Source organism: Argopecten irradians, chromosome 4 (assembly GCF_041381155.1).
Source record: "Argopecten irradians isolate NY chromosome 4, Ai_NY, whole genome shotgun sequence".
Lineage (NCBI taxonomy): Eukaryota > Metazoa > Mollusca > Bivalvia > Pectinida > Pectinidae > Argopecten > Argopecten irradians.
In genome coordinates, this window is record NC_091137.1 from 14,511,002 (window position 1) to 14,632,769 (window position 121,768).

At 34.7% G+C, this 121,768-nt stretch overlaps 2 protein-coding genes and 1 long non-coding RNA gene across 3 annotated transcripts; 2 read left to right on the forward strand and 1 right to left on the reverse strand.

The window, feature by feature from the left end:
- The first annotated feature begins 4,451 nt into the window (after positions 1–4,451).
- LOC138320699 (uncharacterized) lies at positions 4,452–29,276 on the forward strand. The gene is made up of 13 exons (XM_069263867.1): positions 4,452–4,760; positions 4,953–5,080; positions 5,579–5,726; positions 5,923–6,015; positions 6,254–6,385; positions 6,654–6,826; positions 6,964–7,078; positions 24,399–24,499; positions 24,938–25,047; positions 25,897–26,044; positions 26,930–27,075; positions 27,501–27,591; positions 28,476–29,276. The coding sequence occupies exons 1-13, from the start codon at positions 4,556–4,558 to the stop codon at positions 28,698–28,700; spliced, it is 1,815 nt and encodes a 604-aa protein (XP_069119968.1). The 5' UTR covers positions 4,452–4,555; the 3' UTR covers positions 28,701–29,276.
- An 11,278-nt stretch (positions 29,277–40,554) lies between these two features.
- On the forward strand, positions 40,555–48,146 carry LOC138320700 (uncharacterized). The gene is made up of 3 exons (XR_011208233.1): positions 40,555–41,002; positions 43,174–43,416; positions 44,341–48,146. It is a non-coding gene; the product is annotated as an uncharacterized lncRNA (long non-coding RNA).
- Positions 48,147–49,401: 1,255 nt separating this feature from the next.
- On the reverse strand, positions 49,402–106,886 carry LOC138320701 (ETS translocation variant 1-like). Its single transcript, XM_069263868.1, has 10 exons — positions 106,810–106,886; positions 88,882–88,989; positions 82,798–82,888; positions 80,719–80,766; positions 77,828–77,902; positions 65,464–65,758; positions 64,773–65,002; positions 61,909–62,013; positions 53,700–53,899; positions 49,402–53,310 (listed from the first exon to the last, which is right to left on the reverse strand). Exons 2-10 carry the CDS (start codon positions 88,942–88,944, stop codon positions 52,822–52,824), a joined length of 1,596 nt encoding a protein of 531 aa, XP_069119969.1. The 5' UTR covers positions 88,945–88,989; positions 106,810–106,886; the 3' UTR covers positions 49,402–52,821.
- Positions 106,887–121,768: the final 14,882 nt, after the last annotated feature.

A 121,768-nucleotide genomic window follows, 5' to 3' on the forward strand; every position in this document is an offset into this window, starting at 1 on the left:
ATGTAGGTAAAGCCAATTTATTAAATGATTACTTTGTTTCCATATCAACTATTGACGATTCACAAATTGACGTTCCAGAGGTAGAGATTAGGACTGACGCTAATATAACTGACATACAATTTCAACCCACCGACGTTATAGACATTCTTAAATCCTTACCTATCAATAAAGTAGTAGGACACGACGGAATCAGCCATAATATGCTAAAACACACAGCATCTTCTATTGCATTACCCTTATTTCTAATATTCAGACCTTCCTTGGATATTAGTATCTTCCCAAAACAGTGGAAATCAGCTTTAGTCATGCCATCCTTTAAAAAAGGAGATAAGCATAATTCTACTAACTATAGACCTACATCTCTCTGAAGTACAATAGGAAAAGTTTTTGAAAGATTGGTAGTCAAATATCTAAACAACTACTTACTTGATAATTCGCTCATATATAAATGATAGTCAGGTTTTCAACTAGGACATTCTTCATCTCACCAATTTATTGAAATCTACCATTCCTTATGTGAAAATATTGAAAAAAAATGCACTCAACATGCTTAGTTTTCTGTGATATTTCGAAAGCATTCGATCGTGTGTGGCACAAGGGACTGAATGCTAAACTAGCAAATTATGGTATAGGCGGAAAATTGCTAAATTGTTTAAAAATTACATCAGTAATCGGAAACAGCAAGTTTTTGTAGGAAATACTAAATCTCCCGTCAAATCTACAAATTCTGGAGTCCTCCAAGGCTCAGTATTAGGTCCGTTCCTTTTTATATTGTATATTAACGATATTTCTGACAACCTCGAAAGTCTGTCTAAATTATTTGCTGATGATACTTCTTTGCTATGCTCTGAGCCATCAATTTTAGAAATAGAAACTAACATTAGCGAAGACCTTATGAAAATTCAAAATTGGGCAAATAAATAGTTAGTAACTTTTAACCCCCAAAAGACGAAGCTTTACTTATTTCTAATACGGAACATGATCACCTAATCGATATCAAATTCAATAATGTAAGTGTAGATTTTGTAGATAACCATAAGCACTTAGGAGTAACTTTGGAAGCTAATTGTAAATGGAATATCCACATTGATAATATATGTAAACAGGTATCAAAACAGGTAAGTGTTCTTCGAAAACTTAAATAACCTCTTAATAAACAGACTTTAATAAAAAAAAATAATATAAAAAGTCACATATTCGCCACTGTTTGAATACTGTTGTGAGGTTTGGGTGGCGAGTGCTCTATAGTGAACGCAAAAAATTAGAAAAAAAGTCACTTTATAAAAAATAATATAGTCACATATTCGGCCACTGTTTGAATACTGTTGTGAGGTTTGGGATGGGACAGGTGTTCTCTTAGTGACGCAGAAAAATTAGAAAAACTTCAGCTTGAATCTTCTAGAATAATTACTGGTCTACCGTCTTATGCTAGCACAAATTCACTGTATTTGGAAAGCGGTCTAGAACCACTTACTTCCCGTCGTTCCCGTAGAAAACTACAACTATTTCACAAAATAAATAACAAAATTACACCCAACTACCTCTATACATTATTACCCCCATTAGTCTAAGAAAATTCTTCCTATAATCTTCGAAATGCTAACAACTTTAATTTACCTTATTTCCGTCTCCGGCTTTCAAACGTATCGTATTTTCCATCCACTATCCGACTTTGGAACCAGCTAGATATAAATATTAGAAATAGTGTTTCATATAGCATTTTAAAAAAGTCTCCAAATAATCTTACGAAAGTACCTATTTATTATTCTATTGGAAATAGAACCGCAAATATATTGCATGCCAGATTAAGAAATAGATGCAGTACCCTAAAAATGATTTATTCCGCTCTAATTTAATAGATTACCAGCAATGCCAATGTGGGCTTCCCATTGAAGATGCCCATCACTTCTTCTGTAATAATTACGCTGACCAGAGAATTCAATTATTGCGAACATTAAACAACTTCATTCCTTGCGAGACCAACTGTGGTGTATTATCAGTACTGTGAAAGATATAGATTTTGTTTTTTATCTCAATTCAATGTCAAAATATCATCTACTGCATGTTCTTCTTGGTGGACTATTTAACTACCATTTATCTCAAAATGAACTGGAAGACTTTAGACTAAATTCAATTATTATTGTTAACAAAATGTTCGTACAAAGTGGTATTCATAACTGACCTTTTTTCTTTTCTTTTTTTAGGCAAATATTTGATTGTATTAACTTCAACTGAAGTTATATGTATGCTAAATCTTGTGAACTCCAGAGTATTTGTATTATGTATGTTTTTGTGCTAGCCTTATATATAGACTCTTGATACGTATATATCTGTTATTACAAACAGTATGTATCATTTGTGATGTCTCGTCTACATATGTTTGTAGCTAATTATTATAAGCATTCTCCGCTATTAGATAATGGCAAATGTAGTCGAATATCTAATAGTATTTTCTTGTATTGATAGATATGTATATATGTGTGTAACGTGTGTATGTTAGAATGTTTCTTTCTTTATTTATGTATTGTTTTCTGTAAACTCTTCAATATTGGAGGAAATAAAGGAAATAATAATAACTGACTGTAATAGGTTTTAACCCCCTCCCTCCTCCTCTTACGTTTCCTATTTATAATATGAACTACATGTAATAAAATATGTTTCTTAATATCCTTCCGATGCTGGCTAACGAAGAGAAACGTAATTAAGAAAGCAACAGATTGACAGGAGAAAGATACCAAGGCACGGGATGTGATGAACTCTAAGTAAAGCAGCGAGACAAGAACAGCGATCAGTACAACTTCAGTCGTCAGCATCGGGAGTGATTACAAATACATACACTTCAATAAATTAAGTAATTATTTACATTTATTAAAATAAACTCTCTCTCTCTCTCTCTTTCTCTCTCTCTCTCTCTCTCTCTCTCTCTCTCTCTCTCTCTAAAATCTTGTAAATCTGTATATTTTTGCCATTTTTGTATTCTCAGTTATATAATTCTGTAGGGAGAGGGCTTCATATAAGTTGGAAAACTTATGTCCAATCCCATTGTATATAAAATTACACAATGAAATATGTTTAAATCAAAAATAAAGAATTTATAAGTGAGAAGGATTCGTGACTGTCCCTTTACATTACTATGCACCATGCGAGACGCCTATGAACCGGGAATAAAAACCATTTTTCTTAACAAATATTTGTCTTATCGAGTCAAACGAAACACCAATGTAAAGTTTATTAAATTTCACAACTTTCATTACTGCTTTAAGTACGGAATATTTAGCGGATATGTCTTAAATTTGCGTTAAAAAATACGACAGCTCATGAAATGACGGCCCGCTTCAGAAAGTAAGACGGTAACCCTCGCACCCGCAAGCTACATCAAAGGCTGCGCCGGCGGATATCAAAGAAAATCAGTCGTCGCACAAACAAAAGCCCCTGCCTTGTACTTCCCCAAAACCCAGTATTACTTATCCTTCTCGTATACGTCCTTGATATAATGTATCATTTCCAGTTACCGTATGTTGTGAAACAACTGAGCTATTACCTATTTGCCCACATAGAAAATAGTCGCATGAAAAGAAGAATCGTTATTCATACCAAGCTTGATCAGAGTAAACAACGGGTCATTATCCACGTGGATTATTATCGTTACTATAACTAAGAAAATAAATCCGAGAATACTTAATGAAAACATATGAAAATGCATGCATATGACAGTAACGAATTCTAATATGTCCCTTTACATCCCTTCTCTCCACTCACTTGTCAATCTGGATCACATCAGTTTAATTCTCTATCAATCCAACAAAGAGACTCACAGTTGTAGATTAATTTCAATAATATCCACTATTAATTAAATGCCTGACCGGGTGGGGTGTGTTGCTTGGTGTCTGCGGCGGCATGCTTCAGTGATATAGCACTATAAAAAGGGCAACAGTTTCACTATACAAGACTAGACACAACATGAATATACACGCATTTTACTGCATACATGGGAGGCCGTCCTTACATGACCATAGCTGTTAATAGGACGTTGATTAATCAAACAAACAAACAATGCACCAGAAAAATGATAAAAACCAAGAGATTGGACTTCATGTTGGAGAAAAATCAAAATTAATTGATCGATACGTAAATAAATAAATTTATCAAAACAAATTGAAGAGAGAGAAAAAGAAATCCAAAGTCACAAGACAAAGTAATTGGCAGGTTGGTGGAATCACACATATTTCACAGCACAACAAAAATTAACAAATTAATGTTTGTTTTTTTCTTTTATTTATGTGCACTTGTAATTTATATTTTCATTATAAATAGAGCAGAAAAAATAGACTTCATTTGAAATACCTGGCCAGGATTTATCACGACTATGTAAACACCAAAGTCACAACATCAGTCACGTGATCTGGGTATATCTACTTATCTTAATAACGCATCGATAAAATTTGCGGCTATTTTTATATGATATCAACTCCTGTACCTACATGTATACGTATATCTCTATTGTGTCAGATAAAATACAATGGCGACAACGTCACGACAACCATAACATTTAACAATGACAATTGTAAAATGTCTTGCTCGTTTTGTGTTTCTCCTCCTTCTTCATCCGTATGTCTGTTCGTCCGTGGTGTTAACATCAGAGAATGGACTCATATCGATTACGTCAGCTGATGTTTTGGCGGCGGCAGACGAGTCCACAGTGTTGACGTCGCCGGGCGACTCTACATCATTAACGTCGGAGGAACATACCTTATTAGACGGTAAGACTCAGTTGAGAATTAGTTGTCTATAGCAATTCTGTTAAATACGTATTAGCATTTATTCAATTTTCAATAAGAGTGTGTAAAACATGTCCTTCATTATTTAATTAGTCAATAAGAGAGGTCTAAAATTTATCTACATTTTTAATATTTTATTTTATAATTTATGTACCGAATCAGTGTCTGTTCCAGATACCTTTCCTCGCAAATCAAATGAGATGGGCAGGACGTTTCAAAAGCCTTCTTACTCTGAAGACGAGGACAGAAAGAGAAACAACATTGACGACATCGTCGCTGGAGTCATTAAAGAAGCAGAACTGGTGAGACTTCAATACACAATTATACAGTTTTTACTATGTGATGGCAGTGTGAAAGCTTTGGTAAGGCCTAGTGGTGGGGGTTATATTTTAAACATCTTGAAATATTTTTTTTATGATTTGTATGTAAAGCAGAAAAAACAACAGGTTAGACTAGTTTTGATGACAGGCGATAGTAATTCCCAATTCTTTTTCGACGAAAACCCTTAGAGATTTTTCAAATTAAGATACCGTACTAAAGCAAGACTCGGATATCAGGTAATGCTACTTATGTATCTAGACGGTTCAGCATTGTCCCTTACCACCAAGTACTACCATTACATTGTCTAATAGCCACTTTCACTTGTTCTAATGATATTGACGATTTTTCTCTTTTCACCAAGTACTTCAAGAGTGTTCATTGTCCCTTTTCACTTTCACATGTAAAAAATATACAAACGAATTTTCACTTCAGTTTACTTTTTTATTGGTTGACATTTCCATTCTTTCTATCCCACACAGAACAACCCAGTGGTATTAAGGTCATGGCGAGTCAATCCTCCACCGACTGACCGACGGACAGTGTCCGTGGACAGCACAGTGGTCACTTTGTTGGTGGAGGTTCACAGTAAAGGGGTCAGCCCTCGATTCCAGGTTCACGACCCTACAGGTAGGTAAGAGGTCACATAAAAACAGCCCTTCAGAAGTTAGACCTCCATTCAAGGTTTGGCAGTTTACGCTTCCTTGAATTATTGACCTTTTAAGTTTAGAGTGAAGTTCGTTCCAGAATCATAGTGTTATCATACTGAATCAGAGATCCCCCCAGTAAAACTTAGATGTTTGGACTGTATTTATGTTGGTTGCAGGTGCTGTTGTAAACCCTACGGACGATAGAAACGTGACGATGGAAGTGGACAGTAACCGTCTGAAGATAATGAAGATTAAACACCCAATGCAAGGTATTACAACACTTACCTGTATATACTACCGATCAGAAACACTATGAAATGTGGTCTCTACTAACAACTAGTAAACAGACATCAATCTTCATTTCATTATCTGAAATATATTTTTACAAGGTTCGCCATTATTTCCATGAAATATTCCCACAGTTTCGAGAACCATTACAACATAACTCAATTTAAAGCGTCATCATAAACACATATCCTAAGTTTCGATGTTATGGTTCTATTGAAGGAGAATGGGTGATACTGTTTCTATCGAAACAACACGAATACAACGTCACCATCAGAGGTAGTTCAATGATCCAGTTTAAATATAGGTTTATGGATGGATGGGGGATTCCTCTGTCCGGCCGACCAGTTGTCGGTAAGTTTTCTTACTTATGTTCATACTTAACAATTTTCTTCTCAAAAATATGCCGAATTACTCTACGGAGTGCTGCAACTAAGACGATAGCGCCCCTGTTTCAACAAATATAGATGTCCTCAATCGAGCTTTGGAATCTGGCGATGGCCCATTAGTATTTGCTTTTGCTTTTGGTTCAAAAACATTTTGTCTGCAATTCCGACAGTCATCTAACAAAGAAAGTGATGTTGAACCATGACTTATCTACCTTTATACGGCTTACGTCTAGGTTCTAACGTCACTCTCCGGATACAACTACTAGGAGAAAAGGATGTACAGACCTTAACGGAAGTGTCGTTGATGACGGTGGCGGGAACGACCATTTTGTCGAGACAACTTGGGGAGGCCAAGGGTCGTCGTCACATGACATACATTGCCCATAATATAAGGATTCCAGGGGAGGTAATATGGAAAAAATATGTATTCAATAACATTTTGAAACAATGCCAGATTTTCGTCGTGAACACTTACCTAATACAAAATTATATTTTATTCCATTGCTTACAGGTCTAATATGTATCCTCTTTTACTTTTCATAGGACTTTCGAGTCGGTATCCGTGGAGTTGATATGCGGTCCAACGTCATCGAACGGACACTAATTAACCCTATTTTGCCAGACGGCATCAAGTTATCACTGAAGTCTCTAACGCCAGGTAGGGTTTGTTTTACTAAACACCATATTACTGAAGGCTCTAGCGCCAGGTAGGGTTTGTTTTACTACTCACCATATCACTGAAGGCTCTAACGCCAGGTAGGGTTTGTTTTACTACACACCATATCACTGAAGTCTCTAACGCCAGGTAGGGTTTGTTTTACTACACACCATATCACTGAAGTCTCTAACGCCAGGTAGGGTTTGTTTTACTACACACCATATCACTGAAGTCTCTAACGCCAGGTAGGGTTTGTTTTACTACACACCATATCACTGAAGGCTCTAACGCCAGGTAGGGTTTGTTTTACTACTCACCATATTACTGAAGGCTCTAACGCCAGGTAGGGTTTGTTTTACTAAACACCATATCACTGAAGACTCTAACGCCAGGTAGGGTTTGTTTAACTACACACCATATCACTGAAGGCTCTAACGCCAGGTAGGGTTTGTTTTACAACACACCATATCACTGAAGGCTCTAACGCCAGGTAGGGTTTGTTTTACTACACACCATATCACTGAAGTCTCTAACGCCAGGTAGGGTTTGTTTTACTAAACACCATATCACTGAAGACTCTAACGCCAGGTAGGGTTTGTTTTTACTAACACACCATATCACTGAAGGCTCTAACGCCAGGTAGGGTTTGTTTTACTACACACCATATCACTGAAGGCTCTAACGCCAGGTAGGGTTTGTTTTACTACACACCATATCACTGAAGGCTCTAACGCCAGGTAGGGTTTGTTTTACTAAACACCATATCACTGAAGTCTCTAACGCCAGGTAGGGTTTGTTTTTACTACACACCATATCACTGAAGTCTCTAACGCCAGGTAGGGTTTGTTTTACTACACACCATATCACTGAAGGCTCTAACGCCAGGTAGGGTTTGTTTTACTAAACACCATATCACTGAAGTCTCTAACGCCAGGTAGGGTTTGTTTTACTACACACCATATCACTGAAAGCTCTAACGCCAGGTAGGGTTTGTTTTACTACACACCATATCACTGAAGGCTCTAACGCCAGGTAGGGTTTGTTTTACAACACACCATATCACTGAAGTCTCTAACGCCAGGTAGGGGTTGTTTTACTACACACCATATCACTGAAGTCTCTAACGCCAGGTAGGGTTTGTTTTACTACACACCATATCACTGAAGTCTCTAACGCCAGGTAGGGTTTGTTTTACTAAACACCATATCACTGAAGGCTCTAACGCCAGGTAGGGTTTGTTTTACAACACACCATATCACTGAAGGCTCTAACGCCAAGTAGGGTTTGTTTTACTACACACCATATCACTGAAGGCTCTAACGCCAAGTAGGGTTTGGTTTACTACACACCATATCACTGAAGGCTCTAACGCCAGGTAGGGTTTATTTTACTACACACCATATCACTGAAGGCTCTAACGCCAGGTAGGGTTTGTTTTACTACACACCATATCACTGAAGGCTCTAACGCCAGGTAGGGTTTGTTTTACTACACACCATATCACTGAAGGCTCTAACGCCAGGTAGGGTTTGTTTTACTAAACACCATATCACTGAAGTCTCTAACGCCAGGTAGGGTTTGTTTTACTACTCACCATATCACTGAAGGCTCTAACGCCAGGTAGGGTTTGTTTTACTACACACCATATCACTGAAGTCTCTAACACCAGGTAGGTTTTTTTTTTTACTACACACCATATCACTGAAGGCTCTAACGCCAAGTAAGGTTTGTTTTACTACTCACCATATCACTGAAGGCTCTAACACCAGGTAGGGTTTGTTTTACTACACACCATATCACTGAAGGCTCTAACGCCAGGTAGGGTTTGTTTTACTACTCACCATATCACTGAAGTCTCTAACACCAGGTAGGGTTTGTTTTACTACACACCATATTACTGAAGTCTCTAACGCCAGGTAGGGTTTGTTTTACTACACACCATATCACTGAAGGCTCTAACACCAGGTAGGGTTTGTTTTACTACACACCATATCACTGAAGGCTCTAACGCCAGGTAGGATTTGTTTTACTACACACCATATCACTGAAGTCTCTAACACCAGGTAGGGTTTGTTTTACTACACACCATATCACTGAAGGCTCTAACGCCAGGTAGGGTTTCTTTTACTACACACCATATCACTGAAGGCTCTAACGCCAGGTAGGGGTTTGTTTTACTACACACCATATCACTGAAGGCTCTAACGCCAGGTAGGGTTTGTTTTACTACTCCCCATATCACTGAAGTCTCTAACACCAGGTAGGGTTTATTTTACTACACACCATATCACTGAAGTCTCTAACACCAGGTAGGGTTTGTTTTACTACACACCATATCACTGAAGGCTCTAACGCCAGGTAGTGTTTGTTTTACTTAACACCATATCACTGAAGGCTCTAACGCCAGGTAGGGTTTGTTTTACTTAACACCATATCACTGAAGTCTCTAACGCCAGGTAGGGTTTGTTTTACTACTCACCATATCACTGAAGGCTCTAACGCCAGGTAGGGTTTGTTTTACTACTCACCATATCACTGAAGTCTCTAACACCAGGTAGGGTTTATTTTACTACACACCATATCACTGAAGTCTCTAACGCCAGGTAGGGTTTGTTTTACTACACACCATATCACTGAAGGCTCTAACGCCAGGTAGGGTTTGTTTTACTACACACCATATCACTGAAGGCTCTAACGCCAGGTAGGGTTTGTTTTACTACTCACCATATCACTGAAGTCTCTAACACCAGGTAGGGTTTATTTTACTACACACCATATCACTGAAGTCTCTAACACCAGGTAGGGTTTGTTTTACTACACACCATATCACTGAAGGCTCTAACGCCAGGTAGGGTTTGTTTTACTACACACCATATCACTGAAGGCTCTAACGCCAGGTAGGGTTTGTTTTACTTAACACCATATCACTGAAGTCTCTAACGCCAGGTAGGGTTTGTTTTACTACTCACCATATCACTGAAGGCTCTAACGCCAGGTAGGGTTTGTTTTACTACTCACCATATCACTGAAGTCTCTAACACCAGGTAGGGTTTATCTTACTACACACCATATCACTGAAGACTCTAACGCCAGGTAGGGTTTGTTTTACTACTCACCATATTACTGAAGGCTCTAACGCCAGGTAGGGTTTGTTTTACTAAACACCATATCACTGAAGACTCTAACGCCAGGTAGGGTTTGTTTAACTACACACCATATCACTGAAAGCTCTAACGCCAGGTAGGGTTTGTTTTACTACACACCATATCACTGAAGGCTCTAACGCCAGGTAGGGTTTGTTTTACAACACACCATATCACTGAAGGCTCTAACGCCAGGTAGGGGTTGTTTTACTACACACCATATCACTGAAGTCTCTAACGCCAGGTAGGGTTTGTTTTACTAAACACCATATCACTGAAGACTCTAACGCCAGGTAGGGGTTGTTTTACTACACACCATATCACTGAAGGCTCTAACGCCAGGTAGGGTTTGTTTTACTTAACACCATATCACTGAAGTCTCTAACGCCAAGTAGGGTTTGTTTTACTACACACCATATCACTGAAGGCTCTAACGCCAAGTAGGGTTTGTTTTACTACACACCATATCACTGAAGTCTCTAACGCCAGGTAGGGTTTGTTTTACTACACACCATATCACTGAAGTCTCTAACGCCAGGTAGGGTTTGTTTTACTACTCACCATATCACTGAAGGCTCTAACGCCAGGTAGGGTTTGTTTTACTACTCACCATATCACTGAAGTCTCTAACACCAGGTAGGGTTTATTTTACTACACACCATATCACTGAAGGCTCTAACGCCAGGTAGGGTTTGTTTTACTACACACCATATCACTGAAGGCTCTAACGCCAGGTAGGGTTTGTTTTACTACACACCATATCACTGAAGGCTCTAACGCCAGGTAGGGTTTGTTTTACTACTCACCATATCACTGAAGTCTCTAACACCAGGTAGGGTTTATTTTACTACACACCATATCACTGAAGTCTCTAACACCAGGTAGGGTTTGTTTTACTACACACCATATCACTGAAGGCTCTAACGCCAGGTAGGGTTTGTTTTACTACACACCATATCACTGAAGGCTCTAACGCCAGGTAGGGTTTGTTTTACTTAACACCATATCACTAAAGTCTCTAACGCCAGGTAGGGTTTGTTTTACTACTCACCATATCACTGAAGGCTCTAACGCCAGGTAGGGTTTGTTTTACTACTCACCATATCACTGAAGTCTCTAACACCAGGTAGGGTTTGTTTTACTAAACACCATATCACTGAAGACTCTAACGCCAGGTAGGGTTTGTTTTACTAAACACCATATCACTGAAGGCTCTAACGCCAGGTAGGGTTTGTTTTACAACACACCATATCACTGAAGGCTCTAACGCCAAGTAGGGTTTGTTTTACTACACACCATATCACTGAAGGCTCTAACGCCAGGTAGGGTTTGTTTTACTTAACACCATATCACTAAAGTCTCTAACGCCAGGTAGGGTTTGTTTTAATACTCACCATATCACTGAAGGCTCTAACGCCAGGTAGGGTTTGTTTTACTACTCACCATATCACTGAAGTCTCTAACACCAGGTAGGGTTTATCTTACTACACACCATATCACTGAAGGCTCTAACGCCAGGTAGGGTTTGTTTTACTACTCACCATATTACTGAAGGCTCTAACGCCAGGTAGGGTTTGTTTTACTAAACACCATATCACTGAAGACTCTAACGCCAGGTAGGGTTTGTTTAACTACACACCATATCACTGAAAGCTCTAACGCCAGGTAGGGTTTGTTTTACTACACACCATATCACTGAAGGCTCTAACGCCAGGTAGGGTTTGTTTTACAACACACCATATCACTGAAGGCTCTAACGCCAGGTAGGGGTTGTTTTACTACACACCATATCACTGAAGTCTCTAACGCCAGGTAGGGTTTGTTTTACTAAACACCATATCACTGAAGACTCTAACGCCAGGTAGGGTTTGTTTTACTAAACACCATATCACTGAAGGCTCTAACGCCAGGTAGGGTTTGTTTTACAACACACCATATCACTGAAGGCTCTAACGCCAAGTAGGGTTTGTTTTACTACACACCATATCACTGAAGGCTCTAACGCCAAGTAGGGTTTGGTTTACTACACACCATATCACTGAAGTCTCTAACGCCAGGTAGGGTTTGTTTTACTACACACCATATCACTGAAGGCTCTAACGCCAGGTAGGGTTTGTTTTACTACACACCATATCACTGAAGGCTCTAACGCCAGGTAGTGTTTGTTTTACTTAACACCATATCACTGAAGTCTCTAACGCCAGGTAGGGTTTGTTTTACTACACACCATATCACTGAAGGCTCTAACGCCAGGTAGGGTTTGTTTTACTACTCACCATATCACTGAAGTCTCTAACACCAGGTAGGGTTTATTTTACTACTCACCATATTACTGAAGGCTCTAACGCCAGGTAGGGTTTGTTTTACTAAACACCATATCACTGAAGACTCTAACGCCAGGTAGGGTTTGTTTAACTACACACCATATCACTGAAAGCTCTAACGCCAGGTAGGGTTTGTTTTACTACACACCATATCACTGAAGGCTCTAACGCCAGGTAGGGTTTGTTTTACAACACACCATATCACTGAAGTCTCTAACGCCAGGTAGGGGTTGTTTTACTACACACCATATCACTGAAGTCTCTAACGCCAGGTAGGGTTTGTTTTACTACTCACCATATCACTGAAGGCTCTAACGCCAGGTAGGGTTTGTTTTACTACTCACCATATCACTGAAGTCTCTAACACCAGGTAGGGTTTATCTTACTACACACCATATCACTGAAGGCTCTAACGCCAGGTAGGGTTTGTTTTACTACTCACCATATTACTGAAGGCTCTAACGCCAGGTAGGGTTTGTTTTACTAAACACCATATCACTGAAGACTCTAACGCCAGGTAGGGTTTGTTTAACTACACACCATATCACTGAAAGCTCTAACGCCAGGTAGGGTTTGTTTTACTACACACCATATCACTGAAGGCTCTAACGCCAGGTAGGGTTTGTTTTACAACACACCATATCACTGAAGGCTCTAACGCCAGGTAGGGGTTGTTTTACTACACACCATATCACTGAAGTCTCTAACGCCAGGTAGGGTTTGTTTTACTAAACACCATATCACTGAAGACTCTAACGCCAGGTAGGGTTTGTTTTACTAAACACCATATCACTGAAGGCTCTAACGCCAGGTAGGGTTTGTTTTACAACACACCATATCACTGAAGGCTCTAACGCCAAGTAGGGTTTGTTTTACTACACACCATATCACCGAAGGCTCTAACGCCAAGTAGGGTTTGGTTTACTACACACCATATCACTGAAGTCTCTAACGCCAGGTAGGGTTTGTTTTACTACACACCATATCACTGAAGGCTCTAACGCCAGGTAGGGTTTGTTTTACTACACACCATATCACTGAAGGCTCTAACGCCAGGTAGTGTTTGTTTTACTTAACACCATATCACTGAAGTCTCTAACGCCAGGTAGGGTTTGTTTTACTACTCACCATATCACTGAAGGCTCTAACGCCAGGTAGGGTTTGTTTTACTACTCACCATATCACTGAAGTCTCTAACACCAGGTAGGGTTTATTTTACTACTCACCATATTACTGAAGGCTCTAACGCCAGGTAGGGTTTGTTTTACTAAAACACCATATCACTGAAGACTCTAACGCCAGGTAGGGTTTGTTTAACTACACACCATATCACTGAAAGCTCTAACGCCAGGTAGGGTTTGTTTTACTACACACCATATCACTGAAGGCTCTAACGCCAGGTAGGGTTTGTTTTACAACACACCATATCACTGAAGTCTCTAACGCCAGGTAGGGGTTGTTTTACTACACACCATATCACTGAAGTCTCTAACGCCAGGTAGGGTTTGTTTTACTAAACACCATATCACTGAAGGCTCTAACGCCAGGTAGGGTTTGTTTTACAACACACCATATCACTGAAGGCTCTAACGCCAAGTAGGGTTTGTTTTACTACACACCATATCACTGAAGGCTCTAACGCCAAGTAGGGTTTGGTTTACTACACACCATATCACTGAAGGCTCTAACGCCAGGTAGGGTTTATTTTACTAAACACCATATCACTGAAGTCTCTAACGCCAGGTAGGGTTTGTTTTACTACACACCATATCACTGAAGGCTCTAACGCCAGGTAGGGTTTGTTTTACTAAACACCATATCACTGAAGTCTCTAACGCCAGGTAGGGTTTGTTTTACTACTCACCATATCACTGAAGGCTCTAACGCCAGGTAGGGTTTGTTTTACTACACACCATATCACTGAAGGCTCTAACGCCAGGTAGGGTTTGTTTTACTATACACCATATCACTGAAAGCTCTAAAGCCAGGTAGGTTTTTTTTTACTACACACCATATCACTGAAGGCTCTAACGCCAAGTAAGGTTTGTTTTACTACTCACCATATCACTGAAGTCTCTAACGCCAGGTAGGGTTTATTTTACTAAACACCATATCACTGAAGTCTCTAACGCCAGGTAGGGTTTGTTTTACTACACACCATATCACTGAAGGCTCTAACGCCAGGTAGGGGTTGTTTTACTACACACCATATCACTGAAGTCTCTAACACCAGGTAGGGTTTGTTTTACTACACACCATATCACTGAAGTCTCTAACGCCAGGTAGGGTTTGTTTTACTACACACCATATCACTGAAAGCTCTAATGCCAGGTAGGGTTTGTTTTACTACACACCATATCACTGAAGGCTCTAACGCCAGGTAGGGTTTGTTTTACAACACACCATATCACTGAAGTCTCTAACGCCAGGTAGGGGTTGTTTTACTACACACCATATCACTGAAGTCTCTAACGCCAGGTAGGGTTTGTTTTACTAAACACCATATCACTGAAGGCTCTAACGCCAGGTAGGGTTTGTTTTACAACACACCATATCACTGAAGGCTCTAACGCCAGTAGGGTTTGTTTTACTACACACCATATCACTGAAGGCTCTAACGCCAAGTAGGGTTTGGTTTACTACACACCATATCACTGAAGGCTCTAACGCCAGGTAGGGTTTTTTTACTAAACACCATATCACTGAAGTCTCTAACGCCAGGTAGGGTTTGTTTTACTACACACCATATCACTGAAGGCTCTAACGCCAGGTAGGGTTTGTTTTACTAAACACCATATCACTGAAGTCTCTAACGCCAGGTAGGGTTTGTTTTACTACTCACCATATCACTGAAGGCTCTAACGCCAGGTAGGGTTTGTTTTACTACACACCATATCACTGAAGGCTCTAACGCCAGGTAGGGTTTGTTTTACTATACACCATATCACTGAAAGCTCTAAAGCCAGGTAGGTTTTTTTTTACTACACACCATATCACTGAAGGCTCTAACGCCAAGTAAGGTTTGTTTTACTACTCACCATATCACTGAAGTCTCTAACGCCAGGTAGGGTTTATTTTACTAAACACCATATCACTGAAGTCTCTAACGCCAGGTAGGGTTTGTTTTACTACACACCATATCACTGAAGGCTCTAACGCCAGGTAGGGGTTGTTTTACTACACACCATATCACTGAAGTCTCTAACACCAGGTAGGGTTTGTTTTACTACACACCATATCACTGAAGTCTCTAACGCCAGGTAGGGTTTGTTTTACTACACACCATATCACTGAAGGCTCTAATGCCAGGTAGGGTTTGTTTTACTACACACCATATCACGGTTTTACTACACACCATATCACTGTTTTACTACACACCATATCACTGTTTTACTACACACCATATCACTGTTTTACTACACACCATATCACTGTTTTACTACACACCATATCAACCTCTGCTGTCATTATAGGATGGGCTAGATATGGGAGATGAACCTGTTATTTTGTTGTATGTATTTCAAGTGAAGCTACATTATTACATTTGTATTTTTGTTATTCCCATTGCAACAACATGTCACCATTAGAAACCTTATAATGCAATCTCACTGAAACATCTCGCTCCACCAAAGGTAAAGCACGCGTTATGCTCTACAAAAGATAATCATGGTATGACTTTTTGATATTTCTGTATTCCTATGACTAACATCATTCGTTTCAAATGAATTTGGTGCGAAGCAGATTAGATCATACAACATCCGTCTTCTATAGATGATCCAGGTTGTTGAAGTCGATAAAATAATATTCACTCTTTCTCATTACTATTTTATTTTCTTTGTCGATAATGAATTAAGTCCACTTTTTATTACTGTAAATATCACCATACGCCAAATGAAGCCACTGGACTCATAAGAAACTGATGGGAAACTGTGTTGCAGTTCGAGTCCTTGACATTCGTGTATAAATATGCTAGTTTGGTCTTTTGACGTACATCACCTGAACGACATGGCAGCCATTGGTGTAATTCGCTTGTGTCCATTGTTTACATTTGTTGTCTCCAAACCAAACACCAATATTAACTAGATTTGATCGCGATCAAAACACGGGATTTCCACCTATGTAATGATATAAGTAATGTTAGCGAACAGACGATTGCTTGAACGAACGAACGATCTCACTCAATATTAATCAGAAAGCGTTTCTTACGAAAGTAGTCTGGTCCAACCGAAAAACAGATTTAGGGGAATCCCCTTTTGGACACTAGAGTCATAGAGAGGTGAATATATCGGAACCTGCTGATTGGATATATTCAGGGTACATCATTGTAAAGAATTTTGATGTGAATTTGTTTGGTTCTGTGGTTTCAAAACTCCCGGGTATTTTCCCCAACATAGCACCGGTTTTGCTTAAACATTCGGTGTCACAGGTGACAGCTCTGCCACAAACATAAAAGGTTTTGAACCTGTCAGTTATTGGGTTTGTGCATTACCTTTCTTTGATTAAATGTACGTCCTATCAATAGCTAGGTTCACGTAAGGACGGTTTCCCATACATGAGGTGTAGCTACGCATGTAATTTTACGTGTATTAACGCAAACATGGCGATTGTGTACATTGTTCATGTAGAACTTAAAACATCTCGAAATTAAAGTATTCAAGTTGGGTATAGGTAACAACCAGCCAAATGAAAAACAAAAGACCTTCGAAACGGCCCGTGTGTAACGAAGGTTGAGCCCAGGACAGAATTTTAACCCGGCCGCTGATTGGCTGGCTAATCTTGAATTTCAAAAGTAAAAATGTTTTCTGACAGGTAATTATTCCTTGATAACCATATGAATTTGGAAATTCAGATTGAGATTTAGGTTCAAAATATCAATTTTGTTAATGAATAGGTGAAAACATTAGAATTTCAGGTTTTTTAAAAGTGCAAAAATTCTCCTTTTCTTATGAAGATCTTGGACCAATGCGGAATAACACGTACGATTAGAGTTTTAGTATTAGATATGGATTATCTCCCTTTGGCCACATGCCACATCATGTAATCACAACTCAAAATCGCTGAAAGTTCTATACCTCCGCCATTTTGAATCATATGACATTGAAATTGGTCATTTTATGTGTCTGAAAGCATGATCTTTCACATCCAATTCAAAACATTTCACCTTTGAATTTTCATGAATTACGCTAAAATTTACGTTAAAAAATGAACGAAACGCCATATTCGGAGGGGTGTATTTCCACCATTTTCAAATTCCTGATTTTGAAATTATAACTCTGTACAGACAATATATCAATGTCTACATTTACATAAAATCAACACCCTAAATTAAATCATAAAGGCCCTACGAGCTCACAAATTACGGAAAAAAAAAGAAAACATACAGGTTTAGAGGCGCTGAAACGCGCAAGGACAAATATAAACTAAAATTTCGATTTTCGATGTCCTATATCTCCGCCATTTTGAATCTTATGACCTTGAAGCATGATCTTTCACATCCAATTCAAAACATTTCACCTTTGAATTTTCATGAATTACGCTAAAATTTACGTTAAAAAATGAACGAAACGCCATATTCGGAGGTCTATATTTCCGCCATTTTCAAATTCATGTCTTTGAAATTAAAAACCAGAACAGACAATAGGCTAAAGCTTACAATTACAAAAATTCAACACTCTACATGAGATGATAAAGGCCCTACGTAACGGAAAAAAAATAAGAAAATAAAACAAACAGCCATATTTGGAGAGCTATATTTCCGCCATTTTTCTATATAACCCCTTAAAAATAAATAAATTTTGAAGACAAAAGTTCATACAACACAGGTATGAAAAATCAACACTGTACATACAGGTTTAAAGGCGCTGAAACGTCTCGTGCAAGGACAAATATAAACTAAAATTTCGATTTTTGATGTCCTATATCTCCGCCATTTTGAATCTTATGACCTTGAACTTGGTCATTTTATGTGTCTGAAAGCATGATCTTTCACATCCAATTCAAAACATTTCACCTTTGAATTTTCATGAATTACGCTAAAATCTACGTTAAAAATGAACGAAACGCCATATTCGGAGGTCTATATTTCCGCCATTTTCAAATTCATGTCTTTGAAATTAAAAACCTGTACAGACAATAGGCTAAAGCTTACAATTACAAAAATTCAACACTCTACATGAGATGATAAAGGCCCTACGTAACGGAAAAAAATAAGAAAATAAAACAAACAGCCATATTTGGAGAGCTATATTTCCGCCATTTTTCTATATAACCCCTTAAAAATAAATAACTTTTGAAGACAAAAGTTCATACAACACAGGTATGAAAAATCAACACTGTACATACAGGTTTAAAGGCGCTGAAACGTCTCGTGCAAGGACAAATATAAACTAAAATTTCGATTTTTGATGTCCTATATCTCCGCCATTTTGAATCTTATGACCTTGAACTTGGTCATTTTATGTGTCTGAAAGCATGATCTTTCACATCCAATTCAAAACATTTCACCTTTGAATTTTCATGAATTACACTAAAATCTACGTTAAAAATGAACGAAACGCCATATTCAGAGGTCTATATTTCCGCCATTTTCAAATTCATGTCTTTGAAATTAAAAACCAGTACAGACAATAGGCTAAAGCTAACATTTACAAAAATTCAACACTCTACATGAGATGATAAAGGCCCTACGAGCTCACAAATAACGGAAAAAAAAAATAAGAAAATGAAACAAATTGCCATATTTGGAGAGCTATGTTTCCGCCATTTTTTCTATATAACCCCTTAAAAAATAAATAACTTTTGAAGACAAAAGTTCATACAACACAGGTATGAAAAATCAACACTGTACATACAGGTTTAAAGGCGCTGAAACGTCTCGTGCAAGGACAAATATAAACTAAAATTTCGATTTTTGATGTCCTATATCTCCGCCATTTTGAATCTTATGACCTTGAACTTGGTCATTTTATGTGTCTGAAAGCATGATCTTTCACATCCAATTCAAAACATTTCACCTTTGAATTTTCATGAATTACGCTAAAATCTACGTTAAAAATGAACGAAACGCCATATTCGGAGGTCTATATTTCCGCCATTTTCAAATTCATGTCTTTGAAATTAAAAACCAGTACAGACAATAGGCTAAAGCTAACATTTACAAAAATTCAACACTCTACATGAGATGATAAAGGCCCTACGAGCTCACAAATAACGGAAAAAAAATAAGAAAAATGAAACAAATTGCCATATTTGGAGAGCTATATTTCCGCCATTTTTCTATATAACCCCTTAAAAATAAATAACTTTTGAAGACAAAAGTTCATACAACATAGGTATGAAAAATCAACACTGTACAACAGGTTTAAAGGCGCTGAAACGTCTCGGGCAAGGACAAATATAAACTAAAAATTTGATTTTTGATGTCCTATATCTCCGCCATTTTTTGATCATATGACCTTGAAATTAGTCATTTTATGTACCTGAGAACATGCTCTTTCATATGCGCACTTCGAAACATTTCTATGGTAAAGTTCATTTTTGACCTTTGTTTGGACCTCATTTGACCCCCTAGTGAACTCGTGACCTTGACATAATTTCTGATAACAAGTAATGAGAAAAAAAACGTGAATTATCGTGATCTACATGGAGAATGAAACGCACATGTTGTGTAGCGTACGGTTATGAAATTATGAGCGTTTAAAGTTCGTTCGAAAAAAGCAGTTTTTTTACGTCTGTGACCTTGACCTTGAACGTTATCCTCCAAAGTCGAGCGCACATTTCAAGCACTCATGTACGTACATAACGTGTCCAAATTTCAGCGCTCTACACCTTTTATTTATAAAGAAGAAGTCGTTTAAAGATTTAAAGCTTTTTGAATCCTGTGACCTTGAATGAATGTCAAGGTCAATAAAAGGAATAAGTTCTGTAGACATTCGTCCATGCTATATCTATACAAAAATTCAAGCATGTATGTTAAGTATTAAAGGCGCTGAAACCTTTAAAATTTTTGGCGGGAAAACGCCAAAATAGCCGTTTTTTTCAAAGGCCTATATCTCCGCCATTTTGGATCTCATGACCTTAAAACTTGTCATTATATATAATCTGAGGGCATGACCTTTCATATTCAACTTTCAAAATTTTTCTGTGGTAAATTTCGTTTTTGACCTTTGTTTGACCCCGTAGCGAACTCTTGACCTTGACATAATCTCTGATAACATGCATGGGAAAAGCACGCGCAATGTCACGATCTGTCTGAATAACAAAACGTGAACGATGTACAGCGTACAGTAATGAAGTTATGAGCGTTTAAACTTCGTTCCAAAAAATTGTTTTTTACGTCTGTGACCTTGACCTTGAACATTTTTGTAAAAAAATCGAACGTACATTTCCAGATCTTATGTACATTCATAACATGTCCAAAGTTTGAGCGTCGTACCTTATTCCGTCCTGAGATATCCTGCTAACAAGATTTGTGGAAATAAGAAAAAAAAAGAAAAATAAGAATAAGAAGAAACTAGATTTGATCGCGATCAAAACACGGGATTTCCACCTATGTAATGATATAAGTAATGTTAGCGAACAGACGATTGCTTGAACGAACGGGCGATCTCACTCAATATTAATCAGAAAGCGTTTCTTACGAAAGTAGTCTGGTTCAACCGAAAAAAAACAGATTTAGGGGGAATCCCCCTTTGGGCACAAGATTTCATAGAGAGGTGAATATATAGGAGCCTGCTGATTGGATATATTCAGGGTACACCAGTTAATGGTTTATGTGTGGGTCGGACAAATACATGTAGATGTAAAATTTATAAAGAATTTTGATAACTTCATTTAACCTGAATAGTAGCAAACGTTAACACTGGTCCTCTATAGGTTCTGTGATCTCAAAACGGCCGGGTAGTTTCTCAAATTGAACCGGTTGTGTTATTTGAACATCCGGTGTCACAGGTGACAGCTCTGCCACACACATAAAAGGTTTTTTAAACCTGTCAGTTATTGGGTTTGTGCCATTACTTTTGTTGTTTGTTTGTTCAAATGTACGTCCTATTAACAGCTAGGGTCCACGTAAGGACGGCCTCCCATGGTATGCGGTGTAGCTACACATGTACGTGTTATTTTACGCAAACATGTGTACATTGTTCATATATACGTGTACAATGTAGAACTTAAAACATCTCGAAAAGTATTCAAAACTAAATGAAGAAAGACCTTCGAAACGGCCCGTGTGTATGAGCCCAGGACAGAATTTTAACCCGGCCGCTGATTGGCTGGCTTACTATGAATTTCAAAATTAAAAATGTTTTCTGACAGGTAATTATTCCTTGATAACCGTGATATAAATTTGGAAATTCAGATTGAGATTTAGGTTCAAAATATCAATTTTGATAATGAATAGGTAAACACATTAGAATTTGAGGTTTTTTAAAAGTGCAAAAATTCTCCTTTTCTGATGAAGATCTTGGACCAATGCGCAATAAACACGTACGATTAGAGTTTTAGTATTAGATACCGATTATCTCCCTTTGGCCACATCATCATGTAATCACAACTCAAAATCGCTGAAAGTTCTATACCTCCGCCATTTTGAATCATATGACATTGAAATTGGTCATTTTAAGTGTCTGAAAGCATGATCTTTCACATCCAATTCAAAACATTTCACCTTTGAATTTTCATGAATTACCCTAAAATTTACGTTAAAAAATGAACGAAACGCCATGATTCGGAGGTCTATATTTCCGCCATTTTCAAATTCATGTCTTTGAAATTAAAAACCTGTACAGACAATAGGCTAAAGCTTTACATTTACAAAAATTCAACACTCAACATGAGATGATAAAGGCCCTACGAGCTCACAAATAACGAAAAAATAAGAAAATTTGAAACAAATGTGCCATATTTGGAGAGCTATATTTCCGCCATTTTTTTCTATATAACCCCTTAAAAATAAATAACTTTTGAAGACAAAAGTTCATACAACACAGGTATGAAAAATCAACACTGTACATACAGGTTTAAAGGCGCTGAAACGTCTCGTGCAAGGACAAATAAAAACTAAAATTTCGATTTTCGATGTCCTATATCTCCGCCATTTTGAATCTTATGACCTTTGAACTTGGTCATTTTATGTGTCTGAAAGCATGATCTTTCACATCCAATTCAAAACATTTCACCTTTGAATTTTCATGAATTACCCTAAAATTTACGTTAAAAAATGAACGAAACGCCATATTCGGAGGTCTGTATTTTCCGCCATTTTCAAATTCATGTCTTTGAAATTAAAAACCTGTACAGACAATAGGCTAAAGCTAACATTTACAAAAAATCAACACCCTATATGAGACGATAAAGGCCCTACGAGCTCACAAATAACGGACAAAATAAGAAAATGAAACAAATTGCCATATTTGGAGAGCTATATATTCGCCATTTTTCTATATAACCCCTTAAAAATAAATAACTTTTGAAGACAAAAGTTCATACAACACAGGTATGAAAAATCAACACTGTACATACAGGTTTAAAGGCGCTGAAACGTCTCGTGCAAGGACAAATAAAAACTAAAAATTCGATTTTCGATGTCCTATATCTCCGCCAATTTGAATCTTATGACCTTGAACTTGGTCATTTTATGTGTCTGAAAGCATGATCTTTCACATCCGATTCAAAAACATTTCACCTTTGAATTTTCATGAATTACCCTAAAATTTACGTTAAAAAATGAACGAAACGCCATATTCGGAGGTCTATATTTTCCGCCATTTTCAAATTCACATGTCTTTGAAATTAAAAACCTGTACAGACAATAGGCTAAAGCTTACATTTACAAAAAATCAACACTCTAAATGAGATGATAAAGGGCCCTACGAGCTCACTTTATCTCCAAACCAAACACCAATATTAATAAAAAAAAAAAAAAAAAGGAAGGGAAAACCATAACAATAAAAGAAAAATCAATCGAATATATTTCCAAAGATGATTGATACTCTTAGTTATTGGCCTTTTGTATGCGTGTCTTTGATTCGCTCGGTGTCGGTGCGAAACACCTCAGCGCAGTAATAGTGTGGATTTTATATCCGTATCTGGATGCAGACAAATACCAATGCTAATGCTGCCCTCGAATGATAACATATATAGCTGTAATTGACTTATTCTAGAGGTACAGGTATAGAGAGCGACAGGGAACTTAACGAACAGGACTGGCCACCGGTCTATAGAATATTGAAAAGATAATTAATATTTGGTTTGATTATTTTTGTCTCTACTATTTGTCTAATTCTAGAAAGTTTCAAACTAGGGGGGGATCTAGTGAAGAACTGAGGATATCTGATCAACAACTTAGGATCTGTTGGTCAGTCTAGACAACGACGGATATCACCACAAACCTGTACAGATAAATTCCAACCCTCTGTGGGACAACACTCCGAAACAAATGAATGTAGTGCTTCTTCTTTCTGTTGCACAATACCCTCTCATGGTGTAGGCGATCACCTGGAGTTATTCAGCGAGTAGACAAAACGTTTCCCTTTTGCTTACTTTAGCAATTATATATAACGTTATAAATATTGTTTAATGCGACTTTGTTCCTGCTATAAGGTTCGGTTATCGCCTCCGAATATGCTAATTTGACATAGTTGTTTGACAGTACTTTACCTAAATTTGTGTGGCTGGTGTCGTCAACGAAGTAGATGATTACACTCCCGGAACATATGGTTCTTTCCTCATTATACACATGCAAGATATTCTATAAAAATCGACGCGTATGTCTGCCTGTTCGATCTACATTGTAGTTTATATATCAAAGTCGCGACTGTATCTTTGTTCGACCACTGTTTTCTATATATACCACAGGTACCGTGCAGACGGGCGGGTGGTATCTCCTCCAGTACAGAATTACTAACGATGGCACAGGAGGAGGTAACTTCACAGTAACAGCAGTCTCCGACACACCCGTAAGAACTTCAAACAATATTAATAATTTCAATTATTTACTAGTGTTGTTATTTTAGTGTGAAAGCATCTGCTGTTGTTCAGATGAAAAGTTTCGCCTCATAGTATTGTTAACCGCTGGGATATTTCTCCGCTAACTTATCTATTGTAGATGTTATAACGTATTTGCTCTGCGTCCTTCATCTTTATTCAGTTGGTCGTTTTATACATTGCAGAAATATATCCCGTGTTCATAATCGGTTCAATTAATGGCACAAGAATATAACTTACAACAAAATATTTGAACTTCAAATGATAAAGGTTAGAATCTATGAACTTTTCAAAGGCCAAGTTAGTAACTAGTAACTGGTTGAAGTTGAAATTTGTAATACAGAAATTCACTTTAAAATTATTTATATTTAAAACTGGACTTTTATTTGACGATGTTCAATTCCTTTCAGTACCTTACGTTTACCGTCATACCAGATTGTGTATACGTCAGAGCTGGACAACACACATATGGTAACGTCACTGTTGACGTCTCAGAATACGCTGTTCCTGGTACAAAAAGGTAAAACTATACTCAATGTATATGTATAATCAATGAACCTTAAACTAGATCTAAGATAACCGACTAAACAATAGCAGTAGATGAAATAGTCTTATCGATAAACCAGATATTCAAATACAAATAAAACACTTCAATCCATATCAAATATCTGAATAAAAATATATTTTCATATTGATCAATTTTAAAGATGCTCCACCGCTGACAAATGGTAATCTTTCACTATCAAAAACAGGAGCAGACGATTTAGTATTTTTCTACAGTTACAAAAGTTACTTACTTTACACAATTACCACCATTGAAAAGTTTGAGCTTCTAATTTTACTTCAAGTTAAAAATATGAAAAAGAATTAATTGCATCCCGAAAAAAATCAGTGGTACTATATCTTATATGGAATGAAGTGATTATTGCGCATGCACCAAAGGCTAAATAAATTATTTAATGTTATTTTTTGTGTTAATTAGGCATATATATACACGATTAAACACCAATTATTGTTCAAATGATGAATATCATATATGCTCTGTCGGCGGTGGAGCATCTTTAGGAATATTTTAACTTTTTTTTGCAATGAATTCTAACACTCACTTAAACCTAGTGTTTTCATGACCTCTTGAACTCTGATTATGGTATTATTACGCCAGAGCCTAACTGAAAATGTTTATATTGGAAAATAACACACATTGGGCCTAGTAGCAACATATGGATACTGTGCAGTGGCAATGTAAATATTCATAAATAGCATTTGCATTTTACTGTTGTCCTCACTATATATAAAACGGATGCACTGTGTCGACATGATGACTATGATGCTATTCAAAATGTTCATTATACATATTATTTGTTAACAGTGATGTCATCGTTCGAGCAACAAATACATCCGGGGACTTCCAGTTCTCCAGCCGAGAACTCTCTATTGTTGAACCTCCTACTGGTGCCGATACGCATGCGCCTGATTTTTCCACTACAAATATTATTGATAACTGCGACTCCGCTCAGGTATTTAGAAATATTGGAGTACACTATGAAATACGAAAATTCCCCTTTCAAAATAAAAATAATTTATTTTGGAATTTATTTTAAATTCGTTTCATTTCCATATACATAAGGATGGATATTCTTATTTCTACCCTACCGCACAGAGATACCTGCACTTCCGGATAAGATTTCTGTGTCTTAATTAACCAAGGCTAGACAGCCTGCACACGTAGAACATATTCGCGTGATAAACAGGAAGTTGTAAAACGTCATATGCAAATAAACATTAATTTGTGCAGTCCAATTGGACAATTCATATCACCTTTGACCCCAAGCTCGTGCTTTGCGCACCGTGCTGAACTTTGATCTAATGATCATCACAATCGGAAGTCCGTTTGCCTTCACATATTTCGTTGATGTTTACGCGGTGATATAAAATAAATATATATGTTTATAATTCTTTGACTTTGAATAATTCAACGTGGTATATATTCTTGTATGTTACAATGCAACGAGTTTGACAAAGTTTGTGCCAAAGTAAAATAATAGAATTAGTAAATAAATACTGTGTTCGCTTTTTGAAATTAAGTAGACTATTACTAGTTTTAAACATTTTCCCTTTGGAAATTATAAGGGCAGAATAAGGCTCATTCCCTACCTAGAGAGAAAGACAGGGAAACCATTGGATGAGATTCACGACAGTTTAACCCTAGGCAAACCTCGAGTTGGACAGTCATGGATCTCCTACTCGGGTTGAAATTTATCTGTCCTACCCTCAAGGTAGGGAACGATCATATTAACCTTGACAATTCAAATGAAATGAAAATGATGCCAAGGGACATGTTTAAGTTGATCGTAATAACAGGTGATCTGGTGCATGTGTTTTCTTACACTGAACTTTTACAGTCCAGTACTTGGGAGGTGATATTTCAAGTCCAGGATGACGAATCCGGTATCCGCAAGGTTGATGTTGATGACCACACAGTTTCCACCATCACCATGGAAACGTTTGATGATGGCCAAGCCAACAAGCCAGTCAACGGACACTTAAGGTATAGATTTTAAGAAATTTCCTAACAAATAGATTAACATCATATCATTTTAAAAATAGAAATAGCCTGATGTTCTGCTTTGAACATTGATGACATCCACAAAACAACGCTAGGTCACCATACGAGGATTGGATAGTTACAACAGAATCTCTTAACAACAAGAATAGCTTTAAATATCAGAACAGATCAACTTCCATCTTTTATATGTCAAAAGTGGTCCAAATATTATAGGAAATAAAAAATGATATCTGTGTACTTTACCCAATCACGCGGATTTCTTGCTTTCACTTTAAGATTCGTCATTTAAACAAGAGTAATTTTGATTAATAAATTATTAGTTGGTGTATAACTTGTTCTCCAAAAGCATTTATTTAATGAAACTTTTCTATATAATAAAGTGTAAATACCCTGTTTCTGTGTCTCAGTATACAGTGCTCCAGACAGCAGGTGACGGTGATTGTGGATGACGTGGAGGGCAATGAGGGACGCTATCTAGTCACACACGTCCGTCATCAGGTGATATTTCTACCTTACCTGGTCATTCTTTTATCATATCTTTTTAGAATTTTATTCGGGTAAAGTAATAACAAAACTTTGGTAAGGATCAATTAAAAATGTTTGCATCGTCACAAGGATATCACCTCTGATGGATTATTAGCCTATCTATCCTTGGTGTTTATGTCTGTGTTATTTCCATATCTAATATCACTATATTATAACTTGCATATGTACTTAGAGCTACATTAGAAATGTTAATTTAAATAGATACGAATCTTACGAACCACGTTCCACCTCATCACAATAACAATGGTTACATAATCACATGATCATATAACTAATCAAAGTACATATACTTGCACAATACCTTTCTCCAAACATTCACTGATTTGTCACCGGTTTTAGCCGTGGGAGATTTCTCTGTCAACCCCAGGGTATCACAGATTGCGCGCGCTAACCTTTTGAACCTGAAGACAATTATGTGAAGTCATGGCTTCATGCGATGTGACCGTGGTGTGCATTGTCGATGACGTCATCAATATTGACTTGCTGACAATGGAACCATGTTCATGTCGCGATGAAAATGCTTCTTTTTAGTCTATTTTCTATTCTTTTTCTTTTGTAAATGGGAGAAAAAGAATCATTCCCTACCTATGAGAGTGTGACAACAAAATCACAACCCTCTGAGGAATTCCTGAATGTCCAATCCTCGGCAAGCATCGGGTTGGACGTTCGTGAATTACCCCTCGGGTTGTGATTTTGTTGTCACACCCTCTAGGTAGGGAAAGATTCTATTAGTCTTTCCACCAACCTGCCAAAAATACAACTCGCAATAGTGGCCCCGTCCAAGTATATATTTTCTATTAGTCGTATATTGACGTTATTTACTTGTATTGTTGTAGATGACTCCGTCGTCGAGCGCCACTGGGATAGGGGCATCACATGGGGCACACATTACGGCCATCTTTACAGGAATTTTAGCGGCTTTTCTGTTGGTGGTGATTTTTGTGACTGTTACCATACAGTGTAAAATGAGATTCTCGCAAAAACGGATTGCTGTGTCTCGTGACACTAGTAACAAAGACAACAAAACGACGTCACGGAGAATGGTCATGGAAACGTTTTGATGTAATACAGGCCTATTATAGACAAATGTAAAACTCTTCTCAAATATATTAAATATGTAAAGCAAGATGATACTTCTAAGCGAACACTAAAATTCAATGAATTATTTATATGGAAACTTTCTGGCATGTTTATTAAGTCATGCATCTACCATTAATCGCAGATTATTTCCGGCACAGGTAGTTACATATATGTATTAATGGGAAATGTTTATTCTACATATTCTATACTATTAGCTGTATGAGTTGTTAAGCACGACCATTCTACAGTTTCTGGTTAAGACGTATTAAGATTGTTTCGACTGATTGGCGAGAACGTTCATAAAATGTACCTGGGCCAAGTGTCTATTACCTTAACTTTAAGGAATCCCTTAGCTTAAAATACTCCATAGGTAAGCACTACACAGGTTAAGGGAAAATCTTACGATAAGGAGCTTTTCTTAACATTTGTTGTGCATTCCTATGGAGAACTTTAAGTCAGAGAATTCCAAAAAGTTACGGAATATTGATGCAACTGTGCTTTGACATATGAATATATTAAATGGAGTATGGAATGATGTTTCACGCCTTGTCCAGAGACATCGCTAAAATATCCATTTCTTTACATTAGCAACATAGTTTTGTAAGTTTCGTTCTACAAGCTTTGGTCAGGACCAATTTTTAAAACATAAGTTGAAGTATTCAACGACACGGAAATGGTATATTATTCATAACAGGCAGATAAAGGGTATCAAATGGTTGAAATGTAGGTTAGAGAAGCAATTTGTGGCGACTTACGTAGTCTAATACTAATACTCTGTACCTATATATAGAAGTATAATTATAAAGATATACATAGACAGGGATCATACAACCTTATTGTAATGGCTACACTAGCCAATTGACTGAGAGGCAGTATGAATGAAGATAACGTGCCATCAGCACATATATGTGGACGACTGGCAAGGCACTCTCTAACATATAATTTAAACACAATTTTATATACAACAAAGAATGTATTGATTTAAGAACATTTTACATATGCATAATAACATTAAGTGGAATTTTCAATCAAATCGATTATCTATTCTTCATACAGTTCGGCCATCAACTACCGAATAACAAGTGTAAACGTAACGATAACATCACGGAAGCCTTCCGAAGTCCAATATCGTCTACAGATGTATGTCCAGGAAAGTCAAATATAATAATTCAACTTCGCCTGTGAATCAAAGTCAATGGTAGTCGATGGGTGTCCAATGTGGTCAATGAGAATCGAATATAGTTCAAGAAACCAATGACTGTATTACATATTTTGCTACCATGCATCCCATATCATATGATAATAAATTTAATTAATTGCTGCTTAAAAGTGTTTGCATACACAATAATCCCGTTGAATGAATGTTCGAATTCGTATTTCCATTTCCGTTCGTCCCATGGGAATGTTACTAATGTTACTATGTAATATCTGCCCTCCGTTCTTCTGTCACCATCAGACTATTGCCTACACCTCCGACGACGGAGTTAGATACGTTAACAGTAACAGGACAGCACACGCAGTAAATTTCAAAGCAAACATTGCATCTTTTTCGTGACTGAAGTAACGAAAAGCACTTCATAAACCACTCGTATAACAGAGACATTTGGTGAGCATTCTGTAAACGTTTGACTGTGTCTATGAAGGACCTGTAATTCCTCCTGTAAGCGCTAAAGCACAACGACAACACGGGGCTTAGAAACAGTGTCCTGTATAATCCTAACGCAATCAAAAGTCGGATAAACAAAAACACCAGGACAGCAACAAACAAGAAACGTGCACGTCTGCTACAAGGCAGGCATATCGAGCATATTTTTGTGGCTTTAAACGCCACCCGGTTATTTTCGGACAGTTCCATAAACAAAGTACTGATCCGTGATGAAGAGGAAATTTCACTGCCCAAATCTATCACATTTTCAAAGCGCTGTAGTTTTCTCTTCACCTTCTTAAAAATAAGGAACATCAGGCATGGATCGAACAGAAGTATCATCAGAAGTGATATAGAATTGGCCATTATGATGATACTGTAGACGAAAGTGCCCAACGACGCCCAAACAACATTCAACGTTACCTCTAAAACGAAACAAGTCGCCATCATTTTAGTATTAACCAAAAAACGGAACTTCCTACTTTGCTTTATTTAGATATATGAACATTTGAATCAATGCCAAGAATGGTCTAAAGTTCTACTGTAATTATGATAGTTTTTAACGTGTGTACATGTGTACTCAAAGGTATGCAAATGGTATCTTTCGGTCTATAAATTAACAATATATCGTGCAAAAAAGTTACTATTATTCTGCACACAAATACAGTTGAAATATATAAAAGAATGAATAAATAAAGTCAACCTCGAAGAGTATGAAAATGTTTATTCATTAAGCTTCAATAATTTTAATGATTTACTTTAAGGATGCCTTCAGGTAAAGACACATCAGTGTCGAGCAATTTTATACTTTAATGTGTAGTATTTAGCCATTGACAACATGATTTAAGCTTTTTATGTTGGGCTTATTTTTAAATCCTAATATATAAAATTTCAAATAAATGAAAATAACTACATTCTAGATTTAACTACACAAAACTATAAAAGTTTGAACTGCGAACAACACTTGAATATGTTACGGCCACTTTGACTACGTGTACTTTGAAGGGAGTTAATATCATTCTGCACACAAATACAGTTGAAATATATAAACGAATAACTAAATAATGTCAACCTCGAAGAGTATGAAAATATTTATTCATTAAGCTTCAATAGCATTTTAAATACTACTTTTAGATGAATTTTTAGAATTGATGTTAAAGTCGTACTTTTTCTAAATTTGATTTTATTGTAAGCTGATCAAGTTCTTGCTATCGTATTTATCAACCATTACGTATATTGGACCAATTTTTAGATATTTGTCATCTTTGTCACCTGTCAAATGGTTTTAAAAGCAAGACAGACGATACAAAAAATCTGAAATAAAAACAAAATTCTGAAGTCTTTGATCTTCTACCCCGAAGTTAAAGTTACCAAAACATAGATCAAATATAACAAAGACTTTTAATCAATGCATCATTGTTAATCGCCAATCAATAAAAGCCATTGTCTATTATTGGTTGTGAAATACAAAAGGTTGGTATACATAATTCTAGTGACGTAATCATGTATAAATAAAACACCTGAAATATAACAGCTGATGACCTACATATGTATCTATATCACTACGTAACTAATGTCCTTGTATTGGTCATCGCGGCACTATAATCTAGTTATATTTTACAGTCAATGATGTCATATATAGATATGTTTATATCTTAAACGAATGTTCATTTCGTGTGAGATTTGTTTTGCAAAGCTTCCATAAAATCTCACATGAAATTATCACAAATTTAAGATACATTTCATCACATATCCATAACAACATGATTTTTAAAAAATACCAACGCCAAAATGTGCAGCAAAAATCCAGCAGTGGCAGCCATTTTGTTCCGACGTCCTCGAAATCCTCATGCCACGTCACAGTATTGTTTCTGTCGTGACATCACAGTGGATTTCCTGCACGGTACAGGCAAAATAATTCAATCCAGGTTATGTTATACAAGTCATAATTATGCAAAGATATTACACGTGAGAAATTTCTGGATACCAGGCAGATATCATGAGATAGGCTGATATCGCAGAAAATTTTAAAAGAGTTCCTTTCATCCAGTTTGCTATTGAGTAGTTGTGGGGGCCAGTAGCTGTTTCTTTTCAACACATTTTCCTATGCGTTTTATAGTACACAACCTTCAATAATCTGAAGTTTTAATGTGATCGCGGTAAACATCTGTCAAAGTCAGTTCCTATCGTTCTTTGGACTGTCTTTGGAGTGCATTGACGTTACAATACTAGTTTTCCCTCCTTTTTGGAGTTTGGACATGAAATATGTCAACTGTTTACTGGGTTAAATGTACAGCATTCGATGATAACGTTTCCTGTCCAACAATCACATTATCACGGCCTATAGCGGCGTTACATACTGTGACGATGGGTGAACAACAGATACAGGAACAATTAACACATATATTGCATTGTTCTTCAGTCTGAATCTCCACGCACACCAGCCACGTCTCATCTGAGGTTGACTTCCTGAATATTTCTGCGGAGGAATACTTCCTTCTGAACAAGCTCAAACACAATGACACCAAACTCCAAAATAATGTTCTGTAAAGTCCCAGCATTATTAGAAACGTGGTGCATATGCACGCTAGTCAGCTCACAACGAAGAGTTTTAAATTAATTGTGACAAGGTAGACGGATCATATATGTTGTCATGGCTTCGAAGGCATTTCGAAAAATTTCAGAAAGCTCCATAAACAGAAGTCCGACCCTGGTCCTCGACGAAATTTCATGGCCAAAATAGATAACTGTTTCACAACCTTGGGGTTTTCTTTTCACTTTCTTCAGAAGAAGAAATAACAAGGATAGATCGAACAACAGTATGATAAAAAGTGAAACTGAGGTTCCTATGACGACTAAATCGTAACCAGAAATAACAAAGGACGCCAACAACATATTAAGTGTGAACTTAATATTATAGCTCGCCATTATTGATTTCCATTACAAACCGAACCTTGGACTTACAGACTAGGTATTGAAGAAATGCCAGCCTGTTATTATTAAGGACGTATGCCCTACATATAACAACCAGGTCATTATGTCAAATGTTTATAAATCTTAAAACAATGACATTGTTTGAAACGGTGCCAAGTTGGCCTAATTGTACTTAGTTCTTAAAAGGAACATAAACTGTTCGGACTGTAGCCTTTATGTTATACCAAAGCATATCTTGATAATCGGAGGCTACTGAAGCATCGAGATGTTATTATTTATCTACAATGAAAGTACATTTTGATATTAGAAACAAATATGAATGTATAACCAATTGTTTCATGTCTCGTTTTACTTATTTTTACCAATACTACATTCCAATATACGAGTAGATTTTAAAATTGATTATTAGTTTTAATGATTTACTTTAAGGATGTCTTCAGGTAAAGACACATCAGTGTCGAGCAATTTTATACTTTAATTTAATGCTATTGACAACATGATTTAAGTTTTATTTTATTTTTTAATTTTTGGTTTATTTTTAAATCCTAATAAATAAAATTTCAAATAAATGAAAATAACTACATTCTAGATTGAACTACACAAAACTATAAAAGTTTGAACTGCGAACAACACTTGAATATGTTACGGCCACTTTGACTACGTGTACTTTGAAGGGAGTTATTGATGGAAGTAGATTTAATAAAATTTTATTTACGATGAGATCTGTGGAAAAGTCAAAACGGTTCATTATATACCTCGCTAGTAAATTATAAAACTTTGTTATTTTTCCTTATCGTTGTCTGGTATCATAGACGTAATGATTGTAACTACTATATATAATATTTAGTAGGGTAGGGTTGTCTAAATAACAGTTTTACGGTACGATTTATTTCCCTTGAGCTATTCAAATCTTTATTCAATTTTTATTACATTTGAAATCAAAATCTGTCAATTTGTGGAAGTACTACTTCAACACTTAAATACAACAGTAAACAACAAACAAACAGAAACTAAAGACACATTGTAATATCATTGGCACATTGTTTTGCTGTTGTACATTTCAGAACCATATTTTTGCTGAGAAAATGTCTCCAGTTAGTTAACTGTGATCCAATTTTTCTTTCGCGCCTGCTAAAGCTGTTTTCAATTTCCATTTTGAAACAAGTTCGCGAAAGTTACAACTTGCGGATTTAAAATTAAAATGGTTTAGATATCAATTTAAGCTTCCGAAATGCTTAGATATGAAATTCCGGAGATAAGCTTTCACGAATATGCTTGGATTGTGAAATTCGCAAAATTAAATTGAACGCTATAAAAGTTGGATTTACAGTAGATCTTCCAATCTTAATCCTGAATTCATGGTTGTTAAGGTCTATTAGTTATGCAATTGAATAATAGGATAGGTCTGTTTTCTCTCAGCAAGACATGAAGAAATTGTTTCTATATGGTTTTCCAAAATATCCATAACGTAAGTTTTTCAGCCAACGTAATCATTCCGTGGTCATTTCAAGATTCTTATAATATAATCTTTATTCATTTTACATCTATTGTGAAACAAGTTATATAAATTTATATCAATTTCTTGCGATGATCCGGATGTAAGAGCTCGAGAGGTCTCTAGTGGCAGAAAACCGGTTTGCCATTAAGTTTACCTACGTGTGTTACAAGAGGTCATACGTTTAGAGTACAATGTATTTCCTTCTTTACTTTCTTGTCAATTTAAGAGGATACACAATCAAGAGGTTTTTCAACAAATGAAAAATGAAACCTAACTAGTCAAATATTTCAGCTAATCACCTTTTGAACAACCAAGTCTTCTGATCTTTACCAAGTAGTTCCTTGGGATAATGCCAGTATTTGCTGGACTAGCGTTTGATTACGTACTACTTCGAAATATCTAGATCATCCTGACTTTCATAATTAGATAGCATCATCCATTTCAGAGTTGAACAGTATGGAATAGAAATTTAAAAAATGACATAACAGCTTTCTAGCATTGTTTTGTACTGAAATGAAGACAGGTTCGACAAGTAAGGCTTCTTTTGTACCGACTGATTATCAAACCTATGGTGGCCTTTAACATAATTCGCTGTCACTTCTTTTAAATGATGACCGAAATCACATGACACTTTTGAAAATAGTTTAAAAAAATTATTTACCTAAACACTAAAGAAAATGCGTTGTCACTTTCATGCACATGAAATCTATATCCTAACAGGAACAAGTAAAACATTTAAAATGCGCACGATACGACGCAGAACCAGACACTTACATTAAAATGCGCACGATACGACGCAGAACCAAACACTTACATTAAAATGCGCACGATCAAGCAGTATGTAAACATATGCCACAACAATATATGTTCCACATATCTTCAGTCTACTATTTTTATCCTCACAAAACTGGTATGGTAAGTCTATGGTATTTTAATGTCACCATCCAATGAAAAACCAACCATGCGTCACTTTAATTCCTTTATTTTTAAATAGCTATATGCATATCAAAACATATAACATCATTGTTGAAATGATTGTGCCGTCGCTTTAGCGATCCTCCACTGATATAGATACCGTACACTAGTTAGACCTACACGAATGAAATGAAAGGTAAGATACATTGTAATATGACACTTTTGTATTGAATAAGACCAGGTTTGAACTTGCAGAACATGTTGCATTGAAGGCATGGTGTTATATTTTACCACACGTGTTGTTTACATAGAGAAACCATAACAGGAGTAAAACGTAAAGTGTTCGTGTTACGTGGTGACAGTCTTTACCAACGCCTGCACAGACGATCACCCATTGACACAACTGTAGTCTATTTACTTTGATAAGTATTTCTAATAACTACATATCACCTTACTGTTGGGAATTTGTGACACAAAAAGAGATCTAATTTAAATGTCCAAAGTTTGAATTTTTTTCTCTCGATTATTTACCATGGTCGAAGTATTCCATTACATTTAAAGGTTGAATTGAAACAGATTTTATGTTATGGAGATGTAACACAAAACATCAACGTAAAATTTACATGTCACTGTTGTTTAACATATTTATCAAGTTCAAGTTAGTTAATTTTCAAATTTTGAAAAGACACGAGCTTTAGCGATTGTCTTTTAAATATTTGAAAATTAACTAACGAGGGTTTAGATAAACATGATAAACAACAGTCACGCGTTGGGGAACTTATTTATCCCATAACTTTAGCCCTATAGTAATACCGTGGTGACCATTTTCTCGCCTTCACTCAGGGAAACTTACCACCATACAATGTGTAGTGATATCTTTCCGCCAAAAATATAGTTCATAAATAGAGAGTCATTATTCTTTTGTTTGATACTTTAAATAAGCAACTACCTGTTGAACAGTAAATACAATGCTATTTAAAAGAAAAAGCGCTATGAAAAGTAGCCTGAAGTTAAGAGCCAATCGTCATCAAGAAATCTTGGAATTGACCAATCAGAGGCACCAATTTACACACTGGAGTGTGTAAACATAAACAATAACCAACTAAAAATGGAAATTATCACATTTTCCCCCATAGTTATGGGATAAATAAACTTCCAAGTAGTTTATGATCAACGCGTATCATGATAACATAAAAATACATACCATGACATGCTTATAATTCAAAAGGAGTCCTTTCTTGATCTACTAGAAATTTTCCTTTTTATTAGGCTCTCTCCATGCAGTTCTGGTGTAGGTAGGACGAGAGAGGGAATGAGTTAAGAGGGGTGGATTGAGGTCTCCGAAAAGTTTAGACAGCTTAAACAGACATTGGAATCATGAAAAATGTTTTTTTTTTGTCATTGACGGAACATTTCAGAAAACGCCAGAAATTTTTAAATACTTTTGTTCTCTTTTCTACGTTTCTTTTGGCTACAATAGGTTGTTTTATGTACACGTATTTTTAATCGCTATCCGTTCTCTGGCATTGGGTTTGAAAAGCAAACCACAAATTAACAAATATAGTTCGAAAGAATTAGGATCTTCGAGCTACATGATTCAGTGTTAACGAAGAGCAATTGTATAAAATGGCACACGTGTTCGTTAGTGATATTCGCGGAATTGTAAATTTAAACATATCTTTGTACAAAGTTTTCTATTGTTAGCTTCCCATTTTAAAACACGGCTAGAGGTTGCATAGAATACAACCAAGAAAAAAAGGAAATCAAACGAGTTTTGTTATAATTATGATACAAAACAATCCATAAAAACAAACAAACAAAAAACTCGTGACAGAATTTTCGGTTTTTGACCCCATGGGCACTGAAAAACTAAATGTTACCCTCATCAATCCGAATTAAGTAGGACAAGATGTGTTGACACTTTGTGTTGAAGTGTAAGTAAAATATACTGGTATAATGGACTGTTTAATCAGTAGTTAGGACGTTATCTATATATAGATTTTTTATAAGTACAGTAAACAGTATATACCTTCTGACATACACCCGTTCTGAATAATTAAGTTTGGTTAGCTTTATGTTGTAAAATGATTTGAAAATAAACAGTGCTTACCCATAGTAAAGATACCTTGGCATGTGAAGCATAACTCAGTTAAGTCTGTAGTGGCAAGCAAACGTAATTAAAGGCCGAAAAACATTTAATAGTAGTCATACCATTATCTTTAATACGAATTAAAAACACCACATACGTACATGATATAAGAAACGTCATTGGATCATTCACCGATCATCTTACTCTCTCCTGTCCTCACAAGACCTTTGTTGTTATGGGGATGAAATAGTCAAACACTTCATTTCTAAATATGTTACCGATACGAGACCAGACATGGCAGTACAATAGCCGTGCATGACTCTCGTTATATGTCGGTATAATTAACAATTCTGTTGATATACCAGCTTGAACCCACCCGATGAACTCCAATTAATGCCCCACTTTATTGTCCATTTATATCGACAGAAGAGTTGTCTCAGTAAATGTTTTACTTGTAAACAAATTTTATACACTCTATAACCATATTAATCTCTTATACCAAGAAATTCAAGATGGACCTAGCTGATTTTTTTCTGTACATGAACTTATAATACTCGTAATTTTATTGCTTAATCATTCTCTCTAGACGAGTAATGTTCTGCAAGATACCCTGAGATAGTTCTCTTTCATGACCCCACATTTGATGAAATCCTTATAGTAGAAAGTGCGTCATATATGGTATGAATGTCAACCAAATATGGTAACAGGTCAATCATAGCAGGGATGTCCTTCCATTATGATATTTCAGTGGGCCAGCGCTGTAATGAATCTCTGTTGACGTCCATGTCTGGGCTTAACTGGTCATACTGTGCTAATATATATTGCGACACAGAGAATAATATCGAATGTTCATAAGAAAATACAAGGCCATTTCATAGTGTTGTTGAATAATGAAAATATTTGCAAAGTGATGAGCTTTGGTTAAGTCAGGACAAAATATATATTACCACGATTAGTTACAGACGACTGCCTAAAATATGCACCATGTAATTGATAATTTACAATTAAAAGGTATATCTTACATTTTGTGGCCATTTGTTATCTCAGCAGGTCCCCGACGTGTTCATTCCTAGTTCGATAATAGTGTATTACAGTGTATAACACAACGTCTCAAAGAGACATTTAAATATCATATAAAAAACCTGTAAAGCTCCACACTGAACACACCCCACTTACCCATTCAAATTGAATAAAGATGAATAAATCCCACTGCTATATGATAGACAACGCAAAAATATGTGGTGAAATATAGAGCCACATCGATATAAGATACCTCGATATTGTTATGAATAAATGGATAATAAAAAAACATTATTATAATTCAGGCAAGTCAAAATAGTGTGTAAAGATCTAGATGTGCTCGTAACTGTGTAAATGTTTGTTATGAAAATAAAACAAAAAAATGGTGAATAGACCATTACTCAAATATACACGTTTTATATATCAACTTTCATTTTCAAAAATATCACTGCATATATAAAATACGCGTTTTATATTTACACAAAGGTCACGTATCTCATTAAACGTAGGGCAATGTACGGCGACTTCCTTATAAACGCATATAAACTCAACAACACTTTAATATTGACTTTAGGGCAAAAAGCACTGAGTGTAACATGGACCACATGTCTGGGTTTTATAAGGTAGGTTAGAATACATACATATAATTTAAATCACAGTAGAAAATAAAATTATCATAGTAAAGTTGCATTGCGTAAACGAATAGCCTGATAGGTGGGTAAAAATCTTTTCTCAATGATGTGTGTTTTTACCATCCATGTCTAGGTTTGCTTTGCTCAATGTAACATGCTTTATAAATATTATCAATTAACTTTTTTGCTCAATGAAAATGCGATTCATTAATTGTCGTCCATAATATGTTGTTCACCTCTAAGATGTAATGCGGGTGGGTTTTTATTGTTACGTCATGTGTTTGCGAGCTTAACGTCCCGTACTCTGCATAGAAAACGATCATAGAATGATGACATCACAATGCAAGAGATGTAACTACTTAATATGCAAGGACGGAATAAACGAAAGTCAATGTAGAACAAAGCGTTCAGCTTTGATACGTGTTTTGGGCAGTGAAATAACAGTCATTATAATGTATCAGGTTTGACACGTGTTTTGGGCAGTGAAATAACAGTCATTATAATGTATCAGGTTTGACACGTGTTTTGGGCAGTGAAATAACAGTCATTATAATGTATCAGGTTTGACACGTGTTTTGGGCAGTGAAATAACAGTCATTATAATGTATCAGGTTTGACACGTGTTTTGGGCAGTGGAATAACAGTCATTTTATAATGTATCAGGTTTGACACGTGTTTTGGGCAGTGGAATAACAGTCATTATAATGTATCAGGTTTGACACGTGTTTTGGGCAGTGAAATAACAGTCATTATAATGTATCAGGTTTGACACGTGTTTTGGGCAGTGAAATAACAGTCATTATAATGTATCAGGTTTGACACGTGTTTTGGGCAGTGGAATAACAGTCATTATAATGTATCAGGTTTGACACGTGTTTTGGGCAGTGAAATAACAGTCATTATAATGTATCAGGTTTGACACGTGTTTTGGGCAGTGAAATAACAGTCATTATAATGTATCAGGTTTGACACGTGTTTAGGGCAGTGGAATAACAGTCATTATAATGTATCAGGTTTGATGGATAGAAGGTAAGGTATTGATGGTCAGTTGTGCTATGTTTATTAATACATGGGTTGCATTACAACAATCCTCTCCATCTGCTCGAATATCATTTTGTCAGTCTATCGAGATATGAAAATATATTAAGCAAGTTTTCGTTTCCTTTTTTCCCATTTAATTCATTCACTAAATAGTCTACGCGGATCTGGATAGCTTGAGAGGCTGGTAGGCAATATGCGGTATGCTAAATTCTTAACCTCCGTTATCAATTTTGTATGCAGTCATCGACAATGAACAGCATAAATATACACATACGATTGGCAGGCAAAACCGTCCGGTAGTCATGACGAATTGTTAAATTTCATACACAGACAGATTGATTTTGATCTAGGACGTTCTGTTTACTCGCGGTAGTCATATGATGATAACCCAACAGTGGTACCCTGAAGCAAGCTCTAACATGTGTATTGTGTTAATTTATAGACGCGCACTAAGGAATCGCGATTAAAGCCGACAAGACATGTCTTCAATCCACATCTACTATCAGCAGGTAAGGAACACTAGTATACATTATCACTGATTGATTGGTTATCAATTTTGATAATAGATCACCGCCATACAGATACTATTTACTCTCAGTTTGATTTCTTTAGAGATATAACTTAAAATTCAATATTTTAAGAAAATCAATATTCACTCAATGTACTTCTATTGTGGAGACTAAATGTCACGTGCGCAGTCAGGTATGAAGCCGATACCATAATATATTGTTCTGTTCTTATTATTAGCCGCAAGTTATATATTTCTGAATACCTTTGTTTGATAACTTTATTTATACTCTAAACCCTATTTTTGGTATATAAACTGATATGTACGTGTTAATATTAACAAACAGTGTTAGCCGGTAGACGGTATTGATCTATCCAGCTAAAGTGATATTCCGAGGATTTAGTATATTTGATTGTTCACTCGGATCATGTAGGAACAGTTCGGTTAGCTCGCGATTCTCTTGTCTATCTGTACTCTAGATTTATCGATCATAATGTCTTAATGATTTATCTATCATAATGTCTTAGTCTGGTATCCGGGTGAGAGTATCTCGGGCTACAGTTCGTTTTGTCGAATAAATATTTTTTGTCGAAAAGATTTGCGATGAAAATTGTAATCAATATAAATAATCGTCAATTTTTACTAAGTTTAATCTTATATTGTTTTATCGTCCTAACAACGTCTAATGTCATTTAAGTGTGTTTTGGGAGCCAGTGGCATGTTCGTGTTGTATCCGCTGAGGATTGAATGATCTCGGTTTATAGTGCTACCTCACTGAAGCATACAGCCAAACGTACCTAAACATTGTACACATTATACTGATATAGAACTATGGACACTCCTCACTGTGTTATACCACACGACTACTGTACTGCAGTATATCACTAATATATAAATACATGAATACCAGGTATATAATTCAACAAGGCGATTGATAGGTTAATGGCATGTGTAACATCTATACCATTGATATACAATGTAAATGTTCAGAACAAAAAATATATAATATCCGCTAGAAGATATTCTCAATAGTTAAATTAACATTCGAAGGCATAAAAAATCATTTGATCCTTTTAAAATCCCTATCCATTTACCAATAAGTAGATTGTGAGTGCGGGAGTACCGAAGTCAAGGCTGACACGTTACTAGGGAGTCCGTCTATGTTATATCAACAGTGGAATTCACAATCTAATATTTTCATAAGCCTCGCGTTTCTCGTCCGAAATCGATTTAACGTAACCCACTAAACGTATTGCGAAATGCGAATTGTACTTGGTAGTATCAAAAGGGTTGTACAATGTGTGCATGTAAGGTAATCCATCAATCCCTTTCTATGAATGCAAACAGTTTTCAAAATGCATTAATAGATTATAGATTGATTGAGACACGAGGTATATTTAAGGGGCCGCATTTACACTCACCTTATTGAGAAATAAAAACACTTGCTCACCTTTGGTTAGCGATTCAGAAACAGTAACTAAAGTTAACTCGTTGTTTAGACAATTGATAGTTTATTAAACTTATTGTACAACAATGGGCACAGGCAAAAAGATCCCTATACCCACTTTAGTCACGTATCCTTACCTTAAATATTGCAGTTGCTGATTTTCTAAAATTGTTTGATGAGATTTCGTGGCTGTAGTTTAATTCTGTGCATAAATGTTGGCATATATGTTTAAAATATGACAGATTATTTGATACTCTAGTAACTTTACTATACTATACTTTAATAAAACTTTATATGTAGATAGCACTTATGTTAACAAGTTATTACACTAACTATTTACTTAATTTACTTTATTTAAGTTATTAAATAATTACCGACATTTTTGGCATTTTAATTCATAGCCAGAATGGAAACACCTACCTAACCATATCTCCGGTATTATTGAAGTCAGTTGAAATTTCAATCTGCAAAGATTTAGTCATGACGTATGCATGTTTTCTTTTTTTAAATCTTGAACAGAAAAATGAAAAGACAAACATTTATATTTCGCAATGAATGATCAAATTTTTCTAGCGTTTAATGTCATTATCCATGTCCCTTTGGTTTTTATCACCTTTAAATGTTTGAATTGTGAATGCTCATTTCTATACTCTAGTAATGCATATAAATGCATATGTCTGAAAAGAAATTTCAGTTGGATTATTTTAATTTATTTATATTTTCAGGTATCAAGTGATACCGTGAGATCGTCACTTTCTCGTCGCTTGATGAAGTGCTGAAACTAGAAATGAATTGGTTACCATTTGAAATATATTGAAAGTATTCGAGACATCCACAAAATACTGATTGACGCTGAGTTACCTCCAAACATTTTGGAAAATGGTCTTCAGATAAGAGTTTGACAAACTGTGGCCCTTGAGACGCTGTCTGTCTACAGCAGACGTAGTCACCCAGTGGTCCCGAGATCGGTAAGGAATGATTTTTGAAGATCACGACGTGTCAATGTTGGTGCACGACTTACTTAAAATCGATGTCAATGTCACGTGCAATGGCTGCTTTGACTTTCTGGTTCTACATAGCGTCCCAGTGCTTGAAAGCTCACAAAACAGAGTCCATATTTAATCAAATGCTTGTGGTGACGAGATAGACAGGATAGCGTCCACGTTCCATATAACATCTTATCCCTCGAATCACAACAAACATATTGTGTTAACATTCTAAAAACAGAAACCAGGGGTTGGCTCACACGGTATTGATTGTAGATATGGATCTGTTCATGATAGCCATGTTAAAAGGCTGAATTTATGCTTTTTATCGTTTGTGGTGAAAGAAAAAATGAAAATAATAAACTATAAAATATTAACAATACTCTATTAAACAATTTTATCAACGAACCTTGTAAAACATAATTTCAAACTTCCTGCTCTCCTTTGTATTGTTTAATTGTGGTAATTACGGTAATTCATTTACTTTCATATTCAATGTTAGCTATGGATACAATTGATTATACAATAATAAACGTGACTTTATTGTTTTATATATCTGTAGGTGATTTTACATAAATTTCCTATTTTTGTGCGGAACCTAAAACGTTGGTCGAGGCATTGACTATAAACACATGATACACATATTGATCGTTAGAATTAAAGTTAATCAATAGAGCAATGTTGCAAAATTGGGTTTAGGATTTACAGTTTTACGTCACAAGGTATGACTAGACAATTCCAATCTTGTTTGTTTTAGAGTGTTCTAGTACGTTATTTGTGCGTCAATACTGTATTACAAACTAACTTTGGTTTCAAAAGCCGTGTTGGGCAAATACATGTTTTGTGACTAATTTTTATGATTTTTTCAGTGAATACCATAAAATTGATTTTATCCTTCTTTTTCAGCTGATTATGGCACCAGACACAAACATTCATCCGACGGAAACAAAGGAAAACGGCCACGTGAAACGAAAATGGAAAGGAATTATAGAAATCATTGTGATGTGGTCTTTAGCCAATGCTGCGTTTTACTCTGGAATTTACGACGACACTTTTATCTTGATGCACTATGTGTTTTTCTTGTTTATGTCGGTGTATTCACACAGGGAATCGTTCCCTGGGTCGTCGTTTGGGGTAGCTGCTTACTGCTGGATGTCCCTGAAGACAGTCTGTCTCAGGTTGGTGTTTACTAAGACCTGGTACAATTGGCACTACACACTGATGGCCTTGACCTTCATAGAACTACTCCAGCTCACCATATATGATGGAATTCGTACAAATAAGAATACACGTGAAATACATGTGGATTATCAGTTCGAAAAAGCTTCGCTACCTCGGACTCGAACAATACAAAATACCCATACAGCTACAGCAAGTTGTGGGATTATAGGAAATTTTCTTAAACGAGACGCAATACAGATCAAGTTTGTTTTTATTTTTCTAGTTTTATTGTATATATTTGCCCCATATAAATTGTATTTTTTACTTGCAAATATCCCATGCATCATATTTGTCACCATGATATTTTTTTCCAATTTTGTATTATTTATTGAAAAACCGTGTATTGATTTTATACTCTATTGTACTGTAATGTTAAAATTTGCATTTTATCTAAGATACATTCTCACCTTACAGTTAGAACTGTATTACGTTCTGGTTTTCATTTCCATAATCGAGTATTTTCAGATGCATGTAAGCCACAGGGTACAGGAATGGATGTGTGATAGGAAAATAGCAAAATGTCGGCAGTGTTCTGGGAAAAATGTTTGGGTTCATCTAAGTCCAAACAAAGGACGAATACAATCAGATTTATCATTTATTGAAGAAATATTTTTCTTTTGTTTAATCGTGGTTTTAACACTCTATTTCGAACTCTCGATTAGATTTGTTATCACGATACGAGATATCTTTATATGCTCCATACCTTTATTAGTCATTACATATTCTGTGCGTTTTATGGTGGCAAACAGAGGCTTGTTATCACTTAATAATACCCACGTGGTTTGTGTTAATTTGTTTAAATTTGTTCTATTTATATATTTATTGAACTGGCATTTACTGCATAAATCTTTGATATTACTTGCAGTTATTGAACTATGTCAGATAAGGGTTCTAGGTTACCATATAGCCGAGAGGAAGGTCGTGTCGGCTCCCAGTCTATGTGAATGTGGACGGTTAGATAAATGTATGATCTGTCTCGTTTGGTCTTTCATGCCTTATACTTTCTCTTTGGATGTCTGGCGAGTTATGTCATATGTTACGTCATGCATTACGTCATATATGACATTTGTAGATGTCTCGCGATTGAGGCCCTGTACATATATTTTCGATTTTCGATACAAACTTAAAGTGTATAGATATAGCCGATCCCAAGTTCAAAATGATCAAGAGATAGTTTAGACAATTTAAAACCTCATTTTGGTGTGATAATTTGATCCATTGGTACGAAAACTGGGACAGAGCGCAATGACCTTGGCCGGATATATTATGAAGGTCAGTGAAAATGGCGTTGATTTATTGTTATTGAATCAGCTTAAGAAAAACACATAACCATGATATTCCACCAGTATTCTTTGTATTTACATTGGTGTTAAATCTTGATGATATCTGACCTTGAACAACATGATACAGTTGACAGAAATCCCAGAATCGTGATAAATAGCCAAATGTGGGTGATATCTGTGAAACAAAAAGAGACTCCCTATAAATGATTAGATCTGGAGTTTTATTAAAGTGCCACTGTCTTGCCGACAAAACCTATGTAATGCAGTATCATTAAGAAATATACTATACACATGCATAACATTCTCATATGCATTGAAATCATACAGTTCTATTCCGCATACACACGTAAACTAGCTGGAAAATCATATATGTAATCAAAGAATATCCAAAGTGAAGAAACTTTGCAATTGAATTTCAAATATATCATTCAAATGACGTTTACATGCTCTACACTACACTATGGTTGTTTTTAAAAGATCATTACAATACGCCCTACAGTGACACACACTCGCTAACATAATGATCAGGTGCTGGAATGATATACCTCTATCTATCAAAGCAAGTTCATTGCAATGGTATGGTCAATGGGAAACAACTATACGAATGTAATGATTAATATACGTGAATGAAAAACTGAAATCGAAACGCCAAGGGAAATCGTTCCTTAATCCATATTTTTGCATTGGACTACTTATAAAAAGAAGACTAAATTAAGTACTCTGACATTCATGCTTTTGCAGGGACTCGCTTGGGTTTCGGGAGGATCAGAATGTTACAACACCTGGCTGATAAAATACCTTTTACCTGTATACATCCCAACTCAGCTTATATCATTTACCTGTATACATCCCAAGTCAGCATTATATCTCTTACCTGTATAATCCAAATTCAAAATGCTGGTTAAGTGAAATGACAAAAACGAGGATTATTTATGTTTTAGTGTAGATTTCGCTATGTTCAGTGAAAAGGGAAAGAAACTGATTAGAGATACGATTGTCAAACTGTTTAATATACATTCAATGTTGCTTGATCGGAGAACTACTGCGACCCAAGTGTGACTCGGGTAAGTGTACGTATGGAACAATATGTGATTAGATAATACAAAGCTCATTCTTGTGTCCCAGAAAATAAACCCATAGTTTATCCATATGTGTCATATATTTGTATGAGCTCTGATGTTTTTCTTTAATTTCCCTTTCTTTTTCCTTCCTTTTTTCCTGTTCTAAGTATCATAGATATATGTTCGATATATTCTGGGCTTCACCAATAACAGATTTCATGAATGTAATATTGATTTGTTCCATGCATGTTTCATTTTTTAATAATATGTTATCTATTTTTAAGTATGTTTAGTATGTACGTGACATGTATGTATTTGGGGCAAGGAATTGAATATAATGTAATTTTTTTTTATATATGCAATTATACAACATCTGGCAAGAGGATCACCTCACTTATGATATATTTTTTTTTACATTTTTCGCAGTGAAATATAAGGTTTTATAGTGAAAATATATGAGATAATTTCAATCCTTTTTGAAAAGTTTTGACCAATCATAATGCAGCCTTGACAGTGAACATATCATTTTGTTTGTAACGTCATTAGTTTGTGCACAAAAAATATCAAAGTTTCCACCTCACTCGATGAAATAATACTGGTATGCATCAAGAAACAAGGAATATCCTCAATGAATCTACCGTAGGAATGAATGATTCTTCACTGTATTGCGTTTATTTATCATAATGATACACGATTTTTTATTGAATATTTATCAACATATCAACCTATCAATATATTTATATTAGGACAGTTGTTCCATATATTCATTGCCACTGATATTAACTGATGACTTGGCAAGCCTCCAATTATGTACATTGCATACCGTTTCCAATGGCATGATAATCAATCTAAATGAATATGGTTGCACCACTTACACTTTTATCAAGACATAACTAGTATTCATTGTAATGCTTATTTATCTAAATAGGGCAAGCAATTATTATCTTAAAATACATGTACATGTAAATAACAGGTGTCTTAACAATTTCCACTGAAATATTAATTTCTTTAGTGGCATTATCAGTCAAACGCAAAAAATATTGAATATTGTAATTATCATATTCTGCCAGATTAAATGTCTTCGGGGAAGAAATTAAATAAGCTTCCAACAACGCCCTATTTAAGTCAATGACAATGGAATAAAGCGTTTAAAACTTGTAATGCTGTTTGTTCTTTATTTAGCTAGTGGATTCGTGTTTGCTACCAGTTTGACAAGCACGTTTATTCTGCAATAGTCCGCTGAATCTGCCTATAATATTGGTTTCAACCAGTAGACAACCATTTACGTCTAAAAATCTGTATTTAAATAATGATTTTAGTGATAAGTTTATTATCCTGATAACGAATCTAAGCTGTTCGGCACAGGAACGTAAACATTTATTATCTTTGATAAACGAATTATTGAACGTTGTAATATAATAATCGTGAATTCCGCATGACATATAGTAAAAATGTGTTTTGTTACCCCTGGTGATTAAAGGGGGGCAACTGTAAAGTTTTTTTGTAGGACCTGATAATTTCAATCAATTCAGCATGATATATTAATGTACTTTCAACATTGATTTTATGAGAATATTTCGCTCTTCAGAAAATAATGGCACATAAAAATAATGATTTAATCTGAATAGCGGGGTTGAAGACAAATCACGAATTCATATTTTTTATCTCCACTACCCCTCTAATTAAAAATACATGTCGTGCCTTTATTTGTCCAATGTCTTTAATTATAACTTTGAAAATAGACCTCCGAAATCCGAACCATATGCTCGAAGTCGTATAAAATTGAGCCACCAATTGGAAGTTAATGCCATTCAGAATAGTTCCATATGCATAACATGAATTGACATTTCTGTCTTGACATTGATGACCGACGCGTGAACAATTGTAAGACATCAGACGTGCTCATGTGATGATATTACAAAGCAATTCGTCGTTTAAACTGTTATCTGTTCGGAGTCTTCGACAAATCTTGCAAATCACACCTAATCCAGGCAAAAATTCCTACTGTTAATCTTTTTATTAGAAAGATGGAAGGTTATGGTCGTTGTGTTCAAGGGTCAATGTATATTTCTACTTCAACAAGCTGATTTAATGTGTGTTATATCTATACCGACTTTAAGTTTTCATCTTGACTATTGTTTTCAAGTGAAAAATAATTCAAAATTCAAATTCCAATATAGGACGCCAACATGCACACTATTTTTGGAGACTTTTGTTTATTTGGAGACAGAGATAAAAATAGTGTCCTATAAACTGATTACATGTTTTGGAAGGCTGATATGTAATTTGTTGGTATATTCGTATCTGTTTCTTTTATGTAATGTTATGAATTTGTTACATCTCTAATCGTATTACAGCCGTCCAGGTAAACTTTTGTATGAAAAAAATACAATGAGACATACTTTCTTATAAATAGTTTAATCTATAAATTAGTCTACATTTCTTGAAATGACAATAAATATGTATACATTATACAAGAAAAACAGTTTAAATATGTCTTTTTGTTGTATTATAGTAGTTTCCCAATTTCCACTACCACTTCAGTGGAGTAAATAACATTCTCACGAAATGGGAAAGATTGTACTTTCATTGTTTTGTAAACGACTTTGTGTCATATGTACAAGTTTTGGGTTTACGGGTTCTCTGAATATTTTCAATTAAATTAGCAAATTCAAAAGAAAAATAACAGTCTCTTTACAAAACATGATATATACCATAAAACAAATAAAAACTTTGAAATGAAAAAAAATGGATATAAAATAAAATTAAAATTTGAAAGAAAAATGATAGATTTCTTTTAAAAAGCCAAATTAAAATCTTAAGACAGTAATTTATTTAGATAATGTAAATAGGAATTTGATCAATATCTTTAACGAAATCATTTGACTTTATCAATACAAGTGTGTCAATAATATATTTCTCATCTTGTATTTATGTAATTGTTACACTATGCACATAATTCTTTCATACAAGTATTGCAATGTCTCAAACAAAATAATTTACTACCCAAGTTTATCTAAATACACCAGAATATTTCCTTTCATACGAATCATACATACATATGAAATCATAACAAACATATTATTTAAGTAAATAACAATTCATTCATATTAAATGCATTCGTGTTTGCGTATTTGTTTTATTTTTTCTTACAGAGAATATTAATCAAATAATTGAAACATAAATTGGGTAAAGTGAGATAAGTAAGATTAGGTAATTACGATGTTTAGACTTTTGATATATATTTCATGACATCTCAAATGAAATCACCAACGCTTTTAGATATCAATAGTGTCAAGCATAAAATAAAAATAATTTTATTAGTGTGAAAATATATTGTATTAGTTCTTAACATTTTCAGAAAAATAAATATATTTGTAAGATAAGCATACCTTAATCGTTTAAAAGTTACACAAAATATTTGACAGTTGCTATGCATGGTAATAAAATTATGAACAGCTATAATGCATTTTCATTAACATCATATATTATTCTTATAAAGGAACGCAATATAACGTATGTCACTTTAGATCGTGGAGGAGTTGCCTCGCTTTGGTCAAACGTTTAGAAGCCAACACGAGCGATATTAGTATCCAGTTTTGAAATGAAGTCAATGATACCATGAAATCATGATCACTCATTTTTCACTTTTGTTGATATTCCCATATATGTGAAATATTATTTGATTAAACATGATTCAAATAATAATTTTAAATTTGCCACGATGCTATAGTCTTTTCACAGATATGTATCAAGAAAAAAAAAGTTTGATTTTTATCATAAAAAATTCATGTGTGAAAACGGTCTGTTAACGGTACTGAATCTGAAACTAAATTTCTTAAAATCGATTACATTTTGGAGAATAAGAATATTTTTTTGCGAATACAACTTTCAGGAAAGCACTTCTTTTTTAATTTGACATATGTAAACAACATCATTTAATCTTAAAACAAAGAAAGAACAGGGTTCCTGAACAGGTGTGTAAAACGTACGTCACTCATTGAAAACATAATGCGTTGATAGGTTGTAATAACTTGTGCTTAATCTTTTGTTATTTGTTATTTCAACAATTTATATGGTTTAATCAGAAATCAAATCACCTAAGTGCCATCAACTGTAAAATGCAATCAACCGTGGAGGACAGTGTGAACTGTTACCTTGAGAGTCATATGACATAACAAGTTACGTAAGCAATGACTGGTTCTCAAACAACGGTACCCGAACAACATAAGCCAAATCTAAATTTGATATTTCAATTAAAACTTAAGCCTATTTGGAAATTTCGAAATTCAGAACATAATGGATATTTCCAAACTGGATTTGCAATGGGTTCACGAGACGCATGGATGGTTTTTAAAATAAGCTATATCAAGTAGTCTAATATATGGACCAATATTAAAGTATTACATTTCTATTTATCAATGCCAAGAACATTGTATTTTTTCTGACAGAAATGCCTCACTAGCGTTATAACCGAATGATAGCTTTCTCGTTGAATATTTTAAAAGCTGCATTTTAATAGTTCATGCGAAGTTTTTAATAATGAATACGAAGTAAAGTATGTGTGAGATTTTTTTTGCTTAGTCACAAGATGGACAAAGAAGTACACAACCTGTTCTAAAATAAATAAATATCTATATACAGTACAAATTAATATCAACAGAATAATTTATGATATATCCATTTATCGTCATCAATTCATCATTAAATATATGGCGTTGTAAATTTACAAAACAAAGATTTTTTCATTGACATATTTATATGTAACTTGTAAATGATGCCTTAGAATACTACAGATTTACTCATCACACACCTGTAGAAGTTACGTTAATGGATGGCATATTAATGGATTATACCCCGATACAATTTACACAATTATTACTTATAGTTCCCTGACATACACGGGCATTTTTTGGGTCAGTAATCCTTTGAATGAAATGAAATAATCAAAGCAGGACATAAAATGCAAAAGGGCCTCACATACAAAGACGACCTTCGAGCAAAGATTAAAATATAATATTCACACGATTTACGGTATTTTATAGTAAAATTTTGTATTAGTGATGCGGAATGATGAATTTGTGTTTTTTTTTTCTTCAGGTATTACTGTATTAAAGATATTAACAGAATGTTATGGTGAAATGATCTTTTACCGTAACCTATTTGGAATGAAAAGTTCTACAATAAGACTTGATTTAATTGTGTATGGTAACTGTATCACGGATCCGACCAAGACATATATATAAATCACGTGATCGTTACTATGGCAATCTTAATAACAAAGCAACATGCTATATTACAGTAATACCTATGGCAACACTCTTATGGATATAATTTCCTTGGCTATTTCAATTTTAAAAATCATACATATTCAATCAGGTTTTTTCATTAAGTGAAAACTTTGTCGTTTTAATTAATTAATGGAACTGTTTGCCCTCCATTTGCCGTAATGAATTAAAACAGTAATTAATTGAATAATGAATGAGAATTAAAATATACAATCAGAAAAAATTAAAACAAAACAATCAACGCTTTCTGAATACAGATTCCTAAGTAGAAAATAAATGCAATTAGTATATTAACTAAAAGCACTAAAATATACGTTATGGCACAAAACTTTTCATCACCATATGGCTGGCGTAACAAGTCGCTTGGTTTTATGAAAAAATATTTCTTGATTTTGGATATCATAATGACGATTGAGTCCCGCTCAAATTGCTTACAAATGAAATATTCAAGTTTACATCAGAATATACTATACACCTATATACAGATTTAATATACTTTATGATACAAAATTGTCGATAGTGACAAGAATGGGTTTAATAGACACAATTATCCATGTACGGCCCAGAACTGTACATGCGTTGCATTTCCTGTAGGAATCTGTGTTGCTCTGGCGATTGAACACTCGGAGAGTGTCCTGTAGGGGATACCATTGTCAAACTATGTGCCGGGGTCATGTGACCCGACGAAAAGTGTCCAGGGTTCATGTGACTAGGTGTCATATTGGTCATGTGACTTGTTGGTCCGTTTGAGGCAGCGATCGCCAAGGGCTGTCCATCTAGCGGCTGGTTTCCAGGGTCACGGAAAAACTCTTCTCGTGAGCAGTCTGTTTTAAGTATTGGGCGATGGTTGTCGGGAAACGCCATTGAAAACAGGGCTTCTGGGTCACACACAAACTTGTAGACGTACCTCTCCCCCGCTACTTTCTGCATGATGCCTTTCTCGTAGTAGTAACGCAGTGACCGACTCAGCTTGTCGTAGTTCATGGCAGGTCGATTCTTTTGCAATCCCCAACGCCTAGCAACCTGTCAAAATATTTAACAATAGAGTACGTCTGTTAATTCGTTTTAGGATTTATAAATGTCTTTTTGATTCTTATAAAACATTCTTATGTTAATTATGGAATTAGTGTGAAACATACAGTTGTCCTGTACTGGACACTCTTTTGTCGATATTTTAAGCCATGGATATATAGATGTGCTTTACTGTTGTTTTTTTCCATTATTGTTTTTTTTTATCAAAAAGAACATAGACGTCCAATGAACAGCAAGCTAACAAAATGACAAACTTACTTTGAATCTAACCGGGCATTAGTATACATTCAAACGATATAAAATTACGTATGAATATTATCTGATATCATTATAAATTTATTGAAAATGTTCATACATGTAAAAGATCAGACACAATTTACCTCTTCTGGGTCAATTAATTTGAATTCTAAGCCCCGCCCAGTCCAAGAGATGAAAGTGGAGTTAGACGGATCGTCCAATAGAACAACAAGAAACTGCCAGAGTTGGAGGGATCCTCTTCGTTGATAGGTCGGATGGGGACCGTCTCTATGGTAACGGTCAAGATAAAAATCTCGATAGAATTCTGCTTTCATTTCCATTCCTGAAATACATACATAAAATAGTCAAGCCAGGCTCATTCTGGAATATTTATCAGAACTAGTTCAAACTGTTTTCCCCTCTTAGACATCAAAATATCTCAATGTTTGATGAATGTGATGTCTCCGTGATGAGTAGATGTTACGAAGAAAATCAAATTATTTAGGTCATCAAAATAAGTTCAAATTCCTTTAATTTGAAATTTTAATACTTTTCATGTCATCCTTGATATTTTAATGGATATTTAACAGGTGTATTAAATAAGATGAAATACCAGTAGTTTTTACTACTGATGAGAGAACAAATACCGTCATACCAGCTTAAAAAAAAATCTTTATTGATTTTTCAAAAACACAACACAAAAAATGAGACATTTTTTTTCACTTGTTTTTTGGACAAAATTACAAAATTCTATACAATTTTTATAGTTTCTTATTAATTGTTAGCCACTGTTTTTTTCTGATGTGGATTTAATTTATGGTTTGGAGGAATTATTTTCTAACACAGAAAAATAAAAGTTGCCTTTATAGATACCAATACAAACGATAAACCAACAATAAGCATGCTTGATGATTAGTTCAGTTTAAAATAAATGTGTCATCGGGCAAAATGATGCCTGAACCTGTTTATCATTTTTCACATACAAAACAATGTTAAAAGTAGAAATCTATCTGCTATTCCTATCCTAAACAATAAGCTTAAGCAATGTATTTTTTTCTTTTTAGTTGAATCTGCGATAGTTGGTGCCAAATCATGATATTTAGTCGTTGTTATTCTAGATGATTATAAAATTCTGACATATTTCCCCTCTAACATTACCAATTCCAGCGATACAGGTAGGTACTCGGGATACAAACAAGGTATAATCATTACGGGCCATCACGATGATAGGCTCGATTTTTTATCACCGAACAAAGCCTACTAAAATGAGTGTAAGCGACACCGTCCTATTGCGGTGGTCCTTATAAAGCTGTGTTAATGTTAGGGGCTACAGTTACAAAGGTAAGTGGGCCTGTATTCGAATGTCGCCGATGATTAGCGGTAATGTTGACTGGCTACAAATTAACCTTGCCAATTAATAGCGTTATCTGCCGGCATCACCTGATACATTTAATCAATGACAGCACTTGATCTTTCGACACTGGCCTATAGTAAAGGCACCAGTACTTGGTTAATCTCCATCAATATTGATGTAACACTGATGTAAGGACAACGTGAAGGGTCCGCCTCAGAAAACAAACGATCGGGGCTATTAATATAGACTATATTGCTGTGATTCGAAATTAAATGATCAAATTAAGGTATTCTTTCACCTTATTCCTATTTGAGAGCATGATAAAAATCCAAACAAAATAAAATGGAAAAAAAAATGTTCAGAAAAAGGTATTGATTGTGTTTTGTGATATGAGAATATTAAGATTTAGATGTTTAGATATGTAGGGAGGTGTGGTTGAATGAGTAATGATTAATGAATAATGATATGCATTTTTGCCACATATAGACATATCAAGAGTTCACCTAGGTAAATGAAATATATGGAACATAAAAAACAAATAGGACACAAATGATGAACAGATTGTGCGCTTGTGAAGTCGAGTATCATCAATCGTGATGAACTGTCCAACATCGCTACTGATATCATATCAATTGATCACATGACATCAGAAGTGATAACTGGATCTCCAGTACGACCACCTAATTTGCAAGTTTCTAAGGCTTCATTTGATTGGCCCACTGGTCAACAACACAGGAGACGTACCAGCACTAGACAGCGCTATACTTAAGAAGCCAACATAATTCCTGCCGCGTGTTGACTATCCAGTCCTCTTCGTTTTTATTCTCTCGACATCGATGCCGATCATATGCAACAACAAAAGATGGCCATAAATAAACTTTCATTAATAGATGCCTTACGTTAATGTTGATGGGACAAAATTGAAACTGTCTCGGGAAAAAACTCCCACTGAAGACGAAGAGTGTGCTAATAAAATATTTCCTTGAGCTTCCACAGTGTGTTTTCTATTACAAAACAGGTATCATATTATTTTTACAATAGCGTGTTGTCTTTGACTCTTGAAGTTACAATAGCATAAATGGAATCATACTTTGCATTTTAAGATAAAATTAAACTTGTTGCAACGGCTGACCGAAAACCTTCAGTCAGACCGAAAAAATGGCAGACAAAATTCAATAAATCTTGAGTATAACAACAACGTTGCTCCTTTATGTGAATCCCTAGGCTCCCCTCAGCTGGTAAGATTGGACCTTAATTGGTGAAAAAGGGCCCAAACAGATGCTAGCCCCTGTATTAACAATGCGTGGCGAGGATTCCTCTCCATACTTTGATACATGGCCTCTAGGGTATTTCTACAATTTTTATGTCAATTCTTTTGCATTAGTTTCGCATTATTTACAGCCGAATTTTACGAAAACATCACTCCCTATAATATTTCATCCTTACGAATATTGATAAACAACATTAAATCAGAAAATAAAAACGACGTATATACAATTTTGATGCATGCTTGCTTCGCGCCGCTTCATAAACGTCTATATCTGCTGAGACAGTCAATGCTAAATAAAAGCAATAAAAAATAGAATACATTTGATCTTCTCTACATTATATAACCGTTTAAACCATAAATTACGGAGTGTACAAGCACAATCATTCAGATTTATATTCGAGATGATTGTTCCTTGCGTTATAGATATATTATATGATTATGAAATGTTCATGTAAAATTCATTTGAAATTTGATTTAAAAAGAAAATTATATTTAAAGGTACATTATGAAACATTCATCGCAGGGCAATCACACGAAACATCTATATTACACATGTACGAGGCCATTCTGATTGTTCCCTATTACCCCGCCGACAGTCCCTCCTTACACCGACAATCCTTTTTCTCCACACTTGACAGTATGCTACCTACCTGATTATGAATCTTCGCTGTGTTTAATTGTTTTTGGCGAAATAAAATAAAGTTTATGTATCAATGGTAATACTTTGTCGCAGTTAAATAGTGATATTTTTCTGACAAAATTTTTATGATTGTGTTTTTTGAAAAATAGTAAATAATTTGTTTATTTTTTTTATCTTGCTGCATACGAATTCTGGCGACAGTACACGTGGCACTCCTACAATGCTGTCAATGACCTTAAAATCTGGTAGTGTGTGGCGATAACGGAGTCAAGGTATTGATTGTGATCTCTACATTAATCTCAGACATGTTTTATGTTAGAATGTAATAATGGTAATTACATTTAATTAAGTAATGTGCCTAATTAGCTAGGAACATGGTCAATTTAAAGCATACTTAAGTTATCCGTGTTAAGGTTATGAATAGTTCTGATAGAGTTCATATCAATAATATAAAATGTCACCCTACCATTATAAAGAAAAAATGGCCAACTAAAAAGAAATGAATAAACAGACGTTAACGCAGTTGTTAACTGTAAAATTGGCGATTAAAGTACCTTAATATCACCACAATTTCAACACATCAACTGCAATGGTATTATTTTAGTTCTTTAACTATGATAAGGGTAAAGGCTATCAATCTAACGTTAAAGAACGTCATTATAGAAACAAAATATATTTATTTGCTTGATGTTAAAATTTCAAAAAAGTGTACAAATGCCGAATGAAAGTAAAACAGTTGTGCTATATCAGAAGCATTTTTAAGAGAGACTGGCAATTTATTTAGTTATTTTTATGACTGACAGAGGGCCCTGGCTTGTTTCTATACAATCTCCATGTTCTCCTCATAACACAAAGGAGGGAGAACTTAATATGTAATAAATTGTCAACAATTATGAGACAATGTGGGCACAATGTTAGGAAAACATAATAATGTTTGGTTGATATATTAACAAAAGAAAATGCAAATCCTGTTTCAAATTCATTAAAACTAGGTCAAAATTACTTATTTGCATGGTGGCAAAATCACATCAAAATATCTTAATGAGGAATACTGGTAATAGAAAACCATAATAAAATGTTTGAACTTAATATTTATGCAACAACAGTATGTTAAAACTACATGTAATATACTTCAAAGTAAGACAAAGTGGTTATAAACCGTCAACAAAGATAATGAAGTTTTCCAATGTCTTTAACACATGTTTCTTGCATATATACGTGTAAAGTTATTTGTAGAAAATAAGAAAATTCACTGACATAAGTATTAATTACATAACACTGACTGTATATCATTCACGATAAAATACTTGAATATATATCTCTGGACCATTGTTTTTATTATCATAAATTTTGACAATAAACAACCCGAATTAAAAGCAAAACATCTTCATCGTTAAAATACAACTTTGTGAGTATGCAGCATCACAAAGGGTGAATGTTGAAACGTTAATATCCATAATTTATGGAGAAATTTTCACCAACAAAAATATGAAATAAAATCATCTACAAAGCGAGTAGGGATACCATCTTTAAGGAGATCCTTGTTAACGATCTCCAACAATTTGCTATCATCATACCAGACTTTTAATGATGGTTGGTGACCACAGAGAAAAAAACCTGACTGTGCCGGCAACAATTAGAAGCTCTTCATAGATAACAATGGCGGAGAGATGTTCCTAAGTGCCTTGTCATCACGGCGAGGATGAAAGGCTTAAAATATCACATCGTCGGCAATATTTTACCACGCTGATCAGATTAATGATGGCGTCAGATATTATAGACTGGTCACACAGAATGGTAACTAGAGAGATCATAACGTGTACTTGTTACAAGTCTCTAGTATAATTACAATACACACATTATCTTTAGATCATGTCTCTATCTATTATATTGTTTTGCGTTATATTTATGCCATCTCATTTAAAAAAATATTAGATGATAACCAATAAGTAGCAAATGGCAATTTTATATTTAATGCATATAGTGTATTGGTTCTTTGGCCATTTAGGTTTTCTATTTACCTTTTAATGATTGATCAGGTCATTGTGGTACTTGAACCCTATGATGGTGAAGCTTTTGACCTATTTGCGATGCAGCATATGGAATATAGACCATATACTGCTTGTATTGAACCAATAGATATGCAATATCAAGGTCTACGTGTTTTTGGTACATGTAATTATTGTTTACGGTGTGAAGACTTTGGCGCAATAAGACCAATGTAAAACATGGTTTTTCAAGCCTATAAATTAAAAGTCATTTGGCGCCTGTGTAGTTTTTGGAGTCTATATCATTTGGCGCACATGTAATATTTGGGGTCTATTTCATTCGGCGCCTGTGTAGTATTTGGAGTCTATATCATTTGTTGACTGTGTAGTATTTGAAGTCTATATCATTTGGTGACTGTGTAGTATTTGAAGTCTATATCATTTAGCGCCTGTGTAGTATTTAGATTCTATATCATTTGGCGCTTGTGTAGTATTTGAAGTCTATATCATTTGGCGACTGTGTAGTATTTGGAGTCTATATCATTTGGCGCTTGTGTTGTATTTGGAGTCTATATCATTTGGCGACTGGTTAGTATTTGGAGTCTATATAATTTGGCGCCTGTGTAGTATTTTGAGTCTATATCATTTGGCGCTTGTGTAGTGCCTGAATCCTGTGAAGATGTGTTGTACTGACAGCTGATTCTGTCTGACTTGTCTCACCAGAGTGTCAGATCCCACCGGTTTGTCATCTGACAGTCATGAATTATGTATGAGTGCAAATAAACCAGGGTAAATAGCTGGTACTCCTCCGGTGTCTGCAACTTCTGACCTTCATTACAGAAGAGCTCCGCTTCATTGATCCCTCGTGACAATGTGTTCTTTTGATTTTTCGTCATTCGATACCGTCCACATAAAAAACCCACAAATCCAACGCCTTCATTTAGAAATCTCATGGCTGTGCAACTCGGCCTCAATTCCTTCATTTAGAGACAGGTTCAAATCGCTCTGCTTCATCATTCCTCACTCAATTCTCCGATCCAACTAGCATACGTGGCATTTTGTGCGACGTTTCATCTCGGGGTCTTATACAGCAGGATTAAGTGCTCAGCAGAACTGATAAACTGAATTCGACCACCTTCATAATAAATTGGATTTGGTCTTGGTATCCTCGAAGAGTTTCTGATCCCCCTAGATGGCAAAGATGATTGAAGTAATTGAATTTGATTAGCTTTTCGCAAACACAAGGGGCACCTTGATTAGCTTTGCAACTACACGAGGGACAACTCGATTTAAGAATACAATCACACAATAGCATCTTGAAACTATTTGTAAAACAACGTTGATTAGGGCTGATTCGAAGTTAATTCATGTTGACTTCACAACTCAAATCAACGCCGATAGTGATAATACTCAGAGCCAGGGAGCAAGTTTCAATTTTCAGCAATAGAAAGTCAAAGAGAAATTACGTTTTTTCCACTATTTTTTTCTCTGTTTCTTAATTTTGATTTGATTTTTTTTTCTAAATATCCTAATTTTTATTTTTCTGTTTCTTTATTTTGCTCTTTGATTTTAAAAGGCACTAGTTGATTTCACAATCTTTAACATTGGCACTAAAACATTATTTTTTTTATTTTAATCAAAGTTAAACTACATTTTAACAATAAAATAAGGCTACCGCAGTTCAACAGTTCATACAATAACTAATAAAAGTATTTAGAAAATATGTACATTGATGTAATCGATGTAACGTTGTCGTAATAATTTGATTTTTGTTGAAAATGTGTCGTTGTATTTCGCACACTGACATAACAGAAAATGCATGTTTTAAACAGTTCAATTTGATTTGGATACGGATTTTTATCTACTTTTTGAGTGACTTCACAAACATCCCGAGAATGTGTAAATTGTGAATTGGCTTACAGAGCCGCCGCTGTGAATGAAGTTCTCACTTTTCCTTTTGATTCTCTTGATGTTGCCAGCTCTAAACAGCAGACATATCCTCCATAGGTAACTCAGGAGTATACTTCACCTTCTTGTCAGATCTAGGCAGTGCTGGATTTCAGATTGTTTTTCCTTCAGTCTGTTCCAGGGGTATCTATTGACCTTTCTATTAAACATCGGTCCGAGCTTTTGTATAAATTCATCCAGCTCGTCTTGGTTTGAAAGCTTCTCCTCGACTTTCTCTGCTTTCTACAGTCGTTGTAGGTACCTCTTTCAAATGACCTTGCTAGCGTTGGTCAGTTTTCTTTGCCCTTACCAATATCTAGCTGTTCTTTTGGCATTTCAAACTTCTGACCTTTCCTGGGGGTCATCGTGAGCATTTAATCGCTAGCAGGCTCTCGAGGGTTTACTTAAATAGGATTTATTCTGCTATTAAGACGTTTGTTGTTAAAGCCAAAATATCATTAGTTTTAAATTCTATACGATTTTACAAATTATGTGACATAAGCTAGTATAAGAAAAATGTACCCATATGTAAGACATAAGTGATTAGCATATCAAAGCCAATTAGGAAACCGGTTTGTGAAACCGTTTTAGAAGCATGCAGAATCACAATTGTTTCCACTCCTTATAAAGCAATGGAACGTCCATGCATCCTATATTTTCTTATGAATTTGCACGTTTATATGCTCCATATAAAAGTATTAACATTATTTATCCTCCTTGTTCCACGTACACTTCACTCAACAAAAGAGGACCCTATTAACACATTATATAGCGAGTTCTACTAACCTTCAAAGGCAATCAAATATTTAACGATGCTTCTTTCGTATTGTTTTAAAATTGGTAGCATCATTATCACAAGTACATTCAATTTGAGTATGGTATTATTTTAAAGTTATTAATACATAAAAGGTATCCATCGACCTTAAAAATCTTTTCCCGATGTTTTTTAATATGCATTCTTTTACCATTTATTAATGCATGTACAATACGTTTACTGACCTTAAAACATTTTCCCGATGATTATCATGCATTCTTTTAACATTTATTAATGCATATACATATACAATACGTTTACTAGCCTTCAAATCTTTTCCCGATGTTTCTCATGCATTCTTTTAACATATATTAATGCATGTACAATTCGTTTACTGACCTTCAAATCTTTCCCGATGTTTCTCTCGTATTCTTTCAAAATAGGCAGAATCTGGGGCCTCATGACAGAAGAAACGCATACTGTTGTCGTAAGGACACGGGAACCCTAAAATATATACATCGTTAAATTATATTTAACATTATATCATTTTGTAAAAGGAGCGGGTCGTTTTGTCTGTACATTGTGTTAAATAGAACGAATAATCATACCCTGCCTCCACTCCGTTCCCGGTATTCCGTTGCCGGTAGTGTTGCAAGCCCCGATGTGATCCACATCGGACACTTTGAGGCTGGTAAAAAATCTTTTTCGGATAATTTCCATATGTAACTGTATTGTTCTAACAACGATGATCAATATTAAATCCGCAAGCCTCTCGATTATAATGTTTCATGAACTATTAGTGGTAATATCCAAGGCAAACATAACACATATAATTATGTTCAAATACGCTGCCATGTTTGATTTTCCGGCAACCGTGACGAAATGAAGCAATCAACAGGTAAAATGTTTAGAATTTAAAAAAAAACGAAGAATAAACCTTGTGAAAATGAACAAATGTAATTATTATTTGGAATTTAGCGACAAAGAATTTCTAAAATTCACGTTAAAAACTATGTGACATTATTTTTGTTTTGTAGTAAAATTTTGTAGGTCATTCCAAATATGGTACTAGTTGGCATATTCGGAGCAGGAGTGAGCCGTGTCGAAGATGTGAGCTATTCAAAAGTGCATAATTAAGACATGAAGGTGGTTTTATGAATAATTATTTTATGTTAAAAATATTTGATATTGTTGAAGTTAATTACAATTTTACATGACACACGTGAACTCTAACATTTTCACCACTGGATGTTTTGCAACACTACGGTCAATGGGACAGAATCATAGCTCTGACGACGACCATCTGTCTTAAACCCTCCGCCTGTCGTTCAGAGCTACGTCATCGGCAGAGGAACTGGAAAGGATGGTGTATATTTTTTCTGTTCTTCCAACATTTTGATAAATAATCACAAATTACAAAATGGTAAATTCATTATGTACATGTATTTCATCCTATCTTTCAACATTCGTTGATATGTATGGAGGCAGTGTGTTCTTTTTTATTTCGAAGGTTATACATGTTTTTGGTTTCGAAGGTTATCTTAAAGTGTGTTTTAGAGGCTATATATTAGAGTTTGCTTTGAAATGCTAGTTTGAGTATTAGAGGCTATGTTTTGTTATTGTGATATGTCATTTCAATACATATATTTCTCTGAAGCCTACGTCCAAAGACATACTGCCCATGTCATAGACAACCAGACGGTCAAAAAGTACACTTCCTGGTATTGGGAAGTCTGCAATCATCTACACAATTAGTAAGATATAGAATTAATACTCCCCGGTATTTTAGAATTCACTAGATTTAATTGGCTGTTATTCAATGAATCAACGACACTATATGTATTTATTTTCCTTTTTGATAAAAAAAATAGCCTGACATTTTTTGCAGATTGTAAATGTGACGAGAAGATGACAAAGAACCCAGGCATTAATGAGTATATAATCCTGTTGTTACTGTGTGATCAAGGCCTATTGTAATGATACAGTGGTATATGATACTTTAACGATAAGGCTGTAAAGATCAAATACCTATGTGCGCACACACAATGATTGACACACTGCCGTTTAACTAATGATAGTGGTTTGTCTCTGAGTTTCAGTGTTATATAACGGGTTATTATGTATATCACCTGAGAGGTAAGTTCAAATATAGCCGATTTAATGATGTCGTAACACATATAATGACCGGGTACAATAACCTCCTTTGTCTTACGGTTAAATCATACAATAGCGTATGTCCTAGCATCAAACAAAAACCGGAATACAAGTTAACGAGGCGGCTACTCGATTTACATGCATATTTGTAAAATCTAATATTTACAAAATGGTATGAGCTTAATGAATTATTTTTTTAAATGCACATGGACACAATGGAACTAATTAAGGCGGTTAAATTAAATAAATATCCAAAGTGCATAAGCACCTGAAGATGTCAAGGTGAAGACACTGCAAAGAATAGGGAGAGAACAAAAAGGCGTACTTCTAAAACAATAAATGTGGCATTATCATTTAAAAACAGATTGCCGACAGAAATAATATCAGATATAGCTACATACGTGAACATACTGAAACAAGTTACATTTATCATAACATTGAATATTACAATATGAATTCCTTTATTAGGAGATAATGTAGCGTAATCTCTAAAAATATAATAAAGTTTGTTTATTTTATTACTATAGAATCTGAATATCAAACTTGAATAGTGTATGCAATGGAGCTATTGCATAGAATGCACGCCAAATTGAAGTGGATTATGATAAGAGTACACTTTGTTTTTGTTTTAGCTCCATAACATACATGTAGAAATCTATTACCCTACATCAGCCAATCAGAGGCAACGTTACAAAAGACGACGTCGTTATTATGCTATGAGATGATCGCACAGTGTTGTAAATAAATGTAAATGTTACTGCAAACAAGAATAAAAATGAATCCCAAATTTACAAAAATCTTAAAATATTTTAAAACATCTGCTGCTGATCTGTACTTTAGACAACATTTTTCCATTGACTTCATTAAGAAAAAAAGCAACCATATCAATTTGACTAAAAAAAAAATAAAAAAATACAAAAAAAAAAAAAAAAAAATTTGACTAAAAACTTTTGAAGTCCATTATGCATTTTATTCATAAAAATATAACACCGTGACATATTCCAGACTGTCGTTCGATCTCGCTAGTCATTCAAATCCTAAATTGCTGTAACTTCCATTAAACAAATATTTGATTTGGAGTTGTGTATTGATAATCAAAAGACACTCACCATTGTCAAATGACAGTTCCCTTGGCTCTTGTTTTATATGCATGGGAGGTGGCGGCACACAGGGGGTTTGTGGGTACCCATGATTCCTTGTTATGGAGGCCATGTCATAGCTGCGATCATGATGTTCTTGTTTAAAAAAATGGTGGGCATAAGATGAAGACACGAGGTGTGAGTAACCAGATTGAGGCTCCGAAGAAATGTAGCCTCGTTCTGGATCTGATCGGTGTAACCTGAAACATTAATTTGATTCAGTCGTAAAACTTTGTCTGAATTTTGTTTTATGATGTTCATAAACTAATTGTAGGCAACAAATATAACAAAATACATTTTTGTGATACAGTTGGATAAAAAGACAGTGAGGAAAACAACACAATATTTATATGTTAATTATAGGTATGAATGTAACTGAAAATAAGGAGTGGAAGAATCAGTCTAATAGTAATAGCATGTGATACCTTTAATTAATTGAAACTCTACATCTATGATACAGATATCTCTCAAATTATCCACTTTGACGTTCAACTCTTCTCTAAATTATTACTGATAGAAGCAATGAGAATTTGAGAATTCATTGGAGTATGACACAGGATGTTTACTGTCGCATACATTTAATTTTTAGTTGAAACATGTCAAAATTTCATTAAGCAAATGGCTGTATTTAGGAGAACAATATAGTAGAACAATGTTTTACCTGGAGGAGTGACTAAAATAGGTACAACTTGTATCTGTGGGTGGTGAAAAACACAAGGATTCTTTACTACACGAGCCTGATGAGGACAAGGTCGAACCGGACTCTTTCCCTGAGGTGGAAGAACACACCGACTCGGTGGGTGATGGGGTCTGTTCGTATGATCCATTGACAAAACTGCGCTCCCCGAACTCGAACTTTGACAGGGAAGGTTTGTGACAACATTGTGTATTAGAGGACTTGCAACAGCTTGTGTTGCCCGACTTGCTCTCTGGTTTCACTTTAAGGCATCCACTCACTGAAACAACAAATATCACGCACTTATAATGGAGTGTAGATTTTAATCAATCTAGTCACAAAATAAACCAATTTGTCTGGCTCGGTCATATTTTGTATCATACACAAATGTTAATTGTATCATACACTAATGTTAACAAATTGTTTTGCAGTGATTGACCTACATTTTGAAATGGATTATGGCATCATATCAGATAGATACTTGTAGATACTAGATAAGTGCTAACGTAAAATAAAATGCATGGCGTAAAATTTGACAAAATCATAATTTATATAAGATGTTTGTGGAAATCCATGTATAGATATAAGGCTCTAACGTAGATATTTCTCCCGATGGAAATCTATATTTTTCCCGATGGAAATCTAGATATTTCTCCCGATGAAAATCTAGATATTTCTCCTGATGAAAATCCATGTATAGATATAAGGCTCTAACTTAAATATTTCTCCTGATGGAAATCTATGTATAGATATAAGGCTCTAACTTAGATATTTCTCCTGATGGAAATCTATGTATAGATATAAGTCTCTAACTTAGATATTTCTCCTGATGGAAACCAATATAATTCTCCTGATAAAAATCCTTGTATAGATATAAGGCTCTAACTTAGGTAGTTCGCCCCTCTGCATATAAGATCATAAATCACCGCAATTAGCGAGAACTTGGATCACTATAACAACCGTCCATCATACGCTCCAATATTTAAAATGTCAAATTTGTCAACATTCATGACGTATTGGAGCTGCATACGGCCGCAAATGGATATCATATTATCTCAGTTAATCCCGCTCGGAGTGTCCGCACTGACACAGATAATCACGACTGTGCTTTACATCTTCAGTATGCCATCCATAAATTATACAATCCCCGACATCAACAAATCATAGCGGGGTTAAAGATACAAAACCGCTGTAGATGTCTGTGACGAATCTATTATTTTTCCAATATTACAGGATTTTAATATGCAAATAAAACTAGGCTTATGCTCAGATAGATTTTCAAACATTGTTCCTATGTAATGTAACCAAGCTTTTCAATTAAGTTTTCAGCACTTTTTATCACCAGCGCTGTCATACTAAACTATAATACAAACCTCGTTAATAAGAAATATTAATTTAGAAATTAATGACGTTAACATTGCGTCTTTAATTCTGGTCACTGGATAATGGTATTAAAGAACCTTCATTGCATGATCAGGACAATTTCAGTTTTTACACCATGTCACCAAATACAGCAATTTCTTATAATGAGTTGTCACGTATGACTGATGGGGATTAAACAAAAGTCCTTAACCACAAAATCGGGCTCATCACAGGCAGACTGTGATGGAAGGATCAGAAAAATGACTATGATGAAGAACTAAATGGGCTTTGAGCTTCGTTATTTTTGCTAAAGATTTAAACCGTTAAAATCTATCTTTCAAAATAAGGTAAGTGCAGATTTAGAATAAAACAAGTTTAAAATCTAAGTCAGACACTTTTTCTTAGTTTGGTATTTTTTTTTAAATTTGTTAATTAACATCACATGTCATTATTATTGTTAAATGAATTCATACTAGTAGGACGATTGCAAAAATGAAGGGGATCGCTCAGGAGTAAAATAAGGAATTGTTAGATATAAGCTATATCATTTAAGATTATAAGCTGCCCAAAAACAACCAATCACAACCATACTTTCACATGACCGCACATGCGCATATGTTAGGTGCATTGCCATGGTCACTAAAAGATTTTATTATTCCTGCGCGTACACTAATATGTTTAAAAATAATGGTCACTGCAAAGTTTGTACTTCTGATAGCCCTGACACAGTATCATATTTACAAATCAGGACCAATACGAAGCTTGTAATTACTAGAGCAACCTGGCGCACTACTATGTTTACATGGTACAAATCTTGCTCTCTTTCTGCCAAAGTTTCATCTGAAATGTTAAGTCTTCTAAATCACTTAACAGGTGGCCATCTGTATGTAATATGTTTTTATTTCTGCGTATTGTTTAAGTGTCATTCTGTTCTGATATAACAACAGACTATTCTTTATTTTCTTTCCTTTAGGCTTCCTGATATAAAGCAGATGAGGTAAAACAAAACGTTTCTGATACATTTCGATTGCAAAATAAGAACGATTGACTGAGGTGCTTAACGTCTTTGTTCCAGCTATAACCGAGTCTGGGACATAAAATTAGAACGGTAATGAATGAAATAACTAACTTTTTGTTGTGACTTGTGTATCAAAACGTATGGTTTTACAAGAAACCAGTTGTTAATAATTGTAGGAAGGTTCATATCTAAGTCCCTATCATCTGAGCCATTCTAAAAGCCTTTAGGCAGGGATGACTTTATCATATACTCTATTACAAATCAGTATAGATCATTATCACTAGATCAAGATCCTTAATGGTTGTATGTTCAGAACATTACTTTTGCTTTATAAATGTAACCACGAAATAGTGACTATTTTGTCTTGAAAAGTATCGATGATTTGTAAAAGATAAAACGCTGCATACACAGCCGTTAATATTGAACAACCTTCAGATCATTACTTCGATTTACTAATCAATGACACATAACAACTCCAATTACCACCTGAAGATGGCCAATTTGTCCTCATTGTCAGTAATTAATTCAATTAAAATCCCTATCTCATGCATTTAATATGCGTGATTTTTTCCTCTTTATACCGATACTTGCTCTGGCTGGCTATTATTTACAATTACTAGCATTAGAGACACGCTAACGTGGATGTACAAACCGCTCCTGTCTATGTTTTCAGGGTATTTACTGAAGATGGCATCTCATGATTGTCATAAAATATCACTTGATGCGACCAGATATCGTAACCCCAAGGGATCACAGTCACAGCTCTAATTCTCACAGGATTTATAAAATTATGGTAAGGGAATGTTGGGTCTCAGAAGGGGTGAATCTCCTAATTTGCAAATCAAGGACGAGGCTTTTTTGGTCTCGGACAACTTATGTTCACAATAGACCGAAAGGTCTCGGAAAACTAATGTTCACAATAAACCCAAAGGTCTTGGAAAACTTATGCGCACAATAGATCGAAATGTCTTGGAAAAATGATGCGCACATTAGATCCAAAGGTCTCGGACAGCTCATTTCCACAATAGACCGAAGGTCTCAGACAACTTCTGTCCACAATGGATCGAAAGGTCTCGGAAAACTTATGCTCATAATAGACTGAAAGGCTTTGTACAATTTATGTGCACAATAGATCGAAATGCCTCAGACAAATCATGTCCAAAATAGACCGAAAGGTCTCAGATAACTTATATCTACAATAGACCGTAGGTCTCGGACAACTTCTTTCCACAATAGATCGAAAGGTTTCGGACAACTCATGTCCACAATAGACCGAAAGTCTCGGACAACTTCTGTCCACAATGGATCGAAAGGTCTCGGAAAACTTATGCTCATAATAGACTGAAAGGCTTTGTACAATTTATGTGCACAATAGATCGAAATGCCTCAGACAAATCATGTCCAAAATAGACCGAAAGGTCTCAGATAACTTATATCTACAATAGACCGTAGGTCTCGGACAACTTCTTTCCACAATAGATCGAAAGGTTTCGGACAACTCATGTCCACAATAGACCGAAAGTCTCGGACAACTTCTGCCCACAATAGATCGAAAGGTCTCCGAGAACTTCTGCCTAAAATAAATCGAAAGGTCTCGGACAACTTCTGCCCACAATAGACGGAAAGTTCTCGGACAACTCATGTCAACAACAGGTTGAAGGTCTTGGACAACTTATGCCAACAATAGACAGAAAGTTCTCGGACTACTTCTGCGATCCATAGATCGAAAGGTCTCGGACAACTTCTGCCCACAATAGACAGAAAGTTCTCGGACAACTTCTGCCATCCATAGATCGAAAGGTCTCGGCCAACTTCTGTCCACAATAGATCGAAAGGTCTCGGAAAACTCATAACCAAAATAAACGGGTAGCTCTCGAAAAATTCATTCCAATTCTAGTAACATAATCATAATAGTCAAAATCCCGACCATTTCAACAAGCTTACAGTAAGTGTTGCAAGCAACACACGTCCCCTGCCGTCAATAATATTTTTCTAATAAAATATAAGTTATTATTGCTTAGTTGTGCTATCGTTATATGCAGTTTGAACAAATTCTGTCTCCAATTATCGTCCGGAAACGAAACTTTACAAAACAAAATATTTTTAGTATCAGTGACCTTTTGACCCCAAATTCAATTTCAAGCTATGTTTCCTCCTTCTCTTCTTTACCATTGTTTGAAGTTTAAACAATTCTATTGATATTTTCTCAAGTTATCATTCGGAAACTAAAATTTGTGAAACAATCTATTTTTAGTAACAGTGACCTTTATAGTTGACCTTTTGACCTCAATTTAATCCCAAGCTGTATTTTCTCATATGCTACGATTGTGTGAAGTTTCATCAAAATCTGTTGATTTTTTTCTTAAGTTATCGTCTGGTAACGAAATCCGGACAATACAAATATCAATATCACTGTTTCCATAGTACAGCAATATTTTGTAAATACAGGCTAGGTGTCGTACCATAGTCATTTAAGAACAATTTGACGAATCATAAAAATTCAATAACGAATACAAGCTTTAAAATGTCAGTATTTTGGGTGACTGGTCACCAGTAAAATATTGCCTTGAGAATTCAGTTCTGATATTGAAGTTACAAAGGTGTGGAATGTAAATGCGAGGCTAATGACTGGTAGGCGACAATGATGCACAACAGTATAACATATTCAATTACAATATATAATTGGTCCACGCTTGCCTAGCAGACTCACGGAAACCAATATCACTTTTTCTCCAATCTTCTGTATTTAATGACACTATTGTCTTATGGCATAGCCGCATCATCCTCGATGATAGCGCTGAGAGAATATGAGAGGCGTTGTGTGTGGTGCCGTTTTTCGACTAAACCATGGTAGAAAGGCGCTGTCGTGAAATGCACAGATCTGACTTCGCTATAAATAATTCAGCGGCCGTGTTGATAACATGTAAATCAGTGGACAAATCAGAGAGAACGATGCCTAGCACTACATCTGATCCTACAGCCGATGGCGACCAAGACGAGTTTGCGAGTCTTATTGTTCAATTAGTATGGCACCCCCTGGGAGAGACAAGATGCTAGTTTCGTCCCAGTGATGATCACAGAGCTTGAGGCAGGTGGATTTATGTTAGCTAAGAATTGTCATGTTGATGATGCTGATTCCAACTATAATTGATGATAGAATAGTCTTGGGTTTAACACAAGTCAAACGTACGGCACACACCACGAGAGAATCATCGTGGCATTTCAATGCCGTGCCGCTTGTACCAAAGATCGTCATTGCATTGTTACTATAGGAACACTTATGCGTCAACGGCTAGAAGCTCTAGCTGACGTTCCAATCCGAATCTAGTCATTAGAGTAGTCGTCGACTCTAGATTTTTTATCCACAAAGTGGGTTGTCTTTGACAAGGACAAGAGCTTATTACACTGTTGGGTGGAAAAGAGAAGAATTATCAGTCTGTCAAGTGTTGGTGGATTCTCTTTGCCCTTCTGTAAAAGCTGCGACGATGCCCCGACAGGGTTATCTACATGGTAACAACGTCAGTAGTTGTATTGAGGTTCGTAATGTATAACAGATTCTGATTAGAAAATTTATTTACTAAACACAATGGGGTAATCATTGTTTAAACAAAAAAAAACTGAAGTAGCGGCCTATACTATCTATTCTAAGTAACAGTTAAATAATAAAGGTATAGATAGCAAAAATAAAACAAATGATTCTAAAAGATATTGAAGATGAAATCATATTAAACGATGGTATAATTCATCCAATAAAAATATAATATGATATCTAACGCTATAGATAATCTGTCCAAATCATAGAGCCACGATAATTCAAAGGCTAAATAGCTTTAAATATTTGATTCAATATTTGATATTTAGATAAACGATGTACAATTCCATTTAGAATCGTCGAATACTCAGCTACGCGTACAGTAGTAATTACACAGAATTATATATATGTTTACCGCTCAACAATGGCGTTGGTTGATAAATGGACGTAGTGGTATATTTTTATATTTAGTTACATGATTCATACAGATATCTCGACACAACCCAGAAATAGATCAAACACAAACATGATAAATGTACATTTTATTCAAACTTCTGTCTAATGCTAGTGTTAAGAAATATCAGTCATCTTTTCTCTGAACTTTTCCGGAAACTATAAAAATGCTGGGTCTTTGATTCTGATTTTATCGATGAATGCAAATCGAGACACCTTACACCCAGGTTTGGAAGGCCGATGGATCAAAGAACAGGTATACCTTATCTTTCTCCAATCACTAGCTGTCAATAGGTCGCTGGTCTTTTACATTCTAGGTTAGTCATAACATTTTGTCTCACCTGTTCACAAAGTCATTAAGTTAGATTTTACCTTCACATGTGTTAGTTCTATTATGTTTCCCATGTACAAGCTGGAGTGACGAAGTCATGCCAGTTGCATTCCCATTCGTCTTTACAGAAATAATTAATGGTGAATATTTATATCAATGGACGTGGCTTCACAGTTGAAGGGAGGACGCTTTCAGCCTTTACTGGAGGATGTCAAAAGCCTTCAATGTTGAAGGGGATGTCATAAGCCTTTACTTTTGAAGGGGGGTGTCATAAACCTTTACTGTTGAAGGGGTGGTGGCATAAGCCTTTGATTTTGAAAGAAAGGATGTATTCATCCTTTGCTGTTGAAGGGGTCCTATAAACCTTTAATGTTGAAGGATGGATGTAATAAAATTTAGCTCTTACTGTTGAAGGGAGTCCTATAAACCTTTAACGTTAAAGGATGGATGTGATAAGATAAGATTTAGTTCTTACTGTTGAAGGGGTCCTATAAACCTTTAATGTTGAAGGATGGATGTAATAAGATTTAGCTCTTACTGTTGAAGGGGGTCCTATAAACCTTTAACGTTGAAGGATGGATGTGATAAGATTTAGCTCTTACTGTTGAAGGGGTCCTATAAACCTTTAATGTTGAAGGATGGATGTAATAAGATTTAGCTCTTACTGTTGAAGGGGGTCCTATAAACCTTTAACGTTGAAGGATGGATGTGATAAGATTTAGCTCTTACTGTTGAAGGGGTCCTATAAACCTTTAATGTTGAAGGATGGATGTGATAAGATTTAGCTCTTACTGTTGAAGGGGGTCCTATAAACCTTTAATGTTGAAGGATGGATGTGATAAGATTTAGCTCTTACTGTTGAAGGGGGTCCTATAAACCTTTAATGTTGAAGGATGGATGTGATAAGATTTAGCTCTTACTGTTGAAGGGGGTCCTATAAACCTTTAATGTTGAAGGATGGATGTAATAAGATTTAGCTCTTACTGTTGAAGGGGGATGCCTTTAACAAATCCAGCTTAGTTCTAGTGTTTTTACAGATTGTCATGTAACATCGCCTTACAATAAAAACTCAATTTATCTACCTATCCAGTATCAGAGTGAAGAATTGTTAGGTTATTTAGGAATCGAAGATAAACATGTTATCAAATATCAACATCTTGGAAAATAAAAAAACTTAAAAATACCCTCTCACAAAAAAACCAGCATCCGTTTATCATTTTATATCATCATTTCATTTTAATTCATCAAGGTTTTTATTTTTGTATTATAAAAACCTGATGTTATTACATTGATAAAAGAGAAGTTCGATTAAGTAAATGTACAAAAAAAAAAGAAATAGATAAAATAAATAGAAAAATGAATAAGCAAAATTGTTTTTTTCTTGATGAAACGTTTCTTTTGTGTAAGTTAGATATAAAAGCAATGCATATCAAACAGAATGAAGAGATATTCCATTTGTGGTATGACCAGCAGAGTTGCACATTATTAGGTATACTTTACTACACTGGCACCACACCTATGATAGATATGTCACACAGGAATCTACAACCTATATATTGTGTATGTAAGGGCCCTACTGACAGGTGCCCTGCCCCCTCGTCCTACTCTCCTCCCGACCCCCAGTAAGTAATACAGGCCTTATGTTGTACCGTTCTAGTCCCAGACCGGGCTGGTGGTATTTCATTCACAACCCAGATGGCCTAATTAAGGGAACCTGTTAGGTTGGGGGGAGGTATATGATGTTATGGTACTTACAGAGGTTAAAGGTTACTGCTGTAGCAGGTGCTCGTCACAGGTATGTTCTATTACTAACACAGTCGGGAGTAATAAAACAATAGTTTGTTATCACTAGTGAAATTAAATCATCTGTTAATTCATCACGATATGTAAACAGTACAACTAAAGCAGCAGGCTTATTAACAAAAAAGAGCACCCCGAAAGCCTTAATTATTTTCTTAAAACGATTTTACCATATTCCACATATTGCATTTATATCTATGATTTATCCCCTTATTCAATCTTAGTTCCATTCCAGGATGTACGATCTATTTTACTATGCATACATTGTATTTCATTAACCTACCGATATTGATTATATCTTAAGTATATATGCTTACAGCAATAACATTATATATTTTTTACTATTTAACCTGATCAGCCATAAAATGGGCATGTATTAATTATATTTAAATTTGATTTCTCAGATCCCAAAAATGAGATCAAGCGATAAGTATCTTTTCTTTAACTTAGTCTACATAATTATCAATTAAAGTTATATGTGCCGTATTTTTTTCATACTCACGAATCAAGATAAGCTTTTAATATGTTATTCATCACCAAAAATTACCAACTTTTTGAAAATTACAGTGCTTTCAATGCATAGGTTTTAATTTTGCATGTACAAATAAGAGCTGAAAATGATTTTTGGCAGTACTGCCAAAAATCATTTATTTACATCAATAGTGAAGTGAAATGAGTACATACGGTGAGACCATGAAGCCAAATTGTGGTCTACAATTTCACATTTTCACAATGTTTTTTTAGTAATTATAAAGTTACCTTTGCAGGTATGTTTTCATTTAAACATATTTAAGGCATAAAAACAACAATTTTCCGTACAAAATTTCTGTGTTATAACTAACGTTTATAAGTCATCTGAAGCCATTTGAATGGTTTTTACAGTTTTATTCATCAAACCTTATGGTTTTTAATAAATTAATGATGAAAAAATTATCGCCCAGTTACGCCACATATAACTTTGATGTCTCGATACAATACTCATTCAATGTGTCATTAATTCTACCAATTTAACAAATTTAATTATCATTTGTTCACCTATTGAAATCGTGGTACATTAAGGCAGTAATTCTTGGTTTTTAACAAATGCAATCTTACAATGATACAAAGTACTTTATGATTGTTTTTTTCTGCTGTTTCATTTGCACTACTGACTATAAAAGACATATTTCAGGCATGATAAGATAAAAGCCACGACAAGGCGGTGGGCGTTAAGGTGAACAGAGAAACACATGACACGTAATAATCCTTATCTCCGGAATTGTTTGTTTGTTTGTAACGCCACACACGTACACACAGACATAAATAATTCAACCTTAGGAAATTTCCTTGAAAATTGGAATCTCTTTTCTTTTAAAGAAGTTCACTATAAAGAGAGGGTGTGTGAGTATTATGGGATGGTGGCGTATCGACGCGGCTTTGTGTCTCTTCAGAGTAGACGAACACACTGTCCATATGTAGAGATGACGCAGTAGTAGCCAAAACTAATGCCAACTGGGTCATTTATATCATTATGAGCGCCGTATCATAACACAGGCAGCTCACTGTTGTAAATTCTAATAACTCCCATCAAAACCTAGCACAGTCTTACAAAGACAAATTACGTAATTCGTGGAAAATTTAGTTTATTTTCAGCCCTAAGTATTTATTTATAAAGCCAGATGCAGCATACAGGTCTGTTGGAATAGTGCGTCTGTGACTTGCTATTAAGTAAATTTCCAAAATACACCCCCTCCCACAGATTGTTTCTGAACATCATGTACCGTGTCATCTGTTCGCAATGCAGAACATTCCTACATCACATGCTCACAATTTTAGCCAACCATGTCACAGCGTTTTAGACAAAAGGAAAGGAAATTTTCCACAACTGTTTTTATCAAATCATCCACAAACTTGTGTGCAAAGTTGTGAATTACAAGCGGTGTATGGAAGTCTGTATATTATATTTTATACTAACGAGGAAAACCCGAGGCAGGGCACAGGTGTTTAGGGGAGAACACTTGAATCGAGTCATGGGAACAAGTCTTCAAACATTCATAAGATGATTTTATCCCGTTAAGTTCCAATAAAGAACAATTATCTCCGGTCTATAATGGGGGTGTAACGTCTCAATATATAAATAAAGCTACAATATGGATGTCTTCTTTTTATCAATATTAATACTTTATATATCAAAATAGTGCCAACATTTTTGTATCATGAACTTTATGATGGAAAAACCCACCATTCATTCTTAATAGTTCAATTGGTAACTAAAAATCAGAATAATGAATGAGGTCAAGAAATCAATTTGATACAACAATGTAGTTAAAATGGTATACAGAATAAAAAAAATAAGAAAAATATAGGAACTTATATACTTGTAGAATCTTTAAAAATGCTTCATCGCCGACAGAGCATATTGGTATACATTTGAACTAAAATCGGTGTTTACTCATGTATGTCTGATCAACACAATATAATATGAAAATAATTTTCGTTTTGGTGGATGCGCAAGCAGTATATCATTCCATAAAGGGCAATGTGCCATGGACTTTTTAATTCGGGTCGTAATTAATTGATTTTAATATATTTATAAACAAAGTAAACGATATTTAAACTGCGTTCTATTTTATTTGCAGAAATCTGAAAAATCTTAATCTGTTGAATGTTCTCAATCCCCATTATACGCACTGATTTCTACTAATTCCCACATAATCTTTAACTTTTCATATGAAATCAATGAAAAAATAGATATTGGCTATTCAGTATTTCTTGGCTTGGTGTAAAATGACCTAATGCGGTCCAACTTATAGCATTATAATATCGCTTATATATTGTAGCGATTTCATATCTAAAATATTTCCATAGACCCTTTAGACTGAAATTTGATAAAAAGATCCTTGATCTTTTAGAATTTGACCTTATTATGTTATTCTATAAACAAAGACATTTAAGTTCAGCAAAAAAACATTCCATTCAATTATAACTTTTGTAGAAAATATCTATCGCCAAAGTAGTAAATATATAGACATATGACCATCTTATTATGGTACGCCCACATTTTCAGGTCTGCTGTATTTAAAAGAGTGGAATTACTACCAAAGATGCTCAACATCTCCTATAGCAGATTTTATGGGACAGACTGTAGGCACATGGATGATTTATACAATAGACAATGACTAGTTACCGAGTATAGAATCAAGTATGCGAATGTTAGGGTTATCATAAAAAATATAGCATTTACATTGCCGCATATTCGGCTCATATGCATAATGTAACGTCATTTTCCAAAAGAACGTGAACATGGAATGATTTTTTTAATGTAATTTTGTCATACGTTACAAAAACTCATTTAAGGACCACTATGACGTGACTCAAAATGGCTGGATAATATGTATTTTATGAAACAAAATCAATATACAGTGTATAATTAAATATACCAAAAACTGTTCAAAATTGTTTCCTAAAAAGGCCGAACATTTTGATTTACAGATGTTATTGTTTATACGTGGTTTTAAGAAACCTTGATAATATGAATAATTCAACAGTTGTAGTCAGAGCTAGGACACTGTTCCGTAGATCAAGAAACACGCTTAGACTTCAATTTTTGCTCAGCCAATCAAACTCTTTGTAACATATTGTCAAAATCTAGCAAAATCTAAAAAGGCTCTATACATATTGGGCCTGGGTTCTTTTTTCTAGTTTGATTCTGATAAATAATATACCCTTTAATAGTTCAGGGAGAAGTAACTTTTCATCTAAAACGTATGTTGTTATTAAGTGGCAGACGGAGAATATGTGGTCATCCAAAAGGAAGACGAAAAGAGACGAGAGCAGTTAAAAAACATTGGGAACGTGTAAAAAAAAAACTTACCCCCATTTAAGGAAGATTTGGCTGTTGTCGTGTAGCCGGGCACAAACTGTTCTCGCTCTTGGTCCGAGTGACTAGCTGTAACGATAAGGCTAAATTAGCTATCACGTGTAACATGCACTGTAGAAACAAATTTACAACACCAACATTTCTGTGTTGAATGTTTCATTCAACTACTTCAGATTCATTTCAATCAAATTTAGTCATACACTGTCCATCCCACAAACTTCCACATCAACTTCAATTTCAACCTTTCCATATTTTATTTTAGCATTAATATTTATAAATACTTCATCATTGCATTACATGTCGACATACAAAATGAAAAATCGCAATCATGTTAAATTTTAGTTACACTGCAGAAATTTTATCAACATCCATTGTTCAACTTCAACAAATGCATGTTTAATTTCCAAAGTAAAAACTTATTTGCAGATTTTGATCTTAAATTGGTGATATATATAACTAATATATATTTGCTTTATCAATTAAACTTGATTGTACATTTCATGACAATAATACATTCCTATCATTTATCAAGCAAAGGCAACATTGCACTTAAGACCATCATTCCATCCTTTTAATTCCACACTACAAAAGGTTGAAACATTGAATAGATAATAATTTGTACAGACCATATCTTGATATTGATTTACCTGAATATACAAGTTACTGCTAACTATTAAACTTTTAACCTAAATGTTGATAATTCCAATTCATCTTCACCTTTATTTGGTTCAATGGCCAACTATGATGCTAATCAAATTGATTCTCTCACTTGACCATTTGTTCACTTTATTATTATTTGAACCTGAGTAATAGGGTTGTGATCTATTTGTTGGTGGTCGTCACATTTACACAACAATTGTTCCCCCGGCAACCAACCATCAATTCAGTGAAACGAGGCATGCTGAAACTACAGCGTCAGTTAGACATTGTCATTAGCCCTGAATCAGCCGAGCGACAGAGAAAATGGCTGAATCTATAATGAAAAAGGGCCGGTGTTACCATGACCACAAAGCACAAACAATGCCAGCTGGAGAATGGTTCCACATAACATTGGTAATACCGTACTCTGGTATTATTTATCATTTAAACACATAAAAACTGCAAAGTTAAGGATATGGTCAGGTCGGTAGAACAATACCAGAGGCCGTCAATATTCCTTTGTAATCCTTTATATTTTACTACTTTTCCGTATTTTGTATTGGTTTCAGTATAGACTCTTTCGTAACACATATGTAGATTTTCATTTTTTACTTAATCACGGAGTATTGTGACATATATGTTAGAATAAATACACCTTACCAAAACACGCCATATTACAATGCAATCAGATTTTTCTTTGCTTTCCTTCAAAGATCTTATTGTAGTAAACAATTTAAAATTCAAATCAGTCTAATTATGAACTTTGACTGGGAAATAATAAGTTGATCATGACTACATTAAAACCTTGTACACCATTGAATCTAAAATGCATATGGGATGTTAGACTATTCTTTTGTACCATATTTTTGTTTTCATTTTTATACTTTTATACAATTGAATAGTCTTTGTACACTTGACATTTCAGGCCAGTATAAAGACACGCCGGGCTAACTACAGGTCAAACCAGTTGCCCGCGCCACAGTCCTAAGAGAAAGTGATGACCCCAGCACTGGACCCCAGTCTCCCTGGATTAGACTCCCATGATGCACCGTAATGAAGACTAAACGCCTCACGGAGCAGGTCTATTGTGAGATAGTATTCTCTCTGTATCAAAGATATTCCCTTCCACTGTCTAGCATGCTCAGACTCATTGGCAATGTTTTTGATGTAGACTATCTTCAATTTCAATTAAGTCTCTTCGTCGTTTGTTTTGATTTTCCTTTAAATAAATTTAATGACAGGAAAAAGTTTATTTGTCTCCGTAAAGTGTTATTCTTGTTTTACTATAATGGGGATAAATGTCGAAGATAAAGTATTATATTGATTGGTGCCTTTTAAATTCTTTGTTTCGTGGTAGCGTGACAGGTCGACTTTGATATTACATATGTCTTCCCTTATATCATAAAAGTTATATCATTTGATTAAAGAAGCATATCACAAACCAGTGTATAATATATAGATGATTGGGACACACATCGTAAGTCGTGTGAAGCCAAAATCTGCAAACGTAGGACAATGACATTGTCATTGCAAACGATGTAGCTACACAATACCTAGGTCATGTGACAGTGGCGTGGTCACACAATAGTTTAGGTCATGTGACAGTTGCGGGGTCACACAAACGTTACGGTCATGTGACAGTTACGGGGTCACACAATAGCTTAGTTCAGGTGACGTCAGTGTCTATAGAACATGCTAATGATTGGCTGTGAAGATGATTAAAGATGATTTACGCTTAACTTCAATTAATGATTTAGTGGGAAGAGTAAATTTGTTGTAATTCATCATAATTGATCAGGGCATAGTAGGTTTCATTTTAATTCCACATTGTTGGCTATGATAATAAAGATAGAACCTTTCGTAAATAAATAACATTATGATCAAGCATACAAATAGATTTAGACTTTGATACATATAAATATAAAAAATAAGATATAATTGTATTTAAAAAATACCTTTCAACTAAATGCAACACTTTATTTCTATTTAATCCAATTAAGGGGAACAATTTATCATATATGACTAGACCATCTCGAGATAGCAATTATGAATTTTTCCACAAGAAAGAAGCGGATGGTATATTTAGGGGTTACAAAAATAAACATTTTTGTGATATGTGTAAAATGTGAGTCAATGCTTCTTCCTTGTCATACCGGAAAAAAACTCCAAAAATAGATGAAAGTATCATCACATCAATGTATATGTCATAATGATAAAAAGTTGTCTATAAATAATTCTTTACTTACCCTCCGCTAACCACGCTTCTTGCATCTGGCTTAAGTCTTGGAACAGTTCTGAAAATAGCAACAAATCAAAACTTCAGAAAATTATTTTAGACATAATTCGATTTTTATCAAACAAAAAGTTGAAACAAATATCAGTTTATTACGCTTTATTTTGTTTTTGTAAGCTAAGCAAGTTTTGGACTCTCCGTGCAACATTCGAAAAGTGATTTCCATCAAAGTTTTTTTTATTCAACATACAAAATAAATGAATAATGTTACAATTTCTAACGAGAAAAAAAGAAAAAGAAAATCATTATTGGTATTCTTTGTATTTCCGATATCCTCATAACCATAAGATATTATTTGAATTGCTCCCATCTTTATATTTTTATCATAAATGTGTCATTAATATTGTTTAATATTGTATAGTTGTCTAATACCCTGTATAGTTTGCCTTACATTCTTTGTAACTGCTGATATCGACCCGTTACTGGTTTTTGTGTTTGTTATGCAGCGCGAGTTCCAAAGTCCCAGACATGCATCAAAACATGTACAAGATTACCATACTTCTGCGGGCGACTGGCCTTGCCCCGCAGTAGGGGACTGTCACATGGAATATATACTGTCAAGATTGTCACCCCAGGGCAAAGGGAATCGCATCAGAATAAAGTTACTACATGTGTAACTCAGGATGTACTTTTCAGATCGTACATATTTCAATTCTACAACCAAATATCGCATAACGACAGCTTTCTCAGTGATGATGGTATTTGCACAAAAAATATAGGGTAACTGGCAAATGATTTTGAGAGAGAAAACTAACTGATGAGAACAGGGGTTGGAGTATAATGCGATTTGTTTTTAGTTTTCAATAGTATTTGTGTGAATCAGATTTGGTTATTTCAGACTTCGAGAATACAATTGTATTAGGCAATTGGAACTTTCGATACATATGGTTGATATTAAGGTTACGATATCCAAAAAGGTTCATCTCGTGTAATCACGTGTTATTTGTTAAGGAGAAACATTTTGTGAAATCAAGTAACTTTTCATAGTGTTTCTTCCAGTAGTAAAGTCAATTGTTTCATTATATAGAAAATGAATATTGATTTCATACGCATTGGTAATTATGATATACAATTTATAAGAGATGTATCATTGTTCAATCCTGGCAAAACAAAAGAATGTAAAATATCATTAGACGTATTGCTTGCATCAAAAATCTAAATGCTTATAGCACGATATTTATAATCTCTCTAAGCAATTAAAAAAACATTAAAACAAAAACATATTTAATATTTTAAAATTTATAAAATTTTAATATTTAAATTCAAAATTTAAGACCATTAAATTACTTAAAACTATGTATACAAATTGCACTTACGAAGTAAAACGAGGTCATCAGATTTAACATTCAAAAAATAATTAACATGCACGATGTACACTTAAGCTTTTGTAAGGGTGATCGCAAATGCCGCTTCATATGTTTTACTAGAAAATAAAAGAATATTGGTTTAGATTTTGGATGTAAAGGTGATCGATATATCTATCTTAATGCATCTTGCCTATATAGAATCGCCTTTTTAAATATATAAAACGATAAATAACGTTAAGCATATATGTGAATGATCCTTGAAGTTATATTTATAATTCTCAGTAATGAAAACTTCCTTTACATTTAGCAGTCGACATCATTCACCATTAAGGTCTTGTAGAGTGGTGTCTTCTTCGGATTTGGAATAATACATTTAGAACTGTTTCTAATTTTATATCTAATAACATGACACTATAAGTATGAAAGTATAGCGGGTATTTCGACTGTACGAACAATATCAATATGTATGTTTATAGATATTATTGGTAGAAAAAAACTCGTATATAATGGGATGCTTGTTTTGTTTGCGCCAAAATCGACGAATTAGACTTGGTTGTAATTCAGCTTCCAGTCTTTTGATAAAATTGTAAGACTTCTAGAATCCAATATAAAAAATGCCATTTTTGTTTTGTGTCCACGTTATATCTTTTTGGTTCTAATTTATAATTTTCGAAACATTCGGACATTTTGTGTTTGTTATCTGAGATAATAATCGATATACTAACCTTCGGACACCTGGACCAGTTCCGTGGTCTTCACTTTTAGTTTTCCACTTTGTATGTACTCCGCTTGGTCTATTTTCTGGTGTCCCTCTTGCTAAAAACAAAACAATACTAAATTGTTTACTATCATAATTTGTATGTAACCTTTTATTACACTTGGTTCTTCCACTTCTTAACTTTTGATGTCACATTAATATAGGTATAAGTCATATAAAGGTCCGATATCTATTAGTAATCTATTAACTCCTCCTTAAAGTCAGTCACACCCAATATTTCTTTGACATATAAAAATGACACAGATTTGTATGATAATAGCTTCAAATCAGTGATGACTTTGCAATAGAGCCATATTATTGACCAAGCAATATTTTCCCCATTAAAAAACATTTTCATATTCGATTTTGTCTGTAAACGACAATTCTTTTACACAAATGACTAAGCCCAACATACTTGTTAGACTCAACACAATCTATATATTATGAAGTATCAAATATGTGGAAGAAATTTTCCTAAATTAGTCAAGTTTTCATGATAATTTTTTGTAACTTTATCATTACAATTTTAGTTTTCTTACAGTTTGACGGAACAAATTCTGCTCAATCTTGAAATTCTGCTCAATCTTGCAAGTGGCAAGATCTTTCATTGTGTCCTTTTTTTCGATACCAAAAATGGCTACTTTTAAAAATTGAACATTGATTTCAAAGAAACGCATTTTCATTTAACGCTAATGATTAATTTGAAAACAGACTTGCTAGTATCAATTTCAATATAATGGAATCAATTTCCCTCCAACAAGTACACAATGGTAGTGGATTTGGACCTTATTTAAAACACATAATTCTAATATAAACTAAAACTTGACATCTCCAAACAAAGAACTTCATTACGCGAATTTACTCATTCAATTCGTATTTTTTTTTCTTTGCTTAATTGTTTACAAAATTTGAAAAGCTGAATAGTATTAGATTTTATGGAAAGTTTTGTAAACAGTTCAGATATTGGAAACTTTTAAAAACTGCATGAAAATTTCATTGCATTATAAGCATACATACGCTCTCGGTAAGTTGGTCGGCGTCTATAGCGCGCTTTCTCTGCGAATCCCGCGGTGGCAAAGACAAAGAAACTTTTTTGGAATGAGTAATATTCCCCGCAGTGACGTATTCTACTTTCCATGACGTAATCCGGTTGTATGCCAAGAAACGGGATGTCAATCAAACGTGGAATATCACTAGCCCCGCCTTCTCTGCGGATCATTAAGCTTTTACATCGGATGTAGAACAAAAATTTGGTTAAAATCAGAAAGTCTTGATCTGACAGTTTGATAATTTACATGAAATTTAAATTATAAACAGACCAGGCAAATATGTTCTAAATAGGTCAATTGATGGATACCGCCTTTTTTCAAATATTCAAATATCTTTCTGCATACCAAAAATATTAATTTAAAAGTGGCGTATATTTTTCATAATGTAGAACAATGAAAATATCTCCAACGAAATCCGAGATTCGTAAATCGTTGCAAAAAAAATTCGATTAATAGAACTTATTTGAAACCGCGTGTATCCATGTGGAAGCCTATGTAAATATTCCTGATATTTTCTTTGTATCTTGCTCTCTTGTTAAAGGTAAGTGGCATGTTGATAATATGTTTTTGTTCTACACATTTTGTATCTAAGTTATATATACAAAGCATATAGTGAAGGTGAACTACGCATTCAAAACCAATATGCTTGAACGGCATTAAATGTCAAAGTGTAATAATATTGCAAAAAAAAAAAAAAAAAAAAAAAAAAACAAAAAAAAAACCAAAACAACCCAAAATTATTCATATGGAGGCACTATTACGATTTCATGAGGACGATATCATACCGTAATGAGGTAAAAACGGTATAAAGCTAGTATATTAATAATCCGAAATAAAAGGCCAAAATACATTCAAAGTAAAATCAAAATCATGTCTATGGAATATATATTCAGCCACTATAGGGCCTTCTTCAGTCCGAAATCTATCATACCGCATTACAATATTTATTCATAGTTAGACTTTCTTACTAACAAAATTTGATTTTCTTATTAACAGGGAACTGTTTGTGTGTGTTAACTAATGTAGTCCTTAGTTCTACATTCTGTTGTAAAATGGATCGGAATATAATAGTTCATATATAAAAACAAGATCATATAATCATGTAAATCATTGGAAACTGTTTTAAAATTAATAAATTGATGAGTTACCAAAGATCCCTATGCATATTCCTTTATATCTAGTTTTTGACAGTTTGAGTTTCAAATGAAGTCCTTTTCCATCTTCTATCACACGATTTGTATCGCACAAGGTCGATAAACTTTGAAACATTCAGAACGCAACTTGACAAATTTGAAACTATATTCTATAACGTATTTTAATTAATAGTGGTATTGTGTTTATTTTGAAGACGGTAAATAAAAATATAATAAATTATATTAGCTGAACGGTTGATTTTCAATTTCGCCAATTCATTCCAAAGAAAGATAACAATAGTAAATATAACAATATTTTTTCTATAAAATGTGATTTTTGTCTGACACAGGAAATATCGTCCAATCATATCTGTATACAGTATTGATCGATTTGGTCTCGTCTAGTGAGTGGCGAGGCCAGGCAGAGATTCATCTAGAATGTTAAGTATGTAATATATTTTCCACCAGCTTCTATTCTGTTTATAATTTTTATAAAAATCAAAAGTGATGTATACCTGAATAATTGTTGATTACATTTTTACATTAAAAAATGAAACAATGAACAACAATAAAAACGATATTGCTTATCTGCCAGAATCTGAATGAGTTCGAAGGAAATATGTGAATAGTTTCGTCCTTTCAAAGCGGTGTATATAATATATTTGATATATTAAACACTTTTGGCCATTTCAAGACAAACAACATTATAATATTTGATATATTGCAAGTAATTTTGTTCATTTCAGAACATGTTTGATAATAACTGTTAGATAATCTTGTCTATGCACACTCAGAGGAAACAATTTGATTAAAACTGGGCTTCTTCCGCTACGATACGCAATATCACAGTGATAAGTTTCATTACATTAAAACAATTGTTTTTCATTATCCTTAATCATACTTTGTTTTATAACCATAAGGGACAATATGGATCTCATTGAAGAATTACCTCCGTATAAATAACCCAATGGCACAGGGAGGGGGGGGGGGCATAAAATTCGTTAATTGTAGCCTCATTGAATTACGTAAAATATTGCTTGTCATGTAATTATTATATTGTTTCATTTTTGTTGCTGTTTCATTTTAATACATTAATGTATATACAATGTAGATGCTTATTAATGAAATGTTCTTTTAACACTCTTCAGCTTTTCTGTACAAACAATGGATGTGTTTCCACGAACATCACGTATCTTTATAGATATTGTCTTAATTTAAGTCTAAATACTGATGTTACTTCACAAAAACATTTAGTGACGATGTTTATTTAATATCACGTTACTATGGCTGATCTTCGTCTGATATTTCAAAACATCTAGCACCATACGTAGCCAAGACATTTATTACCGGAAGTGAGTGATCGATACCATTTTATTCTACCCATTTTCGAATTAACATAAATCTATTTATATCCTCTCGATAAAATCATAACCTTTTTCCGACCAAGCTTAATGTAATATCGATAAACTTCAGAAATAAAAATGGGCCACAGTCAGTGAATAAGTGGAATCGATTCCAAAACACCAGACCTGCAGAAATATCTGCGCATGTGAAATACGTCCCCTACCCATTATTCAATAGTGCACGTGCAGTCACCCGCTGAGACCTCCCATATTGAACGAATGACCCGCATCACATACTTTATCATTAATGATCCGTACTTGTTGTCCTTAGAATCTCCTGAATATTTCTTTATAATGTTCTTCTTATGTTCATTTTATTACACACGAAAGAGTCAAAGTTAGTCAAACAGTCGATAGGTAATGATATACAATGGAAGAGTGATAGGTCACATAGTGTATCATGCATTCTAGAACTACGGAGGCAACAGCTTATAAGTACCCGATGATCTGATAAAAGTAAGGTTTTTACAGAATTTATCAAAACTATTACAAAAAGTTCAAATCATTCTAGGCTGGAGGTTGACAATCTACGTTGTAATATAGTAGTATATTCTAATGCAGTTGATACTCGGGTCACGTTATTCAGACTTAGTACCTTGTAAAGAAGTAAACATTGACGGTAATAGCTATGGATCCATTCAACTACATTCAGTATTTTCATTTATTCTTGATAGCCCGGATCGCATAACGAATACGTAGTCTATTTAAGAAAGTTATGCTTCATTTACGAAAGTTGCGCAGTACATACACGAAATAATTATAAACAAATAATTCAGTAATTAAATAGTTAAGTGTGCGTAGATTAAGCAAAACACCCTTTATTCCTTAAAAAGGCTATACAGTGCGTGGAAGAAGTGTGCAATAAATTGTTACCTAAGGAACCAGGTAAGAACCTAGGCGTCTGAAAATATTCCTCGCCATAAAAACTTATCCTAAACCGTCCGGAGGTTTGTATTGCGCAAGTCATTTTTGTCGCTAACCTTTGCTTAGTACTGCGCCTGTGCGCATGACGTCATCACTATGGCGTTCATGACGTTCCCATTACTACTAGGAAGGCCTCTCGTGCTAGCCCAGCACGGTGAACATAAACATGTGTATTATTTTGTAATGATTGTGAAGTTTTTGTCTCTATGATTGACGGGTAGACGATATCGGAGAACATGTATGGATAGGCAGGGTAATTGTTTACCGTACTATACACATATTAATATTTTCCACCTCGGATGAGCTCAGATATTGCAATTTGAACTTAAACTATAACAAAACTGTCATACAGCGCTATCGTGTGAACATTCCCAATTGCAGAACGGGAGGTTTATGGGCTTACTTTATTAACAGGAAAATGGGGAATCATCGATTTGTAACATGTCATTTATTTTCGAGTCGTAACTGACAGAAAGAAGGGTTATAGATATAATTTATGACCCAGATATTTTACAGCTATAGGCTACACACAAAAATATTTATAACGTAAGACACATATATTACATCAGAGATAAAAACAATGTTTTACTAGTTCTCTGTAGTTTACACTGTTTCTTACTTTTCTAGGTTGCGCTGTTTTTTTTTACCTTTGTAGGTGGCGCTGTATATAATCTTTGTAGGTGGCATTGTTTATTAATTTTGTAGTTGGCGCTGTTAATTATTTTCGTAGATGGCGTTGTTTATTATCTTTGTAGATTGCGTTGTTTAATATTTGTTTTGCCTCCGTAGGTGGCACAGTTTCAATGTTGGCTTAACCCCTGTATTTCCTCTGTAAACGACGTTGTTTCCAAGTTTGTTTTTATTTCAGTAAATCTGGCGATGTTTCTTGTGACTGTATGTGATGCTGTCTCTACCTCTATAGGTGGCACTGTTTCTTGTCTCTATAGGTTGCCCTGTTTCTTACCTCTGTAGGTGACGCTGTTTCTTGTGTTTACAGGTAGCGCTGTTTCTTGTGTCTGTAGGTGGCGCTATTTCTTGTGTCTGTAGGTGGCGCTGTTTCTTGTGTCTGTTGGTTGCGCTGTTTCTTGTGTCTGTAGGTGGCGCTGTTTCTTGTGTCTGTACGTGGCGCTGTTTCTTGTCTCTGTAGGTGACGCTGTTTCTTGTGTCTGCAGGTGGCGCTGTTTCTTGTGTCTGTAGGTGGCGATGTTTCTTGTGTCTGTAGGTGGCGATGTTTCTTGTGTCTGTAGGTGGCGCTGTTACTTGTGTCTGTATGTGGCACTGTTTCTTGTGTCTGTAGGTGACGATGTTTCTTGTGTCTGTAGGTGGCACTGTTTCTTACCTCTAAAAGTTGCGCTCTTTCTTACCTTTGTAGGTGGCGCTCTTTCTTTCCTCTGTAGGTGGAGCTGTTTTTTTACCTCTGTAGGTGGCGTTGTTTTTTACCTCTGTAGGTGGCGCTGTTTCTTACCTCTGTAGATGGCGCTGTTTCTTTCCTTTGTCAATTATGTTATGTCATTATTTTATTTGTGTATATGATGTTTCTTACCTCTGTAGGTGGCGCTGTTTCGATGTAAGGAACCTCTTGATCAGAACCAGTGGTCGTGGTCATGGCACGCGACCGGATACCTTCCTCTTCATTAGCACGTGTTGTCCACTATTGGTCAAAACAAAATTGTAAACAATATTAAATGATATTTGGCCACAAAAGTTGTATGCGAAAAGATTCAATGTTTCCTCCAATACGGTATGAACCTCCCGTAAAGAAAATTGTTCACAGCCATGAACAAAAAATGTTAAAAATTAGAGATGTACGAAGTTTTACACACGCTTTTAAGTTCTCGTACACCAGTTCATATTTTCAGCTATTTTGCCTATAATCAAAAGTTAATCATGGTGAAAACTTAACAGGAATATAATATTCATTTGGTAAATAGTTCTTTTAAAGTAAAAACATTATATTATATATTATATATATTATAAAAAAAGTTGACGTTTAGGCTAAGGAATGAGGAAGTTCAACTCCTAATTAGTAACCGTATACTAGCACAAGCATTGTTTGTTTTGAATAATTATGTAATTATTGATGAAGTTAAGTTAAGATTACGAATTGATCCGTATAGATTGGTATAGTTGATCAGCCGATTTATATTGTCTCAAGCATCAAATATTCTAATATTGAAAAACACTTGGGGATTTCTAAACCTTTACTGAAAGATTCATAAAGTGAATGATTTAAAACACTGTTATATCATCATTATGTTTGCCTGATATACATCTTGAGCTGATCTTTATGGCTATTTTGTCACAATTAAACTGACATGTCTGATATCGGAACAAATAAGCATACTGATATTAGCACATATTTGGCCTGATAATTGCCGTTATTTCTGATATGACAAGCTGGCCCGCTAACCTTGGGGGACATTAGCCCACATACTAACGAGACGTGTCTCTTTGCCCCGTAAGAACAGCTGTCCAAGGACAATGCTATTATAAACTTATTAATATTTCACGAGAATTATTAATTACAACATGTTCCGTTAGAACACCTGCTGAAGACCTTGTCGGCCGGGAAAAGCCTTGGTGAAGTGACGAGTCCTCAATGAAGTGAATACATGTCCGTCTGTCTGTCTCAAATTGACCAATGTATAGACTTATTCCGGTCATTGTGCACAGATTTAAGAGGGGCGATTGGCCGAGTTGTCCTGGCGATAATGTTATAAATTATGACATGTTCGCCTAGCATTTCATTTACGGTTTTAAAGAAATATCATAAATTACAAAATAGCTCATTTCTGTGCCTTTTTTTACCTTCACAGGTTTTATCCAAGAGAGCGTGTGTTGAGGAGAAGTAAAGATGCTAATATAGTTCATGTAAAGAGATAAAATAAAAGACGAAATAAACATATCTGTATGGATGGACAATTCTGCAAGCTTTGTACCTGTTGAACCTCAATACCTTCGCCCTGACCTCATATTCTGATTAACATGTTCAATTTTTTGGTTCAACAAGCTGAACGACATATCTACAGCTAAGGACATTTAAGGACGGCTCCCCTGTATTCGGTGTGTTCTCTGTGTACTCTGTATGTTTTCGGAGGCTGCGGTATATTCGTCTTGTGTCCTCTTGTAATAGAGGAAAGTTCGCCCATTCTCTAGTTCTATCTCACAGTGGCTGCGGTATATTCGTTCTGTGTCCCCTTATAATAGAGGAAAGTTTGCCCATTCTCTCGTACTATCTCACAGTGGCTGCGGTATATTCGTCTTGTGTCCCCTTGTAATAGAGGAAAGTTTGCCCATTCTCTAGTACTATCTCACAGTGGCTGCGGTATATTCGTCTTGTGTCCCCTTGTAATAGAGGAAAGTAGTTCTATCTCACAGTGGCTGCGGTATATTCGTTCTGTGTCCCCTTATAATAGAGGAAAGTTTGCCCATTCTCTCGTACTATCTCACAGTGGCTGCGGTATATTCGTCTTGTGTCCCCTTGTAATAGAGGAAAGTTCGCCCATTCTCTAGTACTATCTCACAGTGGCTGCGGTATATTCGTTCTGTGTCCCCTTATAATAGAGGAAAGTTTGCCCATTCTCTCGTACTATCTCACAGTGGCTGCGGTATATTCATCTTGTGTCCCCTTGTAATCTCTCCCCTTACTATCTCACAGTGGCTGCGGTATATTCATCTTGTGTCCCCTTGTAATAGAGGAAAGTTTGCCAATTCTCTAGTACTATCTCACAGTGGCTGCGGTATATTCGTCTTGTGTCCCCTTGTAATAGAGGAAAGTTTGCCAATTCTCTAGTACTATCTCACAGTGGCTGCGATAAATTCGTCTTGTGTCCCCTTGTAATACACGAAAACTCGCCCATTCTCTAGTACTATCTCACAGTGGCTGCGGTATATTCGTCTTGTGTCCCCTTGTAATAGAGGAAAGTTTGCCAATTCTCTAGTACTATCTCACAGTGGCTGCGATATATTCGTCTTGTGTCCCCTTGTAATAGAGGAAAGTTTGCCAATTCTCTAGTACTATCTCACAGTGGCTGCGGTATATTCGTCTTGTGTCCCCTTGTAATAGAGGAAAGTTTGCCCATTTTTGTAAGAGGAATATTTGTACATTCTCTAGTGCTATCTCACGCTAGATTTCGCCCATTCTCTAGTACTATCTCACAGTGGCTGCGGTATATTCGTCTTGTGTCCCCTTGTAATAGAGGAAAGTTTGCCCATTCTCTTCTACTATCTCACACTGGCTGCGGTATATTCGTCTTGTGTCCCCTTGTAAAAGAGGAAAGTTTGCCCATTCTCTAGTACTATCTCACACTGGCTGCGGTATATTCGTCTTGTGTCCACTTGTAATAGATGAAAGTTCGCCCATTCTCTAGTACTATCTTACACTGGCTGTGGTATATTCGTCTTGTGTCCCCTTGTAATAGAGGAAAGTTTGCAAATTCTCTAGTTCTATCTCACACTGGCTGCGGTATATTCATCTTGTGTCCCCTTGTAATAGAGGAAAGTTTGCCAATTCTCTAGTACTATCTCACACTGGCTGCGATATATTCGTTCTGTGTCCCCTTTTAATAGAAGAAAGTTCGCCCGTTCTCTAGTACTATCTCACAGTTGCTGCGGTATATTCGTTCTGTGTCCCCTTGTAATAGAGGAGGGTTCGCCTATTCTCTAGTACTATCACAGAGTGGCTGCCGTATATTGGTCTTGTGTCCCCTTGTAAAAGAGGAAAGTTTGCCCATTCTCTTCTACTATCTCACACTGGCTGCGATATATTCATCTTGTGTCCCCTTGTAAAAGAGGAAAGTTTGCCCATTCTCTAGTACTATCTCACACTGGCTGCGGTATATTCGTCTTGTGTCCCCTTGTAATAGAGAAAGTTCGCCCATTCTCTAGTACTATCTCACAGTGGCTGTGGTATATTCGTCTTGTGTCCCCTTGTAATAGAGGAAAGTTTGCCAATTCTCTAGTACTATCTCACAGTGGCTGCCGTAAATTCGTCTTGTGTCCCCTTGTAATACACGAAAACTCGCCCATTCTCTAGTAATATCTCACACTGGCTGCGGTATTCATTTTATGTCCCCTTGTAATAGAGGAAAGTTTGCCAATTATCTAGTACTATCTCACAGTGGCTGCGATATATTCGTCTTGTGTCCCCTTGTAATAGAGGGAAGTTTGCCAATTCTCTAGTACTATCTCACAGTGGCTGCGGTATATTCGTCTTGTGTCCCCTTGTAATAGAGGAAAGTTTGCCCATTTTTGTAAGAGGAATATTTGTACATTCTCTAGTGCTATCTCACGCTAGATTTCGCCCATTCTCTAGTACTATCTCACAGTGGCTGCGGTATATTCGTCTTGTGTCCCCTTGTAATAGAGGAAAGTTTGCCCATTCTCTTCTACTATCTCACACTGGCTGCGGTATATTCGTCTTGTGACCCTTTTTATAAGAGGAATATTTGTACATTCTCTAGTACTATCTCACACTGGCTGAGGTAAATTCGTCTTGTGTCCACTTGTAATACATGAAAACTCGCCTATTCTCTAGTACTATCTCACACTGGCTGTGGTATATTCGTCTTGTGTCCCCTTGTAATAGAGGAAAGTTTGCCAATTCTCTAGTTCTATCTCACACTGGCTGCGGTATATTCATCTTATGTCCCCTTATAATAGAGAAAAGTTTGCCAATTCTCTAGTACTATCTCACACTGGCTGTGGTATATTCGTTCTGTGTCCCCTTTTAATAGAAGAAAGTTCGCCCGTTCTCTAGTACTATCTCACAGTTGCTGCGGTATATTCGTTCTGTGTCCCCTTGTAATAGAGGAGGGTTCGCCTATTCTCTAGTACTATCACAGAGTGGCTGCCGTATATTGGTCTTGTGTCCCCTTGTAATAGAGGAAAGTTCGCCCATTCTCTCGTACTATCTCACACTGGCTGCGGTATATTCATCTTGTGTCCCCTTATAATAGAAGAAAGTTCGCCCATTCTCTAGTACTATCTCACAGTGGCTGCGGTATATTCGTTCTGTGTCCCCTTGTAATAGAGGAGGGTTCGCCTATTCTCTAGTACTATCTCACAGTGGCTGTGGTATATTCGTCCTGTGTCCCCTTGTAATAGAGGAAAGTTTGCCAATTCTCTAGTACTATCTCACAGTGGCTGCCGTAAATTCGTCTTGTGTCCCCTTGTAATACACGAAAACTCGCCCATTCTCTAGTAATATCTCACACTGGCTGCGGTATTCATTTTATGTCCCCTTGTAATAGAGTAAAGATTGCCCATTTTATAGTGATATCTCATTGAAGCATACCGTCGAAGACATCCAACAGGATATTCAAAACCGAGCGCTTATAGACCATGGGTGTCTCGACCAGGACCAGAACTTTCTTTACAAGGGAAACCTTTTAACTGAATGCCTTAATACTATATGGGGAGCAGGTATAATTTTAACGCCCTACCTGAAACGTTAACCTGCACACTGCTGGTTTTTATTTTCTTTTTATGCAATTTGCTTTGCAGGTTTTTGTTTTGTAATCGCTTCCCCTTGCGGTAACTGTTGAAATCGTGTCGTTCTTTTTTGTATATGACTTTTAGTTGTCAAATTCCTATTTATTATCAAAATTATAAATACATTATCATTCTTACAATAAAACCTGACTCCCATATAGTTAAGCTATAGTCTGAATAGTGAATATTTTCCGTACACGCTTACCAGATTCTAATGGTATCACATCTTATGGTTCTATCCTACTCTGTATTCCGTTGTTCCTATATATCGTTATGTATTCTCCTACTCCAGTCTTACGTCCTCTCCTCGCCTATCAACAAAGTGTCCCCCAGAACTCTGACCGTCTTTCTCCGGTTTAGCATTTCAAAGGTTCTCTCATGAATAATGACCTAAATGGTCCTATATCAAGCCACCTGATTCAGATGTCTTTCCATCATTTGCTTGGTCACAAAACAAAATGATTTCGTTTTATAAAAAATTAATATGCCTTTATCGATGAAACAGCAGGATACTTCCATCATTTCCAATTCGCGCGCTCACGCGACTGGCACGAGGACTAATGACAGAATATGCCAATACCATTCTCGGTCGGTCTGACAAGCCATTGTGTTCGCTAGTGTGTTAAGAACGGTAATTTTAGGTTGAAACTACAAAACATTGTTGAACAGACTATTGGAGTTATTAGTTCTACACGAACACGCCTACACGTGTAACAATTTGTACGATTCCACTTATCGGCAGTCAATTTTATTTTACTTTTGACAAATGTTAAATTAAATATTATTAAATATCTTACAGTTCTTTTTATATAAAATACAAATTTTGGACAATAAGGTTTCAGTGTTATAACGGAGAGTAGCATTGTAAAGCCTGACAGCAGAACAGGACTGCTCAAACGGAAACATTCAACTGATCTATATCGATATAATTTAATCTTATTAATGTATAAGTAACTCATTATATTCACTAATATGTTCCAACAATTAAGGCGAATGATTTAATATGAAATGCAATTATATTTGGAAATGGATAGTTCTAGTGTTTATCAAGCTGCAAGCTCATCGCACGCGTCAACGTTGCATCACCGAATGAAAATATGAAATCAGTTTGAATCCCAAGTGGAACCGCGATTATACAAAAACAGTTTAAAATGGTATTTCTACTAATCAAAGATTTTGTTCTAACCTGAAAGCAGGATGTCAACGAATTGAAAAAAACCTAAATGGTATACACTGATTACGGTAAACCAGAACAAACATTTAGAGCGAAACAGGAACACACAGACTAACAGGCAATGGAGATTTAGCTCTATAAAAATATGTATCTTTCAATGCTCGTTAAACGTCTACTCGTAAATAGGATTGTATATGCAATCAATTCCATAAAATAATTATAATTTCTATACCTTTTATTCTCTCGGTTTCTTGTCCTTATACTTACTGTAGCTACGCAAGAAATTTATAACTATCAGAAATAAATATCGAAAACTGATTTTGTTTAATGCATAATTGATAAGGCTTTAGATATATTGCCTATTTGACCGTCTATTTGGTATTAACTTACTAGCGTTTATAATTAATGAACACACTTAAAAACTATCTTAGTAGCCATTTATACTTAATTCTGTACGAAACTGACTTATAAATATCAGATAAGTTGTAGGATTTATTGTGGTATCTCAGTTAGCAGAAATTTAGACTTTGTCCTCATAGATCATTACGTCATTTCGGCAAGAGTTGAATATTAAAGTCAGTCTATTGAGCGAAGGTGTGGCATTCAGTGGGGCGGCTCTATTAAGCTTGGGCACGGTAAATATGTTGTATTTTATCTACCACAATGAAATGATTCATAACTATGACTATGGGTAGTCACCTGTCAGCTTATATCATATCTATAAATTGTTACTACTTATGGCAATCCCCTTATAGTTCGTCCGAACCTTAATGAAAGATGAGAAATGTCTACTTCCGGCAATTATGTGGTTTTGCCAGCACTTTTGGAGAGGTCCTTCATAATCTTAGAAAAAACCTATTTCATATGTTTGGATTATCAACTGTCATTAGATAGCCTCCAACTCGACAATGGCCCGTCTTTTCTCCTACTAATTACACAATCAATCCGGACCTCCTAAACCATCCCTAAATATTACGTATGCATGGACAGATTATATAAAATACTGAATGTACCTGGAAACTTAGCATTTTGTAAAAAAATTTCTATGTTATTCAAATAAAGTGGTAAAGTGTAATTAGTCAATGTTGGAAACAGTGTAAGCACATTGCCTTAACACACAATTCACATTGGAAAAGCTTCATTGAAGTCAAGGGAGATAAAAGATTAAGTAATCTTCCGCAAATTTAATAAAGATCTCAAATGGACTATTTAAGATTAATTAGTTTCTTAGTTAATGAATTATAAGGTAACTGGGGTCTTTAAACGAATGCGTTGATAAGAACACAATGGTCGCGACACAGTTTGAAACATACACGTGTTTTTATTATTATAACTTTTAAATTTTTAGCATAAAACTTTTGCTAAGTATCGTAGTTTCTTTTCAATAATTTTTAACTTTTCATATTTGTACTAATTGTGTCGGTAGGAAAAGTGCCATGACTAACTCCGAAAAGACATGTGTATCTTAAAGACTTCATTATTGATTTATGTACAAGCACGGTTAGAAATATATAAAAATAACCTACATAGAATATTTCATTTTTGTTAAAGTTATATTTTATATGAAACATTCAATGTTAAGAAGCCAAATCGAAACTGCAAGTGAAAATGTCTGCCTTCTTCTTGCCATGCCCCAACACTGAGCTTCCTACCTACGCCCTTTAATTCCAGCCTATCTTGTCTTCGCCTAGTCATTGAAAAATTCATTCTAAATGATTTGAGAGTTGCACTAAAATGGGTATCACTGTTAGAGTATGTTGATTCTACATCATAATTCTATGTGTAAACATCAAATGTAGTCAGATTTTCGCATCCAACAAATTTAAGGTCCATTTTATTTGTTCAATCTTCAATACTTCAATAGATATCATAAATCTGTAACAGCCACGAATATGGACAAAAGCAACACATCCATATAAAAAAATCGTCGATGTTGGAATCTGCATTTGTCATTTTCAGTTCAGATTTTTCAAGATGAATACTTTATCATTATCATATTCGATCGATGGCACCATCCTATGAGCGTTGTTTACCAATGTCACCATCAGAGGCTCGTTTTAGCGTCATAACAGGTCTCACCAACCTTAAGTCTGGACACCAGGTTTAGTACGGTGTCTTATTGTTTTTACTATTGGAATGAAGATCGGTATCTATCTTTTTAGTAATACAACCAAATATCTAGAATCATTTTCAGGTCTCTTCTACAACGAGTACAAAAAGTAAATGGAGAAAAGAAACCAGATGTGGCAGAAGAAGAACGGACTTCATTGCTGTCATCGTTCTGGCAAATCTGGGTCAATGTTATTTAGACTTGAACGAATTAAGGTCACATATAGATAAACACAAAAAAAAAGAATACAAAGCCCCATACATATAGCCATTTGGTTATTCGTTCAGCGATGTTTGGAAAACCATACAGCTGTTCACTCATCATCGATATTAAAAATATCTTGTTCTTTTTAATGTTTACAGGACCTAAATATGGAAATCAACCAGAATCAGGTCTTCAGAGGAGGCACGCATGGTCTCGATTGAACAACAAATATTTCAGGTTTCTGGCTGGTGCTTGGTCACACAACCTAATAGAGACTGTAAGATGTGTAAATAGATATTGTTAACAATATAGTGATTTCAAGGTAACACGAAAACTGACGTGATCTAGTATGGTGCTTGGTAGAAGGATACGTCGTCCATTTCAACGTATTTTCAGTCACGATACTTTATACGGCCCAAACAGGACAATGTGCTAGCAATATGGTATAGGAATAATGGCACTAATGACATACACAATGTATTTACCACTGATGGAACCAAGATACAGTAACAAATCTCAAACTAGTATATGGTATCAGTAGATAAGAGATAACAAAGCTATTGTCTAGTACAAAGTAACCGTGTCTTAGACTATGTCGTTTTGGAGTGAATTACTGGACAAGCAACTTGTTTATACAAACTTTATGCAGTAGACAATTGGTGAGAGCAAAAGACCAATATTTAAATAGAAATACAATATACTCGAAATTATTGTTTCTATCGGTAACACTGCTGCAAGCTGCAAAATCATAAACCTATTGGATATATGTATGCAATTTGAGTTATATATGACACAATGAGATATGTTTTATAATGGTCAATTCTTCCTTTACCGATCCCGCCCCGTCTCCCTCCCATTGTAGCTATTTACACAACCCAGGTATGTCGTCATCAGTTAGTGTGTAATCACCTGTAATCACCTGCGTGTCCAGGTGTCCCAGGTATGGCCAGGTATGGTGTGATACATGCGGAAGATTACACACATTTTACCCAGTTTAGCCGAGATAATACAACTAGCCAAGTATCTCTGACTATACGGGACAGCTTCATTACTTTCTCGTCGAAACTTTCCACGTGATATCCAGACTGCCCCCGCAGACCTAAGATCATGGTCGCTGTGTGCTGGGAAGCTTGCCATTGTAAGCTACCATTGGTACTCATACATAAATTGTATGTAAAAAACTGTTCGGTAGTATTATGTACATGGTCTTTAGTGTCAGTTGTTTAGTGTTCAACAACATATCTTATCAGAAAAACACATCACTTTCATCCTAGCCACGTATTTTACCGATATGTTACTGATTATAATTAAAGAAATTAATCAGATCATCAATTATGACGCTCGTGCTTTCATTAAGATGATAAAAAGAAGAATTAAAAGGAGCATATATCCTATTTCCTTATGTACACTTAGCGTACAGTAAGGAAACAATGTATCTAGGACAACATCGACTGTTCATTAATAGTCACTTATTTTACCATTAGGTATTTCTATAACACCACTATATCGACTCATGATCACTATATAGGACAGCCGTTATGATTCCATCGCTTCAGAAGTTGTTGCTATTCCGTTGCTTAATAGTAAAACCCCGTGTCCTCTACATGAAATAATCTAGGGTTTAATTCAGTTATCAGGACTTTGCAACATATCCTAGCGGTTGAAGGAGATATTTCTTCTCAGAGTTTAAATATATATCAGTCGATGAGGAAAGTAAAAGTTTTTGACATTAGCTATGAAACATTGAACATAAGAATGGAAAGAGACCAATGCGAAAAGAGTGTACAATATCCGTTCCTTACTGGTATGAACAGGCAAGCTGAAAATTGTAGCTTTGTTATTTTCTATAGTGTTATTTCGGTTTATTTGAGTAATACATCATTGATGTTGAACCGAAGGACACATTCCATGACCATGATCATGCCTTACTAGTAGCTAAGTATTTCGATTGTGTATATTTACATGTTCCTATTTATTGACCACAACTTAATGTTTGAAGTCGGTTTTCAATAGCTTGTGGATTCTACAATATTTCAAAATGTCATTCCCAAAAAGCCTGTTTTACACGAAAGGATACCAATGTTGTTATGTGTATAGGTATCCCATATAAATCGTACCTACTATATAAAGTTCTATACCGCCGTATACGTAGTCCATGTTTGTTTTTATACATACCACAACTGCTCCTAGAGGAACAGAAGCACGTGCCTTAACCACCTGGGAGCTATCAAGACGAGATCGTAAAACCCCACGACTGCATAACGTGCTATTTGAACATAATAATACATGTGTTTTGTACCTCACAAGTATTAAAGCGACCCGTTCTTGACATTTTACATTTTCATAACTATTGAAAGCTACCCGTGAATAATAATAATTTTAAATGCATTGCTTCAATGTAATGCTTCCTTATATGATATTCTTGTTCAAGGTACCAAATTGCACAGAGGGCAATGGTATCAACGCTGATGGATAATGTGTCTGATGAACTGCATGGGTAGCAAATTATCATCATAACTGTTGAATAATATTCTGCGTATTCCACAAGTAAGATGTTGTATGCAAATATTTTGAATACCTGAAGAACTATTTTTATTGAAGTCCATTTGATTGACGTTTTTATACTGGTATACAATGTACTTACTCTCCCAAGTGAAATGTACATTTATCTTGATGTCATTATCCCTGCGTCAAACTTGTACAGATAAGTTGATACAATGCTGTTAGTAAATTCATAATAGTTGTTTATGAAAATATTGTTATTAAAAGAAGTGTTTTTTAAAACGTTGAGAGAAAAGCTTAAGTCAATAGATTTTAGTGGGAGTTTTCTGTAACTTCAGCGAAATTTCATATGCATATTATAAATGTATCGTAGCCATTATGGGTTACTAGAATGTTTATTATTAATCTTAATCAATAAAGTCTGTATCGTTACACCACTATGTTGGCCATATCATCTACCCTTCACTCCACTAAAGCGAACATAACCAAAGAGTGAGTGCCTGAATTGAATACTTTGAAATTGTTCAAGTCAAAAGTTTTATTTTCCATCGCATGGGTAGCTTCTTTGCTTTAATAATGAGATTTAAATTATATAGGTATTATAGGTAAAATACATAGCCTTCGGCCATTTCGTATTAACTATAAATAGTAAACCTCGGGATTATGTAAACAAATACACTCCCTTTACAGCCAGTTTGCGGTTTTCAGCGCATCAGTCCTCACTCATGATCAAATTGACATTTTGTAAATTACAAACCATGGCCCTCTAATCCTGTTATAAGGTGAGTGGAAATTAAAAGGCATTTACTTCATAGTAACTCTAATATTCTAAATTGGAAGCAGTTATTCGCGAGGATTGACTAAATACGCATATTTGTTTTTCCATTTGCTACCCTTATCTGAATGAGAGAAATCAGAGATTTACTTCGTATGTGTAATCCGGAAGGTGAGACAACTGTATATAACCTTATGAGATTTATCAATACCATAATCGTATGCTTTCTAATGCAATCTATGTAGAAGCATCCATATAAATCCAGATAATACTTTTATGGAAATGGAATTCCCAAGAAAATTTGTAGATTTTTCCTTATTCCATAAAGATCTTTATTATAAGATTTGTTTTCAAATTTCAGATACAGTACTTTTTGTGCTGCTATACTCTGGTTCCAGCGGGTTTAATATGGTATAGAAAAAGTATTTTACGTCAGCATCCTGATATAACCTTACCATGCATGAAACATAAACACTGATGGCGTCATTAACAATATAATGAATGAAAAGGAGAAGCTCGATTTAGAAATAAACAATACTTCAGAATGATCTTTAGTTCTACAGAGTACATTAAACACATTCTGTAGAGTTTAATTCACTCTGTATTATGTTTATATTATGTTTATCTCTCTAAAATAAATCAGCAAGTAATCTTAACTTCGGATATTATAATCACGAAAAGCTAGTATTATATTCGGGAGAAGAGTGTAATGCCATCCTAAAATCATCAAACATAATTTGAGAGACGTTTACACTGACGTCTAAGAAGATTGGTCCAGCAACATCAAGAACAGAGGGGATTGAAATAGTAAAGTACTTAACCAAAACAGTGTGTATAAAACAATGGAATAAGTTAAATGGCAAGGCATTCATATTAAATGGTTAAATTTCAACACAGGACTTGAATGAAATCTAAAATAATAATTCTAAAATATCGAAAAAATAGTTCTTTACTTTCATAGTCATATGAGCAACAATCTAAACTTAAACTAAACGAAAACAACCTATGATGTATACATATGAACTGGGGGTCTCACACCAATTCCATGACATTAGGACCGTATATTTTGAAGAGATATTCTACTTTATTACCGAGACCCTATTACAACAATCCCATAACAATGTTGAGCCACTATCAACATTAACAGGGATCTTATACGTCATCTCCCCCAATATATAGGGGAGCATCCCCGATCTGATCAGGAGGTCGAGTAGTAATTTACCTCGGTCTTCATTAATTGTTGTACTGATTACAGTGTTACACAGGGGCTCATCTAAAGAATATCACCTTGTTCGTGATATACATGTAAATAACAAAGAAAACTATGACATCTACACTTATGAATTTCTTTTGGCTTCTTTCAACAAATTCTCAATGTAAATCACTGAACCATTTCTCTTCAATATCAATTTCTAATTGCCATTATGTGAACTATAAAAAATCACAGTAACTTCGAGAAACATGCTATCGACCATCTTGCATCAAATATTGATAGGAATTTGAATTTTCACGCAATACATTATGTGGTATGATCCTATTTTATTTTCATCATTTGTTCATGTTTGAAAGTTCTTGGCATGTCAGTTAAGATCAAAACAGTTGTGGTGTCCACATATTCCTTAAATAGTCATAGAAGGACGAAACAGCTGCATGATGTCCCTTACACCCAAGATAAAGCATTGAAGGATAAAACACTGTATGGTATAGACTATTTCAGAATTGTAAACAATAAGCATAATTCACTTTTGATATACTCTATATGTAGCCTTATCCTAATTGGCAATAAAAGACAAATTTTTCATTTATTTTAAGCTTACGTAAAGACATACCAAGCCTTAAATTACCCGGAGTACGTGTTTAGAAACGTCACGTATTTATGTGATAACCTTCATGGAAATTAATATTCTGTTAAATAGAATATGGCAAGTCTTAATTGTTACATGTTTTCTGGACGAGTACAATCTGAGTTCCGATTTTGGTATATTGTATAGATGGCTGGTTTTATGTGATGCTATAAATGTATATTCCTATATTTCCTATCTTTATGACCAAGTGCATCTGTCTTTTCTGTTGTGTAAGGTGAGTAATGTTTGTAGCATTTCAACATACATTATTATTTCTGTTTTTCTATTATTGATAATTGCGAAGGTGTAGATATCCATTCTGTAACATGCTATACATGACTTTAAAAACCTAATTACAAATTTTATTTGCAGTTAATGTTTAAACTTTCCACGTCTGGATATTTTATTAAGATTATTACCTATTTTCTTATATAATTTCTCATTCATAACGTTTTGATCATGAATTCTTTTATGGATAATCATATATATTATGGATATATATATAGCTACATATTGGTTTTAATGTCAAATAAATTCATATAAATTTAGTCGTTTCAAGACCAAATATGAAATAGTAAATGCTTTCACGACTAAAATATGTTATGTGAAATAAATTCTACAAACTACGTTTGTTTTATTCTGCAGTGTGTAATACCATAGTGTTTGATAATAGTAAATATAGTATATTTCAAAATATTGTGGTGTGTTCCGATTACTTGATTAGCTGTGATATGACAATTAAAATGTGTCATCTCATCTTATGTTGATTTTCGTTTTTAAGTATAAAGGGCCTGTATACGGTGCCAAATGATAACCATATACATTAGTTGAAGTATTACCTCAGGTTCAAAGAACATCCTTCTGTCCAAATATCGTAAAATAACTTCACTACCCTGGAGTAGCTGATAGTTACAACATCCCCCGAAATCACGATTCAGGAATGTTACCTAACGTGACTGGTTCTAACGAGATACACCTGTTTATCATTGGTGGTGTGATGTATTTCTCATTAATGATTGATAGGGGATTAGTGTTTATAGACCAGTTAATTAATTATTTCTATCTCACAGACCTGTTTTGTAGAGTAACCACGCCAGATTACGGTCCGATAATAGCATGACATACTCACTAATAATAAACCGCATGGCTGACAGATCCAAATAGGTGTTATCAGTGTAGAAAAAGGAGTGAATAAATCCGTGCCATTGTTTATAAATAATTTCTATTGATAAGATAAATTTTGTTTGTTATAATACATAAATATAGTTATTCGTATCAACTGTTATATTTTTGTCGGGTAGTTTTCAGAATTATTAACACAGCATTATTCTCAGATATGAAATCGTATTAATTTAGAACTGTAAGAACATTTTGTATGGTAAAAAAAGTTAATGTATTAACAAGAATCTAAGTTAATGTTAGAATGTAATATGGAACATTCCATACACAACACTACTATGGCCAAAAAGAGAATGAATATTTCAAATATACATTTGCAAACATACATATTTTTTACCGTATATGAAAATATAATATGTATCCGTATTGGATACATATTATTTTAGCTGCTAGACATCCGATATATACTAACAATGTCGTATATCAGGATTTCAATTTGAACCAAGCTAAACACCATAATTTCATAATTTCAAGTAGTAATTAACTAGAACAAATGTAATTATCATCCATTTTTATAAAATTGATTTGATTTAAAATTTTGAATTTAACATTCTTTTCTATACACGTTATGCAAGCGTTATCAAAGTCGCATTTTTTTATTTGACCAGAAAACTGTGTTTCGTTGTGAGTATATGTTTACATAGGTACAGTATCCTAGAGTAACACTGTTAAGGTAACCTAAATGTAAAGTCTAGTATCTTTGATGTTTTGGCAGCCCGAATAAAAAGTACATTGTTTATAGCGATGGATAAAGAAGATGGTCGTGTTGATATTCACCAGATACATACTAACAACATTCAAGTACAGACTGAATTTCGAGAATGAAAGTTGTGTTCTGAACATTACTTATGTATCTACCTTATCTGGCTCGGATACTAACATGAGAGTCAAAACCAATCGGCTTGTTTTTAGTCAAAATACAACCGTACCATTGATTCTTAAGAATGTTAATTGTAAATACATAAATGAGGATCTGTATTAATGAAAGTAAATAAACATGCATATTGAGGAATCTTGTTTTATTTTTTGTACGATTATCAATCGAAAAATGAATGGAATCAAATGAAAGGAATGTATAATAGATCAGGTTTGTAGCAAGCCTATTGATATTTTTGTCGATTTTGTTTTCATTATACGGGTCTATATCTAGTCTAGTAAAATAATGTATCAAATTATTTATTCCAACCATGATTAATATGAACGTCTACCTTTGTTTTCCTTTAATATCTATTTGACTAATCTTTTGTCAAATTATTCGGTATAGAACAGTAGAATAAATTCAAAATTTCAAAATGAAAGCTTTATTCCTTTCTGAATTAAATGTATCATGAATATGCAAATTTAAAATGATACATACATACGCTATCCATTTCATTTATAATAATTATGACATGATAGTTTTGTATTTTTGAAAGAAAAAAAAAACTGTGACCTGTTATTCAAAAGTGTATTGGGATTGTTACAATTATGATATTCAATATTAAAATCCCAATAATATAACTTCTTATAAAACCAACTTTCAAAATTAACACTATTTCACTAACTTCCTTTTAACATCCCCAATTAATGTATAATTAAGCTTATCATCTAAAAGAGTCCTGAAATTCCATACTAATAAATAGTAGGATATATGGTGTAAAATATCAAGAGAACCACAGACTGTGCATGTGATTTAGGATATCAATAATTACTCAAATCTCAATCCGTATTCGAGAGCATATCAGATATATTTTGTCAATAACATTCGATAGCCTTATTGTTATAACTACTGATCAAACTCTGATGTTTTTTCATCACATCATATCTTTTCCGGACACTTAACCTAAGTAATGTCCTGCATATTAATCCTGATTAGAATTGTTTTAAACTCCCACGAAGGTCATGTTCTAAAGAAACGATATCAAACTTCTAAGCCAGGTAAAACGAATACATTGGTTAAAAGAGGGCTAAATTCTCCTCATTTCCAGGTTGTCTTCCAGTCCCGTGCGTTGTTATCTTCGGATTTTAATTTGGCGGTCTAGTATAAAATATTAAACTCCGTAAATGTAAGATAACCCAGTAATATCTGGATTTGATAACTAGCTTTCATTTTGAGAATTGATGTACACTTTGATTGCGATTATCTTAATTCCAAGATGGGAATCGTTTATGGTTGTAAGTTTTCTTAAGGATTATAAACCACAATAAAGATACCTACCAACATATGACACGTGTCTGGTTTTAAATATAACAATGTATTTTTAGCTGACTTACTTATAGACTACTTATACTATTAATGTCAATTAAAATAACCTTTGTTTTATCATGGACTCTGGACTCTACAGAAAAACTATACTATATATTCATTAAATAAAATCGACTAAAAGGAAAATGTTATCCTTTATTAATTTTGAAAATTGAATTGGAACATTTCGCGGTATTAGCAAATTTCTTGAATTTGTATTATGCTTGGAAGAAGAAAATTATCACATTTATGCCAGCATAGTAATGTATAATAAGAATATCTAGTTTCAATAGACTTTGTAATTGTTGCCATTAATCTATTTAAGAATGAATGAAACAAACTAATCCAGAAAGACTGCCAAGATCACAAAGACATGCACGTGTTTCCTAAATGATAGATGGTGCCAATTAGACAGCTATTTAAATCAATACAATTAGAGTCTCGGAGTTGTCATCCACGGAATCTGGCTACATGTAGAGAAATACTCAAATAATCAACCATACGGGATTCATATTTCCGAAACCCAAACCGTAACAAGATATTTGTAGTGTATTATATGGTGGATCAATCGCATGTTTTAGGTACAGTTCTAGTTTTGATAAAGTATTTTCTCCTTATTGTAAGTTAACAAAATCGATAATTACAATTACCTGTAGATTTTATATATATTATATTGAATGAATATGAGTAAAAATCTTTCTACTGATCAATAAGTATAAAGTTCATTAAATGGAAATGAAAACTGACTTTTTGTTCTATATCTTCTCATGAAACTAATATTAGATTAATGAAATATCATTTGCTTTTAATCAGCTATAGTGCCTATGAATTATTAAATATTAAATGATAATAGGAATATAATGCAATAACTGGTAATCAATGCATTAAATATAATAATTAAAATTATATGATATCTACAAATTTATGATATTGAAGTCTGCGTTACATAATAAGCTGAGATGCTTACCTTGTGTTGTGTGAGATATCCAAAATTAGGCCTATGTTGATGATACTCTGTGATAACGAGTAATCCCTAATACAGGTAAACCCTGAATGATTCCTTCACATCAACCAGCCACTATACCTTCAGCTTTCAATCACAGATGTCAGTCTGAAAGCACACCGCTGATTGGTCAATACATTATTCACGTATACTCTCTTCTTTGGTCCAAAATACCGGTGTCAATTGGTCGATATATCAGTTAGTTATGTTGCTACCGATAGTATGAAACATAAAATTTCACTGGTTGAGAGGTTAAGGTACAGTATCATCCTTTCAAGTTATGAAAGACGATTACTGATTGGTGAAATATAAGTTTCTGCACGTGGAGCGTGTTTACCACGTGGGCAGCAGGAGAGATCTGTTTAAAATCAACATTCGTTTAATCACCTGCCGTAATAGGAGCGAGTCACTGTTTCAACATCGTTAAGAAAATTCGCATATTTCTCTGTTGAGAAGATAAACTGCTATCATACAAATAGTACGGTGTCTTAGGAATGGTCCGCCCATCATCTGACGTCACATGAGCATGATAATCAACCCTCCGGAGCTGGACATGCTCATTTACTTGAGATCGATGTGAATGTAATCATTAAGGGGCAGGGAGTTAGTCCCAATCAATAGGGCTACAGACAATCTCTACCACCACGACCCCTTACTGCACAGGGTCCACATTGTCACGCATAGTGTGCTTGGTGACAAATTCATCAGTAGCAGCAACTATTTAATTCTACAATTCAGGCATCAATAATTTTAATAAATAATCTTCACGTCTTTAAATATTTTCCATGTGATATGATAATGAATGTTTATATATATATTAAATGTAACTTTTACTGTATTTCGTACTGATGTTATCATGAAGTAGTAACCATGTACAGACGTCGGGGTCTATCCTACTGCGAGTGAGGCGAGCGTTAACACAAAAAGGTGCGCTTTTTATTACAGAAGTAACGACCAGCCGATAGCCTCATCTGAATCTTTAATGAATGCGCCATTGCTATAGAAACAATGCTATCCTATTTGTATGATGTATTGTCTGGCCAGGCAATTATATCTGGAACACACAAACAACAAGATTCGAGACGATAGTTAAGATCGAGATAATTATAGTGTTCACAGTCACAAGCAAACACTGTCCTTATTGTTTATATTAATCATTAAACATATTCATTAAAAACCAGAACGATGTATTGTTATATATTAGCTTTACAAATATTTGACTGTAAATACCTGATTTTTTTCTCACTGTTTACATGTATCTATTCCGTGATATGATTAATAATTTTGTAAAGATGAAATTTATAAAGAAACACGCAATGATGATGCACTTTATAATATTATTTAAAGCATATTTGATAGAAAATTGATTTTCGTTGATTGGAATTAAATAAACAGGGTTATTTATTCAATTCACATCGCATAAAGAATTACTATATCCATGTACACCTATTACGCTTTGTCCTTTAGTATCTTACCAACCTTGTTTCCCCATCTTCGATTGTGAACTGTATGCAATGTATTTATGTAATCATATCAGTGAATTTGGGAATAGCCACATAAGGATTTATTTCATTTTGATGTTATTTTTTTATGTTTTTTTAATCTCATGATCTGATATTATAGTTTTCATGAAATTGTATGAAAATAAAACTGATGTTATATTAATAAGTTGTTATTCTGCGTAAAACGCTCTATTTCGATATAGCCATGACTTTGAGTTGTATAAGGAGCAGACATAACTAATACCTCATACGACTCTCTACAACTACTTGTCTCTGTAAATGATATATTTTATCCCTGTAAACCATTTTAAGACATTTTGTTGAATTATGGAGTTTGTATTTCTTTTATAAAAAAAATAGAAATAAAAATATGCTTAATTCCATTTTTGATATAGAATTTCGTTACGTTTGACGTATATTGAATACTCTGTTTTTGCCTCTCACCTAATCAACACCTTTGATACCATCAACAAGTCCTAGAGGATCGAAATAATTGTATGACGAATCGTAATAAGGAGTACATTTAAAAAAGTATTAAGATACTTATATAGAACATGTCTTATGTCTCTAAAAGTCCCATTGTGTTTACCAAAAAATCTTTAATTATGATTTGTTTCCAAGTCTTGCCTAATCATAGAGTTCTTATTGTAATGACGATATCTGTTGATGAAATATAAAATAGTTTACCATTAAAAAGGGAAGATTACTTCAAATATTTCGAAACCCTGAAGTTAATAGCATTTAATCCGTGCATTTAGCTAAGTTATGACTATTCAGAATGCTCTCTAACATAAGTAGAATTAAGAAAACTTTAAATCAATGGTTTTGTCATTAATTTAAGAAGAAGATTAAGAGTAGTACTATATCTGAAGCGTGATTTAGTTGCTTGACAATGGCGTCTCACACTAGAATGTAAATATTCACGCATTCCTACAACCGAAACGTTCTGAACATATCTATTTATCATTCTCTTCCACTCTTGTTCTGTTGGATTAGGTCAGGAATCTTTCCGTATTGTCTCAGGATATTTGAATATTTTTCCCTAAATCGGCTTTAAAAATAATTAAGATCCGAACACTAAATTTATTGCATAAAATTTAGAATATGTATTTATACATGACCGTCGTGAGGGCGAGCTTGTTGAACCAAATACATGCAAAACAAGGCAGAGAATTGTTATGATTTGAAATGGCCGTTTGCTATATATAAATGACTGATTTGAAAATATTAATTTCCGGCGATTGAGACCACATAACATCATTTGGTGCCAGTTGGGGATAAGATATATACTATGTAAATCTAGTTTTAGAAATGATAAAGTAATTATCATTAAAATTGATGTTTTTAATATTTTCCCATGACAGTGCAACAAACGCCAAATATTATGCACAAAAAAAAACAAAAAAAAATCAGAACACTTTGTCCACACACGAATGGTAATTGATTCAGAGTAATGTTCGCTGATAATAATAATTTTACATTTACAGAAGGCGTTTACCGATCCGAAAAGATACGTTCTTTTACATTTAACAAGATTCAAAATTGTTGTTTCCTTCAAATTTCATAATTTCATATATGTGAAATATTTCTTCTTTTTCATTATATTATATATTTTTGCCGTATTGGGTTCCAATGTAAATATGTTTGAGCACTTTTCTCGTCGACTTATGTCCCCATTTCTAATCGTCCTAGAAATCAGTGAACATTAATCGCTTGCAAAGTTGGCTTACAGTTATAATGCATCACAAAAATATAACGAAATAAATAGAGGCAATAACTACGATCCTCTGACATGGTTAGTTTTCACTCATAATAATTTGACTGGTCCATAGCAAATCAGGCGGTACTATCAATATGTTATCATTAAGTATTTAAAGATATATGTTTGGGTATAATTTACATGATAACTAAAAAATTAGTGCGACTTATATGTATATAAACAATAGCGATGTAAAGGTCCAATGATACAGTTTCGGCTGTCACACTGATAAAAAGAAACATTGAATTTAATTTATTGCTTTTATTTTAGTCTACATACTGTAATGGACGCCCCACAATTAAAGGAGATGGTTGACTTAAAGAAGAACGAAAATAACTAACACTGCACCCTAGGGTTTTTATCCGTTGATTTAAACGCCTCTTACGCAATATCGAGAAAATGGTTACTCTTGAAAAAGATATCTTCTATCTCTCGGAGGGCCGATTGGGTTTCTGGGTCATGGAAAGGACAGGATCACTGTGAAATTAAAGTTCCTAGGCGTGATATAAATCACAAGCCTTTACAAGTCTCTATAAGGTTCAAATTCCAGTACCAATGCTAAACACAGTCTAACAAAAAGAGTACTTCTGTTACCATCTAAATCTCAAAGTTTTGGTTCCATGACGCTGTGACCTTCAGCAATGCCAGGATAACGTCAGATCTATGATATGCGCCTATTGCATTTGAATTTATTAAGAACTAATAAATTTGCAAATATAACGAATAGAAAATCTTCAAAATGTATATCTATAATACCGGTATCATGGAGAGGATTGCCTTTCCAAATTTGCAATTTCATGATCCGTTTGAGGACTAGTGAGAGCGCCTATGAGAGAAAAATTGGTTGACATGTAAATTTGGTACTTATCATCTGGCCTGTGCAGTGTATATAACCCTGTTGTACACTGACAAAGTGTGTCTGAATCTCACATAGCGCTATAGATGTACATGCTAAGTAGTCCTTATCTGTTTGTGGCCAAGTTTAGGCCAAACAGCCACCTTGATGATAGAAATTAGCAACATAAATTACGCGCCTGGCTTTGAAGGAGAGAGCATTGTTTGACTGTTGTTGAAGTTGTCCGATCAGCGGCAAACACAGATCTCGTATAATAAGTCAACATCTAGGTGTTCGTCCGCATAAACCGAGAGTCTAGTAACTGTACAGCGTGTTTCGTCAGTGCTTACTGCTTTCGTGGTTTGTGTTTTAGCGAGGAAACTCCACTTTTATGTTTCTTTTGTTTTCATGGTTTGTGTTAGTCCGGGAAACAAGTGTGTTTCTTTTATGGGTGTTTTCAGGCTTTTGACTAGTCAGCGAAAACAAGAGTTAAATTTCGTTTTAATACTGATTAATGAGATATTTCAAATCACGTAACCCGCCTGTGACCAGTGACTTCCTCCTTGTAATATTTGCATATATCACTTGTGTAATATGACCTGGAACACTTTTCATTGGCTGTACCAGACTGGAAATCCGATGTGACGTCATGACAAAGCCAATAAAGTGACGTCAAGAAAAATGACGTAACGACAGAATTTTAGGACGATGCAAGAGTTCAACCAAAAAAAAATAACTTTGCTCACAGTAAATGATACAAAAATGAAATAAAAACTGTCTTTTTTCTTACTTTATTTCTTTCTAACATAGCCTGAAGCTACGGAAATATTAAAGAAATCAATCATTAAGAATATTTGTTTTTCATTCATTCATTCATTCATTCATTCATTCATTCATTCATTCATTCATTCATTCATTCAACACAATGCAGTAATCTCTTTAAACTGTCTACATCGAATATGTATCGTTTAGGGTGTTTATTCTTTTGTTAATTAAGTCCAGTGTAAACACGCGCGTGAATGCCGCCCTCACGTGCTGACAATATCATACACTTGTCCAGACCACCGCCACGATGTAACGTATGCAGCACTTGACATAACTGGTGTTTATTTTCCATCCTAAATGGTTAAAATGCCATCAGATGTTTTAATTTAGACTGGTAACACATGCAACTTCTGGCTGTGATCTCATCAATATTATTAACATTCTGCAATGTACGGAGCTCTGACTTGGACACAATTTCTTTCTTTCTTTCTTTTTCTTTCTTTCTTTCTTGCATTTTCTTCCTTACATTTTCTTTCTTCCTTTTCATGCCTTTTCAACCCTTTTTAAAATCCCGTGTTATCGTATGATTAAAATTACAGCAGCTTTATGGCAATAAAACAATAGCAATAAAATATGATGATGATGATTATGATGATCTCTTTATTTCTTTACTTTTTTATTTTCAGAATTTATCTATAGTTACATTACAAACAATAACATATTTTGAAAAAAAAATGAACATCTCTGTAATTTATTATAAAAAAGTTTATGGTATTGTCATACAATAGTGGAAAATTGTTTTCTGAATTCATATGTTCTGATACATTTTGGTTTCTTCTAGCGTAGTGAGGAACTTTCCTGAATCAATACTGTACAAACCATGTAATTTGGAAAATAACAAGATGAATTTGGAGTTTTTATCCCTTTATTAGATACAATACACATTTGTTGACTGACGTATTCACAGCTTTGTCATGTACTGGCTTCCGTACCGCACAGCTCGTGCCACGTAAGGGGTGTAACACTAACATATAGAGAACTGACTAAATAAATGTTTACTTTGTTTATCCTCTCTCTGGTGACCAGTTAGTTAATCTCGGTCTATTACAGTCACGTTCAATGGAATATCATACCAATATTTACAGTTCAAAGGGAAACAATTGTTCTATAATCGTGTGAGGTCTGTGACTCCGTCAATATCAGGGAATAGCTGTTGATTTCACTATATCATAAATCACATGTTTCGTTGAAATCGTAAGCATTTTATATACATTAAAAATAAAATCGTGATATAAAGTGTTCTGGAAGAATTGCTTCACAGACATACTGTACGTGACGTAACTCTACGCCATGTCCAAATGAAATACCATATGTTACCATCAAGCAATCAGTGAATTAAAATATGACGTCGACAAAATGTATGTAAAAGGCACATCCGTATAATGAAAAAGTGCAATCATATAATGGAAAAGTATAACCACATAAAGTATGTATGCAATAAACTTATGGTGTTTGTGGGTAATATAAAGTAGAATCATACATTGGTAAAAGAGAATAAAATAACGATAAAATAAAATCAAATAATGATGAAATCAAGTCAAATAATGATGAACTCAAATAATATAACGATAATGAAAATGATGTAAATCATACATATATATGTAACAAAATAAAAAAAAAATGACAAAATCGGTTGATATAACAATAAAAGAAAATAATGCCATGGCAAATGAAAAGCAAGTAATGGTAGAAGCAAATGATACATTGGTCAAATCAAATCAAATATTGATAAAGTGATACCATATATTGATAAGATCAAATCATAAAATGATAAAAATCATACAATATAAAGAAAACTAAAATTCTCATAGCAGATTGGAACCATGCAAAACAGATATAGCTTCCTAGTATTTCCTTTAACATGATGCACATGGCCATATTTCCTGGTATTGTCTCAGTTGGTATGAACTACTAGAAATTTAAAACTTGGGAATGGAAAGTAATATTGAAAGACCTTCTTTGTTTCAGAATGTAAGGGAAATATGGAAATATGAATCTTATTATTAACGAAACAACCGATTAGTATTAGGCGATGTCATATAAAAATGCCGTTTTGCTCTACAATATAGAATAAACAAAGCTAAGTTTTGAACATATGTCAATGAAAATTGAAACCTTATGGATATTTACTTACTCCTTCATTTATGCATATAATGGACATAAAATATCAAGTGAAGATCGTATCTTATGTAAGTAGTCGGTATTCCCAACATGCTCATCCTTCTGTTTTAAACAGAACTTTAAAAGCAATTATAATATATTAATTTGATATGTGATGTATTAAACATCATTTACAAGTCTATGATTTACTGTATCTTCAGTAAAACGTTTTTGTTATAATGTTTTGCGCATTTTACCACCAATAAGAAGAAAATTCTGGCACACAGGAGTAAATATATCATAAGGTAAGGTTTAAGATGAAAATATTGCATGAAATCATCCTTATTTTTTATTATGTTTTAAGATTCCAATACTTGTATAACCAAAAACACTTTGACCCAGAGAGCTATTAACAGGATGGCCATAGCGTCGCTTTCCAATAGGACAAATATTTACAGATCTGGCGGGAAGCATTCTCTTTGAAGGTAATCAAAATTTACATCAACATCAATAACACTAACCATGTTAGTTTACAAAGTGTTTACATCACGTGGTATACCATTATGCAATGTTTTTCGTTAAACGTTACACCATTGCTTGGCACATGCGCGACGCGCGCGCGCCTCAGCTGTTTATTTAAGCAAACTCTCAATTAAAAGCTAGTGACCTCCTGCGACAAAGTTTTCGTAACCTCTTTTTCTCCCCCGCGGTTAACGAGTCTTTAATGGAAAACAGATCCTAACAAGTACCACCAAACCAAATGTTTTGACAGCTATTCTTGGTCACATCTAAGCTTTAAATTCATTTATGATGCAAGAGTTTACGAGATTCGAGTGCGTGAAGTGCCTTTTTGGTCAATTTATATCTAAAATTGAAAATAGAGCATCGTTACTCACTCTCATATTTCATTCACGTGGAGGCTGTACATCTATTATAGCACAAACTTCAACGTGCTCCTAGGTCAAGGTAACGTCCAAGGTCAACGTTGGTTATAAACGTAAAACGGATGAATCACTCATGATCATGAAATGCTATGGCGCGATTTATAAAATATTTTTTTTATCAATTTTCATTAATATTAACCTGTTTTCCTACAGATAGATAGCGCCTAGTTGAACGACTATTATTTTATTATGTGCAATAATTTTAAAAGTGTAAAATTTTGAGATAATATTGGTTTGTAAATTTAAAACATTCAATATGATAAAAGTCATGCTTTTTAATGTATCGAAACCAAAAACAATGCTGCACATATGTTGTTATTCAGACCTGGTAAAAGTAACTTTAAGACAACAATATATATAGTTGTTCTTATGACCTAATTGAGAGCATCATCGGATATTCACGGTTGATTAATTATAATACGCTACATTTGTCGTAGAACCTTGAACCTTCTTCTTCTACTACTACTACTACACGACGCCATTAAGGATATACTCCTCTGATAAGTCAACATTTTCTTGTTTTGGAAATAGGAGTTCATACCATAAAAGAAATTCAAAGAAAAAGCATATGTCCGTGTGTTCGTTTTAAGCTATTGTCACTCAAAGATACCTAGTAAAATAATATTTACAGTGTGCACTGACATGGACTCAATAACCATGCTTTCTAGTATTATCATTATCAGTGCATAATGATAGTACAACACGTGCGGCGATTCTATTGTTACGTGAATAGTCAATGGCGTAGCAACGAAGGGTCATGATCCCACTTTTGGTGGGAACATATAAGTGACTCGATTCCAATCAGCTGTTCAATCGAATTCGTTGACGATGACGGGAGAGAACAAAATATGGTTATTTTCATAAAAAAATAATATTCATTTACGTGAAAAACTGTAAATACAAGGAATAGGTTCGCCGGGGTTACATAATTTACACGTGCTCCATTATCATTATACCCTCATAACCTCAACAAAATAAAAGTTTATTCCTTAATTGGATTTTATGGGAAATTTTCCGTTTTGTCCATATACACAAGAGATTAAAGCAATAATTTCCTAACGAGGTGTTTGATATATATGGATGTTTGTGGAATTTATTTGCCAGTTATCTTCTTTAAAAATATACAGTTTTGATTAATAAGACTAATATTTTTTTCTCAGAGTAATAACATATGCTGCCCCTACCCCTTAATTTTGAGGTACAAAATGCACCATTTTCAGGCATTTCGTCAAATTTAACACTAAATAGAAAAAGTTGTGGTATTAAACTTTTGCTAATATTTTGAATATCAATAGGGAAAGGGTTGTTCTTTTTAAATCAGGCAGCAAAATGGGGGGTACGTGTGCTTACTTTTTCCCCCGTTTAAATATTTTTTATTTTTCAGTATTTTAGAGTAAAAACTAAAAGTGCTCATATTACCATTAAATGTAAAAATAATGTGACAAAAGTGTATCATTTCATAAATTAATGCTCACTTTCTTAGTTACCACGAACCTAGTAAACATTTACAGCAAAAATTAGCTCGATACAGCTAAAAATGCTTGCACAGTGATGGTTTAAGTAAAAACAATTTCAGTAAAAAATGGTACAATTTTAGCGCTATTCAAAGCGAAAAAAGACATAATTTTAAAATGGCCGCCAAATGGACCATTTTTTAAAATCCTCGTATAAAAGAATCTACTAGAAATAGAAATGTAATTTTTTGACAAAATCTGCAACTGACAATTTGCTACAGATGTTGATAAATTGTATTTGAAAATCTCATAACTTCTTTGATCATTGTCGAAACGAGACTTCAACAGGACTGAAACCTCAGAAGAATACATCCTTAATGAAGACGATTATCATGTCATGGTGATCTGTAGGGTTACAAGGATGCGACAGGATTTAGTTTGTGATTTCTTTAAGTATAAGATAAAAGATGTGTACAAAACTAATGCATGGGGATTTCAAGGGCTGCGTATGGAATATGTGTCTGGAAGTCCACGAGTGTGGTGCATTGTGTTGCTGCTATTGGGAGGATAACAAGGAAAGAAAGAAAATGATGAGACAACTGTCATAGCAACAGAGGTAAAAATAAGGGCAGACAACTACAAAGCAACTGAGGAAGGAAAAGAAGATGGGTGACAATTACCATAGAGATATGGGTGACATAGAAAGCAGAGAAAAGGACAGACGCTCGGGAAACAAGTATCTAATCAACAGAGGAAGTTGCAATCATCAGAAAACTGGCATAACACTTGAGGGAATATGCTGAGAAAAGAATCTTAGAACAGCTGTAAAAATGCTAAAGGAAAAGAAATAAAAGAGAAATTACCATTTAAAATTGTTCCCACAAAGGGTAGCCTTTACTTCATCACGCGCTCATGAGGAAAGCATACCCAAAATGGTCATCGTGACTTTGGAAAAATTACAAAAATGTGTGTGTAATCCCCCTGGCGTACGTTTGGGTAGGTATATGACATGGATATATATGTTCTCGTACGATATAGGCGTCGGATTTCTGTAGACGGCTCTATGATGTATTTTTTGTCAGTCCCGCGTTCAGTGGGAAGATGATTTGTCACGATTGAATGCAGTGATAAGATAGAAGATTCCTTCCTCTCCAGGACAAAACAAATTCACTGTGGTATCTTAAACTACAACAAGGTGACTGAGGATTACTTTTTATCTCGGAATCATTGAGAAGTCAACAGGCGACCGTTTAGCATCAAGCGCGATGTATTTATCATTCCGCCGATAAGGGCGGTTGCTGTATGGGAAACATCTGTAAACAATGATGAATATTTCCAGTCTAAACGATCCTTCGCAGCTCTGAAACTCGATTTATTGTCGTCGTCAGTTAAATGTCTCTGATGGGTATCCCATTCATTATTTTGAATCATGACGTATATGATTAACAGTAACATAGTATTCGAAAACATTTTCAAAATCAAAAATATCAGCGGCTATATAAAAATGATCCACGACGAAAACACTGACAAAATACTAAGAGTTAAATAAAATTAAAACTAACATAATTTATTTAATAAAACCAAACGTAATGCTTTGCACAAAAACCCGCGAGTAGTAAACAGAAAAATGGTTGCATATATGTATGTTCCGGAAAGGTAAGCGTCTCTGCATTGTCGACTGAAGCTGCCATACAAAATCCGAGTCTCAATGGTGATCGGCTGATGTCTAAAGGAGCACAAGGTATAACTATGGAATTGAACCACATGTGAAAACAAACCTATTTCCGATGAAATTAAGATAGTACGATACACTAGCATTACCTGTTGTTAATTGATAGTGGTTCTACTCCTTGACAATGCATTAAAAGGTCAAAAGAGTTTCTTCCCTGGTTGACGTTCGGCAATAAGATTTACAATATTTTCAACAATTATTTTAGATATAAACATATTGTCTAATTTAGAACCAAATGATACGTCAATGTTAAATATTATATTTACAATGTGCCCAATACAACTATAATGCACTATTTGGTGACTACCATCCAGTCTGCTACCTCTGAGTACAGACACTGACTGGACGTGGGAGTAGAAGACCGTGAACTACAAGAGATTAATTGTTTGGAGTAACTGTCCATCAGAATCCTTTATTAATGTGTCAATATACAGTAATTATAAGATTTAAATGTGGCTGGATACCCGAAACATCGACTTTAAAGACGAGAAACTTAAACACATTCCTTGAAGTTTTTAAGTCTTGTTTTGAGAAGTTGGTCTATCATGTTCCCATCTACAGAGACACGTCTACGGCCATAGTGATAGACCGGGGCTAGGTACGGGGCCACAATCAAAATTCTTCTCAGGATATCATCTAAACAAAACTTTCCTTTATGGTTGTTTTCCATGCTTCAAGTTTCTCTTCAATTTTGTTATTTCAAATTTTATCACATGTGACATTTACAATTATCATAAATAATAATACCATTTGTTTATCTCGGGTAAAACATAATTTGTGCAATTTTATTAATGCAATTTTAAGAGAGTAATTCTTCTCCATCTACTTCTTAGTTAACTTTAACTTTATTAAAACAAAACAAATGTCACATTCTGAAAATGGTTCAAATCTATATGTTTGTTACTTATTATAAACATATTTTGATCTTTTATCGAGTTAGTAATATATATACTGTACTCCATGAAGTAGATGTTATTAAATTGATCGCTAAAATCATTACACTGTCTCATTTTGAGTCATTCATATTTGAATTTGAATTCATAATTAAAAATAAATAAATATTAAGACGTATTGGTTAAACTGACCACCCCTCGAGACCCCCCTTGATGGACAGTCCATCATCGCTGACCAGTATAGGTACACTGGAGACACACGCATCACGCCGCAGTTTTGTTTGTTCAGGATTAAAAGGAATCTAGTTTGTATACAGAGTAAGGATTAAACGATTCTAAATCGACTTCAATTATAGAAGACGGAGAATTTCACTCTCACACAACTTATCAAACTGTGCTTAGCGTCCAGTGGACTTGACGGACGCTTTGGTCTCGTCAGAATTAAAAGATGTTTTGCCAAAGTGATGAAACTTAAATGATAAACAATCAAATTTTTGTGAGAGGAGTCAAAGCAACTTAAGGGCTGGTCCGCAACCAAGAGTTATCTCTCTCCCTGTCTGACGACAGCGACCCCTAGCGAGGAGAAACAGGAACTTTGTTTGCCATGGGAGGGCTATAGGAGCTCTTATCGCTCCCTCAAACATGCATTGCAGCCTCTTTGATCACGTGACAGCTATATGAAACCACACCACGCGAGAACTTAGCGATATTTGGGAGCCAAAGTTGGCTGCCTGGATTATCTTTCAGGTTGAAGAATACAACTGTTCAAATATATAGCTTGTGTTATGAGACCCCGTTAGATCATGGGTTTGATACAAGGATTGCGGTATCGTGTCATTCGTCGTATATTTCTTAGAACTACATAAAATTGATAACATGTGTGTAGATTAAAATTAGGTTAATAGAAAATCAATAACATTGTATAAGGGACATTATTTTAGGTAAATTTTAAATCCTCTGCAAAATTATCTCAATCGAAGTCATATGAAAAAAAAGAATAAGAAAAGCAAAGGAAAGAGAAAGAATAAAATTAATCGAGTGAATAAAAAAATAACGAGTAAACGAGTAAAATTTACCTATTATTTTAAATGTAAACTGCAAGCGAATATAAAAATCCCCTTACTATAACTTATAAGTGTAATAAATATTCCTGTCTTCCCGCTATTAACTCACTGGCTAGGGAAGATGCATGAGATGGAAGGACTTTAATTATTATCGTTATGACAAACTGTCTTCTTTGAAAAAAGGGGAGAGCCTCGAGACCAGTCTTAATTGTAACCTTGATAACACATTAAAGGGTATCATTTCCATAAAACAACATTATAAGACGTGATCGTCTGTGTTCACTACTCGCGTCATACATTTACATAGATGTGGTGTTAGGCACGAGTCTTTATTGGGTGCACTTGGCTTGAACAAACACGGCGATCTGGCGAGCCAACAAGAGCCGCTAAATGGCGTTTGGAGGGGCATGGAGCCCATTTACACAGATACTGCTAATGGAGGTGGTAACTTGTCGTCAATTAGATCTTCTCCACGTAAAACCAAGTGATAGTTACCGGTTGTTCTAAAAACGTGTTCACCCCTAAAGTGGCGAAAATCACAGGTCGGTCGGGTGTTGCTGTCAGTCGGGGTTGTGGGCCCTTAAATACAGCCATTAACGGCCGACAGAGGGAGACAGATACGCTGCCAAGTTGTAGTAACTTTAACATGAAGAGAGAAAAAATCACTAAATACATTTTAATATATTCTAGGTGGAAAATAATATAGGGTAGTGATAGAGAACACTTATCTACTATTAAGCGTAAATCTAAACATAGAATTTAAACTTCAAGAAAGAAATCCTATTTTATCGTCTTCTTCTCCTTTAAACCTTATAAAAATGATCCCAAACTAACACTTAAGCCAAATATATTTGTTGACTTCTAACATTTAATTCCATCTGAGAAAAGGTGACTGAATTGTTATGTAGAGTGTGCAATATATGAGAGAAACTATGTATGAAATCTACAGAAGAAAATATTCAGAAATAAATCTCAAGAATTCCAATGGTTGCATGCGATGTTTGGTGTCTCTCTCTCCGTACCAATGTTCATATTGTAGTATTCATGCATTGAATGACTGATTCTGTTGTTGGACATGTAGTTGGTATGGACAAAATACACATTGGTGTTCATTGGTCTAGTATACATGCAACGAAACTAAGTGAAGAAATAATGAGAACACTAATGAATAGAACCTATATTTGGGTCTCAAAAACGTTGAAGTTAGGATGTTCCAAACAGTGTTTCTTCTTTCCAATATGCAAAAATTGAAATATTGTAGCGTCTTTTGAATATCTTCTTTACACAATATGATTTAGTGCATGAAAGATTGACACTTATGCATGAACCTGCTGGCGAATATTGAAGGCTATCCTACAGAACGGTGTCCAATAACTATACAGCCATACTAGGATAAACAATAGCATTCCAAATTACTGGTACGGATTATTTTCAACGGAAATGTAAGTATTCATATGCTACATAATGACTTGGAGATACAAGTATATCAGAAGAATAAGTTACAATAGGCATTTGATGTAATTATTGAATTTTGTTTTCCTTATGTAGCTTAAGCAATATGAGGTGGCAATGTTTTATAGCATTTTAAAGATGCTCCACCGCCGACAGAGCATAAATGATATTCATCATTTGAACAATGATTGGTGTTTAATTGTGTATGTTTATGTCTAATTAACACAAAAAATAATATAAAATAATTTATTTCGCCTTTGGTGCATGCGCAATCAGTACTTTATTCCATAGAGGATATAGTGCCACGAATTTTTTTTCGGGATGCAATTAACTATTGTTCATATTTTTAACTTGAAGTAAAAT

What these genes read in the sequence shown, in the direction of transcription:
- LOC138320699 (XM_069263867.1), top strand. Translation starts at nt 4,556, where the DNA reads ATGACAATTGTAAAATGTCTTGCTCGTTTTGTGTTTCTCCTCCTTCTT. An exon ending in GGAACATACCTTATTAGACG is followed by an intron (nt 4,761 to 4,952) that starts GTAAGACTCAGT and finishes TGTCTGTTCCAG; the next exon opens with ATACCTTTCCTCGCAAATCA. An exon ending in GATTAAACACCCAATGCAAG is followed by an intron (nt 6,016 to 6,253) that starts GTATTACAACAC and finishes GTTCTATTGAAG; the next exon opens with GAGAATGGGTGATACTGTTT.
- LOC138320701 (XM_069263868.1), bottom strand. Translation starts at nt 88,944, where the DNA reads ATGACCACGACCACTGGTTCTGATCAAGAGGTTCCTTACATCGAAACA. An exon ending in AGAAGCGTGGTTAGCGGAGG is followed by an intron (nt 77,903 to 80,718) that starts GTAAGTAAAGAA and finishes TTATCGTTACAG; the next exon opens with CTAGTCACTCGGACCAAGAG. An exon ending in CAAATCTTCCTTAAATGGGG is followed by an intron (nt 65,759 to 77,827) that starts GTAAGTTTTTTT and finishes TTGTTGTTTCAG; the next exon opens with TGAGTGGATGCCTTAAAGTG.